We start from the raw sequence: 120,737 nt of genomic DNA on the forward strand, positions 1-120,737 counted from the left end.
CTGTGCAGCTAACGTTGGATCATTTGGTTGAATTGAGAGATAGAGCTATGTGTCATCAGCATAGCTATGGTAGAAGCCATGTGCCTATATGATGGGACCCAGTGATGTTGTGTATATGGAGAAGTGGAGGTGTCCAAGAACTGATCCCTGAGGAACCCCAGTGACCAGTTGATGTGCTTTAGATAAATCCCCTCCCCAAGAAACCCTGAAAGACCTACCAGTGATATATGATCCAAACCAGCTCAGTGATGCTCAGTGATGAGAGGACAGAAAGGAAGATCTGTTGACTGACAGTGTCAAAAGCAGCAGATGGATCCAGCAGAATAAGAACTGATGATTTAGAATCAGCTTTTGCAATCTGCAGGCCATGACTGACAGTAGGGGAGTCTCAGTTGAATGGCCACTCCTAAAACCTGACTGGTTAATGTCCAGTTTGTTGTTCTGTGAAAGAAACAATGATACCTGGTTAAAAACAACTCTTTCAAGGGTTTTCGCTATGAATTGAAGGAGAGAAACAGGTCTGTAGCTATCTGTAAGTGAAAGGTTTCAAATGACTGACTCAAATGATTTGAACAAAACACTGCAGTGTTGCTCTGAGAGGCACAAATGTAAGAACTATTTTCAGTAGCAAAACAGTAAAAAAAACACATGTCTAAAATGTACTCTCAATATTATGTACTCAATATGTATTCTCAATATGAAATTGTTTTTTTAAATGTATTATAAAATTAATATCACGTTTGCGATCATGCTCAAGCACTGATATTCAGGAAAAAGAGTACTCTTACTTATGTGATATTGCTTAACTATATCATATTGCATAAATCAGTGTTAATTTTGACAGCAAATTTTTGTTTTGTTTTAGTCAGTCTTTTGACTAAAATGCCATTTAGTTTTAGTCATATTTTAGTTATCTGAATTGTTTTCAGTTTTAGTCAACTAAATATCATAAGATTTTAGTCTACTAAATCTATAGTAAATTTAGTAGACTAAAATCTACTGCATTTACAGCGCATTTATTAAGCATTTCTTTAAAATTTCCAAACTCATTATATAGGTTTGATATTAGGTTTTATCATGATAGACACAGATTTAACTGTGGAGACACACAACATGCCTTTATGTTAAAATTAAATAAAACCACTTCTCATAAAGAACAAGAACATGGTCTTCGTTTTAATGAAATACCAATGATTATATAGGCTAATTATGCATTCTTTTTTTAGCAAATTGTTACCATATTCTTCATTCTTTCAGGCAGACATTTATTTCTATAAATACATTTAGATTAATCTTTAGTTCTACTAAACTTTTTCCATCAAGATCAGTGAGTGATTTTCAGTTTTTCTTTTGATGCTTGATTAACATCAATGACTTGGACAATAGCAACTAAATAAGGCTGTTGTCCCTTTAAAACCAAATGCACAGCTGCAATGGATGCAATGTACTGAAACAATTTCTCCCTACTGCTTACATTCACTAAGACATAATCAAATGTGTTTACGTGAACACTTGTAAATAAATGAAATAAATATTAAACAAAAATATACTAATTAAAAAGTAAGTAAACAATGTAACCAACAGGGAACTTAGTTTTCTGGGAATTTTGAGTGCATTGGGAATCATATTTTTCAAATAAAGCAACACTCATTTTACAAACAGCACACAGTGAATATGACATGAATATGACAGTGGGCAAATGCATAAAGCGCAGCATAATTTGAAATCACAAGTTTAAAGTTTTAAAGCATTCAATTCACACAGACCGACCGTCACAGAGAGCACACGGTCATGCTGGATACAAATGCACACTTCACAAGATCTCACAGATGTATTCGACTAAGTTTGCAAGATTTGTGAAAATAAATGGTTATTATATAAAATTATATAAATGCATTAATTAAATTGCACAAATTATATAAAAAATAATGTTTGCCTTTCTATTACTAATAATATATAAGCAACCGTTAAAATACTTTCTGTATACATTAATTCCTTTGTTTAACCATTCTATCAGATTTTTAAACAAACGTCTATCTGTATTAGACAGAACTGTTAATAACGACTGTAAACAAGAGGCAGAATTTGAGCATTGTGTGTTTACGCACTGCCGTTCTCAGTCAAAATAAAAGTATGGCACGTCATTAAAATAACTGTCTCACCTCAAACACATCGCCCAAGCATACAAACTTATCCGTGGATGCCGATATTTGAAAAGGCCAAATATTAGCCGATATATTGGCATTGGTGATATATCGGTCGACCACTGCTCACAACGTTGAACTACATGGCACAAGCTGATTGGTTCATGTTGCATACACAGCCAATGAGGTTACTGCTTTACATTTAAATGTCTGGTTAGCATTTACTAGAGCAGTTCGTAGTATTGTTTCAGAGTTCCTCTGAAACCCTCCACCTCCCCAGCTCCACCTTTACAGATCTATTCCACCAAGATCAAATCTATTACCATGCTAAAATCTTGTTAGGGTTGCCATGACACAAATTTATAGAATAATAGGTGAATTTTAACTGCACTCTTCTGTTTCATCACACAGTGAATGTTGTTGGATTATAATTTTTTTGTATATAGTATAAATAAACTGCATACTCATACATACTCTATATTGTCAGCTCGCACATCATTAAAACAGCAATTATGATATTATCATAGATAATACATATTAAACACAACCAAGCAGGATACTCTAGCAACCATAAAGCAATGCTCTGGCAAAAACAAAACAAAACAAGAACAATAAAAAAAAGTAGTTGGATAACCCAAGAGTGAATTTAATTTTACCCCTCTCCTTTTGTTTTCAGTAGACTATATTCATCAGGCTGAGTTTGGACATCCTCACGTCTAGACTACAAAATCTTAATGTAACATAATTCCCCATAATTCTTTGCAGTATAAACATGTGCTTCATTTAGTCGCCTATTGCAAAATATAGTAATTATATGATATAGTCATTATAAACTGGCCAATGTCATAGTTCGTGTCTGCATACTAGACTAAATTAGCATGTCTGTCTACCCCTGACTGCATCTCCACTTCTATCTTGACCATATTTTTATCTAGCACCTGCACAGTGTTTGCACTCTCTAAGTGTGTGTGTGTGTGTGTGTGTGTGTGTGTGTGTGTGCATGCTGGTATGGATGTATACGTTCATGCATTCGCCCACACGAGTGTGTTTCTGCCCTCACCACGTATCTGTTGTGTCTCCGGTCGACTGTGCAGGTGTCGAGGAGGCTTTTAATAATGCACAGTAAGCCTACTTTGAAGCCGGCTGCTCCTAGTGCACAATATTCCTCGGCTCCCTGTGGATCTCCCAGTCAGTTTCTCTGCCTGGGGCCATGTTGCCTCAGCCATCAGTTCTCCAGTCAATAGCTCTCCTGATGAAGCAATACTCAGACACCACAGGGTGTGAATTAAGGCGCATTCAGTGCACTTCATATTCGCTCAAATACCATAAAAACTCTGCACGGCCACAAGATCTGGTTTGTGAAATGTTTATTTGCAATAGATATGTAATAAACTGCTTTCATTCTAGTCACTAATCCACCCATGTGTTCTACCAACATAGGGGTGAAATTTAAAAATAAAACAAAGAAAACCCATTTTCAGTGATAAACAAAAGAGATTTATATGTGTTTGTTTATTTGTACATTTTTTCACCTTTGAATGTTCTTAAAAGCAAATGAGATTTGAGAGCTAAACAGAAGGGAGATGTTTTTAGGAAATTATGATTTACATTTTTGCCTTAATTGCACCAGTTTTGCTATTTGTTAAATATAAATATTAAAAAAAAAAAATCTTTTTTTGCAATTGAAATTTTTGTTTTAATTTTAATTTAAGGTTTAGAAAAAATATGTATTTTTTAATATACTGTAAGTGCAATATATAATGCAATAAGATATCTATACGCTGTTGCATATTCATTAAAAACCAAAACTATACAAAACAAACTGATGCAGAAATTCATCTCAGAATTTTACTAAAAAATTATTAGTAAAAGAAAAATACTGTTACAGAAAAACGTCAAGTAACTATGGAAGCCTTTCTGTCACATAATAAATTTTTTAAAATAATTGCAATTTCAATCTGCAATCTCACAATTCTGAATAATAAACTCAGAACTGCAAGAAAGTCATGATAACCTTTATTTTTTATTCTGTTATGGAAACTGGCTTCTATAAATAATAAAATGAATTATACGTGAACTTTTTTAAGTAGGCTAGAAAAACTGAAATTGTATTTTTTTTTGTAGTGTAGACAGAAAGCCAGAGCACGAAACTAATAATGTCTAAAAGTATTAACGCTAGATTAAGTCAATCACTGTTCCACAGTATCACTGCAGACTTTCTTAAGAATGCATTGTAAGCTTTGCCAAAGTCTGTATCCCCTGAAAGAGCATCTGGCTCGAGTTCTTGCAGTGTTTATTTTTTAATCTGCTCACGGTAACCTGAGATGCGACCCTCACTTTATCCTCCCCTGTACGGCAGACGCTGCTTCGTGGAAGTCAGACACTAACTAGCTGCCACATTCAAACAAAGCCTACTCACTTAAGCAAGCGGAGTCACACGGTGGGTGAGGAGTGGACAAAGCACATACAGGTATGAGTGTGTGTGTATGTGTGTGTGTGTGTGTGTGTGTATGTGTATGTGTGAGCACAAGGTCGTCTCAAGGACAGGCCAACAGTGTCATCTAGGCAAAAAAGCCCGTCTGCCACAACGTGATCCGCCTGCCAAACAAAACAAGTGGGGAAACACACAGACGGCCCGGTGATTCACACTCACAAACACCCACATATGACCACAACAGCGACAGACACAGACGCACACACCTTTTATTTTTCAGAAAACTAGCATAACATTTCAAGACCAAAAGTAATTTATAATAATACTCAGAAAAGGAGCAACGTCAGAGGGCCTTAAAGGGACGGTTCACTCAAATTCTATCATCATTTAGGGTTAAATTAAAACTATTAAAAATTGTTGTTGGTTATTGAAATAAAGCTGAAATCAAATAAAGTATAATATTAAATGGTAAAATTGAGTTAAAAGTTAAAAGTTTTAGTTTTACTAAAATGACGACAACTAAAAATACCTACAGCTTATAATTATTATAATTATACATAAAGCTAAATTAATTTATTATTATTTATCTGTATGGTTAAAATATTCTTTACTTGTTTTTTGTAAAGTATTTTTCGTAACATTCTTACATATTTTTAGTTAATTTTACTGACTGAAATTGTTCATCCATCTCACAATTTTGTTTTTTGTTTCTGCCACAGAATAAAAAAGGCAGTTATGAGTTTATGTCTCACAATTTTTTCTCAGAATGAAAAAATTACAATTACCTCAAACGAACAAGTTTACGCTGAAGTACTAAAATTATTGAAATTGCCTACAGCTGCTAATTATTATAATTATAAATAAGCCTAATTTAAAATAAAAGGAAAGTTCAATTTGTTTTAAAAAATTATAATTTATTTATATTTGGTGAAAATATTCTTAAAGTAAATATTTTTAGTTAATTTTACTGACTGAAATGGCATTATGAGAAAAAGTGCCAATTTAAACCAAATTCAAGCTTTTTATGTATAAATCTAGATATGTATCATCACTTAAAAATATATATTTGTGTGTGTGTGTGTGTGTGTGTGTGTCTGTGTGTGCTTTAGTTATTCATTATCTGTTTTAGTGTGTTTCCATACAAATCCAATTATAAAATAGCTATGTTTCGCATATGTTTCACTATGTTTTACATGTAATTAAAGTGAATTCAAGTTGATCAAATGTGTGCTATAACTTTAACTTAAAAGTGAAAAATGCTTATTATAAATTGGAAATAAGAAAAAGGTCTATCCAAAGCAGCGTTCTCCCCAGGGAGACTAAGGTATTATAGTTTTTATTCTCTTGCACAAAGCAGCAAACTTCAATTTGATTCAAGCTCAAAGTAGTACACAGCACTGAAATCCAATCTCTTTTGGTATGTCATTTACAACCAGTCCATATGAAGAAAGCTTTAGTTGGATACTTGGAACTAGGAAACTATATACCTGCACTAATCCCCACTAGTGTGGTGATCTGAGCCGCGTTTTGTGTGAGATTGCAGATTTAGGTTAGGAAAAGTTCAGCCTATATCGGTGTGTCGCATGATGCTTCCTGTGAGAACCTGTGGGAAGTAATGTAATCTCAGGTCTGTCTGTTACCTGAAGCCTGGAGGAGTCAGAGGCCTCATCTTTGTATGGGGCTCAATCTCTGCTCTTTGTAACACATGAGGACTTTATTCTTGCACCTATATAAGTTGCGTTTATTGTGCACCTGGTATACTGTACCAAACTAAAAATCTGAAAAAAGAACATTGATTTTGATTCCAGAGCGAAAGATTGATTATGTTTTAACCTATAGTATTTTTGTTGTACAAAGACAGAATTTAAAGAGACAGTGCACCTAAAAATGAAAACTGGTTTCATTGAAAAAATTATTTTAAAAAATTTAAATTAAAAAAACTGACTCACTCTCATTTCTTTCCAAACCCATTTGATTTTCTTGTTTCTGTTGAATTTGAAGAAACTTCGAGTGTCGTGTTTGCTTTTTTTCCATACAACTAAAGTAAATGGAGACTGGTGCTGTTGAGCTCCAAAACTGCACTCCATAAGAACACTTCTGTAAAAATTGTAGGCTATAATTTGAGATGTTTGAAAGTCTAAAAATCAATCTCAGCTTTCAAATCTCATTAAGGTTTTACTTTATCGTCCCCTTGGAACTATAAGCTTCTATCTGGATTCCGAGTAGTTTTGAGATATTGAGCTTTACAGTTTTAGCATTCCAGTCGACTGTGTAGATAGAACCTTTTTGTTTTTTTATATTAACATTAAAAAATCTATCACATAATGTAAATAAATTGCCACAGAATAAGAATATGTGATTAATACAATTTTGACAAAAATGTCAGATAGACCCTTATAATTCCAAGGGGACGATTGGTCAGATGTTTAGGTGTAATTGTTATTGCATGCTGGACCCGGTTTTGAGATCAAACTATCCATAATATTGCTTTCTCCAGTGAAAAAGTCATCCTATCTGAATCAGTTGAGAAATATGCACAGATCAAACAGCATTTACAACCGAAAACAGTCCAGAACAGTTATGTTGGTGGATTTTGAGAAGAGAGGACAACAGGGGATAAACTTTTTCACTAGAGGAAGTGTTATTATTGATTATGGATGCATATTTTGTCCAGAAATAATGGTTTATAGTAAAAACACCTTAATGATGGATTCGTTTCTTGCAAACACGCAGATGTTAATTAATGGACTGGAGTCGTCTGGATTACTTGTGGATTATTGTGATGTTTTTGTCAGCTGTTTGGACTTTCATTCTGATGGCACCCATTCACTACAGAGGAACCATTGGTGAACAAATGATGTAATGCTTTTTCCTTATTGTATAGCTTAAAAATTATTTTGCACTTTTATGCTACTTGAATTCTTTTTTGCTCTTTTGGAGCTCAACTACAGCTGCCAGGACAATCCGCTAAACATCTGCTTTTGTGTTTCACAGAAGAAAGCGAGTCATACAGGTTTAAAACAACATGAGGAGTCCTACAACTTAACAAATAACTTGTCTCTCTCTTGCTATTGAAGTTGTTTCTGAATTAATTCCCAGACGTCTTCCCTGAAATTACCCTATTTTTGTCACTTTTTTTAACAATATGTATTTATTCATGTGTCTTTTTCATTTTTACACTGCGTGTGTTAGTAGGTGATCTAATAATTCGTGTTTTAATTTCCCAGTGGTTCTTTTGGCTTGGGGCACAAGCAAAATGAGAGGCACTTGTGGTAAAGTGGGGCTCGAATTCTCCTGTGGATCCAGAAAACGGGTCTATTTGTGGACCTGTTTCTTTCTCAAACCGTCTGTCATTGCATCCATCATAACTTCTGCCTAGACGCTGTTCAGACATACACAAGAGGCATCTGAAGCGAAAAAATAGCGCAAAAAGTCACTCAAGTGTGTGCATGTTACAGTGATTTCATAAAACTATGGCAAGAACAACATGCTAAAACACAGATTTGAATAGAATAGAATACAATGAACAGAATAACACAATACATCATAGGATTTCAAACAGGTGCCTAAAGCCTTTTAGTACAGAAACAGGGTGGTTGCAGGAGCTTGCGGAGGAAAGAGGAGGGTGAAAGGGGGTTTTGGTGTACTCTGTGACCGCCTCCAGTGCTTCATGCCGGTCGGATGACTGAGCGCTGCTGACGCGATTGGTGCAGGAGGAGGACAGAGCAGATGCCATGTGAAAAAGAGAGTGGGAGGATAAGTACAAAGTGCACATGGCCAAGACGCCACAAGCACACGGGATCCTGAACGTAATGAGAAGCAATGATAAGAGAACCTCATCAACAAACACTGCGTTACTGGGGGACGGAGGGTGAGAGGAGGGGGGGTCAAGGTAACCATGCTGAGATTGAACACAGTTATTATTACAAGTCTCAACCCTTTACAGGATATTAATTTTCATTATTATATTTACTGAGTAAAATATTTTATTGCCCAATTTCATGATTGAAAAAGTTCATTTACTTGAAAAAACTAGTTTTCCAAACCTGTATGACTTAAAATAAGATGTTCTGAGAAAGTTTTTTTTATTTGTCCATACAAACAGTTTGGTTACCAGTATTCTTCAAAAAATATATATTTTTGTTTTCCGAAGAAGAAACAAAGTCATACGTTGGGAACAACATGGTAATGAGTAAATGATGACAGACTTTTAAATTTTTTTAGGGGTGTCCCCGACTAAGGATTTTCATAGTCGAATCTGAATTTTCGAAATCTTGCTGATATTCGACTGATAGTCGATAATCATGTTTTGATTAAAAGATAGTTAACACTAAACGTCTGCGAAACCCTAACAATTAAAAATTTTTACAATAGTGCTCTCATTATAAAGTTAGGCTATATGACAGTAGTTATTAATGTTCTGCATTTCTGTTTTGAGCTGCGTGCGCTGAAGATGACCAATAGAGTGAGAATTTGATAGCAAGATTTTAATCAATGGGATTAAACTCATAATTTAATGTAGAATATGCTTTGTTATTTAGACAACATAACATTAATATTAAGACTTATAGGCTCATAAGAGCCCGAATGCAAATGAACGTGCCTGCGGAGCTCTGAATGCAAACTCCTTTTGTGGACGCTTTCTTCATGAAACAATGTACAGAAACATGGCAGCTAAACTCTAAAAATTCACAGCGTTTTATTATAATGGTCTTCTCATTATAATGGTATGGGTGTGACAGTCCAGTCATAGTTATTAATATTCTTCATTGTAGTTTGACCTGCTCACGCTGTGCGCTGAAGAGGTAATAATTGTAGTACTACAATAAAGTGCTTGACTCAAAAGCAAATGCATCTTACAGTATATCAGGTAAATAATATATCTACGATATATATATAAACCGGCTGAACAGTTTTTGTTTTTTTTATTGTTCCCTACCTTTTCGAAAAAATCCAGTCTTTGCCTGTGTGAGTTTGAGTCTTGGTAAAGTTTTAAATCCCTGCCGCCAAGATGCTCCTCTGCTCCTCCTCTAGTTTTCTTTTTTCGTACGTTAAGTAATTTTTCTGTAAATACGTCGTTGTGGTCTACTGAGTAAAATACATTTTTGCATATTTTCATGAAGGAAAAGCAGTCAAAGCTTAGACCTTTACTTACTCATGACACTTCAGACCGGTATGACTGTATTCTATGCAAGACAAAGAAGATAACTTGATAAAATGTTGGTTGCTGGGGTCTGTTGTTTTGATTGGACCCTGCTGTTATTGCATGGACAAAAACAGTTTGTCAAAATAACTTATTTTGGAAGAAAGTCAGTCATACATGTTTGGAACAAAATGAAGGTGAGAACATGGGTGAACAATCCCTTTAAGAAGACTTACTGTAAAGGTCAGTTTCATGTCATTTTTTTCCTTAAAGAAACTATGGTTGCAAGTTCTATTGTTACCAACATAGTAAAACAAATGGAAATTTCCCCAAACCATAATTCCAGCAAACATTCATAAACCGCATCGCAAACTTGGGTGGTTGGAACTACAGCTCTCGACATATTAAGAAATATTATTTCTTATTAGCATGACATGAGGCATTGTGAAAACAATGTGTGTGTATTTATTTATTTATTTTGGTCAAACAGTTAAAGATAATAGGATCCAGTGCTTTGTTTTGGACCCCACTGAGTTAGTTAGAATATAGCCTATTCTTTTTTTATTAGCAGAGAATGTCGCATGGGATTGGAGCATGTCAACAATCTCTTAAGACTTGTGTAGTAATAAAAAAAGGTTTATTGTAATATTTTCATTTAAAAAGAAGACTAAAAATGAAATAAAATGTAACTTAAAATGCATGTTAATAACCTTATTGTGCACAATTCATTAGTACCTACTATTGCAAAATAAAAACAAACAAAACATCGTCATAAATCTTCATAATCTGTCATCAAAATCTAATGACTAGTTCTGCCTCTTAAATTACATTTGTTTGATCTCACCAACCCATTTACTCTAACCAAATGACTCACGATCCAATCAATCCTCAAGAGCTAAAATCAAGTGCCGCCCTACAGACACAATCGTCAGCCTATTCCAATGTAAAGCTGCTTCGTGCTGATGCGGTTTGCAGGGGTGGATTCTGCATCTGTCTCTGCTGCCTAAGGCTGAACATGATGGATGATTGTTTCTGTTAGTAGTGAGGGAGGAGAACTAGGAACCTGTATGTGACATACATTAGACTGGCTGATACTCAAGCAATGAGTCACTAAAACATTTAGCGCTGGTCTGGGTAATCTTGCGTCACTCTGTTCCCGTCAGCTCGTGGCTGACTGGAAAGGAAGTGGCCAAGCAAAGGAAGTGGGGCACCAGCTAAATCAATGTCATTTTAGAGAGGCCCACAAACTGAACTGGAATAAACCAGTAGAACCGTTCTGGTCCATTTAGTCAGTTGGCAAAACACCTTGATCTTTACATGTCCTTTATAGAAGTAACCTCAAAAACCTGCCACAGGTCAGAGTTCAACCCGGATCTTGTAACTCTCTCACACATCAGGGATCGTCACAAGTGTCGAAGGTCAGGTCAGGGAGACGCTAAAATAGATCTCGATTGGACATGCAAACTGTCAGGTTTAATGTTGCTTTAATGCTTACCAGTCTTTAATAGGAGCCTGATTGCTAACACCATTACAAATCCGACTGTCTACATAGGGAGCTCACTTATAAGGCTGCATCTCAGAACCAGAACTCAGAAGTCATTTTTAGGCAGCAAAACATGCCATGCAAATAGCACTATTGATAATGTACGTTACACACAGCAGACCTTACTAAGTTTCTACTATTACACTGTATGATTCTTAACACTAGAATATTTTGTCTCGATTTTCCCCCAGTTTACGGTCTGGAGAATTTAACAATAGTAGCCAAAAGTCAGAGCCAGTCTGCAGATTTGCTTGACAGGTTCATAGAAAATGTGTGTGTGATGCCAATTTTTTAAATTGTAAATGAATGGCCAAAGTGCATAAAATGTTTTCAGTTTGCAAAAGATGTCTTGTAAACACTCTCTTTCACTTTTTGTTCATCATGATAATCTAAAGACAACTTTTTATGAATTTCGAAGCCTAAATAGAATTGGTAGAAGTAATATAGCTAAAGGTAAGATTTAAATTAACTATACCAAGTTCGAATGACTTCTGATAACTCTTAAAAACATCAAAAAAGTTTTTCTTCAAACTTTGAGTCAGAATAGTATGCAAGTGTGAGATACTAAGTAACCCTACTAAGTAAGTAAGGGAACTAGTAAGTAAATGAGTTTACATGTTCAGTGTGATGACGTTCAACCCTTAAATGCATGGATGTTTCACCAATAATTACTACATATTGTTGAGCAGGAAAAATCTATTTACATTATTACATACTGTACCTCGGGTCACTAGCAACCTTATGCACCTTTTACAAAAAAATTTTTTCCACTTTTTACAAGTAAACAGATATATAACTTTGAATGACATGAATAACGTCCCGGTTCACTAAAGACCCAAGGTATGCTATGCATTTAAAGGTTAATGTCCATGACAACCTCTGTAGTCCAATTTAGACAAGTAAAAGCTTAAAAAAAGTCACTAGGGAGTATTAATTATGTATTTTATATGTAAGGTAAAAAATGAAAATATAATAAGCTTTTGTTTACATAAAAAATATTTCAGGCATTAAGTTGACTTCAGGTCAATGGAAACATAACTGCTAAGATGTAACTTGTTTCCAGGTTTGTCTATAACCTGTATATATATTTCATTATTATATATATATATATATTATTTATATATGTATATATATTTCATTATAAATCTAATACTATGAGCATGAAGAAGAGTATAACTACAATAATAACAACACAAATTAATGATATTGTTGGAAACATTTTCAGAAAAAAAAAACATTTTTCCAGCTGATGAACGATAAAAACATTGACAGCCAATCAGAGTCCACACAACTTCAACAGTAGTAATCAGCACACAAAAAAACTGTAGCACACTTATAATGAACAATGTTATTGTCTTCTGGTGTGGATGCTGATATAGTTTCACTATAGTTTCATATATAGTTAACCGTGCTGGTGTGTCTATGAGAGGCAGCTCACTTAGATCTGGCACAGAGTCAATGTTTCATTATTGATCATTTGAGCAAGGCATTTGACCCCAGGTTGATCTGGAGGAGCTGTCTGAGTTTTCTTTTAAATGTCCTTAATTATAAATTTCATGATAAAAAACATTTTTTTCTGTCAATTTTCCTTCTATTGTGATTAAACTATTGTGTATTCCGAGTATTATGGCACAGATGCTGTAGGTGAGTCATGATTCACAACTGCTTTCCTGTCACACAAGTGCTGCTTTCATGTTGTTTGAAGGCTGAATGGACGCATCATTAGTCTTGCATGTGGTAAGATTTGCAGGTCCTTGAGCTTTGACCTCCCATGAAATCCATGAACTACCATTTAAGGGAGCTTATAGTCAGCTTTCTCATCTTTATATATCAAATGCTTTTAGTAGTCTTTAGCTGCTTTTGTATGTTTTTGTATTTGGCAGAGTTAACAAACAGAAAAGCATGGTTACAATGCATGAAAAACACAGCAGTCAGATTGGTTGAAATTCTTTACTTCTTTGTTCTTTGTGTGAATGCACAGATCCTTTCACAAATAGCCTCCACACATTTCCTCTGGAAATGAGATACTCCTTATCGCCGTGTAATTAGCCATCCTCGCTTCCTGTGCTTTTTCACACGCTAATCTGTGCTTCTGCAATTAACAACAGTTTTAACGCTTAGAATTTTTATATTACATTAAACACCTTAAATATCCATGCAGTATGTATTGGTATAATTTATTTAGTTAAAATAGCATCTAAATAGTCATTTATATTTAAGTACAAAGTATAATATCACTTATTAGTATATTAAAAAAAAAACACTTATAATTTATTTATTTATTATTAAATTTGCATCTTAAATATCCAGGCAATTATGTATTTATAATTTATTTAGCTAAAATAGTATACAAATAAACATTTAAATGTAAGAATATTATAAAAATGTTAAATATTGTTGCATATTTGTATATTTAAAAAAATATTTTCAAATGTCTTACAATTAAAAAATATTTAATATATATATATATATATTTAAAAAATGTATTGCCAAGATACAAGTAACTCAGCTAATCCATAAAGTATGTGATTTTTGTTAAAATAGCCTTCAAATTGTGTTGTCTGCAAGCCCTAAATTTCCCCCTAAACAATTATAAATAAAATGGAAACAAATGAAAGCTTAAAGGCCCGTTCACATTATAACTATAAAGCTAACGATAAAGATATAGTTCTAAAAATCGTTCTCAATATTAAAGAATAGCGGAGTCCACACCACCACTATAACGATAAAGGCACAGAAAAACGATATCGTTGGAATCACTTTCAGAACAATTTTTTTTCTGATGAATGATAAAAACATTGCCAACCAATCAGAATCAATCCTGCTGTAATGAGCTCGATAATTTAAAGCAGCAGACGCGCGTCCACTTAGAATACACAGACGATATCGTTCGCTGGTGTGGACGCTAATATCGTTATCGTTATAGTTATCGTTCCTGGTGTGAATGGGCCTTAAGAATTAATGATATAAAAAATAACTATAAAATAAATAAATGTAATAACATATTATAAAATGATATGCATGTATATATTATTCATTTATTGGATTTTCTATACAATATTTAAACAAAATAGAAATTAAATAGCAAAATTAGTTACTTTTGATATAAATATTGTTTATATATATATATATATATATAGTCTGTTCTAAAATGCCACTGTCAATCAAACTCTCATGGGAGGGGCCTGTATGTGTGACGTCACAGGGACAGACATCTGAGATTGGCTTGATTTGAGTAAGGGGAAATTATTTAACGAGTTTTAAAAACAAAAAAGAATGTAGCATGACCCCTTTAAAATATGTGTCATTTTGGAGCCGATGTTTACAGAAAAAATGTTGTGTGCATTTGTTATCAGATGGATTGTATCACGCAGTTATACAGGTTAAAGTGGTGTACAATTACAGTTTAGCTTATGATGAAGTGTTAGCACATCTAGTGTAACAACAATCCCTCTAAACAATTGAATTTTCCAATGGTGTAATCCTGCGTCATGCAGGTTTTGTTTAGAACAGGAAAAATGGGCTTTGTCTACTCAAATTCCAGTAGGGTGTACTTAAAATTTGACCGCGTTCCCTGCTGAGAATGCAGCTTTTGGAGCAAATACACACACACACACACACACACACACACACACACACACACACACACACACACACACACACACACAGAGTCACAGAATGGTTCATTTGTATGTTATCTCTCCCAGACACTCACATGGAAACAGTACACACACTCAGGCGTTTATGCCTACACACACCCACGTACACATGCTTACACACACACACATGCACAAGCACATTTCTGGCACAGGCTCATTGACGTCAGAAACCCCATCCCCCATCACCTCCTCCAGTATTTACCATTCTTTACAAAGCAATGCTGGCTATTTGGGTCATCTGCAGTTTTAGCTGTTGATTTAAATCTAGGGACCCTGACCCAGCTGAACTGACCCCCACAATTAGGCTAAAAGAATCAGATTACAAAGTCAAAGTTCAGCCTCTCTCTCACAATGAATTTCTTACATTTCTTGAACTGAAGAGTGGAATTTCCACCGCACGTGATTTATGATTTCAGTTCAGCCCTTTGCCATCTCAAGATAACTGGCAGAGACATACAAAGTACTCAGCAGTTTGCATAAAGTAAATGTTTCGCCATAACTTATTTCAGTCATCAAAGTGGGCAAATAATCTCACGTTATTTGCTAACCTCATGTCTTTCCACACCCGTATGACTCTGCTTCTTGTGCAAGATTAAAACACTACAGCTTTAAGAACTGAAATCTTATCAGTACGCTTTGTAAATATTAATAATTGTATGAAAGTGCGTTTTCTCTTTTGAATAAAAATAAAAAGGTAAATTTAAGATATTGTTTAAAATAAGAAGTAAAGTCACAGTTGGGATATGACATAAAATGTCGCATTGTGAAATCTAAAGTTGCAATTATGAGATACAAAAACACATTTTAAGATAAAGGCTATGGTGGTAATTTACTAAAAACAAAGTCACAATAGTGAAATATAAAGTTGTAATTATCAGAAACATTGTTGCCATGAGACATAAAGACGCACTGTAAAATATGCAGATGCAATTTACGAGAAACACATTCGAAATTGTGAGATTTTAAGTCATGGTATGTTATTATAAAGCCACAACTAAAATTAAACGTTACCATTATGAGATATAAAGTCATTGTAAATTATATAGTCGCATTTTTACTAGAAACAAAGTCATTGCTACGAAACTTGAAGTTACATTGTGAGGTACAATGTCATAATTACGAGAAAACTGTTGATATAATGAGATGTAAAGGCATCTCAAAGAAATTAAGTCACAATTGCAAAATTGTAAGTCACTTTGCGAAATTTTAAACATTGTGAATTTTCTCAACAGTTGTGAGAAAAAAGTTACCATAATGAAATATAAAGACACAGAATGCTATAAAGTCACAATTCGAAAATTGTGAGTTATAAAGTCATAATTACATGAAAACTGAGTTGGGAATATAAAAATCGCAGTTAAAAAACATTGTTGTAACTAAGAAATATATATACATATTTAATATGAGATGAAAAGAATGATTCCTCATTATGTAAGAGTCTATTGTAGTTTTTTTTATTGTTTTTTTCACTTGAGGATTAAAACGATGCTTTAAAACTTTTACATTTCTGTGGTGCAATTAATTCAGCCCACCAAAGCTTTTACTTGGCTTGAATGTGTCTTTCTTGCTCTGAAGACAGATGCGTCCTAATCCCAAATGACTGATTCTCACATTCCCCTGGTGCAGCGCTTCTCCAAAATGAGACTTGACTAGGGCCAGACTGAACCACAGTCCATCAAAAACCAACCGGTCATCATCCTCCCCACACCAAACCTCAATAGGATATACAGACTCATGCACAACAAACTTACGCAGATCCTGAACTTTATAAAGATGGAAAACCAAAGCTTTGTTAACGGTTGAAGTCCTCTATGATTAACTGTGGGCTCAAACATTCCTGCTTGGTCTTTGGATGCCTAATTGGTAGCGTAAAACCACTTGCATGCAAGTTGAATGGGGAATGCTGACTTTAATGAAATGGTTAATGTAAGGAGGGCGCAGGGTGAGGATAAAATTAGGGAAGAAAAGAAAGGAGTTCATCCTCACCCTGGGCAGCAAGATCAGACCCTCGAAACAGCATCCCCTCCCCACTGACCTTCAGTTTCCTTTAATGCTCTGTCTGCAACTCCTGGGCCAGCTTGGCCTAGTTAGTTAGCGTTTTGGGAAGAGCTGGGCCAGTAATCTGAAAATGTACAAACAGGGTTCAAAATAAACAATCCAGCTGACAGAAAAATGTATTAGGAACTGCTTTACATCAGATTAGAAAGTTCAGACACACACAAATATTCTCATCTCAGGTTGGTAGAGCACATGTGGTATACATTAAGTGAACTAATTTCTTCCAAGCTGTACAAGTTAAACATTCCCTGGCTTCACTCATGCCTCTGTCGTAGTTGACACTAGAGTGCTGGTGCTAGCGTAGCGTGTGTGTGTTTATATCCATGTGTGCACAGATTTCAGTCAGAGGAAAGACAGAGAGAATAAGATAAGAAACACTGAGAGACAGCCAGGGTGAGAAGAGAGCAGAAGAGAGGAGGGATGACTGAGACGGGGACAACATGTCACGTGTATCTGGAGAAAGTGCATAGCCCCTCGCAGGGCCTTCCCTAGACACAGCAATGGCATGAGCGGAGACAGAACCTCTCAGACACGTCTGTCACGTCGCTCCGTCCGCGTGCGTTTCAGGCTCATGCTGCACTGACACCTCCCCCCCTGTCCCGCTTTGTCTCATTCAAATCACTTCCTGAAGCAAATCAGACTTTGTCTCAGAAGTCTCTCCTCAAATTATGCTCTTTTCCATAAAGTGAAAGTAAAAGTGGAGAGGGGATCCAAAAACCCCCATAAAAGTAGTTCGTATGACTTTTGTGCAAAGTTGTTAAGTTGTAATTCACTAATAAACACCTCCTCTGCTGTTACACGTTTGTACATATTCCAATACATAAAGGACAAAGTGTGTTGTGTGTGTGTGTGTGTGTGTATACATATATATATATATATATATATATTTTTTTTTTTTTACACATGCTAGCAAATGAGTACAGCCCAATGCATAGACTCCATTTGAGAGCGTGCACAAACACAGGGGCTTAACATATGCAAACTAGATCGTTTCATCCTTATCCTATGGAAGTTTATTTTATTATTTATAAAAATAAAAAAAAAAGGTAATTGTGACTTTTTATCTCCCAAATATCTGAATTACATGATGTAAATACGATGTTGAAAATGCACAGAATGTATAATTTTTTCTTAGAATAGCGAGAACAGCTGAAATTGTCTGATAAAAAGTCACCATTACATAAAAAGTATGAATTTATTTATTTATTTTGTGGAAGTAAAAAAACAGAACTGTAAGATTTAAACATAATTATGAGGAGAAAATTTCTGAATTGCGAGAAAAGTTGCAATCTTGCAATTCAGCCTCTCTTTTTTTATTTTTCTCAGAAGTTTATATCTCACAATTCTGGAAAAAAAGACAGAATAAAAAAAAAATGCCTGTGAGATGAATTGTGAGACACAGGAAATAAAAACGATTGTGCGATCAATTGTGAGACTCAGAAAAAAAAAACGATTGTGAGATCAATTGTGACACTCAGAATTCTGACTTGTTTTCTCAGAATTGCTAAAGCTTATAACTTGCACTTTTGACTTTTTATCTAAGAAATTGGAAAATGGTTGGAAATGTGTGATAAAAGACTTGCAATTGCTGAAAATGTTATGTTTTTGTAATTCAGAAAAAAAAAAACTGAATTACTATATAGATCTCAAAATTCTGGGGGAAAAAAGTCAGAATTGCAGGATGTAAACACAGAACTGTGAGAAAAATACAGAATTCTGAATTAATATCTTTCAGTTCCATCTTTTTCTCAGAATTATGAGAACAGTGGAATTGTGAAACCCACAATTGCAGACAAAAAAAAAAACTCTTTTTTCTGTATTGTGGGATGTAAATTTAGAATTTAGGAGAAAAGTCAGAATTGCCAGATGTAAACTCAGAATTGTGAGAAAATTATTTTTATTTTTATTTTATTTTCATTTCTAATTTACTCTCAGAATTGCAAGTTTATCTCTCACAATTCTGAGTTACAGTATATCTCTGTTTTTTTTTCTAAGAATTGTAAGAATGTTTGGAATTTTGAGATAAAAAATTTGCAATTGCAGAAAAAGGTGTTATTTTTTAATTACGAAAAAACAACAACAGAATTACGAGATGTAATCTCAGAATTCTAATGTAAAAAAAAAAAAGAGTCAGAATTCTGAATTTATATCTTGTAGTTCTGATATACGAATAACAATATGCTAAATTTAAATATGCTCATATTCACATCACATAAATGAGATTTTAATAATGTCACAACAAGGAACGAAACATCGGAGAAGCAGGAGACCTACATTTATAGCATAAGACTACATTTGCTGTCTACCAGAAATAAAAGAGATTAAGTATTTTCCTACAGGAAACTTCACAACTACGTCAATACAACTAGCTATTCATCAATGTGTAAAACAGGATCTGAAGATCTAAAGCAGTGTGCGTGAAGCATGGACAGCAAAGGTTGAGAAAGTCTTGACGGTTTTGTAAACAAAGCCGGTTCACATCCCTTCATGAAATGTGTTTTTTTCTTTTTTTCTTCGCTCGGCAGGACGTATGTTTGAAAGAAAGCTCCGGTTTGGTTTCTCCGCCACCAAGTCTCAAGGCTATCCCACAGAACCCAGGACTGGATCTGAGCCAGGCCTTTTTTTATGTTTGAAATTTGGGATGAAATCCAAACAAAAGAAATACAGCCCTTGTGTAGGCCTCCTAAAGTTATGCAAGTCTATGAGAGTAACAGCCCAATAATAATAATAAAAAAAAAATAGTAGAAACTTATGTAAAGCTCTCATTACTGTTGCTGTGCGCAGTGAAGGGGGGATGTGGAGCTCTTCAAATAGGGCTGAATGGCTGTGTGTCATTCCATAAAGGAGGGACATTTGTGTCCACAACTTTTAATGCAAGGCACTAAACATTAAAATAAGCAATGAAAAATTTGACCAGATCAAAATCACAATGTAATGAAGTAGCAATAGATCCTTTCTTCTGTATTATGCAGCACATCCAATGGATTGTAAGACTAAAATATATATATAAGAGAATATATATGAGAGAGTCTGTTATTTTACTGGAAGACTGAGATGAAGTTTTGCTTAAAAATGACATGGTCAGAAAATGTAAAAAAATAATTGCATTAATGAATATTTTAAAATAAGATAAAACAATATACCGTAATTTTCTATTAACGCCCACTTTAAATCTATTAAATATAAATGATTATAGAAACGACTTATTTAAAAGTAAATATATAGAAAATTTATTTAAATATTATTAGGATTTAATAAATATCTTAATAAATATTTAAATAATTGATTTAATAATTTATATTTTTTATAATATATAAGGGTTATTATAATTAACTACAACTAAAACAATAAAAATATTGTTAATGTGAATAAAATAAATGTTAACTGAATAAAATAAAATATGAATATATACATATTATATATTATTAGCTAGTTGTCAAGGCAATTCAATTTAGCTTAACTTGATATACAAAAATAATTAAAACTAAAACTGAAAAAAAGAATAAAATATGAAAATAGAAATATTAAAATAATAATAATTAAGATATCAAAAACTATTTTTACTAAAAGTTTATCTAAAACTAAGAATAGAAAATTTAAAATGAAAAAATAATTCAAAATATTAATAAAAGCTTTAAATGTAACTGATATATTCCTGTCCTTAAAATTAGAAATTTTCCCCATTATAATACATTTAATGAAGCTGATTAAAATAAACAGAAATAGTTTAAATAGAAAACCGTTAATTCTATTTATTTTAAAACGTCAATTGCTGACTCTTGAATGCTAGCAAGTTCTTCAAATGTTGAAATGTCCCGATATAAAAAATTACGTTTACATTTTTACAAAAATGAACTTTAAAAAAATGACACACTCTTCTCTGTTACCCGCAATGACCCTCTCCAGTTCAGACAGCATGGCACATTATGGCTGCAACCATATTTATTTTCCGAACATGCTATTTTACGAGCTGTATGGAAAGTTTTATAAAGTCTGCAGACTGCTCTCGCTCTGGCTCTCCTTCTCTCTGCCTGTGAACCCAAGTACACATCATGAGCATGAGCTCTTAATGTCTGCTCTGTGTCCTGCAGAGACTACTGAAGCTCAGGGTCCCACCTTATGCCAATCCACACGGGCACGTCTGCCTGCTGCTCGTGTCAGATAAACCCATGAGCCTTGGCTCTGATCTGAGTCGGGGAAGAACCAGTGCGATATGGTCTCTCTCTGTGTACTCCATCCCTGTCTGCTACTGACAGATCTGGTTTCATAAAGGCATTTATAAACAGGTCTGTGATGTTCAGATCAGATGACCTGCCTGAGAACAGAATAACTATGGGAACTGAGAAACACAGATGGACTCGAACTGACTCTTATATAATATAAAACGTTTTCCTTATGACTGGATGTTGTGTGAGAATATTGATATGGTAATGGCAGTCTGTGCTGATGGTGAAAATAATGAAATCATAATGGATATGTTTAGTATAACATACTAGCATACTACGTTTACAGCTGGGTTTTTTGCACACTGCATGAAATAATGTAACACAATAAAATATATGCTCAGCCACAGTATTTAACTTCTCTTTCTTAAAAATATTTTTTTACACAAATAAAATGAAAAATATTGAAATTAAATATTAAACTCGTAAAAATCTTCTTCTTATTCTGAGTTAAATAAATGTAAAAAAAAATAATCCCATGGTGAAAACAAACTCCCACAGACAAGACATTTTTATTTTTACACAAATAAAATAAAAAACAACTATGTATGCAAGTTAAATTAAATGATTAAATTACTGATTAAATTAATGAAAAAACTGAAAATAAATTAAATAAAATTTCCTTTTAATATTCTACTTTAACCTGTATGCCACTTTCTACTTGACACTGAATTGTCAGGAGAAATGATAATGTGAAAACGAGGTAGCAGTTAAATAGTATTAATACTCAGTAGTAGCTAGTATGCAGTGAAATAATATTCCATTTGAATGTTTGTTTCTTCATTCTTACATGGAACCAGGAGATATGCTGTTAATATGTGCTACAGTATATGCAGAAGACTGTATGTATGCTGGTGTCTAGCTCCTAACATCAGTCCATCAGAACTCTGACCGAGTCCTTTGGCCCAGGCCGGGGTCACTGTGACTGAATTACAGGGTGCAGAAGGATTGTGGGCGATCAGCTCGGTGCTGTGCACTGATAGCATTAAATCAGTCCTTCTGCGTGGCGACACACAGCGAAGCGCTCTGGCTCTCTTTCTCTCTGCCTGTAAAAACCCAGTTAGCATCGTGAGCATGTGCAGTCGAGCAGAAACACGTCTAATTGATCTGGGCCCATTTTACATGACTCTGCAGTTTTCACACAAGAGTTCACATCCTCACCACGGGACAAGCCCTGCCCTGCTCTGCCTTATAATTAACAGGGGATGACGCCTAAAACTAAAAACACAAATATCATGTGTGTGTGTGTATATATGTGTGTGAAGTGCAGTGCATCACCAGCAAAGTCACGATACGGTACATATCATGACACAGGACTGCACTGAATTTGACCTCAGAAGAGTTTAGTAAATCAGCTGTTTATGAAACACTTCATACTAGGGCCATTGTTAACTACTGGGAGAGCAGGCCTTTGACCTCTGCATTTTGAAGGGCCTCCATAACTGTACCACAGTACAATACAGGTAATGGCATATGTTTCATGTTTACATTGGGCTCTCCCACCAGGTACAGTATTCTGACTGTTTGCATCTTGTTTTTAAGCCCATAAATAATAATGGAGGCCCACTCGTTTTAATAAATTCATATTGTAATGTCTCCTACTCTTTCTAAAATATTATAATTATTCGTATTAATTCTTATTATTTTTTTATTATTGCTGGTGGGTTATCATTGCACAAATCAACACACTCTCTACGTTTAAAAAATTACAATTAAAAGATTTCTTCACTGTCTTCACTGTATCTCACACACACACACGTTTAGTCTCAAGATCACGCTGCGCACACACAGTGTTTTTAGTGCTGCCCCACAATTTTATCAATAAAATAGCTGAATCACTGAAGCTATCTTTCTCAACAATGAAACAATTAACATCATCATTTCTAAAGTAATTAAAGCAACAGCTTCACTATTTAATTTTTTTTTTTTATAAATGCTAAATAATACTAATATATATTTTATATATCATCTTATTAATACTTTTTAATTACATTTCCATAAACAAATCTTATTTAAATATTTTGTTCAGCTACTATATATATATATATATATATATATATATATATATATATATATATCCTGTTATTTATACTCTTTACTTAATTATTCATATATGCAAATGTTTTAGTCAGTAGAAATCAATAAAGCCATACAGAATGGGAAAAAAAAAATGTAATAGAAAATGACCCAGATAAAAGGAATTTAAGATTAATTCATCAATATCCAAATCAACAAAAATTTGACATTAATGGCAAATCTTGTAGTTTTTTGGATGCTAAAATATTGTTTAATTTCTAACCATAAATATGTCAACTATAAGTAAGCCATTTCTAGGCCGATTTCCTTAAAAAGCATAAACCCTATCAAAATACTGTCCAAAAATAAAACGTGCACATGCACAAGGACAGGTGTACAAACACAAGGGCAGAAGTTTGTCCTAACTGACAGCTCTGTGCAGGAATGACTTAATCTGTTTGGAAATGAACCCCGATAAGAGAGCATGCAGCCTGTGAATCATGTACAGCCATCTTTCTCCATGCGCAGTGCACAGACTCGACCAGAGCGCTTACATAATCCAGTTAAAATACACCCCCAGTCACATGTAGCATTCAGCCCTGTGGTGAGATATCCTACTGCCGCTAGGGCTGTGCTGGCAGCTGTTCAGACATTTACACACACACACACACACACACAAAGCCATTAAAGATTCAACTGTGATTCAGTGCCCTGCCTGCATGTGAACTGTCTGTGGAAAAATGAGCCAAGAGCTCTCCCTCCGAGCACATGTGACTGAGTGGAGTCTTCGCCGAGGAGCATTACGAGAAAACATGCACACACACACATTGCAAGAGGGAAAAAGAGGTACAAGATGAGCAGGACGTCCAGCCCTTTAAAGTCACAGTGCAGGCTTCCTGAAAGCGTGCAGGGTTTCACTTCTTGCTGAGCACATGCGACTCGTGCCCTCCAAAAGCAAGCGAATGCCACGGCCGTGTTTGTTTTTGAGGGCACTAATGGGCGGCGAGTGCGTCACACACAATTTCGACATAACTTCAACAGATCGGTGAAAGACAACCATGACTGATCTCTTTAAGGAGCTGAGTTGACGTGAAAAACCGCATAATGGCCTGGGTACATCTGGCCGGCGCTGTCTGAAAAGACCCAGTCTAGCCATCTGGTGCGGCACACAAACCCTCGCACAATATGAGCCTGATCACCAATTCAGCTGCATTATAGCACCTGGTCATTCTATGGTCAGATCTATTAATTATGCAAGCGTCTTTAATATTTAATTAAGGGGTATTTGGCCCTGTGTGTTCCAGCATCTGACAATGAATATACAAGCACATGGCTCAAAGGAGAAAGCTGTTCCTTTGTTTTTGAAATGATGGTGGTGAAAACTTTTTCTTTTTTGGCAATTTTATGGATGGCATTTTATGTATCTTATATGTCTTTTATGTCCCCGTAAAATCAAAATGGAAGTTTTGATTGGCTTTTAGTATGAATCTGTCGGTCTTAAAGGGTTAGTTCGCCCAAAAATGAAAATTATGTCATTAATAACTCACCCATATGCTGTTCCAAACATGTAAGACCTCCTTTTATCTTCTGAACACAGTTTAAGATATTTTAGATTCAGTCCGGGAGCTCTCAGTCCCTCCATTGAAGCTGTGTGTACGGTATACTGTCCATGTCCAGAAAGGTAAGAAAAACATTATCAAAGTAGTCCATGTGACATCAGAAAATGCATTTGAAGCATCGAAAATACATTTTGGTCCAAAAATAGCAAAAACGACGACTTTATTCAGCATTGTCTTCTCTTCCGTGTCTGTTGTGAGAGAGAGTTCAAATCAAAGCAGGATATCCGGTTCGCGAACGAATCATTCAGTTCACCAAATCGAACTGAATCGTTTTAAACGGTTCGCATCTCTAATACGCATTAATCCACAAAATACTTATGTTAACTTTTTTTTAAATGTGTCAGACTACCTCTGAGTTCAAACAAACCAATATCCCGGAGTAATGCTTGCACTCAAACAGTACACTGACTGAACGGCTGTGAAGATGAACACCGAGCCGAGCCAGATAACAAACAATAGACTGACTCGTTCACGAGTGAAGAACCGGTTGCATCGGTGTTCGGATCACCAGTAGTTCTTCCGGACAGTTCGATTCAATAAACCGGTTGAAGAAAACGGTTCACCGGTTCTTTTGAGCTCGACGTAATGGCGTCATTTGCGATGATTGCCCTTGATTCAAGCCTTAGGATTACCCGCGCTCATAACATTAGCACAGAATCAGTTCAGTTCAGACGCTCTGTGTGTCGGTCTGCTTCACGCTGAATCACAAATGCGTAGTATCATCAGCTCCTCGGTTCACGAATTGGACGCGTCTGACAGAAACGGTTCTTGACTCGAGAACGAGTCAATGTTTTGTTTGTTATCTGGCTCGGCTCGGTGTTCATCTTCTGTTCTCTCTTCACAGCAGTTCAGTCAGTGTACTGTTTGAGTGCATGCATTACTCCGGGATATTGGTTTGTTTGAACTCAGAGGGAGTGTCAGCAACATTAAAAAAGTTAACAGCTTAAGTCATTTGTGGATTAATGCGTATTAGAGATGCGAACCGTTTAAAACGATTCAGTTCGATTTGGTGAACTGAATGATTCGTTCGCGAACCGGATATCCAGCAGTTTTGATTTGAACTATCTCTCACACAGACATGGAAGAGAAGACAATGCTGAATAAAGTCATCGTTTTTGCTATTTTTGTACCAAAATGTATTTTCGATGCTTCAAAAAATTATAACGGACCCTCTGATGTCACATGGACTACTTTGATGATGTTTTTCTTACCTTTCTGGACACGGACAGTGTACCGTACACACAGCTTCAATGGAGGGACTGAGAGCTCTCGGACTAAATCTAAAATATCTTAAACTGTGTGCCGAAGATAAAAGGAGGTCTGGTTTGGAACAGCGTAAGGGTGAGTTATTAATGACATAATTTTCATTTTTGGGTGAACTAACCCTTTAAGGTTATCTGTAAGCTAGTGTGCTCCAAAACAATGACAAAATTCACATTTAGAAGATATAAGCATTCAAAACGTACAGTGTCTCACTTCCGCCAATATGGATCAATGATTTTGATGACATCACCCTGAACTTCAGCTTCTCATCCAATCAAATGCTCTTTAGAATCTGAAAGACGCAACCCCCTACACTATAAATAGATGCCAAAGCTGTGGCTGAAATCGGTCACTTGTTCACATAATTAGTATCTTCTCTATGGTGAACAGAGACGATTCAGACAGTGTAAAAATGCTTTCGATTGGGTCAAATGAAGTCTGGTCGCGTGAACCGCTGCAGTGCGTACAGTCTGCTGTGGACCAGATAAATGATAACATGGAGTGGATCATATGCACGAGTCAGGACTGCAGACCACTAAACATATCGGACACATTTGAATTCTACTAAAAATGTTGAAATCTACACAAATTCTAATGGCTATTTTAAAAAGGGGCATGATATGTCCCGCCTTGTTTTCCCGTTTTAGTTAAAGCTGCATCAACACATTACGCTGCGCTATGTATCAAGCCAATTCAGTAAACCTTTAAATATGTACAACTTTATTAGAGGCAAAACCAATACTATTTTATGTTTTGGCTAACTGGTGGCAAAGTCTTTTGAATCTTATTCGTACATTTATTTTTACTTTAAAAAAAATTTTTTTTATTAGGTTTAGAGGTGGACTTTCATGCTTAATGTTTCCTAAAAAAAAAAAAAATACTTTGGTATGAATAAAATGTATTGTATTTAATAGCATTTTGTGGTTGAAATGATGGTGGTGGAAACATTTTTAGAACAAATTGGATTTTTTTTTTTTTTCCTAAAGCTCATATGATCTTCTTATGTCACACTTACAAAGGTTTAGAGGTGGACCTTTATGCTTACTTTTTTACTAAAAATCATACACATTTGTCTGATAACATTTGTTGCATTTAATAGCACTTTGCGGTGGAAAATTCAATGGTGGAAACATTTTTATTATAAAAAGGCAGACTACTTTATTTTGCAAATGCTAATTTCATAGCTAACATTTTATGTACCTGAAATATAACCTTTATTAGAGAAAAAATAAACAGAAAGAAAAAATCATATGTTTAAGTATGAATCAATTTTTTTTATATATATATATATATATATATATATATATATATTTACGTTTTGTCATGAGATTGGGTTGTTAAAACTGTTTGTCATGTTGGAAATGACTCCAAAGTTGTAATTTGTAAAAACTACTTAATGTTGAAGTAATAAAAAAAAAACATGAAAATATATAAGATATATAAAAATATATAAGAAATATAAAGAAGGAGTGAAAGCAGAACATCTCAAAGCCTGTTATGTACAGCTGACTAAGTTACATAATCAATAAACACCGCACATGGATTTCCACCCCGAACAATGCCTCCGTCTGGAATAATCCTGTTAGATTTAGATTCGGCCCGTAGCTGACCACAAAACTCTGCTCATGAGTGTCATGTTCTCTTACCCTTCAACATGATTTCAGCGTCTCACACTATTTCTGTGAATGTGTGGGCTGAATGTGTTTTTTGATTGCTTGTAATGTTGGGCAGAGGTTGTATCCTCATCTGCCATCACTCACATTAACACACACACGCGAGCAGAGGTCTTGATCAGTGTGAAACACAAGAAACACAACACAGATATGGCCATTAAGGATGAGCCATCTGTGCTGGCCATACTCAAAGAGACACACTCCACACTCTGACAATTTTATTTAAATATAATTTTATCTGCTATAATGGCATGTTGTTGCATCAAATACACAACTGAAAACCAAACACATTCATAATAATTCAAATTAATGTGTGTTGCAAGAGTGCTATTTTCCAGCCTCTCTGTAGCAAATGAAGTGAGAGGTTACCAAATCAAGAACAAAATGTCCAATTCACCCCCCCCCCAATAAATAAATAAAATAATGTTTATTATATATTAAAGCAATCATGATTAATCACATCCAAAATAAAAGTTGTTATTTGCATAATATATTTTAGTGTACTGTGTATATTTATTATGTATATAGAAATACACACACATGCAGTATATATTTAGGAAATATTTACATTTATATATTTATATCCATGTAATTTATATTATATACAAATATATTTAATATATAAACATGCATGGGTGAGTTTATATTTACATAATAAATATACACAGTAAACACACATATAATATGTAAACAAAAACTTTTATTTTGGATGTGATTAATTAGTTTGACAGCACTTATATGTGTGTGTGTGTGTTTGTGTGTGTGTAAAATATTTAGTCTAATTATATAATATAATGTTGAGATATTTTCTCTTTTTCCATTGTCATCGCCGTCATCAACAATTTTTTTTTTAAATAATAAACAAAGTATTGTAAATAGTAGTTTGATTAAATTCTAAATAGTAGTATACATTTAGTGAATTATAAAGAATGATAAATTAAAGCCAGGGCAAAAACTTATACATTAATACATATGCAAATTCAACATAATTCATAATGTATTTATTTTGATTTACATAATATGCATATTACAGTAATGGAATTTTGGCGTGATGAAATTATGCAAATATTTTAGAATAGTTAAGCTTGAAATATAATTCATTAATTATTAATGTTTTTTTGTACCCACAAAGCCACTCTTTTCTCCAGAGAGAGGACAGCGATTCATTTCCAGCCACCTGTGGAGATGACATTCGGGGGTGGAGGCGATGTGGGAACCCAAGTGTTTTTCTCTCTTTTTTTTGTGAATGGGATACAGAAAGGCAATGAGAAATCCAGCATTCCCCCGCAACCCTCCATCCCAATGAATCATCAGTGTCCGTCAGACAGCGCTTCTAAATCACCAAGCCAATTTATACCTGTGACTCATCGCAGGCCTACCACAAGGACAAGGGGCTGGGCATTATTGCCTTGCATGAAAACGTGCAGCAGAGAGACCAGTGAAAACGTGCTAGAACACGCGCAAGTGTGCGAGGGACCTTGCAATCTCTGACTGTGAAAGCAGTCACTCTACTGTGATTCAAGGAGTGAAGAATGTAGCTACTGGTCACATCTGATGCTTGGGATGTGATCGGTATACAAAGGTGAAACAACCCTTTTCATAATTCACCAAACTTTTCATCATTCTTACTGTTAGACTGAATTTTCAGTATTAAAATCAAACCCAAAAAGTTAATAAAAATATTAAAATCAAAATTAATAATTAATATATTATAAACTATAAATAAAAAAATTATTTAAAGGCAACACAAACATATCTCATATATAGACTTTTAAAAGTTGCTTTGCGTTTTCACTCAGAAGTCTTCTTTATAAGCATACTGTCACAATATATCACAAGAAACTATTTCTTATTTCTTTATTTTAATTCTGAAGGCCTTTCATGTTCTTTCAAGTGTTGAGAATTTCACCCCAAAACACTTTTAATTGTAACTTTGCTGTAATATCTTAAATATGTAACTTCTTAAGTTGACTGTAGATCATCACTGTCTGTCATTAAATACCTTAAAGCAGTAATTATCTCGCACTTACGCTGTAATCTCATATGCACCACAAGTTTGTTTTCCACAGATTTTCTTGCTCTGCATATGTATTTTAATCAGATCATTTAGAAACTAGAACATGTCTTCGATAAATACTTCAGAGAAACATATATCATCGCTGATTACCTAACCGTGGAAGAGAAATAACTGAGAGAATGAATCAGCACTGAAGATTCCAGGTTTTCTTTTTTTAGACTTGTATTCCCACTAGTTGCAAGCTGAACTGCTGTGTCATTTGTTTAGCCTGCGATGATGGTTCAGCATAGGACTAAATGTTCTCATCATCTTGCACATTGTAAAGCAGCCAAGCGGAGCAGTCTGAGAAATCCCCTCTGTAAACAGCATCCAGTTGTTTGCTTGTCATTCTTTCATGTGAAGTTTTGCAAAGTGGTTTGGACACGTAAATGGGTAAAGAATGTGCAGATTTATCTGTGTTTAACTTCTGTACACAGATGTTAAAGTAACGTGCAACTACAACTGTTCCAATAACAGAAGACTTTATTGGCCAATAGGTACTGTGTGCAGGTTATCAGTTTTGTTGTATCCCGCCCACACGAGAGGGTCACAGCTGCTGTTTTTAGCAGCCTGTGTTTGAGGCACACCTTCTTTGCAAGCGAAAGAGATGATGGTGAGAAATAGTTATTATTCCCTCCACCCCAAACAGAAGCAACACAGCTGAGCCACACCCATGGCCTCACTTGCACCTCCCCCTCGCGATGACAGTAAGACATAAAACAAAAGTCATTGTCAGTGACATGTGTATAATAAACCCTATGAATGGCTATGAAGTCACACCAAGAGCAATAATAATAAAGATACTGATACCAAAGGACCATAATATTCTGTTTATTGTAACTGTGCACAGCAGTTTTGTCATCTGGCACTTTTTAACATTTATAAGTTGGAAAAAAATAAAATTCGGAAACTGACTTCACGTTAGGGTTCCTATCTGTCCTTATCGTTAGTTGTGGTGTGAACATAACTATTCTTATTAGAAAGATTATGTAAACTTTATAGCTGTTGTTATCAAATGGCCTGTGAATAATTTAAAGAACTATAACAATAATGACATTAGCGTCCACAACAATGGTTGGTAACTTTATAATAGCATGCACTGCAATAATGTCGTCTGTCACTTTGAATGGTCAAGCTCTTTAAAGTAGATTGGATTCTGATTGGCTGTCAGTGTTTTTAATCGCTCATCAGCTGGGAAAAAGTAGTTTCAAAAGTGATTTTGTTATAGTTGTGGTGTGATTGATGTTCCTATTATCATAGAATTAGAACGAGTGCTAAAACTGTATAGCTATTGCTATAGTTATCGCCCTTGGTGTGAATGGACCGATAATTATAACAAATAACTGGCACTTTGAATGTGCAAACTCTTTAAAAAATTAAGATAATTTCTGATTGGCTGCCAATGTTTTATTGTTCATCAACTGGGACAAAAAGTTTTTAAAGTACATTTACATTAGCATCATTTTAACTACATTACGTTAAGCGCCATTGTCTAGGAGTCAGCAGTTTAGCAACCTATGAAGCGCTAAACAAAGAATTCACTTTCAAACTAAGCAGGTTTCTGTCGGTCAGCAACACAAATTTGAGTAAGCCACTTGAACATGAGTGAAATGTTCTCCAGATCTCAGAAAATCCTGTTAAATAACTGAGTTTCATCTGCAAAACTTCACAGTGGTAAGTGTGACCAAACCTTAAGTTATCAGAATGATAACGTTCCTCTATGTTGTTATCATTGTGGACTGTTTTCATAGTATTAGAATGATTAATAAATCTTTATAGTTATAGCGGTCATTATCGTCCTTGATGTGAACAGACACAGCAAGACTTTACAAATTGGCCCAACATGCCATTACTGGCCACAAAAAGGTCAGTTTCAAGAGGATGGTCTGAATTTAAAACCAGACCGCTTTGTACCCAGTCGCTAATCTATTTGGGTGGCGTCTTTGGCTCAGTTCAAAACCCACAATGTTTTGTTAATGTTCTCCTGGTTGTAAAATACCGGCAGGAACAGAGAAGGGAGAGAGATGGAAGAAACATTCTCTTTCGTCAGCTATGATTTTCAATTGTTCAAAGCTGAAAGGAGAGACAGAAGATGGGTGGGTTTTTTTCTCACATGTGCTCACGTTTTCCGGGGAGGAGGACTATGACTCATTGGCTCCAGGCGTTGAATCTGTGTCTGGACTTCAACCAGAGTTCCCACCCCCCAGAGAGATGCAGCGATTGTGAGTCCTTATTTGCTCTTCACCTTCACAGCCACCAACTTGCTCACAACACCGAGGCATGAGCGTGAAAATACCAGTGGACGTAGACCACCTGGCATGTCATTCATGCTGTTTGAAAGAACCAAAGTGCGCTGGATAATGCGTGACGGAATATAGCCACTCAAGCTCACCTGCTGAGGGGCTTTTAGAGAAGGTGCAACATTCTAAACACAGCAAGTGAACTACTTTGGAATGTTTTTCTGTCCTGCCCCCCTCACCATGGAAACTCCACTGGCTGTGCAAAAACAGTGTGAGCGTAAAGGCATCACGTGTGCAACCCAACACGAAACAGAACACGGTGGCCTATCACGTTCAGTCTAATTCATTCATTCAACTTTGCTCACATACGACCAGCTGTGCACATTGCAATCTGTCAGGGGCAGGTAAGGATAAGCCCCACAACGGGACTCTGGGTAATACGGAAAGAGACAGTAGCAATGTGCACACTGAATTGCTCCTTAGACACATGTGTTGTTGGCTCGTGGTACATGCATAAGTTTCCACACTGGTCTGTTTACAGTTGCGAAACAATCAATAGACCTAAAAGTGGGCTAAAAGTCCTAAATGTCCGGTCCATAGGTCACAATCACAAAAACCTCAAAATCCAATAAATCAATATATTTCAAAGTCAAAATAAAGGCAGGGGCAGGTATATACATAAAATTTGTAAGAATTTTGGGATGAAGTTGCAACATAGTTGCCACAATGCAAAGAGAAAAAAATATAGGAAATAAAATAATAATAATATTTTATTACAAATTACTCTTCTGGGTTCTTTGCCGCCAGTTTTAGCGCAATTTTTAAACACCGATATTCTAAAAGATTTGTAAACAAAACACTAATGTACTTGAGACATGTAAATGTATAATAAAGTTATACTTTTCCAACGTACCTTGTGAGATCCTAACAGAAAGAGCACCAGCAGCATATCTGTTTTTGTGGTGACCCATTGGGCTAATATTATTTCTGTTGGTGTCTATTTGTAGACAGGTAAAAATAAGCCATCTAACCTGTATGGAACCTTTGAAAACATTGTTAAAGCAGTTATACCTGTAAAGTATATGACCTTTTACTTATTTTGGGGCGTGAGGGGTCCCCCTTGAATCAGGCGGGTCAGATCCTCCCAAACGCCTCTATTATTAACACCAGACTGCAGCTAATCAAACACCCTATATTTTCAAAGCGACCTAACACTAACGAAAAATAGGGAGGTTCATATATGGCGACATCCCATCCGATTTAATGAGGTAGTATATATATATATAAATAAAATAAAAAATAAGTTACTGAGAACACCACCACCAAAAAAAAAAAAAGCGCTCGGAGTTGACATTCTGTCCGCCTGTTGGAATGAAACCGATCCGCGTGTCCACGTGTTTTGTCAATTTACATATCATTTTAATATGTAAGCTCTTCTCCCCTATCAGCCGAGGCTTGCTTCCAACGCAAGCTCTATTTGTCAGATTCGGGTCTGAACGCACAAATCGGAAAGCTCGGCGTTCAAGCACCCGCCCTCTCAGACACGTTGCCTTGGGAGAAGTAACACGGGGCCACACAACTGCAGGTCTGCATCACTGAAACCACGTACACCTCTCTACAGAGCCTCGATCGGCGCTCCGCTTGTGTTTGGATATACTGCTGAAACAAAGGACAGTGCGACCATTCGTCCCATCCGGCTTGAGGTAGGATCCACGTTTTTAAATAGCAGCAATCGCTTCTGATTTTGTGTTTTTGTGGAGTAAAATGACATAGACAAAGGAAAACCACTGCGTTTATTTAAAGCTTATATTGAGATGTTGGAAGATGCCGATGCGTGAGGCATCCCTCTATTGTAAAACAGATTAAATAGTTTGATTGTAATCTAAATATCACTTTTAACACTCATTCGTGAATTTATAATGGTAATGTATCCTATATGACAGCACGATTTGGTTTATATTGTGTTTTTGTAAATTGTTTTATTTTGGATTTTTTCGTATACGTTTCATCAAGCGACTATCGTTTTAATATATACATTGTTATTTTATGTTTTAAAATGTAAAAAATGTGGTGGTCTTAACTGGGTAGGCTGTATTAAAGGTGTTAGTCATCACGAGGGCCCCACCCTCGGTTATCAGACAGGTACATACGGCTTTTGGTTTATTTCATAGCCGTTTTGATATTAATATACGTGGTGCCCACAGCAACCGATATTACTGGCAGGCGTACAAGAAACACGTCTCGGTTACACGACTTCCTACATTTGTAACTTAGTTGCGCTAAATTTGTGAAATAATAGTCACGTGCCCGCTTTGTCTACGTTTATACTGGTAGCTAAACGTAAACACGCGAGCTATCAATGATTTTCTTTGTTTTGTCAAATGACCGGTTAGCGCAAACTAATAAAGGGCCTTTTCATCCGCGTCCCCAGCTGTCGACAAAACTTGTAAAAGTATCCGATGTAGGCAGTTTTTCGATATGAAAGAGGAGTTTGTTCGCTTAACGCAGCGTTTTGTTTGATTAAACTTTTGGCGAAACTGGTGTTGACGGGATAAAGCTGGTCAGCAGTTACGTCCATTTGGAAAAGGCTGATCTTTGTGTCCGTTATAAAGCCAATTAGTCGCGTGCTTGAGGTAGAGCTATTACATAATGTGGCTTTATTGGCAGGACTGAACTCTGGCTCAGCAGTCCATTTGTTTGAAATGATACCGAGCAGCTGATGGACGGATTAAATGCTCAAGTGAAGTGAATGTGCTTAGACAATCTGAAAATCTTTTCACACCGTTGATGTATATAGTGTTACTCACAGTTTATTTAGTACATTGTACATTCAGATATCCACAGTATCTCTATTTAGGCTATGACAAAACCTCTTTTTGTGCTGTGTGCAGTGTCAGTGAAGGAACAGAAGAAGTTTTAAGTACATATACTGTATTATAAGTTGAGTTATGGTCATGCAAAACTTATATGTAGCATGCATTTAAATATGTTTTTGGAAAAACAATACCTTTGTAATAGCATAGTGAATGTTATACTGTAAAAGGTAAATATTGCTTTTTACTTGTTCAACGTAATATAATCAGGATTCAGTATTTGTATCAAATAAAGAACTTTTTTAGTATTTAAAAATAATAATTTAGAACATGAATCAGGTTTTAGGTCACCTGACAATACAGTGTGGTGGCTGTTTCCATTTTTTATTTTTCATTCAGTCATAAATGTGTAATTTTATGAACATGCATCATGTAAACGTCCTGTTGATTTATGAGAAGCCCCCCACCTCAAAATGATGAGTGGTCAGCACCCTTCGAGAAAGCACAAAGCATTTGCTTCTATACAACTTGTGCTTTTAGCAAAGATTAATAGCTTGCCTCATTAAACATTGTTGTAGACACTCCTTTTTATGTGTATTCCTCAATGCCTGTCTATTATGAATGACCCAGAACTGAAGGAATTGATAATACAAGCTGAAAACACATTACTGTAATGCTCAAGGCCGCAGATCTGGTCCCAGATGTGTGTTCCTGGACTATTTTCAAATCATCCTCTTTTAAAAGCAAGCCCACAAAATGTTAAAAATGTTACCCGTAACCAGCAAACATGCATTTAGGCACAAACTAGTAATGCATGAATCTTAGTCATATATTAATAAAAGGCCATAGAAGGAATGACGCTATTAAAACGGCTTATTTCTATGTCCTTTGTTCTGCGATAAATGGTGGTCACCATGGCTGCAGCGTTCAGGTCTCATTGAATAAACAAACAGGGCTTTGAATGTGTGTGTGTGTGTGTGTGTGTGTGTTTTTTGTTGTTGTTTTTTTCCACCTGCTTCATCATGGTCTTCTTGTTCTGTAAGGCTACATTCTCAAGTGTTTTTCAATTAAGTGCAATCAGAACAAACAAATGCATGTGGTGCACAGGAAACACATGTTCCAAACAGACAGCAGAACAAAATCTTATTTCAAACATATCAGTTTGAATAAATAAAGACAGTCTGTTGCAACCATATTATGCATGAACAAGGCCACTGCAAGACTTTGAATCTTGCAAATAGGTCTGAAAAAGACTGTTAAGTTCTTGCTTTTATATTAATGGCAAACGAACACCGTGAAAGACAGAACATTCTTTCTTCATTGGGCAACTTCACACCCGTTCATGTTGTATTGTGTGATGGTGTTTATTATTAACGATTATAAAAATTGGAGATTAAAGTATTCCCATTTTCCCTCACAGGTCAGTGATGGTCCGTGCTGGTTAGACCCTGCTTCTTAAGATGTCAGCTTCAGATTCGGACTATTCCATTGACTGGCTGGCCAGTGACGATGAGGACAACGATAGTGAGCTAGAACCAGATTGTACCAAAGCACAAGGAAAAACCACCTTGCCAAAATCCCCCTCCTCAGGGGTCATCCGAGGGAGCCAGGCTTGCCAGTCGCTCTCAAAAAGGAATGGAGATAAAGGGGAGGTAATGGACAAAGAGAACATGAGCTCTTGGGGAAGTTCTCCTTCCAGCTGCGATAGTTCCGACTACAGCGAAGACGGTGGCCATTGTCACCTGGGACAAGAGGCTCGGACCAATTATAGTCAGTTCCCTGAGAGCCCTGTAGGCAAAAAGAGGCAGGCGCTGAAGAGAACATGCAGCTCCTTGGTCCTGGAGCAAAGGGAGAGGCAGCTCACACCTGAACAAATGGAGAAAGACCGGCTGTTCGCTTGCAAGGTGAGACGTGCCACTTTTTGAATCGTTGACATGCCAGGGAAGGGACATGGCGTTCTTAAAGCAGCCTTATCTCCAACATGATCTATCTCCACTAGAGCAGAATAAATGTAAAAAAATACTTGAAGCAAACCACTTCCAGGAAGACCCCTCCTCTGTGCATTCTTCCTAGATGTGAACGAGTCACACGAGGCCACTGGACGAAGAAACTCGAATGTTTTCCTCTAGCATGTAGAATTACTCATTCCATTACATTTGCACAAATGTGTGAGAAAGTAGATGAGTCACTTTGTTTTGTACCACAGTGTCATTGTTCTTCTGGAAATAATGAGCCGCACAAGGGAATGTCCTAACCTGATGTTTTTTTGTTTTTTTTTATGGTAATTGACAAAGTGTACCATCAAGATCCTGAAATGAAAACTCTAAAAATGTTTGAGTGAATGTGAAATGTGAAAAGCTAAACAAGGAAATACTGAATGATGCTCTTTGTTTTGCAGTGCTTGGAGCTGCAGTGTTACATTCAACCCCTGTCCTCAATCCTTAATGGCCTCCGCTCAGGCAGATACAGAGAACGTGAGTAATCCTTTATGAATTTGTATTAGTCTTATGCATATCCAAAACCTTGCCTAGTTAGCCCAGTATACAAGGAGAACAGCCAAACTAGAGGCAGCAGGCCATGATACAAGAACTGTGTCATGAGATTTGGGACCGAGATATGTGGTATGAATATACATGAAATGAGGCTCTCATATCAACCACAGTAATTTCCTGGTGGCGCATGCTACCTCGCTTAGTCATAATAAAACGTGTATGGTTGAAAGTCGCATGCCTAAAGCAGTGCAAACCACATGCCTCCAAATACACAGGGACCTCGACTGAAATACCAAAGGCACTGTAGAGATAAGCTTTTTGGTTTGGATTGGCTGACTCCTTTGTTCCCCTGACTAGTGGGATAAAATATTCTAACATTTGACTCAGTACTTTATGTGGCTGTTGTAACGGTTAATAAAAAAATACTGTAAAATCTGCATTGTCACACTGTTTCCTAACCAGGTGACAAAGTGTGATTAAAAAGCTGTCCGTTTTTGTCCTAACTAGCCAGGTGAGAGTTTTGTACGTCATTTCATTTGCCATTTTGCACAGCATTATCACACTCCTCATGCATATTAAACATCAAACCTAGACGGGGGATACTAATTATAAAACTTAATTAAACATAGTTCAAAAACAGGTTCCCTCAAATGTAAAACCATGAAAGTAGTAGCTATCTAAAAAAAAACATGTTATTTCTGTTCTTTGTGTTAACATGTGCAAACAGAGAACCGCCCACGCAATATTCTGGTTGATTGACTGTTACATTGCACAGCGTTTTCACTTTCAGTGTGGATAGAAAAATAACTTGTTCCTGAAATCTCGATGCTGATAATGGCTGGTTGAAACACAAATTACTGTGAAACGGCAACAGATGGCATTAACAATATTAGGTACTTAAAAGTTATATTGGCTAGAACCCCACATGTGCTAAAAAAAAAGGTTGTGTACAAAGCAGAGCTCTTTATTGGGGCTTTGTCTGGGACTGCTGTCAATACAAGGGCTATGGACGACATCGTACTTCCTGGCCACAGAGACAGCAAGTCTGTCCTCCCACATGCTTCACAAGAACCCATCTGCCCTGCAGACATAGCATGGCCTGTCAGAGAAAATAAGCTGGCATTGCTTGTAAGAAGAATTTAAGCTCTATGTTCTTCTTTTCAGGCCTCAGCACTTTTCAAGAGAGCGTGGCCGTGGACCGCATCCAGAGGATAATGGGGGTCCTGCAGAATCCCTGCATGGGGTGAGTTTCCTGCTGTTTCTCTTCACCTCACTCACGGGCAGCTTGAGGGTGGGCTTTAGTCAGAACAGCACTCCATCACAGATCGATCGGATGGATGTTGTCCATTTACTTAATCTACTTCAATCCACTTTCACCTTCTTGTGAGGGAATCTTGTTTCAGTTCTTGGTGTTTACTCACATTAGTGGCAAGGTTGAATTCTCCCATAGCACTTGTGAATGACTTTTACGCCCTCGGGTCTGGCTCTGAGGCTATAAGGGAACGAGTCAAGGAAATGAGAAAACACATGGCCTCACAGCATGATGCAGCAAGGGGGGCTGCAGGGCCAGTGTGGACCTGCCACCACAAATTTAAAAGAGTCTCGACAAGAATAAAACTCAAACACAGGTCGTTAAAAATATCCCAGCTTCGTTGTGGGAGTAGCCTGTCATCCGATTGATTCGCCTTCCTCTGGCTAGACAGTGCAAAGACTATGATGTCATCTTTGGGAGGAGTCGGTGTTCTCTTGCATCAAATGACCTCATGATGGATCGGGCTGGGCTTAGGTGCGTCGTTTACTTTTCGTCTTAACTGCACCTGGCATGCAGCCCAGGTCTGCTCTCATTGTATTGTATTGTGCTACTTTACGAAGTCCAGTATTCACGTGTGAGTGCAGAGTCTAGAACATCTAGTCCGTTGGTGTACTTTGGGCCGCATCCAGCAGTGTTGCAACCTGTGCCGCATGAAAACATGCCTGGCAGAAAATACGCCTGAAACATGCCACTAAAAACATAGATGATGGGGTTTTGGGTGGGGTCTTAAATCAGGCCATCTGATCGAGGCGCTGAGCCAAGTAGACAAGAGCACCGAGTGGGGGCGTTGCTACCTCCCCACCACCTGACCCCATCATCATTACATTGTGCATTTGGCAAATCCCTCAACCCAAAGACACATCACAAGAGGGAATATAAAAGTAACTTTTATGACAGCAGCCATTTATATTTAAAATACAGAGAATGGGGCCATAGCAAATTCTTTCTTCATGTGACTTACACTAATCCCCACTAACCATCTGTCGGGGGCTGGTGTGAGTCAATGGGCACCATGTGCGTGCATCTGCATCACTGCTCCTTAGCGCAACTATTTCTTTTCCCCGTGATGTGCCCCGTGGCAGGCTTATGTCTATATTTAGAGGCAAGGGAAACGGTTGCTCTCCATGCCACGTGTGTGTACAAACATGTGAATCAACACCGGAGCTGTTCTCATTTTTAAAAACACATTTGTGTGTCGGCGTGAATGTGTATACTTGATGCTGCGTACTTGTGGTTAAGTTTTCTTTCAACTCGTCTGACACAAAACAAGGTGATACAGAACAGTAGACTTTCACTTTCAGTCTCGTCAAGTCTCTAAATAGTTTTTATAGTACATCGGTGGGTTACCAGACTTAAATACTGTTCTTCCTGTACCATGCAGAGAGAGGTATGTCAGCATCATCCTGAAAATGGAGGAAATGTTGAAGAACTGGTTCCCTCACATAAAACCTCAACGAAGCGACCAAGCCAACACTGGAGCGCTGATGGAGGAGACAACCCTGTCTAAGAAACCCAAGGTAAGTCACTTGAAGAGCTGTCACAAACATGTGTAAGTTAAGACGACTGATAGAAAAGGAGACTGAAATACCCATTATACTTTAATCACCTGGACCAGAGAGGAACAGGACAGACAAGAAGGGATTAAAATCTATTTTTATAGTTGGACAGGTATAAAATGCACATCTCATGTTCACTAAGAACAATGACAGAACAGAACAGGTAATTTTGGAAAGCTTTCACAGGACCGATAAAAATCATTCTTAGGCTGAGAACTTGTGACATGCATTCTAAATGTGATTTTTTTTTTTTTTAAGATTCTCTTTTAAACTTTCTTAAAATCATAGAAAACCGATTGCAAATATTTGCGTTGAAATCTTAAAAGTAATTCTCCCTCTTTCAATACTTTACAGGTGTCTCCAGCAACATCTCCCCTGCTCACCGGCTTTGCAAACCCTGCCACCACAAGTGCCCTTTCCATGGGTAACAAGGCAATGAGAGTCAGTGACCTCACTCCCCCAGGGCCCTACTCTGCAACCAACCTAAAATGGCTCCACACATCACCCATCTGCTCCCCTTCGGCCGAACAGGCTCAAGGGACAGTTCGGAACTTTCTAACATCCCACAGGGACAGGGAAGCAACACAGGACAACTCTGTGTCTTCCAGCACGGACCGTCTATGTGAGACAGAGTCTGCTCCCAGCCGACCACCTCCAGCCAAGATTAACGCGCCATGTCTTGAGAGACTTCTTAAATCCACAGAGAGTATCATCACCCACAAAGCTCCAGTGGGCTTGGGTGGCATGGCAGCTGGTGGATGGTCCTAGTCCTTTGAAAAGGTTCCGGGAGATCAGAGCATAGCTAGAGCGTGACTGCCCCCAGCTGGTCTGGAGTAACCAGACTCCACCGCAACCCCTGCCTCCATTCTAGCCTTGCGGAGAGGCACAGAACACAGCAGAGGGAGTTCAGCACAGCCCAGCAAAACAGTGACATGTTCAGTTTCAAACTGAAATGTGTCGGAGTGTGAACTTTGTGTGTGTCTGATGTGTATGTCTGCATCTTTTCCCTTACTGTTGGACTGCAGAATGAGTTGTAGCAGTGTGCGTGTGTGACTGCAGTGGGGGGGGGGGGGGGGTTAAGAAGGTTTTGTGATCTTGGCTCACCTTTGTCCTTTACCTTTTGAGATGGTTTCCTCTTGAAACAAATAGAGGAGAAATCTCCTGTGGTGGCAGCATCCGATGAGGCAGCATATTGGTATCTGTGAAAAAGCTTATCTCTAGACAAAACAAAGCAACCTTTTTTTTTCCAGCAAGGGAAGGGAAAAGAGGGAGGAATTTATTCTGGGAACACTTCAGATATTCCAGTGTGCTAGTGAAATCTATAGTAGATCTGGTTGAATGTGAATTTATTGGTTTAGTTTGCTCTTTGAATCCACTCTATAGAGTTGAGTTGATTTGATGTGACTGTTACTTCATAGGTTTAAGCTTCTAGATACGTTTTTTTTGGTACAACGGTTCTACCTCAATCTGACACCGCGTCTCCGGTTGTGTACGGACACAGTAAGTAAGTACACGCAAGTAGACTCAGAGTGAGGAAACTTCATAAAGCGCATCAATACAGTGGGCGAAACACGCCGAACTAACACGGGAGTCTCACTTCACAAAAAAAGCTCTGGAGGCTTGACTGGTGCCATTGTAAAGAATGTGAACTTCAAATTTTCGCTTTTTTTTTTTTTAAGCCTCCCAGTTCAAGGGCATAATAGTGCCTGTCAATTCGATGTCAAACTGTGCCTCTTCACTGGTTTTGAAGGGAGAGCGTGAACTATCCAGAATACCCGATGCCTCTGAAGGATGTACAAAAAGAAAATCAGGACCCTTCGAAACTCCTGCCATTCATTCTCTGCTATCAACAAGTAAATTATTTGAAACTCTTGCCAACTACTTCCTGTGGTCATGTGACACAATGACTTTTCAGTTTGCCACAGAGCTGGACAATACTTAAAGAGGGAAAAGGTATTAACTGTGTACATATTTAGAAAAGTTGTTAATTTACCCTTGCAAAGTGGCCTTTATAGTGTAATATTTTATACTTTCTGAAATAAATGTGGTTATATTTGTTTGCTGTATTCCATTTGTCTTGAAGAATTTTGTTTCAACTGATCACATACATAATAGTCGTATGTTAAAGCTGCAATATGGGATTTTTGTAATTGACCACAAGAGGGTGCATTTCCAACAATAACAAAGGCGAAGCTTGATGACGCTATGAAGCAGGTGGCGATGGGAGATGTCGTTTTATATGCGTTTTCCATAGCAATATATCTAAATTGGATAAACGAATCATGATCACGGATGAGGTAATTTATTCGTTTTTGTATTACCTGTATATCTGATCGTATTATTTTATGTAATACCCCTCTCTTCCGGGTCCTCTCTGACGCTCCTTGAACTCGCTCCGAGTGGGGCTCGAACCCGGGTCTTCGGCATGGGAGGCGGACGCACTAACAAGGAGTTGTGCAGTGTTACGTGTTTACGGTTAATGCCGTGTTGTTTAACGTGCTCAAACCAATCGTTCTAAAAGTAAATTTGAACGAACATTTGCAAGTAATGACTAAATATATTTTTAACAACACATATCCGATTGTATTTAATTGTACTGCCAAAATCTCGGTCACCACACGTGATAATCCTTACCTTAGTACAAAGAGCAATATAACTTTGTTTATAAGTGCTATTATTGAAACTGAAACAGTCTATTTGCCACGTTATGTTATTTTCTCACAGGTAACGTTATTGATAAAAAAAAAAATGCAACAGTGACAGAATGTACAGGCATGTGGTGTAATTCATATCTATTAAAATCATCTTTACTGTAACTACGTTACTTGTAAAATAACAAAATAAATAATTGATTTGCTTACCTGTCTATCAATACACTCGTGAGAGCAGAGTCTCCAAGATTTTCGCGCAGCTCTCGCCATCTCGTAAACGCCTGGCCGATATTTATCCTGGTTTTATTCTTCTGTTTGTCACACAGTCTGCGTGTATCCGAATATGGACGCTTACGTTTTACTGACACTTCAATACTCGCCAAAGAGTAATCGTGATCCATTACAACGACAACCAACCATACGCGCGGCTATAACATAACCACCACTTCCGCATTTGACCATGTGATATTCCGGTGTGGTGGAACATCACATGGTCTACACCGGAAACAAAGTATAGAGCGGACATTGCGTCACTGAGAGGCGACATTTCTTTTCCGGGACGGCCAGTTATTTAAAATCGGAATTTCTCAGAAATAAAAAATCTTTGGAGACTTTTGAGATATTCTAAGTACACAACTGGAGGAAATATATCACACTGTGCAAGTTATTTTCGGAAATTTTATTACAAAATTCCTCCATATTGGAGCTTTAAGGGTTTTTTAATTGGACCATGCTAATATCCGGACAGCAGGGTAGCTGAAATAAAGCAGAATGTAGAATATTTATAAAATATGTGTTTTTTTTTAGATCGATTAATGGATTCATATTTTATATATATTATATTCCGTAAATGCCATTAAAAAAAACTGAATGCTATGCAAGTCGACATTTCTCAAGGATTAATAATGTTACACCACATCTAATTTGGCAGCCCTTATGTGCATTGTTTTCAGTGTGACTTTGATTTTGCACCAGGAGACAGTTGATCACAGACCTTTTTGTTTGCTACACTCATTGACATTCGGATATGAAGATGTCTATTCAAATATCAAAGCCACCAAAGGCTTCAAATCACTCTAAAAACAACCCTCCCTAAAAAAAAGGCTAATCTATTAAACCTATCTGAAATATAGCTTTTACTGAAAAACTGAATCCATTATCTGTCAGACAATATTAATCCAAGACTGGTCTAGGGTGATTAACCACAGTTTCTGGGAAGGAGAAGGTTGAATGGGGAATGGAGAAATGCAGAATAAAACCCACATCCTCTGGAGAATAGAAAAGCAAATGTTTTTCTGGACAGCAAGTAATTCAGATGTCCTCCTTCTTGATCCCCTTTTTTCCATTTCCCTGCTGTGCAGAAAATCAAAGTCAGACACTTATACAATCAACCAGGCGCACTGAGCAATGGCACTCTCATTTCTCATTATAGGTACACTGGGAAGAGGGTTCATTTTGGTATTTCCAGTCCACTGAACATTTGTAAAGAGAAGTGCAAATGTTCTGTGAGCAGATTAACAAATTACACTTCTCTTTTACTAAGAAGACCGAGTGGAAGTTACCCAAATAGCAATGACCCTAACCATTTTGACTGCAAAGATGTGATTCATGTGCCAGGTCACATGATTTCACATATAATGTTTGAAGAAAAACAGTGCTACTAATACACAGGTAAGGTAGAGTCTTATTATCTGGTCTGCAACAGTTTATGAGGACGACAGAAACTGTCTTGGGGATACATCCGTACAACCACAAGAAGTCACTTCCTCTTGGCAAGAACTGTAACTGTGGGCTGCTTTGTCAGTGAATGCCAACTATTTTTGCCAACCTTGAGGCATTATTCTGATTACATACTATTACTTTGTACTATTTATTATTAACACTATTACTACTACTATTGCTTATTATAGAAAATATTCCCCTAAGTATTGGGACACCACTAACATGACGTCACACGTCATCATTTGTCGTCTAGCTCTTACAATACACACATATACTTGTGTGCATTAGAGGCTTTAATTATTGTTCTGTATTAATGAGCTGCTTACTGACACACACACATATCGGAAATTGCGCAGCTCACACATCCAGGAGAAAATAAACTTGTCAACGCTGGCCCACGACTTTTATTAAATACAGTTTAAATACTGAATCGCTACAATATATTTAACAGTGACGAGAGGATACAAACGCTGTTTTTAAGAAAACTCACTCTAAAAAGATAAACGCACAGACGCGAATACACGCAACTTCCATTTCTCTCTTCTCTCTCTCTCGATTTCTAATTATAAGGAGGATTAGACCCCATCAATGTCTACGGCAGTTATCGCCCTGATCAGACATATGCTGTGGCACTATCATGCAGTCTGTAATGATATGACGTTAGCAAATATTAGTGATTGTTTGCAAAACATTTCTTTGAGTAACATGACCATTAATATTAACTCACAATTGAATGTAACATAAAACAAATTATTACTTTTCGTTAGAATCTTTATTTATGCCAAAAAGCTTACATTTATGTGTCTTTTTGTTCGCTGTAGCAGCCATGATGCCGAGATATTTCATACCCCTTCGTTTGAGGTGTGGTCCCGAAAAATCTTCGTTTGAAGGGCTATCTGGCCCTTCCCCTTACACCTACCCCTGCAACCAAAAGAGAATCGAGACAGGGGAAGGGCTAAGGGGTAGAATTGGAATTGGGCCTTAATCTTTAGAAGATAAATGAATATGAGTATAGCAGTTACACCTAAATTTGTGTTTAAATATATTTTTATTTTTAGATTTATTACAAAATTGTAATGTTATGTGAGATTTACCAAAATAATTAATGGCTTACTAGGTATTTTTTAAGGGAGTAGCCAATTCTGAGTCACTATGTCCAAGTTAGAAAGAAAACAGATTTACCTTTGTTGTTTTTATAAATAAATGGAAAATCTAGTGTCTTCTGGTGTCTTCCATGGTTTTAAAATCGTTTCCCAGGCCTTTGCTGTATCAATGAAGGTACCTCAGTGTGAATGGGCATGACTCTTTTCAGAATAAATATTGGCTTGAAAGCTTGTGGGGTGATTTGTGCATGCTGAGTACGGAAAGACTATGTTCCATCAGGGTAAGATTAATTTCAAGGATTTTAACGAAACACTGAAATTAATTAAACTGGCATGCTTTCCCTGTTCTTGAGGATTTACCATTTGTACTCTGCCAATTTTGGTGTACTGGTATCAAATGCTAACTGACTAAGCTGAAGGTCTTGGCAATTAAAATGGATCAAAACTGTAAAAGGCCACTACTGTTTGACTGTTAGGCTCAGTGGTATCACACAGTGGTCACAAGATGTCGAGGCCAGATTAACAGTTGGAGGTGGGGAGGTCTGGTCCAGCCCAGATGGATTCAGTTTCTGTCATGTGAGGGATGTGGTCTCGTTCTCTTTTGCTATTTCCATACACATTTAGTCCAAACTAAGTAAAAAGTGGGAAGTTAATTTGAATAGGAGGAAGAACAACATACTAAAGTTCAGAGGTTTGCATAAACCAAGCATTGTAAGCCAAATGTTGAAGCCAGGCGAAAAGAAAAACACTCAATTCTGAAAGATGACAGAATTTTCAGGAGGACAGTCAGTTGGAAATGCTCATTTGACATTCACATCACCACAGGAACACCAATAAATTGGATGGAACTTCAGTAAAGGCCACTGCACCTCTGAAGTCCGAAATACAGATACTGTGAGATACACATTCTTTGACCAGCAGAGGAAACATAAAGCAAAACGACGCAAGTTCACTTTCGTCTTTAATGCCTTGTTTTTTGTCAAAAGTCTTAGAATAGATTCCCTCTGCTATTTAACAACAGTGCGGCTCATTGGCTTTGGCCAGTCATCCATTTAAGTTACTACAATTGCATTTAGATTTCAGCAGGGGAGACGGGAAAAGCTCTACTCATTCATAAGAATATGTAAAAGTCATCATTTACCATCAAGTTGGAGCCAAAAGTAACATTAAAATTGATACTCTGACTTCAGAAAGACCACAGGACCTAAAGTCAAGACTGTTGGGTTTTATTCCAAAGAAGGACAAGCCCAAAGCTCATATATCAATCCACATCAAAGAAAAATTATGAAAAAGAATCAGTATGATATACCATTTGTAAACTGTTCAAGATTTAATGCTATAGTGTTAAATGCCGTGGTAGATACATTTATGTTGGTATTAGTGGGCAGGACTGTGGAATTTTATTTTTTTTACATTGAATTTGCAGCAAAATTGCGATATATACCATTCTCATGGTATGAAATGAATCATACCATTGTGATGGATAGATTTCAGCCACTGTTAATGATTACTGACAGTATTAGTGACCCCGTAATTAACATTAATAATAATAATAATAAAAATAGCCAGTGAAACCATTTGTCCTTTCTGAACGTCAGCCATTCATTGTGCAATAACTCCTATTTGCTCTCATATCTGTAGGGCGAGAAGCATCATGCCCACGCACTCAGAAAATTGCTCATTAACTTGTTAAGTAATTCGACAGGTAATTCATCCCAACCAGAGAGATAATGATCTCATTTGTCACAGAGGGGCTCTAAATAACTGAACCATAAGAAACAAAAATAACCATCACCATTGTAAAGATCAAACCTTGCCATCAGAACATTATAACTGCTCCCTATTTCTTTTTATATTATTCTGCTACTGTTACCTGTACAGTAGTACCTGATGTTCTATTAAACTCTAAAAACATAATGCATGTGTTAATATGATGGGATATTTCATACTGATTTTTCACAGGTGTTTTACCTGTATTTGAAATAATGCGTTGCACTGTGTGGTGTTGTGTTGTATGGTTTAAAGGGGGGGTGAAATGCTATTTCATGCATACTGAGTTTTACACTGTTAAAGAGTTGGATTCCCATGCTAAACATGGACAAAGTTTCAAAAATTAAGTTGTACGTTTGAAGGAGTATTTCTGTTCCAAAAATACTCCTTCCAGTTTGTCACAAGTTTCGGAAAGTTTTTTTCGATTATGGCTCTGTGTGACGTTAGATGGAGCGGAATTTCCTTATATGGGTCTTAAGGGCACTTCTCCCGGAAGAGCGCGTGCTCCCGTATAGCAGAGCACTGAGAGGCTGACCACAGACAATCATTGATCAGAGCGAGAGCGTCGCGAAATGACACAAAAGGAGTTGTGCAAGTGTTTGTTCCCTGCATTTCTAAAATGCTTGTTTTACAAACAAAGCCCAGTTTGACGACGGATTTGCTTATCGTTTATTTCTTAAGGATGATGCAATCCCAACGAAAAAGGGTCACGATTGTGTGTTGGAACCACAGGCGGTGAGTAAAACTGCTTAAAATATCTCTGCCTCCTTGTTAGTGCGTCCGCCTCCCATCGGAGACCCGGGTTCGAGCCCCGCTCGGAGCGAGTCGTTGCTGCTGCTGCTCTCGTTCAGTTTCTCGTTCAGTTTCAGCCTTCACAGCTGTCACAGCTTCCAAACGCTCTCAACGCAAAAGCCTACTGGCGCTCGTGATTCTTTAGCTCCGCCCACACGTCACGCCTCCAGGCGCTCGTGTTTTTCCGGGGAAAATCGGTACAGACTATCTTTCTCTTATGAATATAATAAAACTAAATACTTTTTAGTTATGAAGGATGCAGTACTACTCTATAGGTACTCAAGATTAACAGGATATTGAGTGAAAACGAGCATTTCACCCCCCCCTTTAAGTAAATGTACATAAATGTAATAGAAAATTACCTTTAATGTTTTTCTACTTCAGTTTTTTTTTCTTACAGTGAAGTTTTGTTAAAGTACATACGTGTACAAAAGTACCTTAATAGCTTTTAAGTATAGTTTTTATTTTTTATCCAATTCTTTAATATAAACATTTAAACAACACAATTTTAATTGTTTAATTTTTTTATTATAATATACTTATTCATTTATGTAATGATGTTTACATTTTCTGAAAAAATGTGAGTCATGTTTGCTTCATAAATTCATATTTATGAGGCAAAGTAATAGTAATAAGCAAGACTAATAATATAGTTTTTTTTTCAATGTGGTATTTTAAATTATACTTTCTATAATTATGGGTTGTATAAATGTATTACATTAACTGACTAAATAACTATGGAAGTTGAGTTGATAATAATTACCGATAATGTTAGCTAATAAGTGTTAGTTGCATCTGTTTTCATCTGTAATTGCTCAAACCAACAATTAGCTCTGCCCCAAACTCACACTATAGGTTGCTGGGTTGGGATGGTTGGGATATCTAACCAATTGGAGCTATGCCACAGACTCAGAGTGTTAACATTTGGGGGAGAAATCAATCCCCTAATGCATATAAGAGATGTCTCTGTGTATTAAACTGGGATTCTATAAAATAGCAACCTTTTTAAAGATGGTTTTGAAGTCAGTTGTGATTTCAGTGTGTTTATAATGGGCTCTGATCCAAAGAGCAATCCATTGATGTGCAAAGAGAATGAAAATATTGGCACAAGAGTTCATCCACGAGACTTCAAAAGGGGTTATTTTCTCTTTGCAGAAAGGTTTTTCAAATGCAGCTTCATTGTAAATGGCTCAAATCCTCCTTTGAAAGTCTTTTGATAATAATGTATGACTTCACGTGATTCTTTTTTATTATATAAGATATGTATCTTTCCAATTAAATAGAGATTTTTTTAAGAGCTAAATATTTTTAATTATCTAGTCAAGATGCTTTTTATGCATGAGCTGAATGTGTTCAAAGTACTGAATGTCACCGGAGACCAATTAAAAGAGCACACAACCAACAACTCGTGCCCAATGATATCAGCACAGCCAATGTCAGTGGTCTCAGGTCTTCAGATGGAGCACAAAGACACAAAGTCTTCTCCCAAAGAAGCCTGAGTGAGGACAGTACTGGGTTGAGAAGGTTTACTCATAGTTGTTTATACCAATTTAGCTCCTCCTCCCTCATGGGAATATCCTGATTGGACTGAAGTTGTGTGTCTGAAAGTATGATGCTCTCAGGAAGAAAAACAAATGTGTGTATTCCTCCTATTATTTCCCAAAAGATCTGAATATCAAGGGGTTATCTATATTGTATTAGCTACAGCTATCACTGATAAACAAGGCACAAAAACATACATGTGGCATTAAATAATTATATTTTGTGGATTCACTGATACGACTGATTCTATTATGTTAAACCAAAGATTATATCAACTTTATGGCTGATAACAGATAAACAGCTGATACTAAAATTTTGCCTTTTTTTCTACATGCATTTAAAGGGTTAGTTCATCCAAAAACTACTCACCCTCATGTTGTTCCATACCCATAAGGCCTTCATTCATCTACAGAACACAAATTTAAATATTTTTTATGAAATTCAAGCTTTCTGACCTTGCATAGACACCAGCATAACTGACACATATTTTATTTTATTATTTTTCTTACCATTTTTAACTATTTTGACGATGTCCTTACCTTTCTGGGCCTTGAATATTTCAGTTGCATTGATGTCTATGCAGGGTCAGAAAGCTCTTGAATTTCATCAAATAAATAAATAAATATCTACATTTTTGTGTTCTGAAGATTAACTTACAGGTTTGGAATGACATGAGAGTGAGTAATTATTAATAACAGAATTTTCATTTCTAGGTGAACTAACCCTTTAATATAAAACAATAAAAACCTCAAATCAGTTGTTGTAGGTAAATGCAGGCATCCTGACTCTATAACATATAGTATTAAAAATGGGTAAGATTAAATTGAACAGATATTTAGCAAAAAATAACAAATAAAATGTTGGATTTACTTTGAAAATATATTACATTTTATTCAGTGTGTTATGTGCAGTTTCTCTAATGATTTTCTCTCTAAATTTGCTATTATATTTCACAAATAATTACAAAGAAACTGAAAGTAACACAAACAGAAAGATGAAAGAGTATTTTCTTGTAAAACATACTCTGGTAGTCTTGTCTTATTTACAACTTCAAAAAATCTTTTTACAGCGAACGAGAGCTCACTATTTGAAGCAAACATTGTCCGTTTTATCTTTCTAGGGCATGTTTAGTGTCTCCACCACTCCATCCTAAGATTCACAGTCATGTCTTTAACCCAGATAAAGCCAAAAGGCCTAATGGTCCCCCAGAGATCTAATGCCCTAGATATGCCTTTCACCCCATTTCTGCCAGAGCAAGAACCCTAAATCAATGCCATTGAGAAACCAATTAATCACTTTTCCAGCTGGGTCAATAATTTTAATCTAATACGATAAGGAAAAGGAAGACAGCAGTGTCCTGAGACTGATCTTCTGGAAAAGCATCCAGGGGTTGTTTATCAGTAAAGTAGACTATAGCTTGATGCTTCCTGGCCTAATTTATTTTATTTTTCAGCGAATCTAAATCCCTGTTTGAGCCAGTACAAGGCTAACAAAACTGATCATTTAGCCTACCAATACGTGACGCATTAACAGGTAGGGAACAGAGCAACCTGAGCGAACATGTCCATTAAGCATCTATTCTAAGAACAGGATCCACACACGAGTCCTGAATGAATAATGGAGAGGGCCCTCCAGGAACTCATCTCATTAATGCCATCATCTGACCAGAAACCAACCTAATGATCACAAACACTGAGCAAAAGGATGTCATGCATGATTAATGGCAAGCAGCTCTACGTCTTAATATATTTCGGTGGCATTCAATTGCCTACAAATTTCAATCCAACATGTTAAATGTAGATATCAAACTCTCTATTTCATATTTGATAGGAATAGCAGTTCAGTAGATGTTCAGCTACTAATTGGACCTAGAATAAAATATGGGCTGTTTTCAGAAATCTGTTTACTCTATAAAATATAGGCTATGGCATATTAAACAATACATGGCCTATTTGAATAAACTCACTAATCACAGACAAATATGAAATGGGATAATTTGTTTAGCATTTGTCGGAACTGGCTGTTCAGTACATCGGTGGGATTTCAATGCTATCCAAATGTAACATTTGCTTACTAGGATGCTGCCCACGTCCAGATGGTAAGATCTGGAAGAAGTGTTTCCCAGAGATCCTGTGTACATATGAGTGGCTCCCCATCTTTCGTTCTTATATAAACCCTCTGTTCCATTTTATTTTGTTGTTGCCTAGTTTGAAATGAACATTTGTGAAGCAACAGCTACTTGTAAGGCACTCTATGCATAATGTTAACTCATGGGTAATGAATTCCCTATCATACACTCTACATCCTTAAAATTGTCACCTTTCCATAAATACATCATAGAATAATCCAAATATTTAGTCTTTTCTGGGCTGAATACAAAGGTTCTGGGTAAGGAGAACGTGAGGCACCTGTGAAATCTCACACCTATGTTTGGGACTTTCAAATTCTTCACTTTAGCAAAATATAAACACACCACGGCTTTTTTGCTGTACATTTTTTAACCACTTGCCAATGTTAAATTACCTGAGTAGTAGTAGTGTTACACACGACGAGAATAAAAGCTGATCTGAAGTCGTCTCTCACAATGAATATCACCGTAGAAGCCCGCTAGTCTCGTGACCTGCCGAGATTCGCGCTTTTAACAATGGCGGGAAACCCCTCAGTGATTTAACCCTGCGTTTCCTGTTTTGGCCAACAGAGGGAGTGGTTTGTAATGGTTTCAGTGATAAGTTATTGAACAGAATGTTTTCTGGCACTGGGATTTTTCACCAAAATGGAAAATTATTTTCAAATCGAGGTAATATATCTTGCTTTGTGTCTTTACTAGAAGTTTTACAGCATGGATATTTTATTTATTTATAATTTGGTCAAAATTATGTCATACATTATCACTAAGTAGCCTACTTAGTCTACCGAATCTACAGATCATCACATTTTATAAGCTAGATATAAAATATATTATTACTTATTAATATAAATATGGTATATAGCTTACGAATTTTTTTTTTTTTTTTTTTTTTTTTTTGATAAAACAAGATTTTCTGTCTGACTCTGGGGTAAACCAAAAGGAACTGAAAATCAACTAACATTAACTATTAATTTATGCATTTATAGAAGATTGATATTATATTATATTATATACATTTGACACTATCTATCAGTGTTTAAATGAGAGGCCAAAACAAAAACACATTGGCCTATGCAATTACACTCAAACATTAACGAAAACATATAATGAATCAATTTTCACATAAATCAGTTTATTTTTGTCCTAGTAGTCAAGAGTCAGTGTAGGAAATATGGGAGTTACAATGTCTAACCACAAGGTGGCATTGTTTTTATAATTATCACACTTCTAGTCTGTGCTGATGTTTGGTTGTGATATGGAGAATAGAATAGAATAGAATAGAATAGAATAGAATAGAATAGAATAGAATAGATTAGAATAGCCTTTTATTGTACAGCTGTTCAATGAAATTTTATCGTGACTTACCTCATTTTATGAATCACTTTAGTGATAAGTGACGTTTAATGAGAGCTCATAAGCCATTTCATATTTGTATAATTATTTGTATGTGCCTAAGGCAATTTGACTTTTGTTTATCTATGTAGGCTAACATTTCACTTCACACGTTAGGTTAACGTAGCCTAATTTCATAGTCAGTTAGCAAGATTTAACTGTTTAAATGGAAATATAATTTATGTTTTTGAAACCCAAAGTCTCTTAGTAATTAGGTGTGTTTGATCTAGATATACAAGGTCACATGCAAATAAGTGGTGGAAATATGTACAAGTTCTTATGTAAACAATAACTCATAGTTTTAGGACTTTAGATTTGCTAGAGACAATACATTCTAGGCTAAGGCAAAAAAGATGGGCTATCATAGTTAATATTTTCAACGAAAGCAATGAAATCATGAGCCACCCAACTTAAGCGCAATATTTCAGTATTTCACAACTGCAATTAATCTTTTGTTTATAAGAAATAACAGATATCAGTTGCCAGATACTAGTTATCAGTATACTGATTCGAGGCCAGTTAATAGTTGTTTTAATGCTGCTATCATTGTTTAAAACAGCACACTGGAAACAGATCTAAGATAAGCTAGGGAGCTATCATCATAATTACTGTTTTCTTCCATAATTCAACAGAAACCTGATAAGCTGAAGGCCAAAAAGCAGCTCAACGTTTGTGGAAAAGTAACAAATTTCAGCAGTCGTTAGAAAGATGTATGTATGCGTATCAAGGGCGTTCTTAAATCTAACCTCAAGAATCATTGCTGAAATGTCTGAATGAAACAAAAAGAACTCAAAATGATACACTTACAGTGAAGAAAGGCTCCACCCTAAAGCTCTTATCATATAAATAAGACAGTAAATTCTTCAGGCAAGAACCCAATCAGTATATTAAATAAAACAAAAGACACCAACCCAATGTGAGTCATTATGGGTTTTAATGACATTATGACATTTACAGCTCCTGGAATCTCATTGAATAACATTTTGGCAGGGCATGATGGTACGTTACCAGGACAAATTGGATGGGATAATGAAGGATTACTGAAAAAGTAGGGCAGTGGTCTGAAAAGGAACAATATTGACACACTTGGCAAAATTCAGCTCATTATTAGGGAGTGAAATGAGCGAAAATCCATGGCAATATGTAACAAAATCATTTATCAAGAATAAAGGCAAGAATAAAGAAACACTTGTTCAGTTTCTACAGTAGCTACTGAGGAAGCTAAAAAAAAACCTGGTTCATTTCTTGTGTTGCAAGGTCTTAAAAATTACACTTTAAATATGAAATGTTTTAAAACTGCTAATTCTTTACAAAAAAATTATAATATTATTAATAAATTCTTTAGGTCTATGTATCGAACATTTAATATTTATGATATCATTATTATTATTATTATAGATAAGATTATTAATATATGAACTAACTATATATTGTACTATTATTAGCTAATAATTAATGGATTAAGGTATCAATGTAAGGATTATTCAAACTTTTATGATTTGATATTTTAGAGATTTTTATTCTTCTTATTATATGAAATTATGAATATAATAACTACATCTAGTCCGCACACATGAACTCAGTCAATACTCTTTTAAAAAGCATCCCAGGATGCACCTCATGAAGATTTAATGAAATTCTTATTAAATTACAATTTCCTGACCTTATTAGTGGATCATGAATAACCAAACAAGAACATCAATAAATATATTAATAATTTATTGCTTCTACTACTTGTACAAAAGGGGCATTTTTTATTCTTAGTAAGCTTTTTTCATTTCATATTAAGTGTGAACAACACAAGTACAGTGTCATATCAAAAGTAAAAAATCAATGGATATAAGGGATTTGTTTTTTTCTTGAGGCACATTTTCTGGTTCCTTTCCACTTCTGGTATAAATCTGGCAGATTTATACTGGTAAACAACACTGTTTTGTCCCTGAACACATGCAATCATGTGACTGGTGCACAGGGAGTGATGCAATTGTTAATTAAGATTCTATACACATGTATGTAATGTATAAATATGCACTGCAAAATGGTTTAAAATCGATTAAGGTTTAATACTTTATCAGAAAGAACATTATTTATTTTTTTCTAACATTGTTTTAATGAAATAAAATGAGAACTTTTGAGCCCTCTCATTTATAAGCCCACTGTACACAATACATCCTCGTCTGATGGTGAGGTATGTGAAACATACTAATAATCAGATTCAGGCTCAAGGCACTGTATTACAAACAATTCACACTGAAGCAACTGTGATTTCCTTTAAACTTTTGTCCAATAGCTGGCGCAGTCCTGAAACATCTGAAGTATCATAATGTCCTAATGATACAAAGTTTCATTTCACAATCCAAACGCACTGCCAACAGTTCCTGCTTGTCCTTTCCTGACCGAGTGTTGGAGTTTTCAATGCACCCAAAACACAATGATGTGGCATTATATCTGCCCTGATTTCAATAAACATACTTTTTGGAAAATGAATGGCATCTAATACACTATTAATATCTTAAGAGCTTTACAAGTCATTTTCAGGCTTGATAAATGACCTTATTTTAATACACTTAAACACAAATACACGGAGTATAACACTGGATTTCAAATCCAGCTCATTTCGCTTGCTTCGTCAAATGCAAATTTAAAAAGGTGCAGTCACATTGGTGGAATTTTTTACTTAAAAATCATCTCAAACCAAGCTGTTTTCATTCGAATACTGCAGTGAATTACATGACCAACTTGAACCCGATGCACGAAATATTTCAAACGTGCAAAAAAATTCCTGATCACAGTATCATAATTTTGCAAGTCCATTGTGGACTGTCAACTGTAGCGATATAAGCTCATAAGTAATTTTCAAACAAAGCAACTTCATTTGTGTGAGAAGCTTGAACCGGTTGTGATATCTGAAAAAAATCCTTTGCCAAACAACAGTAAATGTGACTGCACCAAAAATCTGCGCAATAAACATAAAATTAACAAATATCATACAGATTAATGAAGTTGGCTATATCACTCATGCACTTTTGAAAGGCAATAAAATGTGAAGAAATTTCAGTAAAGCAAAAAAAAACCCTGCTCCTGACGATTGATTGCTAAAGCAAAGTTTAGCTCCAATCCTAATCAAACACACCTGAAGCAACTAATTAAGGTCTTCAGGCTCAATTACACATCAAAGGCAGGTGTGTTTGATTAGGGTTGGAGTTAAACTTTGCAGGACAGTCGATTGCCAGGAGTAGGAATAAAGGAATGCAAATATGTTGTAAATTATATATTTACACCGCGAAGGCTCAAGGCAAAGTGGCGCAAAGACGTTAAACATACATATTTAAACATTATACAAGTAAACTTTACGTAATATATCCGGTAAACTCTTCCTTATCCCATTATGTACATGAATACATTTACACATGGCTTTAAATAACATGAACAAATGTATTCTTTCTATGTTTGCGCAATTCATTTTTACAGACATGCTGACGAATAATAATTGCATCTCTACGAAGACAAACAAGCCACATTCAGACCTCAACACGCTTGCTTAAAACAACTCAGCTTGTGCGTTTAGGAACGGCAAACACGCCGCTAGTTCACCTCAAAACCAGCATGCGGCTGGGATGTTTACATCGTGGACGTCGGACAAGCAGCAGGGAGTTTCAGGAAGTGCTACTTCTCTTCCTGGTCCGAGGTCTCCTCGGCATCCCCTCCTCCTCTTGATCGCTCTCACACTCTCTTTCGAACATGGCCACTGTTCGACCTACGTAGCCCATCTTGGGTTTGTCCTGTAAACGATATTGAGATGCATTCCTGAAATGGGATTCGACTGATATTCCGACATGCCAGAATCTTGGGTAAGACATCAGAAGCACTCTAATGGTTTAACTGGTCATATTATGTGACGATTTGTCGGGAGACTCCTGGATGTACTACAGCCAGACAGTCATCTTTTTTGGAAATGAGTAAAGGAGTATAACTGAGCAGGCAAAATGAAATACCTGTGTTTTAGTTGGACCTTTCTTCATCATGCGTGTCAAGTGGTTGCAGAGGGCCACGATTCTGAAAGAAAGCTATTGGAATGCAGGGAGAAGGGTTAATTTTGGAACTTTTAGACTAAACATTACAAAGGTTTAAAAGCCTGGGGTCAGTAAGATTTATACCACAAAAAAAAAAAAAAAATGCATTAAATGGAAAAGAAATGGACAGTGAGGACATTTACAATGTTACAAAAATGTTTATTTCAATTAAATGCAGTTCTTTGGTAATCAAAGAATCTGGAAAAATGTCATGGATTCTACAAAAATATCAAGAAGCACAACTGAAATTTCAGCATCAGTGAAATGAAACATCAGTGAAAAAATAAGTTTTTTTTGCAGCAAATCAGCATATTAGAATTATTTTTAAAGGATCATGTGACACTGAAGACTGGAGTTATGATGCTGAAATTTCAGCTGTGCATCAAATGAATAAATTAAATTTTTAAATATACTGAAATAAGAAATACTGTAGGTATTTTAAACGAATAATATTCCACAACGTTACTGCTTTTCACAGTATTTCTGATACAATAAATACAGTCTTGGTGAGCAAAAGAGTTATTTAAAAAAAATATATATAATAATAATTGCAGACCCTGAAGTGGTTTTGAATAACTTATAATGACCCTAAAATGCCACATTATTTCAACCTCATCATAGTAAGATGATGAGGTCATAGTAGTCACATGCATATGATTATAATTTTAACAAATACATATATTTTATAAAGAGTAAATTGTAGTAGCATCTCAGTTTCCATGTATCTTAGATTGTGTTCCGAATATGAAATTGTAATTGATTAATGACTAAATGTTTATTTTGGGATGGACTATCCCTTTAAGGTGGAAAAAAAATCCTCAAATAACATTTCGTTCAACCGTTAAATTCAAAATGTTTTAGGGCTAAGCACTACATGGCTAAATGGTTAAATGTCTAATAACAGCTGTAGCTAGAAAAGTCCTACCTGCCACCTCCTCCGAGCATATTGTCTCCTGAAGTTCTCAATGTTCACCACAGATTGCCGTCGCACCAGGGCTTGTCTGGGGTTTATGGGCTAAAGGAAAAACAGTTACAGTGTCAAAACCATTCAATACAAGTCTTTGGATTTCACCAGTTTATCAACTACCAGGTGAAAAATCTCAAGTCTGCACACCTTTCCTCAATAAACCACGTTTCGAGGTATCATATCTGTAGCACTCACACTGTTCACAATAGAGTCCTAGCCCTGAGTATGAACAATAATAAAAGTGATGCTGAAGTTCCAAGAAACACACACCCCTGAGGGGCTGAGTATCTCTTTCCATCCCACAATGCACCACAGCCAGCCGCAGGACTAATGATCAGTGTGAGGTATGTACTGTAATCATCATTCCAGTGCTTTATTGTATGAAAAGTATGGAAAGAAATAACATCACTGTTTACACCAAGCCGCATGCTGGCATGATGTGCTAAAGAAAATGTCCAAGTGCTGATGTTCACAAATCAATCCACATATAACAAATATGACTTTTTGATCGAAATTAAAGTAACACCAAATTTACATGTGCAAGAAAGAAAAGTTACATTAAAAGTGGCAATGAGCATGTAGTGCTTTAAATAGGTACATTCACAAAAAAATTAAAGGACATTTAAACTTCTTATAAGAAAGGAAAAGAAGGAAAGAAAGTTACAATTTATGGCCAAAATAATATTTATGGCATCTGTAAAAGAAAAACAACCCATGCATAAAGATGTAATGAAATCATAAAGGATGACATCATTTCAACTTCTCACTATAAATGTTCAAAGAAAGAATGGCTTGTAGATGTTTGGTCAGTATTTGACCAGAAATGAAATAAAACACTGACAAGAACAACCAAATTGATAAATATGGTGAATGCATGTGCATAACCTAATTATTTTAGTTTCAAGTATATACAAAACAATTTACAAATACAGCAAATTCAATTCCAAACACGTCTCAAAAGTGTCTCAAGTGAATGTTCTTTTCAGGTGATAATCTTAAAACAATCATTTAAAAGTCGGGATATAAATCTTATTAGCTTATTAATAAGGTAACAATGTTTGGGCAATTATTTGGACATGTTGCCTGCACATTCTTCTATTTCACCACCTAAAAAACAAATGCTGCTTTGTCGTAAATCACTCGTTTTTTTTTTTTTATATATTAAAAAAAAATTATATTCTCTTTCAACAAAAACTAAACTCTCAAAATATAAAAGTGCATTGATGAACTAAAAAAATTCTTAAAGTAGACCAGGCATGTCATCCACAGTTATAATAGTTGCCATAGGCAATTTTGTTAAAGATTTAATTTTGGCATTTGTTTTTGCCTTTATTGGGATAGGGACAGTATATGAGATAAAAAGCACAGTAGCAGGGGGAAAGGTCTGCAAGCCGGGACTCAAACTCAGGATGCCCGAAGAACAACAGTGTTATATGTTGGCGAGCTGTCCAGGAGGCTATGGGTGCCAAGGCCATAGACATTTTTTACCTTAACAGCCTAGCTTATGAATATTAATTAGGATTCAGTAAAGGTGTTTATAATTTAAAGGGAAAGTTCACCAAAAATGAAAATATTACTCTTGCCCAAAATGTTAAGGGACAAACTTAGATTTTTTTTTTTTTTTTTTCCTACAGGGGTTAACATTGCTACTCTATCAGATCACATCCTGCTTCTGCCATTGTATTACAACTGCAGTCTTATCTCCACTAGCTAGAAAGATATCTAGCTAGACTCTAGCTAGATGTCTGGCTGCACTTGAGGATGTAGATCGCCACCACAGTCTTTGCTCAGCAGCTCCTTCAGGGCCTCGTTCACCTCATTGTTCAGAGCTGAAATGGATCCGAACCCCTTGTTCCCAGCCTCTCCATTTAGTGAACCCATAACCTCCTGCAACCATCTGAGTTCAGCGTTCAGCTCCTGTCTGAGGGAGCCCAGGTGTGCTTCTCTAGTCAGGTAGCGACTGTCAATGCTGGCTAAGCTGGCGTCGGTTGTCCTCAAGTCCTCCTGGAGGCCTTTCCTCAACACCTCCGCTTTGCGAAACTTGTAGCGCACCTGCGAGAGCTCCTGCCGAATGCTTTCGCTTTCCTCTTTATACCAAGCTTCCTTCTCAGTGTAGATGGAGAGAAGAGCCTCGACATCATCCTGAAGGGATTCGCGATTCTGAGCCACTTTTTCGAGACCCATTTCCACCAACGAGATGTCCTCCAGAACGTTGGCGAAACGCTCAAAGTTGGCATAGGTGTTGTTGGGTGGCATGCTGGAGTGGGATTGAATGGTGTACTCTTTCAGGCGTTTGGTCTTCATCTGCTGCGATTCCACTTTTGTTTTCACCTCTACGGGGGCACTGTTGTCCTCTAGCTGTTCGTGGGTCTTCGCATAGAGAGATTAGGAGGAAGAACGAGTAAGAACTAGTACGCTTTTTCACCAGGATGACAAAGCACTCAACTCTTGCACAGGTAAGCAGCGGGTCCAGGCAGGAGGAGTTAATGCTGGTCTCGGGATGTTAGGATGAGGAGAACAGCATGGTACACACAGGATTCAGTCGTCGAACATGCGATTGCTTCCCTGATTTACATGCAAACATGCATCTAGTAGTTGGCCAACAAGGTAATACCAGGATTTGCTATTTGGATTTGTCAGTTCACCCAAGAATGATATGTATGGCATCATTTATTCACCCCTGTGTCATTTTTAGGAATTTTTAAGTCTTTTTGAGTATGTGTCAACTGTCTTTTTCCTATTAAATAAAAGTTAAAAGGGTCCAAGACAACATTGACCCCCACTGTATGGACAAAATTAAAACACTTCTTAAATATCTTCATCTGTGTTCCACCCCTGTTGAAAAAAATAGGGGTTTGAAGCATGGCAGCTGGCTTAAGCTTGTCCTTAGTTGGTCATGAGTTGGTTTAAGCTGGCCATGAGCTGGTTATAAGCTTGTTATGAGCTGGTTTCAGCTGGTCCTAAACTGGTCCTAAGCAACTAGCTCCTGCTCAGGACCAGCTGTAAAACAGCTTATAACCAGATATAACCACCTCAAACCAGCTTCCATGCTTTAAAACACACCTAACCAGCATATGCTGGTTTTATCAGCAGGGACACAAGAAATAAAAAAAGTTATACAAGTTTAAAACCCATGATGAGGGTGAGTAAATGACAACAATTTTTCACCTTTTGGATGAACTCTGCCTATAATTGTATATTTCATGTATAGTAGAGAGAGGCGTATGTGATATTACAGCTGCGATATGTGTCTTGATGAGTGTAAAACCCGAGGTCAGTCATTCTTTACAAACCAGCAGAGTAAAGGTCAACACTTGTGTTATGTTACAATGGCAATAAGAAGCATTCACTTCAAAAAAAGTCACATAAACATGTTTTCAGCTGTGCACATTTCCAACTTAATCCAAGTGGTTACCTTAATCCAGGGGTGGTTGAGTGCGTCTTGTATCTTAAGCCTCTTTCTGCAAAGAAAACCGACACAAAGCAAGGTAAATGCAAAATAACTTTAAACATAAAAAGACAAAGAAAATTGAGAGAAATGTAAGGTAGAGACTTCTTTTAGACATATACGTAGCAAGTCTACGCATGCCTTAATAAACACTTGATCTGTGAGACGTCATCGTAGAACATGACATATACAGAACTGGTCGGAGACATTATTTAACATATTAAACTGCATGCTCATACCTGCCCAATAGTGTATGCAATTAAAAAGGCCAGTGACAGAGTCCTGTTGTTTTGTGTATGTGTTCACAAGAAAACTACAACTGGAAATTGTTCTAATTCTTCACTGCTGTTTCTCGCGACTGAACCCAGGTTTGACCTCTCACCTCGTATCTTTCACCAGCAGCTGTCTGATGAAGCTTTTGGCCAGTTCACTAGTGCTGCCGAAGAACTCCTCATCAAATTCAAAGTTCACTGCTGAGATGTTTGCAAGAGTCTCCTGCTTGGAGTCGCCCAGGAACGGCGATGCCCCACTTAACCTGACACAGAAAGACAAATACTTCAACTATGTAGAAGCACATTGGAAATTCCTGTTCATTGATTCCTGAAACTGATCCGACAGTGGAATCCAAACACGTGCTCCCGTAGTTCATGTATCAGACAACTGTTAAGTTCCATAATTATGGTCATACTGGCAATGGGTGTAACAATATGGGTGCCGCTGTCTGACAGCCCAAGGCTCAATCTGTCACTTATTATTCATTATGGTTTATTGCTAAATTTATTTACCTTTACCTTTAAGGACTATTGCATCTGTAAACTATTCAATTAACTACTGCATTACAAGGCATTTTAAAATATTTTATGATTGGATATTTTTTATACTACTTTAATTAAATTTAGGTGATGTATATTCAAATGAACAAGTTAAGAGAGAAAATCAACTCAATTCTACAAAATTATTGTCAGATTTATTAATCTAAACAAAAACGCCCTACAAACTGAGAATATGCTGAGTATCCTGGGTGTGATAAGATTTTCCTCTCATTAATAAAAAATAATGCTACACCCTTTGTGGAAAAGAACATTATTAGGAATACTAAAAGAATCCTGAATATATTCACTTTGGCAATGGGTGTAGCATTATGGGTGTTATTGTGTCCCATTATAAGAACCTCTCATTCATTATTCACCAGTGTGCTTCATCAGAACATTTGTTCAGCATGTGACCTGTGTATGGAACTCAGCGGAATCTATCCATCATTCTGTGGAATGTCTATGAATGTCTGGATGTCCTGTCAAAGAAGAAGGCATCCACCTTCCTCCATTCACACTCACAGGATGTATGTGATGACTCCGATGCTCCTGGAGGAAACAGAGGGGCGGAAGAGAGCACATGGTTAAGTCATTGTCGAGTATTGACGCTTGCTACATGTAAAGTACAAAGCGTGATGAGCTTAAGAGTTCTCACCACATGTCCGCCTCTAATCCCAGCTGCTCATAGTTGACTATCTCTGGAGCTGAAAATAAACCAGGTTACAAGCATCAGCTACATTTCATTCAAAACAACCATGTGCGATGTCCAAAGATGGTAGAGATTTTCAGCATCTGACACTTACTTTGCATTTAACATCATGGACTGTCGAACTTACCAACAAATTCTGGAGTCCCAAATATGTTTTTGAACTCCACTCCGTCCTTGATCCTATGCGCCAAACCAAAGTCGATAAGTTTAATCCGCGGACGTTGGATATTGTTATCCAGCAGCATGATATTTTCAGGCTGAAAACCAAATAAATTTCACATTAAAACCCTGAGCAATTTACATTTCCATTGGCAATATGAGTGTCACTGTGTGACAGTATTGAACTGGCAATTAATTATTCACAATTCTTGTTTATTCCAATATCTGTTTAATGCTTGGTTAATCATTTCAAATGATTATGTGGAACTGTTAATTTCATATATATTTACTTGTTTATCAGATTCATATTTCCAATTATTTGCCTGATATTTAATTTAAAATGTAATGTAATTTAATTTTACCAATGAATGTTAGATATTTTTATAATTTGATATTGTTTGTTGTATATTATATATTTACATGGTCTATAGTTTAAAAAAAATCTAAATTCTACAATCAAGTGGAAAACACTTGACTAAATTAGGAGAAAAACTGAAATTGAAATATCTTTTGAGTTCACAAAACACATTATAGCCTTGCAGACCATTTTTGTATTGTGCATACAAGCTTTCTATTTTCAAGCCCATCGCAGCAAATGCTGCTTGTCATATGTGTGTCTGGCTAATCAACGTTGACCTCCACATCAGCAGTTTGAATGCTGATGAAGTGGCTGAAGGTTTCATGTAATTCTGAGGGACGTTGCGTGGGACTCAACACCTGTTATGTTCCCATATTAATGCCTCTACATACTCAAGAGGTGAAAAGAGGCATCCAGCTGACTTCAAGTGTGGAAGAGGAATGTTCCAGTAGGAATTGTGCCATGTCTAGGATGTACAAGTAAAGATTTACTTCCTAATCAATGTGAAAAGAGAGGCGAGAAAACTATATAGGCCTATGTTAGTGACCTATTTACTGGCTACTTCCTAAATCACTGAATTTAGCTGTTAGCTAAAATTACTTTTTATTAACAACTCTTTTGTAAGCATAGAATGACAAGTTTTGTTAAAATAACAGTTAGCATATGTTTTTAGCAAGAGAGTTATGCTACGCTAATATCCAGTTGCCTAATTAGCCACTGGCCACTTTCTAAAGCTTTGTTAGCTAAATTAGCTATTTTTAGGAATGATAATTCAAGTAAGCAAAATATAGTTATGAAAGTACCCTGATAGCACACGTACTTCACAGGGATGTCAATTTGACGTCTGCATTTACTTCTGCTAAAAATATTTTAAGTGTAATACATTTCAGATATCAGACAGAGATGTGTTTAATATTTTCATGATTTAGAAATGTATGTAAAACTGGCATCTTAAAGACGTCTGTCAGATGTTTGTACTCAGCAGATGCTTTCCAGATCAAGCAATCTTTAACAGACATCTTGCAGATGTACTGCTATCTGGGTAATAACATTGAGTGAGCCTATTCACAGATGAAGATGAATATTCAGTAAGATAAACGCATTCATTTGAATGAACAGCTGTTTTTGTTTACATAGCAGTTAGCATGTAAATGCAGTGGTGCCGAACATTCGTATTTGTGTAAAAAGGCCTTCATGCTAAGCAAATATGCAGTGATATACTTCAATTAAGTCACTGTTATGTCCTGACTAATACACTACAAATTATTTCAGCATAGTACGTTTTGTTTACATAGCAGTTAGCATGTGCTAACTAGAGCAAGAGAAGTTGTTAGCTGAAGTACTATCTTTTTAGTGTCTCTGGCTGTCGTTGTAGAGCTCATGCGTGTGCTGGCGACTATGGAGACGCAGCCCTTATAAAAACAGGATGGAGATTATGGCAGAGAACAGCGTGGGTGACATGTCTCATCATGTGCCGCTGATAGCCTTGTGTTAGAGTGTCTGGACCCGGGCCAGCCGGGACGAAAAACATGGAGCTGGGGTGCAAACACACGTACGATCTCAGCCCATGATGGGACGGTGTTCAGCACGGTGATTAGTTAGAGCTGTCATTAGGAGAGGAAGCTGTTTATGAGCTGAAAAGAGTGAAAGGAAGGAATTTCCAGACGGTTGACAGAAACAGGGTCATGTATGCATTCCCAAGAACCAGTACAATGGCAGGTCTTAGAAAAGTGAATAGCTATTTTGTCATGCAAAGTTTCAGGTGTTGCCACGCAACAGACCCGATTGTTCTTCAGAAAAGGCCAATTCACCTCTGCTCGAGGAAGAGCTAAACTGTTGCCATGGCGACTATTATAGCTGTTTCTCGCCTCCACAACCAAGCCATTTATAGGAAGCCATACGACCGACTCCGGATCACTTAGACAGGCGTGGACAAAACTTGTTTTGTACCTTCAGGTCAAAATGTGCAATTTTCTTGGAGTGCAGATACTGAACTCCGCTGAGGATCTGTTTGATGAATTCTGTGGCTTCCTCTTCACTCAGCGACTCCTTCTGAGCCAGGAAGTCGAAGAGCTCGCCTCCTGAAACACTGAAAAATGACATTTCCATTGGTTAGAAGTGGTTTACCTGTCTAATATGCAAACCAAAAGACATATTCAAAGATGCAGACATGCAGTAAATTTAAGAAGCTGACTTTTTAATTTGCTGTGTCGGACTCGGATGATATAATAAAGCATTACATTTCTTAAAAAAAAATAGTTGATAAATAAACAAATACTTATCTAATTAATATTTATCGAATTAACATTTACTTACTCATTTATCTGATTAATATTAATTTAGCTGCTTCATATTGATTTATTTTTCCCGGTGACATTTTCACTATATATATATATATATATATATATATATATATATATATATATAATTGGATACTGTATTGTATTAAATTATGTATTTTCCTAATAAAGATAAGTAAAAAAATTCAAAGCATAAAAAATAGCTTAAAATATGTTTTGTTTGAAAAACATTTATTTACATATTTATCAGTGTATGTATATAAAATGCACTTAATTCATATTTATTTTTGTAAATACTTATTGACTTTTTATTTATGTCATTATTATTTTATCCATCCATTCACCCATCCATCGCTGTGGCTTCTTTTTTTCAATAATTGGATATCATATTGTATATTGTAATTTAATTATGTATGTGATGTATATAAAAAAAGAAAAGAGAGAGAGAGAGAAAGAGTGTATCCATTGCACCCAGTTTATCTCACACATACAGAGATGTTCATCTCAATAAAATGAGGCTAGTAAACTTCCTCTGTGACATTTAACCACAGCAGCTCTTAAATTGGCTTAGTACAGCTCTTTTTTATCATTAACATCAAACCACTTTATCAGAGCCCTGCAGAAATCTCTTTCCCGTACGCTCACAGACATTACAGCACAATAACAGATCAACAACAAGCTGAACAAGTACACTATGTATCCGTTTTGAAGCCTGAGTATTTGATCCAGAAAGATCACTCAAAATGCAGAGCAGCTGACAGTCACAGACAGTCCATTCAGTCACAGTTCTGACCGGATTCAGGCCACAGTTAGCTCTTAATGAGCTTCTACGCTCCCATGCACACATTACAGTCATGGTGAACCTGATCCGGGCCTCCCAGCAACTCTAGAGAGCTGACATTTACTACAGGTTCCCCTACACATTCAGAGAATGACAAACACACAGGCCGTGGAGGTTTCAACTGCTCCCATTACACAGAGTAATATTAGGGAGACATGAGTAATATTAGCCATACAAGTATGGAAATCCAGTATGCCATCTTTGGCATAATGTTTAATGTGCAATGATTTGGGACACACCAATCCTGATGCCACATGCTATTTAGGATGGAGACTATGTGAACTGGGATGCATACTGCACCGCAGCCATTTCTTTTGTCCTCTAATAAACCTGATCCAGCGAATCCGATGTTTGTTATGTTTAATGGTAGCTGAAACAGCTGTTATAGTTCAGGACTAGATGGTAAGGCTTCTTACGAGTAAGTCTTAAGAGACTGAGGGAGAGAACTACTGGTTCAAAGAGCAGTGAGTAAGAGCTGTTGGACGAGGGCGGCAGGCATTAGTCAACTAAAGAGCAGTCATTTGAGGACGCGCACTTGAAATAAAGCAGTAGCTCGCTTTGATTTGTATGTACAACCTAGTTTGTTATAGTTTTAATGGATTTCCTATCACATTTCTGAAAACGGCCTTCAAGTTCAGCTAATATTTTGATGGATTTTTCATTCACTGTACATTAAGAAATATTAGAGAAACTGGAGAGGCTTTTCTAGTTCTAAGGGTCAGAGATATATGGAAGCTTGTTTCAGCCACTGAATAAAAAATTAATAGGTAATTGCAACTTTTTATCTCCAAATTCTGACTTTTTACTCACAATTGCAAATTGATATCTCACACTTCTGACTTTTTTCTTGCAATTACAAGTTATGAATCCAGAATTGTTAGATATAAACTAACAGTTGAAAGAAAATGGCAAAATTGTGAGCAAATTTTTTTTTTTTTTTTAATTAGACCATATAACTCACAATTATACAGGATATAAACTTGCAACTGCGAGAAAAAAAAGTCAGGATTGCGAGACATAAACTCACAAATGTAAGTAAAATAAAATCCAGAAATGCAATTCTGACTTTATTTCTGAGAATTGCGAGTTTATATCCTGCAATTATGGCTTTTTAACTCGCAATTTATATCACCATTTTGGCATTATGACTGACAATTTTATACCTCGCAACTTTGAGTAAAAATAGTCACAATTCTGAGTTTATATATTTTCTTTGTATCTAAATATATTTCTCAGAATTGCGAGAAAAAAGTCAGAATTACGAGACAAACACACAAATGCAAGAAAAAAATTCTGAATTGCAACTGAGCGTTCGCAAGGAGCTTGATTGACAGACGATCTGACCAATCAGAACGCGTATATGATGTGCCGGCACTGTTATCCACCATATTACCCGACAGCTATGGCAGGTCTTCATAGAAATTCATGTTAAAACAGGTGAAAAAAGATCGACTTGAATCTTTTTCAATATAACTAAATGTAAAAATGTGCAGAGGTTTAATCTGTGCTGTTGTTGGCTGCCCAAATAATGGCAATAAGCTAAGAAATTCCTTTAAAGTACTTGTTTTGGAAAACCTGTCATGTCCGGTGCTGTATGTATGGCTTGCAGCTTAAAATAGTTAAGTTAAAATAGTGAGTGTTAAATTATATATATATATTTTTACATTAAGCCTTGAATTTGGCTTAGGAAGCAGATGAAAAGGTTCAGGATATGGCCCCTATAGAGTGAGGACAGCTGTGTGAGTGGGTAATTGTAGCTCTCACAAACTGTGTGGGAGGACGTGTTCTCACTCACAGCTCCAGGATGAGCACCATGTCAGTGCGGTTCTCGTAAACGTCATGCAACGTGATGATGTTGGGATGCTGGAGCTCCTGTAGGATGTCCACCTCTCTCTCGATCTCCTCTCGCCGAACGCCTCTCCGGCTCGCGCGACTCTGCCGCTTCTTTATGAACTTTGCAGCATATTCCACACCCGTACTCTTCTCTTTACAGCGCTTCACGATAGCAAACTGTCCACTGAGTAAAAGAGAGACAGACACAACAATACATTCAGTTCTTCTGTCTAACAAGCCAGATGATGAAGGATCTGAGTAATCACATTTAATATTAATCGCAGCAGAAAAATAGACATTTTATCTGTCAGTTTTTTAGGGTTAAATTATTCCAGGGGATTAAAGCATTTTCTAGTTTCAACAAATTTGGTTAAGAAAATAATCGACTTCACAAGAATAAAACATTCAAACCATAGACCATAGCAAAAAATTTTTCAGTAGAAGCCAGTGGTTCCTTTTTCCCCTTGAACTCATTAAGATCTTTAAATGTGATGTAAATGCATGAATTGTGAAGGAAGGTAGTGCCTCAACATCACTATGACTGGCTGATATATGAATGAATAAGTGAAAAGATAGTGACTTTTAAATGGATCAAACCGGTGCAAATTTCTCTCTCTCTCTCTCTCTCTCTCTCTCTCTCTCTCTCTCTCTCTCTCTCTCTCTCTCTATATATATATATATATATATATATATATTTATATATATTTCCATTTGAAAATTTCAATAGCAAAACTTGCCACTGATTCAAAATGACTACAATAAATATTAAAAATGTTTAAAAATGCATATATCTGATTTTGATGTGACTTGTTTTTTTTTTTATAAATAGCATGTTGATATAAAAATACAAAAAAATTCTAATACTGGTTTATTGTTAATAGTCCCAAAAATTATTAAAATGCAAGGTTTTAAGCTTCAATAAATGGATCAAAAGTAACAGTGAGTAAAGGTATGAATTCAACAATATATATATATATATATATATATATATATATATATATATATAGGCAACAAAACAAATAATTAAAGTAACAAAGTAAAAAGTAACGAAAAAGCATTTATTCATTTGTAGATTTTATTTATACATTTTTATTTTATAAATGATGGTACTTGAAGCAATTAGTGCATTAATACTAATATTAATATGTATCTATAATATATATATATTTATATATATATATATATATATATACACACACACATACACAATTAAACATTATATATTGTTGATTTATTGGTAATAGTCTCAAGACAAGGTTAAAAAGCTGTTTTATATGCATTATATGTTTTATATGCCTTTTAAAAAGCAAACCCAGAGAGTGCGCTTCTTCAGCAAACAAGTTGACCAGATGCCACTGAGACATAGTTTCTTTAAAAGCATTAGATGCTTAATTTCCTTAAAATGTAAACAGAAATGCTTAAAATTCTTCAGCACCAACCGGCAGTAACATTAGAAACGAGAAAATACTTAAATGGAGCCAAATCGTGTCAGTCTAAGTATGTCTCTATACGCTCTGTTTAGCTCTATAAGCTGCATCGTGTGCAACATGAATCACCACATGTTGCAGTTTAATTACAGACACTCTATTTATCAAGGGTACATGCAACTAACATCACAAGTACATTAATATATGAACGCCCACATTCACATATCAATGCATATTCAGTATTTAGTAACTTGGCATAGCTTTGCTTTTAGCCTGCGAAACCCATTGGGTTTGCGCTGTTGAACTGAACAATCAATTATGTGTTGGATCTTTACTTCTGAAATATGTCTACAAGGATGGTTTGTACTCGAGCTCCCTATAGAATCTGGGTTTCTTGCATAGCGAGAGCCTGAGAGGAAATCCTGCCGCAGGGAAGCGCGCGCCAACTGGGGTCACAGTGTGGGAGGAAAACGCTCTCAGAGAGAGGAGAGAGACAGAGAAGAGGAATGCCACCCACCCACCGCTTCTGTGTCAAAGACGCTTTTGCTTCCTCGCACAAGCTTTGAACATTTCAAACAATATCTCTCGACACAAGCTGCTCATGTTATTTGTTGGTTTGTGTAGACAGTGGGTAGAAAGGATACATTAAAGTAGGGATGCACAGATACTGATGCATGTTTAAGAGGTTTTAAAGGGGGTCATACAAAAGGAAAAACCTAATTGCTAAAAATAAAAAGTGTTCATTTGATCAAGTACTGTAGATGTATTCCAACCAATCACAGATAATCTATCCTTTATTCATTCTATAAATAAATCGCCATGATCTTGGATTAGCAACCATATTATCATTTAGTACAATGACAGACTTGTTAACATGCATTTTCAGTGAACTAAAACTTTAAAAGCTAAATCAAACTGCTGCTAAAACAATATAATATGTCATTTTAAAACCTCTGAAAGCCAAAGCGCAGGCACTACCATTCAAAAGATTGAGAATATCCTCATCAAGGCTGCATTTATTGATCAAAAACACAATACAAAACCAGAATATTGTGAAATATTATTACATTAACTGTTTTCTATTTTAATATATTTCATACATGCATTTTATGCCTGTGATGCAAAGCTGAATTTTCAGTATCATTACCCCTGTCTTTAGTGTCACATGATCCTTAATAAATCATTTTAATATGCTGATTTGATTATTATCCATATAAAAAAATAAAAATGTAAACAGTAATAATTTTTTTTATTTTTTTTATTTTCTTTTTTGATAAATAGAAGGTTTAAAAGAAGTGTATTTGAAATCTAAATCTTTTTAACCTCTTAATATTATAAACGTCTTCACTGACATTTTTGGTTAATTTAATGCAATTAAATTGCAAATAATTGTGATACCCCCTCACAATTCTGTGTACAGTATTCAATGTAATACATTCTTGGTGGAAATAAGCTCACATTGAATGACTAGGTATTCATTTATTATAAAAAATAAAATAAAAATAGTGACCACACACTTCCCTGTAGTATTATATAATGGTCCTCTCATTATTCAGCAACTTGGTCAATCACAACAAAGATCATGTACATATAGAAACAAAATCTTAAAAGTACAGCAACAAAAACAACATTTACTTCTAAATATAACAAAGGGTTTGTCAGTGCATTTTAAGTTGAAACTCCTTTATTTGTCTTAATACAGAAATGCATTCCCGATGCACATAGATAGGCAGCACATGAAGTCAACAGATTTAGGAAGTGTCTCTGAGTCACGACAATATCCGACTATGAGTCTAACAAGACCACAGATCTAGACGGACTGCATGTAATCTGACTAAGCGACCTGCTCTTGACATCATGCCTCACTCACGTCTGCGGATGTGCATTTGGCCCGGCTCATTATCAGCTGTGACCAGAAAAAAACAGTCCTCTATAAACTCCTCTAGTGCTGTACCGTCACAGATGAGTGGGGGGAGAAAAATGAGGGATGATGCCTTCACTGTGAAATGCACGGGATGTTTAGCAAGGTTTCTAAACATTGTAAGAATATCTTCTAGCAGACCAGAGTAGACTTCGGAAATGGATGACTGTGCTTTAGTCTTATGTCACTTATTAAATGTTATGTTAAACATTTCATGTGTTCCTGTTCCCCTTTCTTTGATCTCACATCTGAAGTATATAAAAATATGACGAGTTCTGTTCTGTTTGTCGCCTGCTGTTCTTGTTCATGCATCGAGTTCTGAATGCACTGTGAAAATAGGCTGTGTGGATTATGCACAGCGAGCAGATGATTAGACCATGATTGCAGCCAGTTTTTTCCCTGTGTTTCACATGAAGCCCCACTGAGAGCTGTGTATGTGTCTGTGCCACCCTTTCCTCTTCTAGCCGCTAGTGTTTTTTTTTTTTGTGATGATGTGCAGTGCTACAGAGCAATAAATGAAAAGAAATATATATGTATGTATTTATTCTGTTGTTTATTATATACCATAAATTATATTATATTGATTAGGGCCATCAAATCTATTAATCACATCCAAAATATTGTTATTGTGTGAATTGTTTATTTTTATATGTATATATAAATACACACACATACATATTTAAGATATATTTACATTAATATTTATATTATACATAAATATAAATATATATAAATAAATCCAAGAAATATATATACTATGGCACATATAAGCACATTTCCCTATAATTCTCATTATCATAATGCAACAAAATTTTATTTAAAAAATGTTTTCCTTCTTTTTCCACAAACTTGATTGTACTTTTTTTTTATTTCAGAAGACACACGGCCTCGAGGCCAGGGGCAGTTTGCCTGACATTTCTGTTTGTTTTATTGCAAAAACACAGACATAATAAAGACAGAGAGTTGTGAAGAAACACTGATTTAAAAAACAACAACTTTTATTTCACTCCAGAGAACATTTTTCTCACTGTGTCTAATGTGGTTTTCTGTTCACATAATGCAATAAAATCAAGAGAAGAATTGCATTACAGTTCAGTGCCTTTGGCAAGTACAACTGAAAATGTTTGATTGCTAAATCAGTAGGGACTATTGGCCGCATCGATAACTATGTTTGTTTTAAAACCCATAACCCACAGAGATACGAGGACGCCAAACACTGCTAGGTCACCGCCTGGAAAAAAGGGTCAGGTTGTCCACCGAGAGCTCAGAGGGGCCTACATAATGAAAGGTTTTCCCCCATACACATACACACAGTGCAAAGGCACGGTAAACCAAAACAGAACTGGACTGGAATGTGTAGCCGGAGGGACGGCCCGGTCTCTTCCAGATCCACAGGAGAACACAAGCCTAGACCACAACAACTCAGCTTCTCAAGTTTTCTTTTCACTTATCACATTAGTGGCATATTTCACCTCCACAGGTCACAATAATGTTATTTTAATTCACAACACATGACGGTGCAGGCAACATGTGTGTGAAGCAAATCATATACTTAGCAATTTACTCAAAGCATATGATTTTCTATTTTCTATCTTTTCTATTAATATCTATTGTGATTAATTATTATTGTACATCTTGACATGAGCTGTAATGTTCCAAATTTGTTTGCTTGGACATACACAGTTTACTTAAATTACATGGATATTCAGAATAAGGTTTACACCTCAAAAAATCTGATCAAACCAGAAATATTCCAGCTGTTTTATGCAGCTTTTCAAGAGATTATAAAAAAACAATTAAATCTGGTTGTTGCAAACTGATCTTACATTCAAATGCCTTCAAGAAGGTTTGTTTTAAAGCTGTATTATATGCTTTGTCAGAGGTGTGATTTACAGACAATCTGAGGGAGGACAGAGGCAGCCCATTGCAGGCGTGCCACTAGTCTCTGTTCTAAGCCCGCTTGTGTTTCTGACGGCTGGAGGTCTCAGTGGATTTCCACTCCCAACAGCTGCTGGTTATTAGCCGGAGGGCCTTACTGGCCGTGCGCTTGACTAAACGGCGCCAGTCCAATATTCAAATGCAGGTCCAGAGGGGATATTATGACACTGAGTTTCATTGTGTCCATATGTGCATATATGAAAAAGCATGTCCTTTGGCCTGACAACAGGATGGAACAGATGTTAATGCATTCTTTATCTGGGCTAGGTCTCATTTTAATAGCGAGTTTAAAACAACAGAGTGTGTGTTTTTATTTCCATCGCAATGGAACATATGCATATTTCATTGACCAATCAGTTTTCAGGACCGGAAGTTTCCATTTTGTGTAAAAACAATAAAACATTGCATTATGGATGTCATTACTGTGAAATCCTGCCAGTGAGTTCCTCTCAAACTGAACACACACTGTCATTCCTCCCACTCAATCTATTATAACAGCTTTTCAACTCCTTCAATTCACAGCTGCCGAATACTTGCTTTTCAGCACTTTGGACAGATGATTTTTTGTGAATAAAACATTAACAGAAGCTTCATTAAAGCATCTTGTTTGGACAGTATTGGGCAAAACAGCAGTGGGGGAAAGAATGCGAGGAATGTGCGTCGATGTTTTGTAAGTTCACCATCCCTCCAACTCGTTTGCTAAAAATAACTTTTTGTTTATTAATATAAATTTGTTGACATGTACAAAGAATTGCTATTATTGCACTGTGAGAATAAGCGGAGGGTGAACCAACTCCAGGGTAAGGCAAAAATTTGCCTAATGTCAGTGTAATCCTATTAACACGCACATCATAACCCAGTCTTTAGGCAAGCATTTACAGTAGGCCTACCCACTGAATAAAAATAAAACAAGGAAATTGTGACTTTCTATCTCACAGTTTTTACTCTATCGCACAATTTATACTTTATGTCCAATTACTTTTTTTACATAAATACCAGATATGGGTGTCATATGTCTCAAAATAGTTTTAATATGAATAAATTTGTTTATAACGTGATAATAATCTAATAAAAACATTGTTTTTATTTAACAAGTTCCAAATTACAATGCTTTCATTTCCACAGTTATTCAAACAACGCAAGCAAAGAACATTTACATTATCAAAGAACATGACCAGTCTACCGTGAGTTTAAGCAAGCACAAAAACTCCCGTTATAATCAATGAAGCTGCCTAAAATATAAAGTTAATATCTTAGTTATATCGTATGTACATTTCCACTTTGTTGTGTACGATGAGAGAATTTGCGAGAGCGTAAAATTCAGTCAGCCTTTGTGCATTGAACACAACTCGGTGTTGCAGAATCAGCTATGACTCATCTGAACTCCTCTGAATGGTCATTGCATTTATAAGCTCAACAGAATCACTTGTGATTGGATATAATGTGCAACAATGTAAAAACGCACAATTTGATGCATCATTAGCAGATAAATTTAATGCCGCAATTGACACTCCTTAAATTCTAGACCCTTGGCTAGGGGAATGCTAAGCCTTGCCCAGCCTTACACACGCTCTGCCTATGACTGTGAGGACTACAACAGGATGCTTAAAATAGCTAACTTTACCCAGATACCCCTGGATCAGCTCATTGTGGGGATCAATAGCACCTGTTGTTGACTTCAGCAGACAGACACTTACATATCTGGCCTTGAGCTTTGAAAGAAATGGATTCTTGAAAATATTAAATCAGAACGTTTTAATGGGAATGGACTAGTAGAAAATATTTAATGCAAATAAAAACATTAGTTCATTAAACACAGGCAAGACCAGTTTCTGCAAACATTATTTATACATTTGAACATTGCAACAGTTTAGATACTGATGGATCATGTGACATTAAAGACTGGTGTGAGGATATTCATAATTCAGTTTGCATCACAGGAATAAATTACATTTGAGAATATATTAACATAGAAATGGTTATTTTAAATTGTAATAAATATTTCACAATATTCCTGTTTTTACTGAAATTTTTAACCAAATAAATTGAGCCTTGTTGAGCATTTCTAACACCTTTTGAACAGTAGTGTATACATAATACAATTAAATTATAGTAAATGAGTTAAAACACAAACTTATAATAAAAAATTAATAAAATAATAATAATAAAAAAACCTTATTTTAGTCAAAATTCACAAACAACACATGCCACTTCTGCCAAATATTGGACAGTTAATTGGCAGGTGATGCATTTGCATAGGTTATAATGTCTAAAGGTCATATGTATCATTAAAATAATCATAAAGCATTTTTTTTGCCACTCAAAAAAGTAAAAAAAGTTTCCAATCTTTCATCAAGTCTCAGTATGACATATTGAATGCATTGTACTTTTGTCCTTTACAGCCTTTTTTTCCTGCTCACTTTAAATTATATATGACGTCCACTCTGACTAAAGTCCACCGGCAGCTGTCTCTTCTTACATGATTTGCTGAAATATGAGTCAAAAATGTCTTGACTAGTGTGTTATCAAATGTGCGGGCTGATTACTTATAGTATTAGTCATCGTTGTGTTCACTTTATGACTCATAAAGTTACTTTCACTCTGACATGGCAGAAAAGTTTGCAATGATTCTCCATTATTATTCTAATCAAATTATTGGGGGCCTGGAACAACAGATTTCATTGACATTATGTGTCCTCATGGTTGTCCCCATGACGACAGCCCTGTATATAGAGTATATGATGACTCACAGATAAGCAAACAGCCAATAAAGATACAGACCAGAAACATATGGCGAGCTGTTAAAAAAAAAAAAAAAAACACAACAAACCTCTTAAAAACCAACAGCTGTGCGTAGTCTGTTGCTATGGGGATGATTTGCACAATCTCTTAAAAAAAATGCACATGCAGTACATATATTTATAAAATAGCATCTCTCACATTGCATCAAGACTGAGTCCTGTCAAAACATACACAAACACATCAACGCTAAAAAATGCACTAATTCTCTCATCTTCTGTGGCTTTCATCACTTCCTCCTATTGCTTAACCTCAAGTGAAGGGGAAGATGGCATAAGTTGCTTTTTTTCTCTTAAAAAAGCTGAACTGAAAGTTTTTAAATGCTGATTATGAAGGGCTATCCGGCATCATCTGTCTGAGCCACACACATGTCAGATCTATAAAAGCGTAATGTTTTAGCCAAATATATTTGCTCATGGAAGAGACAGATTTGCCAAAGCCCGCTGACTCAAAAGCACAGCTGAGCAATGTAACAGGGTCACTATATATAATGTGTTACATAAGAGCTCTGTCTTACCTGTCAACTAACACACTAACTGGAACTGGTATCTGTGACATATCTGTACAATATATACTGACTGGATCTTACAGACCTTTAGACGCCATACTTAATCTGATGTGCAGGACAGATGTACAATCGGATCAATGTGACTTATTCACAAAATACAAAAAAAAATAAAATAATAATAATAAATAAAAAAAAATTATAATAATGATAATTACAAAAAAGATGGCAAATAACACATTAATATAAACATGGAAATTTGAAGTACAAAGACTGAAACATGTTTGTTTTATTTGCAGCTGTCAAAAAAAAAGGAAGTCACATGTTGAAACATGTCCTGTTTCTCGTGCACGGAAAACCTCACAGCAGTGAAAAAAAATAAAAAAAATCAGTCAATTAAATGTTTTACTCTAATTCATTACATTTAATTCTATTCATTTTATTTAATTCAACATAAAATGTATTACACGTTTAGGAAACAATGGGCTAACATAAACTATGGAACATAAAAGGAGATAATTTGAGAAACATCTCCTTTTCTCCTTTTTTCTGTTCATGCAGTGGATGTCATTGGTAACCAAAACAGCTTTGTTAAAAAAAAAGAAACTAAAACTGCCAGCAGGTGGCTTTAAGTGTCTTTATGAGTCATTTATTAATTTATTCATTCAATTCGGTCAAATGGCTGATTCATTCAGGAATTAAGTAAATGGCTCAGTTGATCATTGATTCACTCGATTCGTTAAAAACGTGGATTCGTTCACAAACTAAACACCGCTTTGTTACTCGAAGACGCACAACAATTCTCCTGTGTGTTTACAGGCAATATTTTTGTTGACAAAATCAAAAACAGACAATATTGTGTTTAAAATATAACACAATATCAACTGCAATATCTACTGAATTGTTGTATAAAATAATCACATTCGGGACAAACAGCACTTTTGTGATTGCTCTCGCTGCTAGTGTGATATTGAATATCATGTGATATAAATATGACACAAACTGGGCATTTTTTTTTGCCCAAATATCTTGAATTTTTGTGCATAACTGCATTTATGGAGTTGTTGCACTGCATAATATTGAAGTCCCTTCATATACTCTTTGATAATATTTGTCAACAGTCAACAGTTAATTGTGTTATTTTTCATAACTAATTAAGTTAATGTGTTAAAATAACAGCCCTAGTTTTTAGCCCTACTAAACACTGCAGGGGTTTGTACTATTTTTTTTGAAGTTATGGGTGGTTGCACAACTATGGCCTAAAATACATGATATAGCAATAGCAATGATGCTATAATTGAAAACTGAGAACTGGTTCTGATTCAGAACTACCAAACATACAAAAACCAAATACAGAGTTCTGGCATGAAACTCTAGATGGAGCAGTCCGATAGGTCTAACTCAGTCTGAACTATAACATCATTATCACATGGCACAGCTAATTGGTTCAGCCTGTAACGGTAGCCAATGAGCTCACTGCTCAACATTCAGATATATGATTAGTGCTTGCTGTAGCAGTTTGCAGCCTGCTTCAGAAACACTCCACCTTCCCCAGCTCCACCTGTATAGATCTGCTATGAGGTGATTCATGTATGCTATAGGGAGTTATTTCATGTATGTTATATTTGCAGCAGCAGTATTTCTTACATGCTCACAGCAGCATGTTGTGGATGTATTGGCAGTAGCAGGTCCCACAGCAGCAGCAGAAGCATAGCAGATGTATTCCGCCAACACCAAACACATCAACATTGTCATGTACATTACCATGCTAATCCCTCCAAGAGTTGTCATGACAGAACTCATTTTAATTTTAATAACATTTTGTTCCATTAGCCGTTGTCAAACATCCGCATTTACTCGCCAGTTTGGACGAAAATTCATTTCAAAATGAATTTTGAAATAAAATGTCTAAAATAAGAATCATTTTCAATTGTATTCTTTTGAATTATTTTAAATAATTGAAAATAAATAAATACATAAAGCACTCAAGGCTGGTCATATTTTGAATATATTCTCAATACATGTTTTATGTATAAAATGGTTTATAATGTCAACTATCAAAAGCATGTAAACATTATTTTTGAAAGTTGTCAATTAAACAAAGATTATTGGAGCATACTACAGTACAAGTACAAGAACATACTATTTCAGTTTTTATTCTATATTAGATATTCTATAATACTCTTGCCATTTCTTTGTGCTTATCTTTGTAATTATTTGTGACATTTACTGAATAAAAATGATTTCCAAGCCATCTTTACAAAAATTTTGGATTTACATCAACATATCTTCCTGTAACAAACATGTACAATAACTTTGACAAATATAGCCAACTTGTACACTGTCATCAGTCCATTATAGAGATTCCAATCATCTCTGAATAAAGCTCCTGTCACCAACAAGCCCCCACCTCCAGGGAACAAAGTGGTTGCATAAAAGGGTCTCATTTGTCCCACACTGTCAACCTTTGAAGCAGGTGATTCATGCCGTGGTGTGACAGCCAGTCCCCAAATCTCCCACACGGAACATGAACGCTGGTGGGAGTTTTTGAGTGTGAACAATTCTTTGCGTTTAAGTGTCTTCATCTTTCCTTCATTCTCTCTCTCTCTCTCTCTTGTTGTCCTTTTCTGATAGATACGTTTGCAGCTGCTAATGTGTTACAGATCATCACACACAGCTCTGTGAAACCACATATGAGCTATTTCCTCTTTCACACGCAAGATACGTGTCAATGTGCGTGAGCATTTCCACCTCAAACGCATCTATTACTCCATGACATGTCTGTGGAGACGTAGCCATCGTTTGGAAAAAAGAAAACCAAAACGTTATCAAAAGAACATTAACTTCTAGGCTTATTGAGTTTGCGGAGGACAGGATTGCTTTTAACACACAAAGCTAAGCTAACAACCTTTAGCTTTTGTACTTTGTGCTCTGGCAGTGTCAGCAAAATGAGGTTTATTGTACTGTATGTTCTCTGTAGTAACAGTTACTATTGGCTCATATCTGCATACCAAGTATGTTAAACCTAACAATAAATCTGTGCTCTAAACCCGAGTGAGCTTTTAATGATGTCTACTGCATACACAGGCAACTGCCTTCCAAGACAGCATGCTCAGAACCACAAACAAGGCATCAACTCAAGACACAAAAAAAGCTATACACAGAAGCTTAGCATGTTGCTAAGCTAACAACACTATACTCAAAAAATATCTAAAATAAATATTGGGGGGGGGGAAACAAGGCAGCCAAAAATATTTAAAACAAAAACACACTTTTAAAAAAACCCAATGAAATATACATATATTATCGATACGTTTCCTACTTTCTCCACCATTTTGGATTCAGTCTAACTTTAATATTGCCAAAATGGGGTATGATGAGATGGCCTGTTGTCAAGTTTCACATTTTGATTGTTAAAATTGTCTTGTTTCGCCTATTTTATCAATCAAAATTTGTAATTCGACAGACTTACACTGAAGCAGGAAACCAAGCAATTTCTGGAGACAAGAACCTGACAGAGAATTAGTGATTGGACCTTTTGACTTAAAGGGATAGTTCACCCAAAAATGGAAATTACCCCATAATTTACTCACCCTCAAGCCATCCTAGTTGTATACAACTTTCTTCTTTCAGATGAATACAGTTGGAGCTATGTTAAAAAATGTCCCGGCTCTTCCAAGCTTTGATGTTTTGAAGCATGGCAGCTGGTTTGAGCTGGTTATAAGCTGGTTATGAAATGGTCCTCAGCAAGAGCTACTGTTGTTCCTTAGGAACAGCACATGACCAGCTTAAACTAGCTAAAACCATGCTTCAAAACATGCCAAACTGGCATATGCTGTTTTTTTTCCAATAGGGAAGGCATTTATTAACCCCCCATAGCTGTGTGGAGCACGTGATGGATATGATGGATAGATGCACTTTTTTTGAATTCAAAAACTCAAAACCCATTCACTGCCATAATAAAGCTTGGAAGAGCCAGAACATTTTTATTATAACTCGGATTGTATTGATCTGAAATATTAAAAGTCATTTTAAGCACCTAAGATGACTTAAGGGGAAATTTTTTTTTTAATTTGGGGTATCCCTTTAAGTCCTGTTTACAAAGGACAATAAATAAAATGATAACTATATATAGTCTATGAGACGTCCACACCACATCATTGAAATCACTTACAGAACGCTTTTTTTTGTTGAACATTTTACCCAGTATTTGTGCTATTTAGGATTATTACAGTACTGTATTGTTAGCTTAGCAACATGCTAACTTCAAACTCGGTTTAGAAAGTGTTGAGTTCTTCCGAAAATGTGGCTTTAAATTCTAGTTTGAACAAACAAAGCTGGTCCTTTATTAATATAAAGTAACTGAACGTACAGCGGTGCTATCAGTCCTGTCCTCACAGTCCTGCAAGGGAGGTCAGGTCTCTCATCTAATCCAGGGTGTGTCATAGAAACTGTGCCTTTGAGTGGGACACAAAGCCATCCAGGCAGATGGCCGATTCTGTTACATATTGCAAACAATAACCAACATCTGTCTTTCCGCCGTAGCCAATAGTACCTCAATTAGGAGGTGTCCATGACAAAAAGCAACAACTTGTCCTAATTACAGGATGACGTTTTTCCAAGCTTCCCTGAAAACAGTTTTATGGCCTTTCTTGTACATATTCAAGTTTTTATATGACAGATAAACGCCAAAGGGTGACTTTCACCTGCAACCTATAACAAGGGGAGAGACATGGCATTAACCTGGGTGTAAGACTACACCTTTCCTGAATGTTCACACAGTTTAGCACTTCCTGTCTGGATGGATTTGCAACTTCCTTCTGCTGAAATGGTAGAATTGCTGTTATTATAATAGTTTTTTGTGCATTAGTAAGTGTTAGGCTTGTGGCAGCTTTAAAGAGGAGTGTGCTTTGTCAGAGAGAACAACATATGACTCAAGAATGAGAACCGGAGCCAAGGGAAAAGAGGGTGGGGGGTCCTCACATTTTTGTTCAGTGTACTCCAGATCCTTCCAATATTTCACAACTAATAAGTCCTTTTTAAGATTATTGGAACAATATGATATGTTCAAGCGATTGAAAAATTCCCTGTTTTGCTTGTCCACAAAATAAAAGCAGATCTGGTGTTCAAAACCCTCGATAGGTTTTTTTCAGCGATGCCTTAGAAGAACCATCTTTGGTTCCTCATACAACCTTTCAGTGAACGGTTCCTAAAACGACCACTTTTTTAGTGATAAGAACATTTAAAAAATCTAAAAAAAAATGTTAAAGGTTCTTCATGGAACCAGATGCTAATTTAAAACCTTATTTTTAGGAGTGTATGAACAAAAACTCTATAAACATTCTTCAAAATATCGTATTTTATGTTCTGCGGGAGAATTTGAAACAACATGAATTTTCATTACAGGTTGAATTTTCCTTACTAACTGTTTTGATATAAAACCTTGCATGCATTTTGTTATTATCCAATGACATGAAAAATCTTAAAAGCTTGTCAGCTGTCAGGTAAAACATTTTTGTTTCCAAACATAAATACCCTCTGGGGATGGTCCATATAACTTACCGGACAGTCAACAACCCACAAAAGCTGGAAGCAATAACAAAACCTCCTCATGCAACCCATCATATCACTCACCTTCCAAGTTCTTCACCAATATCATAGAAATCCTCCACTTTTTGTTGATTGAACACAGCCATTCCTAATGTCCCCATTGATGATGATTGTGTCTCGGTAAACAGGAGACAGTGGGTCAACTCTGTCTTACGGTGTCCCTTGAGGAACACGCAGGCTTAGGGAAGTTCTGCAGCTCTGAAAGTCACAGGCACTCACATAAGCACTTGTTTCAGCATGCTGCACTACATTCCTTCACTTCCAAGAAGGTGTAAGAGCATGCAACTCATCTTTCTCACTTGGACATATTGTATAAGACAATGTGAGAATATCACAATATATACAGTTTTGCTTACTGGTGATGTAAGGTATGAAGGCACCAGACTAAAAGAGTCTTATTAGGGATAAAACGGATGTATCAAGTCATTAAAAGAGGTCAAATGACTTTCTATATAGGAGAAAATAAGGGTTCAACGTCATGAGAATTATCCGGTGAAATTGAGACTGCTGTTTCATCATATAGGATACTGATTTACGGTTTCATTGTCATATAAGTAAGGAATGTAAACTATATTGATAATATCATGATGAACATGTATCTTACAGGTGAAAGAAAACACACTATCGTCTACTGTAGTTTGTTGTATTCTATAACTAAGCGCAACATAATAATCATGAGAAACATTCACACCATAACATCTCTTCCTATGTCTTTGATCACAAGTTTAACAAGACACAATGAACTACTAGAAGTAGTAGCTTTGGCGCTTTCAATGAATGAGAAAATGTGGGTTGTCTTACCTTTTATTTTAAGAAATAACACTTATTTTACGGTATTCCGCTGATATTTGTAGCATACTGGCGGGTTAGAGCGCGTCTCTCGCGCAAGTCGCGCTGTTGAACTGAGACTGAAGGAGCGCACGCGCTTAAGTTGTCAATCGCGCGCCACCTGTTGAGCGCAGCGGTGATGTCAGATTGGCGATTCTTTCCAGTGAATCAGTAGAACCGGTTTAAACACACCGGTGTAAACAAGTCATTTATGAAATAGCCATAGTTTTCAAATTAAAGTCTAATTATATTAGAATTAAAGAAGTAGGGCAATTCATTTTTTTATCTAATGAACATTTTTGTCTGACTAAAAACGTATCTCGGCATGTTTAACAATTGGACAGACAGATAAATAACAAAATAACTAAACAAACTAACTCTACTGTATTGTAAACTTACAGACTACTGACTTTCGGAGAACGGACTTTCTATTGAATGGAGAACCAAGTGAACTGAGATATTTTGAGAACCAAGAGTTTGACTGGTGCGGTAAAAAAAAAAAAAGTTATTATAATTGCGGAAATGTTACAAATAATATGTACTGTAAATAGGGATTTGAGACAAAATATTCAAACTGTTCCAAATACCGAAATGAGAAAAAAAATCGGTCTTTCTTTCATATTTTTGAACACATTAATCATGTCCGATTCGCGAATGAGTCGTTTATGCGATTCGGTTCCTTTACAGTGATTCGGTCAAACCCGGTTATCACCTTTGGATCAGATCTGAACTCGCCGTGAATGTTGGGATCTGGGATATAAATGAAAAAAAAATATTATTAACGCTATTATTTACTCTCTGATGCATGTGTTTGATCCGTCACGTTTGCAGTATTATCTCCATCTGCTGGACATGGTAAGCAACAACAGAGGTTGCATCTGTCGACAAATATATGGGCATTGCATTTATTTATTTTTATGCGAAAATTGCATACAGCCTGTGTATTAACAGTATATTTAAGATCCTGTATGAGTTACTATTTTAATATTTTATAACCATTACAAAAACCGGAAGGATTTAAGATATGGTTACCCCGCTCTATTGTTGTGCTCAAGCAGTTATTTCCTGTAGAAAAGATGTAGAAAGACCTTTGCAGCTGTTGTACTGTTTATGAAGGCAGCTACTGAGATAATTAAAAACTACACAAACAAAATGAAAACAGTTTTATGCAATATAAATTTATTGGATGATCATGCATAAGTAAAAAAACTATAATAATAATTCAGAATCGGAGGATTATGATGTCACAGGACAAGTTTCAGAAACATTACCAAGAAAATCCGTAATTTTTTTATACACACAAAGGCCTGTGCAACGCATTGCGTCGAGCAACAGCATCAAAGATGGTTTGAAATCATAGCTTACTCACTGAAGACATAAGGAAACTGCTATAGCTCATATAACATACTTGACGGCTAAATAACAAGGCAAATATGAAATATTATCAATACAACTAATTTCCCAACAACTCTGAGACTTTGATTTGTAAAAACAGAATAGACTATGCAAACATGGGCTTAGTTTGACTTAAAATAACAAAGAATAACACACAGCTATTATAAGTGAATTGTGGGTGACAAAATCTACATGCAAAAACATGGCTGTTATGAGAGACCGGCTCCCACGATAAAACCAAAGACCATCAGACACTTTTACATTCATCACATCCTGAGCAGACAGGAAGTACTGGTAGTTAGATCGAACACATATTTGCATTTTTCCACTCCACTGACTGGATGGTGAATTTAGTCAAACTGAGTCAAATGTACCGAATGTTTAGAAAGAGGGCAGGCCTCGTAAACTTGAATTTGATTTACATCAAATTAACACTCAATATAATACAAGTACTGATATGATTATCACAAGTAAATGAAGTTTAATAAGTGCGGCTGGAAGAAAAAGTGGTGGTGTCCAGGATTGTACATCCTAACATGTCCTGCATAATAATGTAGAAGAATTTTGACACTTCAACACCAATCATTACTACTTAAATGCAGTGTACCTAACTTATTTTAATACTGATTTTGGTCAATGTACAAATGGATGAAATACTGGACAAGACAATGAAAAAAAAAAAGACGAAGAAATACTCTTCTTTGGTCTCTCCGAGTCACAGTTTGTTGAATGAAATACACTGGAAAAAAATAAGAAAAAAGAATAAGGCACAATGTGATTGGCTAATCAGCTTTTCAGGTCTGGTCCTTTATTGGTTTTGGTTCAGCTGTCCTCCTCGTCGTCACTGATGAGTGTTCGGCCGTCCAGGCTGTTGTCTCTCTCCCGCAGGAAGGTCTGACGGATGGCTTCCAGCTCGGTGAGCTCCAGACGGACCTTCTCCAGGTGGAACGTGCGGCGGTTCTGGATCTGCCTCAGTGGGAATGGGTTCATGTCCACAAAGGCCATGCTCATCAACTTCCTATCAATAAATAGAATAGGACGATATTTGGCTGAGATACAACTTTTATAAAATCTATAATCTGAGCGTGCAAAAAAAATCTAAAGATTGAGAAAACTGCATTTAAAATGGTCTAAATGAAGTTCTTAGCATGCATATTACTAATCAAAAATTATGTTTTAATATATTTACAGTAAGAAATGTACAAAATATCTTCATGGAACATGATCTTATCATAATATCCTAATGATTTTTGGCATAAAAGAAAAATTTATCATTTTGACCCATACAATGAATTGTTGGCTATTGCTACAAATATAGCCCAGCGACTTATGATTGACTCCAGGCTAAAATATAAAACATAAGGTAATAAATGAATTAAAGATATAACAAATAATAGACAATGTTCATGCAAAAAGTTAGTTGACATGAAACAAATTGCTGTTCTATTTCTAAAGAGTCAAACAGCACAATAAAAAAAGTACAATATATTATAAACAATAACTTAAAATGAAAGGTTTCACAAATATTTCAAAGCATTTTTAATGGGAAAAATACATCATATATAATAAAAATAATACAATTAATAATAAAACATTTTTATTACACACATTTAATAATTATAATAGAAAAAATAATTTAATAATAATAATAATGTTTTATTTATTATTTATGATAGATAGATAGATAGATAGATAGATAGAATTCCTGCAAACATGCATAGATAATTATAATATAATATAAAAAAATAGATCTGTGTACTTCATTATTATTATTATTAATAATAAATCAGCAGACATATATAAAGTTGTTTTCCCAACGCTGATGAATCAATAATAATAATAATAATAATAAAATATTATTTGTGTATTTATTATTGTTAATAATAACAAGTCCCCCCCAAAAATAAAATAAACATAGCCACTATAAATGATACAGTATAATAAGTGAAATAAACCAAAATACTAATTTGAAAAAGTCTTTAGAAGTATGTCTCATGATCATTTATTGCTATCCCTTACACCAGAAGCACAAACCTTGCATCCAAGATTGTTCGTGTGAAATACCGAAGGTACTTGAAAATGGTCATGGGATCCTGGAGCTTTAGAAATTCCTCTTCTTTGTATTTGAAGAGTGCAAGAGCAAATCTGAAAATGATCTAAAAAGAGACATCAAAACGTATCAGCACACATGGAGCCCTGCCACCCTGAAACAACCAGACAAATGTGACTTATAAGAAAGCAGACTCAGAGTATTAAGGTTATTATTATCTAAGAGTCCGAGGATGTGTCAGTAATCTCATGTCATCTTTATTGTGGTTATATAAACCTATTACAAAAATGAATAACTCCCAGGCTTCAAGGGAAACGTGTGCAGTCAGTGCACAGCTGTTTGATCTAGAAGTTCAGTAGTATTCTGTGGTGAAGGTCCATGTCTACATAACTCTCCATACCTTGGGTCCCTCATAGAGAAAAGCGTCCCAGATCTTGAAGAGGATGTCACTGACCACACTGTCCACAAACACAACCAGGAACCAGTTGAATGTGATGAGAGAGGTGTCCACCTTATAATGCTCAAAATGTGCATGAAGCCTGGGTAACTTCTCGCACATCAGGTCCTTCAACACACGCTGATCTACCTACATCAGAAACAATTAATTCAGTCACCATTAGAAGGTCTGGCAAAATCGAACTTTGCAGTCACGTCAGCAATGAAAAGCCTTAACAATAATGTGTTAAGTGTCAATAATGTGGTTTCAACTGAAAAGCACTTTGCTAGCTACTCTGCATACGAACATGCGGTTAGTAACTAACGTAAAACATGACAGTTTTCACGTTGCATAAGGCCAAACTGTACTAAAGTTTGCTCAACAAGCATGTGCATGTCTTGTCAATGGAAAGGAGCCTGAAAACTCAAAGTCATTGTGACAGATGACAGAATTGAAAAGACGTGCTGTTAGCCTGCAGCTAGTGAGTCATATCCAGCAAACAAAGACAATGTCAAAGTCGTTGGGAATTTATCGTGACTGTGAAAGAGAGAACAATCTTGAAACAGTACCTGCGAGCCTAGCAGTGTTTTAGTGTAATAGTCACGTGGCATAAAAACCTCCACAATAGCCACCAGACACCAGAAAGCGTCTTCTTGGTCCAAATACAGGAGAGCAATAGCTGCCAGCCTGAAACAATCAGAAATCTCTTTCAGATTTTAAGATGTTGATGTCACTTTAAGCCGGGCATACACTGTGCGATTTCTGTGCGATTTCGGCAAGGTACCAACTCACACTGTACGAGTAAATATCATGTGGTGTAAAGCCAAAGCTCACCATTTCTATGCGCTCACTGTACGATCCGATCGTCGAGCTGCGATTTGACTAGTCACTCTATACGTGAGGAATCAACATGTTGGATCCCTCAGAACCCGGATATTTGTGGCTGTTTCAGAATAAACATGCTCTCCCGGGATAAACAATAGAGGGGTAAACACACTGCTTTGATAGGGCAATTCGGTGTGCTGAAACGTAAAAAAAATAAAAAATAAAAACGCGTAGGCGTATCTGGATGCGCAGTTGGCTCGGAAGATGTGGGCAATATGGTTTATCCATTTTGCAACGCGAACTTGAGGTAAGCAGGCCTTTTCTTCCCGCTTTTATTTTTATTTTTCTTTGCCATAACTCCACAAGCTTTCCTTCCATCACTTCAGTCCACACTACACGCCATGTCACCATGCGCAGTAAGAGAAACGCGGAAAATTGGTTCATATAATGTGATACCTCACGAGAGGCGACCAAAAATTCTGACATGTCAGAAATCCATCTGACCAACCGATTGCCGGTCGGGAGAGGTTAATCTCCTCTCGTTTCCCCTTGTACACTGCACGAATAGTGCACGACAAACGACGCACGAAAATGCTGAAAATCGGCCCGACCCAAAAAAGAGTCGCACGAGTCAGAATTCGGCTCAAAATCGGATGAAAATCGCAGTGTATGCCCGCCCTTAGACAAGTGGTCCAAACTCAATTCCTGGAGGGCCACAGCTCTGCAGAGTTTAGCTCCAATCAGCTTCCACTCACACCTGCTTGGAAGTTTCTAGAAATCTGGATCAGGTGTGTTTGATTAGGGCTGGAGCAAAACAGGAATTGAGTCTGAGACCGCTGCTTTAGACATTAAGAATGAACTTAAGAGCTGATGGAATCGCTTGGATCTGTTACCTGTTGAGGCCTTGGCAGTAGCCGATATCTGGATTCCTCCAGGAGAAAGCCAGCAGCACGTTCCTGAGTTTCTGGATGCCATCCGAGTCAGGAGAAGCATAGTGCTTGTTATTAGGAAGCGTCCGGAGAAGATCCAGCTCTATCTGCTTACAGGCTGGGTTTGGTTTTTCATTCACCGTGGACAGAAGGTTCTGGTAATAGTCTTTTGATACATCATCACGCATCTTCTTCACATGGAAGTTAACGCACCAGTTCCACACCTTGGAACGATGGTTATGGGGAACTCCACCTCGCATCAGTGCCTTAAGCTCTGGAGATCGAACCATCTCTCGGTTCATGGTGATGGCCAGGTAGTTGTCCCACTTTACTCTAACTGAGGTCTCCTGGTCTGTCAGGGAAAGGGACTTCAGGTCTAGCGCTCTCTTTTTTGCTTCGAGTTTTTCCTCGTCATCCTCTTCCTCTGGGACAGTTTTGAAACCATAAACATCATACTCACTAAATGAGAAAGAAAACAGTGTCACGGGTTATAAGGTTTACAAGCAATTTGTTTAACAAAAGAGCCAACAATCTTCAAAGTAACAAAGCCAAATTTCATAGTAATAAGCAATTAGTTGGCATAACTGAAACCAATCGTGGCATGCAGATGGATCAAGAAGAGCATGACATGTTCTGTGGAACCAGGAAAACATCCTGTTCCTTTAGTCAAGAAGCATTTGAAGAACACTAACAAGACCAAACATGCTTGAAAGATGGTGACCGAGCAAGTTGTATGGTTTGATTTTGTAACAGAATGTTTGAAGTAGCCATATTCTAGAATGCTGTATAATTTTTACCAACAAATACCTACACTTGAAATGTTAGACAAAGTTTCTTGTACCAACGATCAGAATTTTCCTTTTGCATGACCATGTCTACCATCTCCCAGGCTCTTCCAATTAAACCTGAATTATTTGCTTCTGTACCTTTAAGACTGCAATATGCAAATTACTTCTGTTATGACCAATTGCATTTTGCACGATTAACAATTCCGGAATACTGAAAACATGTTGACATCTTAAAGGGATACTCCACCCCAAAATGAAAATTTTGTCATTAATCACTTACCCCCATGTTGTTCCAAACCTGTAAAAGCTTAGTTCGTCTTCGGAACACAATTTAAGATTATTTGGATGAAAATTGAAGGCTTGTGACTGTCCCATTAACGACTTTATTCAACAATTCGTCTCCTCTACATCACTGTAGTGCCATTTTGGAGAATATCCACTGAACACAAAGCAGCTTATACCCTTCTGTGTCATCCGCGCTGCATGGATGCACTATTTTAATTTAAATCAAAGTGTAAATGCACGTAGAAAACATATCCTTATGTCGCGGCTGACACAGAAGAGCATACACTGCTTGCGTACAGCCCATAATTTCCAAAATGGTGCTGCGGGAATGCGGAGACATACAGAGGAGACGAACTGTTGAATAAAGGTATGTTTGTTTTCTTTGAATACAAAAAGTGTTCTCGATGCTTCATAACGCTTCAGTTGAACAACTGATGAGGGATGGACCATACCTGACAGCATTGGGTTTGAGGACAGGGTGTTCCTGTTGGTCTGCACTCTCCACCTGTAGTGCATCTTCTAGTAAGCGGGTGATGACCTCTCCGCTATGGGTCTGCTCTGAAGAGGAGCAAACGGGAGACTTCACTTCCTGTAGTAGAACCAGGTACTTACTCTCCACCTGACACAACTTGGCCTCCAAACTGGTGCACTGCAGAATACACAAAGGAACAAACAAAAAAGATTCTTCAGCAATCAAAAACATGCAGAGGCCACCTTGCAAAGGTTGGAATGGTAGGGAAAAGGAAATGCTAACATGGCACATAAAGAATCTGCAAAAACATCCAGGGTGGTTTGCATGCAGAGAGCAGCTAAAGTCACAGACCTTTGCCTCAAGTGCTTTCTCTCTGGATTCAGCATTTCTTCTTAAGACAGTCAACTCCAGAATCTCTTTGTTTAAGAAGTTATTTTGGGATTTGTAGCCCTGAAGGCTGTCCTGGAAAAGCGTTAAAAACACAAAAAAGTATTTGTGAGAAACCAAAAATCAATTTAAAAAACAGTATCTGAGAATTTAAATGGTCTTGTGATAAAAGACTCAAGACTTGACTTGGCCTCAACATCCAGGTCTTCTAACATGCCTTAGTTTTGCATGCAACTCTTGTCTATGTCAGATATATTTCACCCTACTGATTTACAATCTCACAAAAATATCATTTGTGATATGCATATACATATATATTTATATACATATTTAGATATAAACTATATTGCCAAAAGTATTGGGACGCCCCCCTCTAATGAACAGGTTTGACTTCCATGAGTACAAATCTTAATGTTTAAGCATATGTGACCATGGAGCACAAAACAAGTCATAAGTAGCACGGGTGTGTTTGTAGCAATAGTCAACAACACATTGTATGCTTCAAAATTACAGATTTTTCTTTTATGTCAAAAATCATAAGGATATTAAGTAAATATCATGTTCCATGAAGATCTTTTGTAAATTTCCTACCATAAATATATCACAAATTAGTTTTTTATTAGTAATATTTATTGCTAAGGTCATCAGTTGAAGAACTTTTATCAATAAATAACTTATCGATACATTTCTCAACATTTAGATTTTTTGCACCCTCAGATTCCCGATTTTCAAATAGTTGTCTCTCAGCCAAATATTGTCCAACCCTAACAAACCAGACATCAGTGGAAATGATGGACCCTTTTCTATTCTAACATGAAAATGCCTCTGTGTGTAAGGCAAGGTTAAAAAATGAACGAATGATTCAGTCAGTGTGGAAGAAACTTGACTGGTCTATAGAAAGCCAAGTCCTCATCCCGGCTGAACACCTCTGGTGTGACTTTAAATGCAGACCTTGAGCCAAAAACTTATCACCAATGACTTGTTCACATGGGTACATTCATTTTAGACACTTCCAAATCTGTTGAAACTGAGGTGGAGATATAATTTTTAAATACACTAATTATGTTTCCTTCTTTGTTGCCACAGTTTTGGAATGGATTTTTTCCGTTCTAACGAAGTGGGTGTTCCAATACTTTTGTCCATATAGTGTATGTAAAAGTAATAAGTGTCTGGTAATGAGATTTTGGCACAAGGTCTGCATTTAAAGACACACCAGAGGTGTTCAGATGGGATTAGGACTTGGCTTTCTACAGACCAGTCAAATTTCCACACTGACTGAATCATTAATTTCTTTTTGAACCTTGCCTTATATACAGAGGCATTGTTATGTCAGAATAATAAAGGGTCCTGTCCAAACTGCTGCTATAAAATAAGAAGCAAAGCGTTCCCTAGAATATCCCTGTATGCTTAAAAATTAAGATTTGTATTCATGGAAATTATTTTAGTCAAACCTGTTCATTAGAAGGGGGTGTCCGAATACTTTTGGCAATATGGTGTATATACAGTATTAGAATGTTCTTGCGCTACCTTCAGGACGTTCAAGTCTTGTTGTTCCCTAGTTGCACTTGGTGAGTTGCATTCAGCCGGCTGGGTTCCTTCATTACCACTCTGCTGGGAAAGTTTCATGATGACTTCGTCCTTGGCCTGAATGGTCTCCATGAGCATGCCTAGCTGTTCATTTATCTCCCCAATTTTGATCTTCAAACTCTTCAACTCCTGTTGAAGACTCTCCTTCACCAATGCTAGCTTCTCCATGTGACCACAAAGGTCTTTGATCTGGCTGTCCCGCTCTGCCAGGGCTCTGTCCATCTCATTCGCAGCTTGGTTATGACTGTGAGGCCCCATATTCCCAGGAGACACTGTGGAATGCCAATCGCATTGGGAGCTACGAAGTGTTTGTTGGAGAAGACGAACCAACTCCTGGTAAAAGAGAATACTGTGTGAAGCTCAAGCCTCTGAGATAGTTCAGCAGATTCATTCATTCACTCTGATTAACTACTCAAAAACACCAGCTGATAAACCAAAATGGGGATCCTAAATCCTGAGGTCAAAGTTCGCACTGGTAGCCAACTCTGGTCCTGGAGGGTCACTGTTCTGCATAGTTTAGCTCCAACCCTAATCAAATACGCCTGCCTGTAGCTTTCTAGTGATCTTGAAGACATTAAATAGCTTATTCAGGTGTGTTTGATTAGGGTTGGAGCTAAACTCTGCAGGACAGTGGACCTCCAGGACCAAGGTTGCCCAGCCCTGCTATAGAGGTCAGCTCCAGCCCTAATCGAACACACTTGAATCAACTAATCAATGTGTTCTGAATTACTTAACATGCAGGGGTGTTGGAGAAGAACTGGAACTAAATGTAACAGAAACGTCTCTTTACATATGATCGACTAAATTACTAATTTTATATTAATTTTGCTTGGCACATTAAATATCAAGAGAACTCAGAACACTTGCTTTGGTAGCACTCTCAAAGGGATCCTCCACCCCAAAAGATAAAAGCTTGTTCGTCTTTGGAACACGATATAAGATATTTTGTATGAAAACTGGGAGGCTTGTGAGTTTGTAAATAGCACTATCAAGGCCCAGAAAAGTATAAAAGACATTGTCAAAATAGTCCATCTGCCTTCAGTGGTTCAACCGTAATGTTACGAAGCAATGAGAATACCTTTTGTAAGCAAAGAAAACAAAAACAACGACTTTATTTAACAATTTGTCTCCTCCGCATCACCATAGCACCATTTTGTAAAGTAGTATCCACTGAACACAAACTGCGTATGCTTTATGTTGATACATTTTCTACGTTTATTTATGCTTTAATTTGAACGAAAACAGCGTATCTGTGTGGTGCGGCTGTATCAGAACAACATACACAGTTTGTGTTCAGTGGATACTCTCCACAATGGCGCTACGGTGAAGCGGAGGAGACTAATTGTTGAATAAAGTCGTTATTTTTATTTGCGTACAAAAAGTATTCTCATCGCTTCATAAAATTCTGATTGAACCACTGATGGCAGATGGACTATTTTGAGAATGTCTTTCATCCTTTTCTGGACCTTAAAGTGTAACTTATTTGGCCGTCAATGGGACAGTCACAAGCCTCCCAGTTTTCATCCAAAATATTTTAAACTGTCTTCTGAATATGAATAAAGCTTTTACAGTTTTGGAACGACAAGTGATTACACATTTTCATTTTGGGTTGGAGTAACCCTTTAACTGGGGTCAAAATAAGTACGGGGCTTGCCTGGGATGAAGTAATTTGTGTTAAATTCTGACTCTAGAATAGTTTGGTTTGGTATTAGGTACACTGTTTCCCAAATCAGATAAGAGAGAGAGAAAGGTTTTGATAAAAGCTATCAAATTACATTTATCTGGTGAATTATTACCAAACTGATACAACAAAAAAGAAACCTGGAAAATCAAATAAAGTTAACCATTAATCTGTGAAAACATTCAATTGACCAGTTTCAAAAGTCTGCACATGATGCAACCCGAACTATGACAAGGAACTGAAATTCAGGTTCAAAGAAAGACCCATTTCTCAGTTTGTCTTTGGATCACATTTTAGTTTTGATTTTGAAAGATACTTTTCTCACGAAGATTTTTTTTAAAGTTGTAAAATGTAATTTTTACCACGTTTTTTATCATGTTTGAATAAAATGCAACAGTACTTTCGGTCATTAAGTCAAAATCACACCTAATTAAGTGAGTAACTGAACAATTATTTTGGGACTATTCAAATCATAAACCAAACATGTTAATAAAATATTATCATTAAGAATAAACCCAGTATTGTTTATAAGTTATACAGAATCATTATCTCGAGTTGCTAGTATGTTAAAAGCACAGCCAGGGGCCAAAAGGGAACTTTAAAGGTAAAAGCACAATAACAGTACCCATTTCGTGGTTCTCAAGGCCCTTGCTTAAGATGTGCTGACTACTTTCAGAAAAGTAAACAGACATATACGGCTGATGTAAGAAAAGGCTTACTGCATCAAAACTTGAAGGTAGATATCAGAAAAGTCTTTGAATTATAAATGTAGAGGATGAGCAGAATAAACAGACACTGTGTAAACATTCACTTGCACATGGGAAATCCCCATGTATGAGTATGACAAGGAATAAGGAACTATTAGCAAACCATCCTATAAAAAATAAAAAAATGTCAGCATGGTACAACATGGGGAAAAAATGTAACTCGAAATAAAATAGCTTACACATGTTTACCGGCTGCCATCCCAGAAGCAAATACTGTACTTACGGAACATGTCGAGAATTAGGATGGGATTGCAAATTAACATTTTATACTAACACAAGCTTGCATTTTGCACCATAAAAATAATATACAGTTTATGACCTTAGTGCATTAAACTTAAGAGTGTCTTGGTTAAAAAAAAACTGGTCCCTACTAGGGGTGGACGATATGACCAAAATCTTATATCTCAAAATGAGTACTTTTATTTCATGGTAACCATACATATTACAATATAGTTATATTTGCTTTAAATAAGGTCTTTATGATATCCAAATTTTGATAGTATAGACATTTCATAATTCTTGTCACCAGTGTCAATATCACCCACACACACTATGGCAGTGTATTGGCAAGAATCTGGCGATACGATACGTATCACGATACAGTGGTTGTGATACGATATGTTGCGATACATTGCGATACTCTCAGCAAGGTGAAATATTGGGATATATCTTATTTTAGGAATAGGATATATTTATGGGAAAGCTGTCATTAAGAACACAATTCAATTTAAGTTTATTTGTATAGTGCTTAATACAAATAAAGCTTCAGGTGCGACGCGCTGCAACCCTACCGCCCCCTTGACCCGCCCCGCGCGAACCCCTCTTCACATGGGACGAAAAGCCCAAATGACGGCACACTTCAGCTTTGTACACCAAACATGGACAATTCTTTCATCCTCCATTACTAGCAGCGAATAGTGATATTAATGTTAACATTAGTGGCGTGCCACTAGCAGTTGGGATGTAAACTCAAAACGAAACAACTGCCATGAATCTATTATATTTTAATTTTTTTATATCGATATTCCATTTTTGAGAATCGATACAGTATCGCCAAACAAAATACTGTGATGCGATAGGTGTATCGATATTTTCTTTCAACCCTAACACACACACAAAAATAATACTAGCCTAAATTTAAAACAAAAACTAAACTCAAGCTCACTGAGGATAAGTAAACAGTCAGCGATTAAAAATAAAAATAAAAAAGTATTGCAGGCAAAGGAACAAAAAACTAAAACATAATTGACAGAGCAACTGTCACTTAAAGCGCTGCCTGGATTCAATCTACTGTTACACATGTATTTTACACGTATAAAGCTGTTTGCTTTCATTTAAGACCTAAATTCAACCCTCTACATTGCGAGTAAATCACCCGCATGCGACTAAATCTTCACTCTGGCGACTAAATGATGTCTAATAATAGCCAATGGCTAATAAATTCTCAGATTTTACTCACCAGCGTTTGAGCTTTAGGCTAAGTATAAGTTTAACACAGATATATTTTCATTCGTCGAACACTCTTTAACTGAGCTCTTCAGAGTTTCACTCTCTGTCAAGCGATCTGTGATATTTTTCAGTTAATCTCAATGGATGCGCAGCACACCTGTGTTTGTGTATTTGGCTTACCTTAAACTCTAGTGTTAAGGCGCACGACTCGCATCGCATTCTCTCACATGCGTGAAGTGGGTGGATCTAATGCGTAAACAGCAATCTCAGTGGCTGGTGCTCACTTATTATCATCCCTGTTTTGATTTCAGCAAATCAGTTCCCGCGAATGGACACAACCTGATTAATATTCATAAATGTTCTTATTAGTGGAATACAGATTATTATTAATATTATCAGTATTATTGTTCGGAGTTTTTTTTTTTTTTTTTTTTTTTTTACAGGAACACTGAATGACAAACAAAGCACCAGTCCTAAATTCAGTTAAAATGTCAATGCATTCATACATGGTTACCAAGTTAATTATAATTACTAAAGTTCTATCATTAAATAGTACTTGATTATCCAGATATCATATTATAATGCTTGACTGACTGATGTTAAGAGTGTTTCAGGTATATATATCAGTCTGGCAAGTAAACTAAAACATTGACTAGCCAATGGCTAGGTGCCCATAGAGGGTTGTGAATTGTTGTGTTTATGAGGATAATTGCAGCGCTCCGAAAATGAATTGCGAAATTATTTATTTTTTGCTACTGATTACGTTTCTATGGTTAAAATCACTTGTTTTTAAACCGCATACCTACAAATGCATGCAAACAACATTTTCATGACCACGTAGCACAGCAATATCACGTGAGAATGTGACCTTGATAGAGATGATAGTCCAAAATCTAGATCGTGTTTACCGGTATATTCCCCACCCCTAGTCCCTACCTGATTTACAGGTGTCGTACCTTCTGACCGACGAGCTCTTCTCTGAGCTGGTTCTCTTGCTCCTGAAGGCGGTTGATCTCCTCCTGCTGGCTCTGAATGCGGAGCTGCAGTTCGGATGTCTTGGTCCCATTACATTCAACCGGCGAGCTCTCTGCACTGCGGCTGGGTTTCCCAGAGCCCATGTGAAAGGGCCGTTTCATTCTCGAGGTGTTGCGGAAGTCAAACGTGAACGCTGAGCCAATGGAGTCTATGGGAAGTGACAAGACAGACACAGTTTCAGAGGCCTTCAGTTTAACTGAATCATTTGTGTGTCATTAAAATGTCTGAACGATCATCTTACATCGTTGAAGGTGAGATGGGCTTTCCCGGCGTTGGCTGTCAGGTGTAGTTTTGTGCTCTAGTGTGTCTTTGGTTGGAGGATCCACCATCTCCCAGTCCTCACTGCTGGCTGTGTAAAACACACTGCGCCTGTTTTCTCCTCCTCGGCTGGCCCGCAGGTGAGACATGCTATTTCTGATAGAGAATCAAGGAAATGTTATCATGAAATATAGGTACAGAGAAGCAAAATGTATTTCATGTAATGTGTAACACTATACCACAGTATACTGCCAAAGACTGAACTTGCTACTGCTGATGTCAAATAATGGCAAGAGATTACTCAAAACCTGGAAATGTTAAAGAATTTCCACTCAAACATGTAATATGGCACACGTCTTTGTTACATTTGTCTTGCTGTCAGCATGTTCTGCGAATACTGTTTTTAACTTCTCTCACATGACATTTATAAGTCTTCTTTTATTTGTACTAAGGGTCAAAGTATTCGATTGCCAGCCTCCGAAAAGCTAACATGGAGCTGCTGTAGAATTTCCAGCTATTCTAGTTTTTGTTTATCTTTGCTGAAATCCAGATTCAGACCTCTGGCCGACTTCAGCATTACGTCATCCAAACAGATGCGTCCAAAGTCTTTCGGAAAGTTTGCAAAAGAGTTCACACATTCCATTTATAATTAGACCTGCATAAATAAAGAATATTTAAAGTGACAAATTCTTCCGACTCTCAACCACAATACTCAAAAATACTTAAATATACTTAAACCTTGATGCCAATAGCTGTCCATCCTAGTGTGAGTTTCCTAACCTCCTACCTGATCTCCGAGCCCCAGTGTCGGAGGGAGTTGAGAGCTGCGTTGGGTGGTGCCACAGGGTTACGCAACGACTGGAGCCTGACCAGCCCATCACTCTCCATATCCACAGCAAAGTCACTCCGAACACTTTCCATGCTCTCGTTGGGCTTCTCACAGAGCATTGCTTCTAAAACATCACAGTCACAGTTTGAGTTATCAGTTTTCAATTGCATTTCTCAACAGTCACAGTAAACCTGCACTAAAGAGAAATAAGTCATTTCATCCTGCAAAAGGCCTTTTGTATCCCTCATTAACATATGTTCAAATAATGACTTTATTCATAAATAGCCGACAATTCAGCAATGTTTCCTGATGGGGTTTTCCAACTAACAGTAGTAACCGTTTGTTGTATGAATAAAAACTGATTAAAAGAAATGTAAAATTATGATTTATGCATAGATTAAGAAATTATTTAAATAGAAATGAAAGGTGTTTCCCCAAATTATGCAACCCTGTTACAATTAAATATCCCTTATTATTAATTTACTTATACTGTGAACTGTACAAAGACAAATGTCTTCTCTTTTTTTTTATATAAAGTTATTCAACAGTTTTTGTATTTTTGTCCATAGAGGATGATCTTAAATGATCAACCCTGTTACTGTGATATTGTACAGTAAATAATTAATCATAGTAAAGCAGATATTTATAGAATCATCAGTAGGGCCCTATGATTTCCGCTATGCATCTTTTTTTTTAAAGGAATAATCACACAATATTTCTTCCATGTTTTATTTTTAATAGTAAATCCCCTTTGTTTACCAAAAAATAAAGTTTGTTTAATTAAAAGAAAAATTTAATGAATGTTTTATGTCTTCATTTGATAACCAGAAAATTTTAAATGCACAACAGAATTTCTGAGGGGAAAAAAAACATTTCATAAGGCTATTTTAAGAATCAATTAAGTTGTTTTTATGCATTTAAATAATTAGACATGCTAAAACACAGAATTAGGTAACAATAAAACATATGGTGAGGAAAAAATAAAACATTTCATAGGGCCCTAAACGTGTAATATTTGAATGTTTGTTAAACTTTTAATTGTTGTATGTGTATAAATGTTATGATTTTAATCAATTAAACATGCTTTTTGATAAATACAATTAAATTTAACCATTAAAAAGTAGTTGAGAAAAATTAAAAGAAAAAAAATGGAATCCAGAAAAATTAAAACGGAAAAAAACAAATTTTGAAAAAAAAAAAAAAAAGAATTTCATAAGGCCCTACATCAGCAACAAACTCGATTTCTAAAAAGCACCTCGCAGTTCTATGCACAAGGTTAATAATGTCTAAATAAACTCTGAAATTGTCAAACCTGTTAGTTAACTTGCAGCATATGCTGACAGTTCTAAACAAACATGTCGGTGGGCTTTCACCTAGAAGCAGCGTTGCTATGGATTATGGACAGAAGTCATGTTTTAAAGTTAAAACATATGATACACTTTTTCATGACAAACATGCAGCATTTCACTTCACTAGATGTTAACTGATGGCCTGGAGTGGTGTGGATTATTGTGATGTTTGTATCAGCTGTTTAGACTCTCATTATTACGGCACCTATTCACTGCAGAGGATCCATTGGTGAGCAAGTTATGTAACGTTACATTACTCCAAATCTGTTCTGATGAAGAAACAAACTCATCTACATCTTTGATGGCCTTTGGCTAATTTCTCAGCAATTTTGATTTCTAATTTAACCATTTCGATTAAAACGCCACACTACATTAGTCTGTTTATATGCTGAGCTATAATCTTCATATAATGAAAACACAGTATCTTGGAAGAAACAAATACATAAATTACTCTCCGACTCTGGTGCAATAAAAATGATACCGACTCAAAACCAGGGATGTAACGATTAACCACGAGCCGGTTGAAAATCTATTTAAATATGTAATGATTCAAATCGGTTGAGATGCTAAACAAATCTTGATTCAATTAGGGGTAAGAGTTTATATGAATGTACCGTTGTAAAAAAAAAAAACGTACCGTCTTTAAAAAAGTTAAGATGGTATTCTTTCTTTTCATCTTGCCTCTGTATAATGCATATTTAAATTAATTGCAGCACTACTTTGTTTACAGCAGAAACCATGGAAACGCTTTAAGCGCCACCTGCTGACAGAGAGTGAATCTGCATCTCGTTCAGCTCATCTGCGGTTTCTTGTTTCAATAGATTATTTTTTTGTTTATAGTTTCACAAAACTGAAGTCAAACCATTCAGTTTTTGCTTCAAATTTCGAAATTATAAAATCTAATTTAGATTAAAAACTGCTCATGTTTTCATATATTTTGTTTGTATGAAGAGATTCATTTTATTTGCGTTACTAACTAAAAATTCTATTTAGTTTTGTTATTTACATTCACATTATATTAAAATGTTGTACTCAGCAGATGCTTTTATCGAAAGCGACATACAAATGATGACAATAGAAGCAATCAAAATTAACAAAAGAGCAATAATATGCAAGTGCTATATTTCAATTTCACAAAGAAACGTGCAGCATTTTGTCCAAGAAGTAATAAAAGGATACATTTAATTTATAAAAATGTTTTTGTAAAAAAATAAAAATAAATCGTGAATCGAATCGTGGATTAAGTGAATCTTTATATCCCTACTCATATCTATATTTTAAATATAGTTGTACTATCATTAAATAAGACAAACATTAATGCGATACCAAGAAAGCTTACTATAATTTAGCTATCCTTTACTATTGTTCTCATTACAACGGTCAGTAACAACGATGTTAATTAATTTAATCAAATGACTAATGCACAGAGATTCATCACAGGTGCATTTGTTTTCTGTTCATTAAAAATGACTTGTGACATAAGTGACAGTAATAAGGAAGAAGCACACTGGCTTATTGTTTTGGTTCTGCCTTTTTGACTTCTAAAATAATACTAAATGCTACAGCTATTCTCATACAGCAGAAACCACAAAACTGTCTGGGGTTTTTTGTGGTCAGGTTCAGAGGACCTCATTAAAAGGAAACAGAAATCAAGAAAAAAAAACTTGTGCATACATGTGTATGCAAAACTAATATTCATGCAATTTGAGCAAGACTAAAAAATCTTTTTACATTTAGCAGAAACAACTGAAAATTGTATACTACCAGTTCACGGATAAAAAATAACCTTTTATTACTCACACGCTTTCTAAAAAGCTGGAGACTAAACAAAACAACTTCACAAGACCTGAGGAATCATGCACAGTTATGATCTTCGACTCACCTCACATGACAAGCAGCAACAAACTATAATACGACAACATCAAAAAAATCCACATGAATAGAATCTATGGCCAACAGCTGATTTTTATCATTCTTTATTTCAGTGCATTGTGTGTTCGTCACGGTCTGCTTACTTCTCCATATATCTCACCTGCATCTCTGGCCACCAGGCCCGTATGTGGATAACACGGGGTGGGGGAGCACCAGCTGTCTCTGTGGCCAGACATGTTGCAGAACTCCCAGCGTTTCTGCTGTAACTGCTGCAGCCAGTAATGCATCACCTGCCTGTTGGGCGCCTGCACGCAGAAAAGGGAAAGAAAAGTAGTGTGAAACCAAGGTTCTATTTTTGCTCTGTTACTTTGTGTTCTAACAGTCGTCTAGGGAGGAACAGGGTCAGGTGTGAATGTGACTGGCCCCTTTGAGAATCATAATGCTGGTTTCATTCTCAGTTCCAGTTCACAGTTCGGTGATGAAGCTGCTCTTTAACTGTGACCAACAAAATACATTTAAAAACAGAAAAAAACTTTTAACACTAAATAGTCAATGACTGTATCCACAAAGAAAAACAGAAGGTTTTGGAAACATACTCTTTGTATTCATATTTCTTTGAAAATCTTTACGTGTAATGCACCTTTAAATATCATCAAGTGAAAACTACTAACAATTATTTTCCTTTACATACTACCAGTAAAATCTACTGCTTACAAATATTATGAATTATTAATTCATAAACACCACTATATTTGGGGGAACATTATATTTTACATCAAATGGATGTTATTAATAAATACTTATTTATAAACATTTTATTTACAATCATTAATAATTATTTTATTTATTATATTTATATTTGTATATGTATATATTAATTCATATTTCATAAAAAAATGCAACTTCAAATGTTGAATACTCTGTGTGTGTGTGTGTGTGCGTGTAATATATATATATATATATATATATATATATATATATATATATATATATATATATATATATATATATATATATATATATATATGCTGTCAAACGATCATTCGCAATTAATCACATACAAAATAAAAGTTTTTGTTTACATGATAAATGTGTGTACATTGTATATTTATTATGTATGTATAAATATACACACATACAGAATACAGTACATTTTAAAATAAATACATGTATATATTTATTTACATATAATTTATATTATATATAAATGTATTTAATATGTAAACATACATTTTTTTTCTGAAATATATGCATGCATGTGTGTGTATTTATATATAAATAATAAATATACACAGTACAGACACATATTTTATGTACAAAACACTTTTATTTTGGATATGATTAATCATTTGATATTATATATGAATATAGATATTCAATAGATATATAGATAGACTGATTAATTCTATTGGTATAATCTATATTATATAATTTTATGATTTTTTATTTATTTATTGGTTGATTGCATTTTAGTTGCACCACATGATTTTGATTTGGTTGAAAGACATTTTAAATATTAGGCACTGAGCAGTAAAGCAGTCATGTTCAATCTTTTTTATGAAATAATTTCCTTTAATTCGTTTTTTTCTCCTTCATTATGACATCAGGACAGCTGTGTTTGTATTACCCTGACATTTTCGACTTTATGTTCCTGGAAAAATATTAAAAATCAATTTTACTTCAGAGGATAAAAACCTGCTAGTATGTACATTCATTTGTTTTTTACATGCATTTTTAATAAAGTTTTGAACAAGTTAATAAACTTAACAACAGACTACTGAAACCCATAATGCATTTAGTCAAGGGGTAAACATGGCTCATCTTCAGTCAGTACAGGCTTGCTGGCACTGACGATCTGTTGGAAGACATTCCCTTCAATCTAGATCCTGATCACAAATAGCTACACCACATCGTCATGAGGGCCCGAAATTACATGCAGTGTGAAATACATTTTCTAGAAAAGCTGAGAAAGCGACATCCTGTTAAATTACTAAACAGATTCAGATCTGATGAAACCGCTTTCTGTGTCCAGCAAGAAGACCAAACTAGTGCAGAGCTTGCACGATTACAAGAGCAATCTTGTGTTATAGTGCTACATTCTCCAGTCATGAGGCGAGATGTTTAGAGCATTGATGAGTCCAGTATGTTATATTGTATCCTGACAACAGAGTCACTGTGCTTTGTGTAAAGAAACATTCCCATCTCAGTACATGTGTCCTTAAATAAATAATAAATATCTGTTATCCACAATGTCATATTATCATTTTAAGGGCTACACTTTACATATTCATATACAATTTACTTTAATAAAAATACTAATATTTAGTACAATATTTATAATTTATAATCTTTAAAATAATAACCCTGATAATAGAAAAACTGAGTGAAATTATCTTAAAATGGAAACTACGCTTTTTGACAGGATGGTCTGTAACCACTCGTTGCATGTAATAAAGTCAGTTCACAATATTACAATGCACCAAGATAATCATTTTTCAATATGAAGCTAATAAATTCAGTGCAGTTAATCTTTCTATGGAAAACGGTTTCATGCAATTGGTTTTTATTAGCACAGGCAGATGTATAATATCAACATACCTTCAGCAGAAACTCCTTCCCCTCGGTGTGGATCTCGAAGAGCCCCTCTTCCACCTCCACATCATAGTTGAAACAAGCGTCCGCTATTTCAATGTGTCCCAGTGGAAGGGCGTCTTGAGGAGTCTTAAAATAATACAAGTAACATTTTCTGGGGTCGTACACAAACCAGCGCGTTTTGAAGCCTCTCAGGGGCCCTTTCCCTGTCAGTTTGTTCAGGTAGCCGCACAATTTGACGCTCTGCTCCTTCGTGGCCTCGCAGTCGGACACATCGAGAGACCTGGCCGCCTGGATCCGGGAAATCCTGCTGGAGTTGGCAGCACTGTCATCCTCCCCGTGCATCTTTCTCTGGACTTTCTTCTCCTCTGTCAGCGGACACAAACTTTCCATCCGCGTGACGTGACGTCACGTGACTTCTATTCCAGTTCGGCTGCCTGCCGCGGAGGATGACGGGACATGTGGTCTTACTGGAGCTAGTGTACTCAAAATACGGTTAAATATGTGATATTCGCTCGAGATACGGACAAAAATGAATTTACATTTTAGCTTTTGGTTCTAAGCTGAAAAATATAATTACAATTATATAGTAGCCTATAGAACAATGCATAACAAAATGATAACAATGATAACAATAATGACAATAATAATAATTATAATAAAAAATATAACCTGTACAAATAATATAATATAATAACATATAATATAATTAATATAATAACATAATTTAATATAATAACATATAATATAATATAATTTAATAACATATAATATAACAGAAAATGGATGGATGCATTAATATGCAGGCTTGTGTTCTGTCACACAAGGCTTTAACCTTTTGAGAATTAGGCTACTACCTAATATTATTAGGTAGCACTTATCATTATTTATTTAAAGCACAGTACATATAGGCCTATAATTATTTACCATATTTGAGCATTATATAATATCCTCTCTGGCTTTATATATATATATATATATTTGGATTTAGCATTCAAGTTTCAGAGCTATTACTGCTAAATATAATCAGATACATATCACATTAACATTTATTTAACATATTTGGGCATTGTTTTACTTTTAACATACTCTATGGGGGTAAACTAAACTAAAATAACAGGGGGAAAGTATAATAATACATATTATTAGTAGTAGTAGTATTAGTATTAGTTTTATTATATTGAACTACTGTGGAATCACAAACTACTTGGGCATTCTCGCATGTTTTGCTGTTGTCTCTCCAGGTGGCGGCGCAAAAGAGTCGTGTATGTGTCCTTAATTCAGCCTTAGTGATTCTGGTTGTGTTTGCCTCTTTACCTGATATGGTTGTTTTACATATTATGATTATATTGAGATATGGATGTTTAATGTTCCTAAGCCTTTCATCTGCGTAACATTTATAAAACAAGTAGCCTAATTGGTGCAATTACAGACACGTCAAAAGGACCTGATTCCAGTTAAAGCTGACTTTGGGAGATTCCTACATCATTCAATAAGCATAGCCCTAAATTGATCCAATCCAGAGGATGACTTAGATGCCAATGTGAAGATAGGACTGTAAGATTCAGCTCACGTGACTGAAACCAGTTAATGGTTTTGAGCACTGAGAGAGAGTGTGACATACAGTAGTTACTTACACAGCCTCGTGTGTGATGTTCAGCTTCACACTTCGCCAGAGCGATGATGAAACATTACACTGTGTGTTTACTCGGTTGTCATGGCTGCGGCTTACAGTTCGTCAGAGATGAAAAAGCGCGGGAACACTCTGGTTTCCTGCACCACAAGCCGCTCTTTCCTCAAGGTGACATCTGTCACTACTGACGCAGGTCAAGGTACAAACTGGTTTATTCGTCGTCGGAAAAACGGTAATAGAAACCCATATTAAATTGGGCAACAATTTAAACATTGTTTATTTGGCATAAACAGTCAGTTCACCGTATAAAGTCCCGTTCACACCAAGAACGATAACAATAACTATCACAACAACGCACGATCACTCACTAATTACCTTTAAAGTCCGTAGATTGTGATTGGCTGTTGTTTTTATCGTTATTTAGTTTGAAAATAAATAAATTAATAAGCAAGTAATGCATAATAGGCTAGATAACAAAATGTGACCATGGAACACAAAACCAGTCATAATGGTCGATTTCTTTTAAAATGAAGATGTATATACATCGTCTGAAAGTTGAATAAATAAGCTTTGCATTGATGTATGGTTTGTTATGATAGGAATCTGAGGGTGCAAAACAAATATATTGAGAAAATTGCATTTAAAGTTTTCCAAATAAAGTTCTTAGCAATGCATATTACTAATAAAAAATAAAGTTTTGATATATTGGAAAATATTTTTTACCCTAATGATTTTTGCTGTAAAATAAAAATATATTTTTTGACCCATACAATGTATTGTTGGCTATTGCTAAATATACCTGTGCTACTTATGACTGTTATTGTGCTCCAGGGTCACAAATATTAGAATACAACTTAGCATATTGTATTTATTTATTTACTTGTTGTTGTTAAAAGGTGTAATTTAAATGCTAATGCAGATTATTTTTAGCTTGTCTTTGCTTTAATTCTTGTGGCGGCTGTCTTAACAGATTCAGATCTTTAAAGCTATAGCACACAAATCTGCAGCAGACAGACGTAAACCGTCACTCTGACATTCTCCGCTGTAAACAGACGACTGTCTGACCTTTCTCAAATGTCATCTGTCTCATTTGAATTCCTCCACAGTGTCTCAGAGATAAGTGCGAGTTTCCTTTTCCCCCCTGTCTCAACTTCTGGCCTCTATCTGCTAAGGTTCAAGTGGGTCATACAACAACAAGTGTGCCATTCGTGTCGCTCAGAAGGCATGCGTGACTTATACTTCAAAAATACATTTTTTTCTCGGTTGTGAGGACAATTTACACTCAGAAAATGTGTAAAACACTAGTGAATTTGACAAATACTTAACAGAGAAATAGCAAGCAACATGCCATTTTTAAAAAGATAAAACTGAAATGTTATTTTCTTGTAAAAAGTACTCCAAATCATCTTTGTTTCACATGCAACGTTGACATTTTTGAAAAGTGCATGTCAGCACAATCAAATTATAAGCAAGCATCTTGTCTTTACTTATTTGATTATCAAAATCAATTCAACATGTCAAATCCTCAAGGACAAGGCAAATCCTGATCTTAAATTTGATTATTATTATTATTTTATTGTTATGGAAGGTTTCAATTTCAAATAAATGCTGTTACTTTTTACTTTCTATTCATCAGAGAATTCTTTAAATGAATAAGATAATAATAAATATTTACTGAGCATCAAATCAGTATATTGGACTGATTTCTGAAGGGTCGAGTGACACTGAAGACTGGAGTAATGATGCTGAAAATTCAGCCTTGCTTCACTGGAATAAATTACATTTTCAAATATATGCAAATAGAGCACATGCTATTTAGAATTGTAATAATTTTTCACATATTACTGGTTTTACTGTATTTCTTTTATGAAATGGTAACCCTAAGAGACTTCTTTTTAAAAATATTACCAACCCCAAACCTTTAAAAACGGAAGTGTATCAGCATCAGTCTTTTTTTATAAACCATCGACTGCATTATTAATCTAAAGTTCAAAGCCGCGATGATTCACTAAACTGATTCGGCTGATGTCAGATTATACCGAATATGTAGAAATGATTTTGTCTCAGTCAACAGAAAAAAAGCAACAGGGCTTATTAGTCAGAAGAACAAGTCCATGTTTTCAGCATTACAGGAAGTTAGGAAGAATGTAGGTGTCTACCGTCACACAGTCTCGAAGATGAAAACGAAAGGCCTTTTTCTCTGTGCCTCATGGAAGAAAGAACATTGGGCTTGAAATGATTCGAGGAGTAAATGACCGAATTTTCATTTTTGGGTGAACTATCCTACACCAAACATGCTGTAAGTGATTCACGGAAAATGAGCACAGTCCCTAAACTATGACAGACAGCTGATATACAGTAGAGCACAGTGATCCCATCCGCTCCAGAGACACTGGAGGGGAGGTCCACATGTTATTACTGAGGAGGCTGCTGTCCCACGGGTGAGGGGTGGGGAGAACAGACCAGAAACCACAGCGCTACAGTACACACACTTTAACCCTGATGACTCAGTTATTGATCCTGTAACGTGTAACGTGATGGCACTGGTGACACTGATTTCCACCAGACAGACTGATTTTAGCACTTTCAGCCAGAAATGGTGCATAATCTTGTTTGATCTGCTGATAATTAAACCACACAAAAATGTATAAAACAAGTAGATAAAATATAGATAAATAAGTAAAATTATATATATATATATATATATATATATATATTTAGAAATTGTATTGTATTATAAATAATTACATTATATACATGTATTTATATCTATTTAAAATGTATAATATAATATTTTATATTATTAATTTTGTAAATTTTAAATGTGGCTTTAATTTCCAGATTTATGTTTTTTTTTTTTTGTATTTGTGTTTTATGTAATAACTAATAAAACTCTTTAATAATTCATATAATGTATATTATATTACTTTTGTGAATTTTGTTTGTCAAGCATGTGATATATTTAAAGTAAAGAATAATATATATATATATATATATATATATATATATATATATATATATATATATATATATAGTATATTGAAATGTATTTATATTATATTATTTAGCAAATTTTAAATGTGGCTTAATTTTCTGAATTTCTCTATATTCTTTATAAATATTTATTTTATAGATAACATATATTAAAGTATTGTAATAACTAATAAATAATTCAGAAATATTTACATATTGTATATTATATGCATTTTCAAGCATTGTGTAAAATAAAACTTTTATCCAAATTTATTAATATATTTTTTAATATATTAAATACAAACATACTTAAAACCTTTCCTATTGTGAAATGATTTTCATGAAAATACATTTTTAAATGCCACGTTTTTAACACTTTGTATGTAATGTAATGACATTCAGACATTAAGCATGGCTCAAGTGTATGGAAATATATTCATGGCCACTTTATTATATATTTTTTTTAATAATTTGCCACTATGCAGCTTTTTGAAGTTATGACTTCCTGCAAGTACATAACCCACCATACAAACAGAAAGTGTGTGTGTGTGTGTGCGCGCAACGAGACCACATTTCTTTCCTCTGTGTGTTCCATTTCTGTTCAGGAAACTGTAAGCTGTGATCTGAGAGAATGTTTGTGTTTTTTTCCTCCCTCCCTCACGCAGTCATTCATACGTGAGCTGAGTGTCTTACTCTCTCTATAACACTGTTTTTCCGAACCCTGCGTGGAACAATGTGTGAAGTATAACAGTCAACACACCTTCAGAACGTCCTCCTGCTCTTCAGAACTACTGTATATCAGACGCGTGAGAGGCTGAGGACCGTTTTAATCTTCAGCAACATGACACTCAAATCACACTGCTCACATCAGCGCACACCAACAGGTACGTTTGGCTTTCACTGCTGCAGATTGGAAGATGGTTTGAAGGATTATTTAATCTCCATTTTTAATGACTTATTTAGGGATGATACTACATGTAATATTTGTTCAACTTTTGCTTGTGAATATAGCAATAAATTGTGTGGTAGTGTGAAATTAAAGATACATTCCACTTAACTTTATGGTTTCAATTTAATTTAATTTGTAAGTGAATGAATAATTAATATAACGTTATGTACAGACAAATTTATTTCTTAATTCAATTCAAGCATTAATAAAGATAGAAAAAAAGAAAATACACATAACTTAAGGGTTTTAATTTCATTTAAAAATAAATTAAAAGTCACTAAACATCTTAAAAAAGTCATATAACTTTAAGTACAGACAAATGTATTGCTTAATTCAATTCAAGCATTAATAAAGATAATAAAAATCCACATAACTTAAGGGTTTAATTTAATTTAATTCGTTAATTTAACTGAATGAATGAATGAATTTAAAGGCACTAAAAATGACTTAAAATGCCCTATAGACATATTGATTTAATAAACAAAAATACATAACATAATGAAAAAAAAAACATAATAATTTCCCACATATCTAAGTACATTAAGAATTTATAGTTTGTACACAACATTTTTTTTATTTGTACATTTAATTTTTATTTGAATATTTATTTTATATATTTCAATGTAATAATTTAAAAAGAAAAAAAAACCCGCTAAATGATTAATAAAAAAACAATATCTCAGTCATTCAATCAATGAAAAGCAAACGTAAAAAGAATTTAATTTATACTGTTAACAAAAAACTTTACATCTTCCACAGAAAATAAATTGGTTATAACTAACTTACTAACTAAATTAATAAATATTCCTGCTGTTATTCCCTGATATACAAAACATTTTCCATTAATTTTGAATTCTGAATTAATTAAAAAAATGAAGTGAACTGACGTTTTAAATTTTGTCCATTTTTTAGGATCTCTATGGAGCAGCGGACACTGCAAAAGACAGCACAGCTCTAAATCACAGCAGCACAACTACCTCACAAGAACACATCCCATGGAGCAGAGGAGGCCCAAACCTCACAGGTTCCACTCCTGCCTGATGTTTCGCTTAAAGGTACGAGCAATTCAGACACTTAAATGTAAAGAGACTTCTACTGGATGTACAGTATGAAGTCATTTACACACACTATTTCTATACAGATTTAATTTAACCTTCCAAGATGATGTAAAGTGAGTCAGTGAGCAATGGCTCTGTTATAACAGCTGCGGACGTTTTATGACGTCGCTGGGAAAATAGACAAATGAGGACCTGCAGTGTCAAAGCTGGTGGAGTTGTCTCATCTGTCTTTCTGTATTGACACAGGAGCGTGTGAGGATGGAGCACAGCCAGCCCGAAAGAGACGTCCAGGAGAGCACTGAGAGCAGACTGAGGGAGCTGGCCCTCAAATGGTTTACAGAGACCCAGGCGCCTCTGATTCTCCACAACGGCAACTTCCCAGAATGGTTCCAAGGATTTATCAGCAGAAAGTAAGAAGCGTTTCGGAGAAAATCCCCTTTTAGAACAGGCCAAAGATTTTTTTTTTTATTGATACTATCTGTTACGATAGTAATCTATTGCTGTCTCCTCAGAGAAAAACTCTTGTTATGGGGTTATTCGAATCTAAGGACTCTTAAAAACAATTGTTAGTTATTGGCAACTTGAAATGTCGGTGGAACCTAGAGAGAGGTTCTATAGATGTTCTTCACATGGTTCTTTTTACTGAAAAGTTCTGTTTTGTGAAAAGCCCCTTTCGGAAGCTTTATTTTTAAGAGTGAATCACAAGTTTCGAAAGCATTATGTTTGTACTTGTCGATTTTTTGTAATCTTGTTATGTAAGCAATATTCAATGTTTCATTATTCCGTGTGGTTTTGTGTTTCACAGGGATGCAGAGGAGCATCTGAGAGACAAGGAACTGGGATGTTTCCTCATTCGGCTCAGTGATAAAGCCACTGGATACATTCTGTCATACAAGTAAGTGTGTCTTCACACTTAGAAACAAAATAGGGGCTATAAAGGGCATTGGTAATTTGCTGGTGTACCTTTTAGCATTGTTTCTTTATTTCTCACAAATGACCCAGATATTGAGCCAGACTGTATTTTTGAAACCATTTTAACAGTCGAAATCTTTGTTTTTTCAGAGGTCGTGATCGATGTCGGCACTTTGTCATCAATCAGAGTAAAGACGGGCGTTTTATTGTGACGGGCGACACAGAGATGCATGATACTCTCACCAGCCTCATCGAATATTACAAGACCAGACCCATTGAACCGTTTGGAGAATATCTGACACTCTCCTGTTTTGAGGTGAATTTATAATAATACATGTTTTAATCAAATATAATATTATTATGCTATGCACTACCATTAAAAAAAGAAATGAATAATTTTATTCTGCAAGGATGCATTATTGATCAAAAGTGACAGTAAAGGCATTTTTGTTTTTTTGTACATTTAATGTTACAAAATAAAAGAAGCTGTTCTTTTGAACTTTCTACTCATCAATAAATCTTGAAAAATATATCACAGTTCCCACAAAATAAGCAGCCACTGTTTTAAACATTGACATGAATATTAAATGTTTCTTGATAATCAAATCAGCATGTTAGAATGATTTCTGAAGGATCATGTGGCACTGAAGACTGGAGTAATGATGCTGAAAATTACAAAAATATACAATCAAATGGAAAACAGTTACTTTAAATGATAAGAATTGTGTCACAATATTTATGTTTTTATTATATTTTTGTTAAAATAAATAAAATGTCTTTGCATATCTGATCTTGAATCTGTTGTGTTGCAGTCATCCATAAGTGAGCTCTATGATGTGATTCATATTGACCTGAGGGAGAAGCCAGTATTAAGGGTTAAAGCTGCGAAGGATATTTGGGACGATCACGAGACACTGCAACCCCCTGCCCTGCCGCCCAAAGGACTCAGAAACACACCCGTATGTCACATTTGCCATTCAATTTCAATTCATTTAGCAATAATTGTCTTTTGTAATTCATTATTTTATTAAATATTAGTTAGTTGTACCAATTAATTTATTATTTAAGTATATTTATTCATTTATTTGATTGAATGTATCTATTTTGATTAATTTGAATAACTTTCGCGTCTGAAAGGGAACGCCTACAAATACATATTCAATAAGGTCAGGTGCAAAAATAACTGTCCACGCCTTTTCAGCGTTAATTCGTCACTGTGCGTCTTTAGTAAAACCTGACAGTTCTATTTTAATGCAAGAAGACGGTTTGCACTGACGCAAGCTGTTAGTAAAGCTGGCCTTATGAATTTAAATATCTGACCATGGCCTCACATCTGCATATTTATGATTCCTTCTCACAGGCAGTGCCGCCAGTGCCAAGAAAAGGCCCTCCTCTGAAAGCCGCCTCTATAAAAGCAAAGCACAGCCCAGAAAATGTGCTGTACACAACGATAGACCTGCAGAAGCCCAGAGGAAGAACCAGAACGCCCACACACGGCAAAGACATTTCACTTACAGCTTTCCGAGGGGAACCCAGAGCCCCGAGGCGACAGAAAATTCCTGCCGCAAACCAAGGAACCATTTACTCTGAGCTCTTAGTGCCGAACTGCAGAAGCCAATCCCTGCCCTTCCTGGAAGACGACAGTGAAGAAGTACACTTTAATAGAAGAAGCCAACCGCAAATGTCTTCCCACATGCAGAGAGAACAACTCAGCAATCCCGGTTTGGAAATACTGTGCAATTCATCGGTTTATCAGTTAGCCGGAACACAAGGCAACCAAAACACAAGATCGTCAAAGGTCAACGTACAGGAAAGCGACGTTATATATGCCAAGGTGCCTCTTGAACACTTTCAAAATCACTTCCTGGCTGACGACATGTATGAGCAGATTCCTGATTCACGGCCTGCAGCGCGAGCAGAGGAGACCTCGCACACTAATACTTACGAAACGTTAACAGACTTAAAATCCAAGCAGATTTTATCTGCCCGCCCCCTTAAGGTGAGTGTTGCTGTGATCTATGGAAAAGGCCTGAATTTCAAAACGCTTAATGGAACGTAATATTTAATATTAGGAAACTGAGATGATTATGACAGGTTACATCATGATAACTCTAATAACGTTCCTGTTGTTTCTTGTAGACTGAGAAATGGAAATGGCTCACCCCCGAATACTGGAAAAAATAACCTGTTCAGACGAACATCACATCACTGACGTGAATCATAACATTACACTAATGAAGAACAAACATGTACTTCTGTCCACTGAAGCTACTTCTGATCAATGAATACTAGAATAGTGCAGCTTTACTTTTCACTGGATTTTTGTCTGTCTATTTGTGAAATACTTCTATGTGTTACAAAGAATATTTATTAACTTAATAAAAATATATATTGCGTCCTGATGTCAAAAACAAGCTATTGGAAATTTTCTTTTAAGAAAAGGAATTTCATGTATATGATGTGTAATAAAATAATGATATTGTGCATAGTCAGCCTGTGCCACTTTTACGATTTTTTGAGGATTTGCAAACAATTCTTGTTTCATCTCTACTTTATTGACGATGAATTATTAATGCACGGAGTGGGAATGAAGCTGTTAAACTTAACAGTCTTCAGAATGACCGAACCTGCCAGTACCAGAGACCATCTGGGGAGGTGCACATCTGTCTTTTCAGATTCACTACAACTTTTGGATCCATTAAAACAAATGATGTCACTGTGTCCTGCTTTTATGGTCTTTCACTAAATATTAATAATATCAAACTACAGATTTCCAGTAAAAACACTTCAAACATGTAAATAAATTCTGTTTATAACAGAATTCAACATTAAAATCAAACAAACTGAAAACATAACTATATGTACTTTATTTAATATATATATATATATATATATATATATATATATATATATATATATATATATATATATATATATATATATATATATATGACTTTAACTAATTATGATTCTTGTGTAGGCTAAATAGCTACCCCTTCAGCTAACAACCTGAAAATTAACCATGGTTTTATTATTGTAAAAGTGTATTAACCATGTTTTTTTGTTTTGGTATACATATATCAATTTGTCTACAAATACCATGGTTAAACTATGGTTAGCAAAACCAGAGTTAATTTGTGGTTACCAACTGTAGTATTGTTGTTTTTTCAATTTGTAGTAAAACCATGAATACTTTTACAGCAGATAACTACATCTCTGTGACAAATATGACACAAATATAATGTGACAGACAGAGATATTATCTGTAATGGTATCTATTTATTCATTAATGGTGCTTCCCTTACTAAATCTAACCATGGATTTACTATAAACATAATTAATATAGTTAAAGCATGGTAACTACAAATTAACCATGATTTTGCTACATTAACAATAGTTTAACCACGTGGTCACACAAATGGTAATCAGTCCACAAAAATCATGGTTACTACACTTTCATTTTAATAAAACTATGGCTCATTTTCGTAAGGGTTGCTAAGCTATTAGCAAAGCTATGCTAAGCTATTAGCAACCAGCAAATACTCATGACATGTGTGAGTCACATTATCTGTAAAAAGCTTTAGCTTTCTGTTTATTCATTACTTGGTAAGTTATTTGCTAAGACCAGAGCTACCATCTTAAACTATTTTCAGACTCAAATGAGCTGGCCAAGAAAACACTGCTAGCTATTGTACATCAAATCCTGTAGAAAAATAAGATTAGACAAAAGAAAACAATAATGACTGGTCAATTAAGGACAAACTACATCTGGCTCAGAAAATAATGTACTTAAAAAAAGCAAAACAGTGTATAGTATATATGGATAACTATATGGATTTAAATTATAGGACTGTCAATCATAGTACTCAGTCACAACTACAGATTAATTATTGTTTCCTAGAAACTTTCTGACTGAGGTGATATCCTCGCATTTGATTTATGTCTGGAGGAAATTTATAGCGGCCTGTCTGACTCCTTGGAGAAGCAAGAATGTGATTTGCACGCTTAGGCACAAACTCGAGGGACCAAATGGTGTCGGACAAGATCTTCATGTAAAAGTGGACAATAAAGCTGCCTGCAGTGACTGATCTGGTTTTTGTGGGCAGCAGAAATCGTAAATAAGAGAGTCATCACACAGACAGCAGAACTTCAAGCAGAGAGATGGTCTACAAATTTGTCCTACTCTGTACGATACATCATACACTGTTGTGTATGACAAATGGCATACTAGCAGAGCTAATGTGGATAAGCTAACCAGTTAAACATTGCAGCCAAATGTGCATACTTCCCTATACTATATAGCAGATGAAAAGCAGTGTGTGAAAGATTAGTTTGTCTGAATTTAGTATTCATAAAACAGTTGCTGTAAAGTACCCAAATAATCTACAGTAATTTCACTGAGGTTATGAAATTCACATCCAATGGACACTTATATCCGCATCCAATATCCCATGAGAGGAGTTCTGAATGTACCTACGAACTTCACTCATACTACACACCATCATACTATAAAGAACAGCTGTGAATTTTGTTCCTCATCAAACGTGGTAGTACTGTACACAGTATGTGATTTCGGAGTCGGACACAGCTCTTACTCACAACCTTAATGCAATTCTATTCTGATCTATTAACATAAACCTTGACACTGGTAGCTCTTATGATAATAAAGTCAAAACAAATGTACTATGTCCCAAATACATTCACATTAATATTATATAGACATAATTTTTTTTTTACGTTTTGCAAAGTTCATTGCAAAGTGCTTTGTGTAGAGCTATTAACGGGGAAATTTCTGCTGCTACAAATGCACCTCCTGCTGGCAGGGAATGAATTTGCATGTTTAATACGCCTATCTGATTTACACAGCAAACATATTTTGCTTGTTATCAGAAATAATCTACTCTAGAGGGACTGTTGTTATTGATTCTTTGCAAAAGTCTACCGGGAGTTACATTTGGGCCACAAAATGTATATTGTTGCCAATTTAACCATCTGTAGTGCAGTATTTAAAGGGATAGTTCACCTTCAGTTGCTGGTCCACATTGACAAACACTATGCAAATGAATGGGGACCAACTGAGAGTGAACTATCCCTTTAAACGAACAGCCATTTGTAGTTGTGTCTGAAAACAGAAGACATTATCAAGTATTCTCATTCAATCCCACAATGCATGACAATAACAACCAATTTAGACTCAGTAGCTAGAGAATACCCATAATGCACCATTAAGGTTGTGCTGAATGAATGCACATTTTGTCAGTAGATGGCATCCATACAATCAGACAGATGTATAGTAAAGGCCTGTTCAAATTAAAATGATAACTATAAAGATAACAATAACCAATGAACGCCAATGTTCTGTTTCATTTCATTATTCATTTTAAATGCCACTTTAAATGCTGGAGCTTTTTAAAGTCAGGCGGATTCTGATTGGCTAATGGTGTTTTTATCATCAGTTGGAAAAAAGTGATTACAATGATGTTGTTCTTCTGTCTTTAACATTTAAAACTGAATCTTTATTGTTATATCCTTGGTGTAAATGGGCCTTGAGTTCCTTTTTAGTAGATTATCAATTGTTAAATTACGGTTTCTACAAGAAAATTTTCGAATTTGCGCACTCATTTTTGTTTCCTTTATGGGAATAGTTAATGAGAGGACGATTTCGGATAAACCATTTATCTAGAATCACACGCTACTATGATAAATCAAGTTTGGCTACAGTGCCAAAATAGACATTTTGAATGCTAAAGCTAATGGTAAAACTCCAAAATTGGATGTAAAAGCGTTGTGTAAAACCTAGGATGATGTATATGCAGACTCAAACAAACGTATTGTGTTTCCTTGTTTGTTGTTATTGATCAGGAGATTAGTGTACCGCGTTTGCCTGACAAAAAAGCCATTACTTGAACACATCCAGTAATACTGATATATAACCTGCCTTTGTTATCGAACTGGCTCCTGAAAAGCACCAAAATGGATTGTTTTGAAACTCTTGGGATGTCATATTGGCAAACATCACTGGGCTAATAAGATTAGAGGGCAGCCAAGGCCAGCACAGCGAGTGTGTGCGCGAACTGCTGCGCATGTGTAAGTCACAGACATCCCATTTTATGCCCTGCACCCAGAAGAATCAATGCTCTAATGCCTACATTACTGTCAGCAGCCTGAGTGGCTGTATCAGACTGGAACAGAAGCACATCTAAATCAGCAGATGCTCAGGGTGAGAGGCGTAATTAACGGAGGCGCATCATCAGCACTTACATCTCATTGGAGTTTTTAATACAGTCCTCATAAAGGGAGTTGGAGGTAACGGGATGAGGAATTAACTGCATATTAGCGCAGGCGGCGTTATCCCTAATGACTGCACGCGGCCGTAATATCGCCAAAAATGGTCCCTCACCATTTCATCCAGGCATAACCTTGTTTTATGTCTGAGAAGCATTTTCATGGCTTACGTAAGACCTGTTAATGGGATCTTTTGACCATTAACAACGGTCTAAATGCATTTGTATTTATTCTAAAGTCAATTTTAGTTGTTTTTTGGTATGTGTATGTCAAAATACTTGTCTAATGATGAAAACAAAAAACAAAAAAACAAACAAAAACAAAACAAAGACAGGAGAACATGTCAAAGATGACATGTCAAGGAAGACAAATTAGAAATTGAGATAAAAGTTCCATGATGACGAAGTCAAAATTATGAGTCATAATTAGTTCCATTCATAATTATGAGATAAAATCATTAACAACAAAGTTTAAATTATGAGATAAATTGTGACCTAGGTCAGCAACATTTATTACATAAGATAAAGGGCCAAATTTATTAAATAGTGCAACATAGTGCAAGAACGCAATTCCAAAACAGCGCTGATGGGCATGGAAATGTCTGCCTCCTCCTAGCAACAAATGCAGCCATTGTGAGCCACAAAATAGTTTAAGAGATGCTTTTTGGGGGTGTTAATGGAAAAAATTCTAGCAATTTAACAAACTAAAATGTTAGTAAATCAAATGGCGTGATCAAATTTAATACTCTCCTCCCATAAATTTGCATCTGAAAGGGAAACGCTTATAAAAGCATATTCAATATGGTCTTCAGTAAATCCTGAAAGTACTATTTTAACATCTAACGATGGTTTGAGCTGTCGCTGTTAGCAAATCTGGCTGAAAAAGAAGTCGAAATTATGACAAAAAATAAAAATAACAATTATGAGATAACACATTTTTACAGACCAATTTTAATCTCAATTTTAATCAATGTCATAATTTGGATTTACCAAAATATGTTTGATTCGCAAAAATTGAACTACCATACAAACTTTTATTGTACAAACATAGTAGATATCAACTATGTCTATTGACTTGCAGTGGAACTCTGACCTAGCAACCAGCCAAAGCATCCTAGCAATGCAATAGTAAACTCCCAGACTATCATTACAACGAACTAGCAATCCCCTGGCAACCCAATATGAAAATAGTAAAGCATTATAAAATTAGAGAGTCAGCGTATGACTGGACATTATGCATTGTAAGACATTACGAGATCAGCAGGATCACATACTCTCCCTGTCGCCCCCCCCAAAAATGAAGCACAACATATAAATTTACATCTTAAACAACATTTCCTTGAAAGACAATCTACAGCATTTGAAACAATGTTGGACTCTGTTAAAAGGACAGAAGTGTCTGAGCCAGTAAATCATCAGCTGAACTAAAATGGCCAAGGACAGCTTCGTGCATCTGTGCTCAAAGTGCTCGGTGTATAATCATACGAGTGCTGAGGCAGCATTGCTCCTAGCGATCTCATTCAGCTTAAAAACTCATTAAAGTGGAATATGACAGGATAGGCTGAAGGATCATTGTTGGCCCAACTTATTGTTAAGTCTGGTTGGTTCTTAGCTGCATGGGGCATTGTACTAGAACCATGACTGGGGTAACAAAAATCACAAATCCACCTAAAATTATATTCAAATATGCAACACTGAACAGTTCAAATATTAGGGATAGGCTGGTAACTAGAATACTCCACCATCATGATCAAGTCAAAAACGCGCTTAAGATGGACTGTCCTGGTAATAAGTCCAGTGCTGGTCTATTGGGATATATAATGTGTTGTCCCAAGTTGTTCCAAACATTTTTTATTCATGCGAAATCCTTCTACTGTGTCAATATTTGACTTTTTTAAAACTATTTTAACAATGTCTTTACTTTCTGGGCCTTGAACATGTCAGTTGCTTTGCTGTCTATACAGAGTTAGAAAGCTCTCGGATTTGATCAAAAAAATAAGATGAATGAAATATCTTAATGGGTTTGGAACGACATGAGGGAAATTAACGACAGGATTTTCACTATTGACA

General features: G+C 36.0%; 4 protein-coding genes and 1 long non-coding RNA gene across 7 annotated transcripts; 2 read left to right on the top strand and 3 right to left on the bottom strand.

Moving 5' to 3' along the window:
• Positions 1-251: 251 nt before the first annotated feature.
• Positions 252-33,567, bottom strand: LOC128014235 (uncharacterized). Its single transcript, XR_008183503.1, has 3 exons — positions 32,985-33,567; positions 16,959-17,045; positions 252-441 (listed from the first exon to the last, which is right to left on the bottom strand). It is a non-coding gene; the product is annotated as an uncharacterized LOC128014235 (long non-coding RNA).
• A 39-nt stretch (positions 33,568-33,606) lies between these two features.
• On the top strand, positions 33,607-42,310 carry LOC128014234 (uncharacterized). The gene is made up of 6 exons (XM_052597634.1): positions 33,607-33,774; positions 36,305-36,788; positions 37,283-37,358; positions 38,541-38,619; positions 40,070-40,205; positions 40,599-42,310. The coding sequence occupies exons 2-6, from the start codon at positions 36,345-36,347 to the stop codon at positions 41,010-41,012; spliced, it is 1,149 nt and encodes a 382-aa protein (XP_052453594.1). The 5' UTR covers positions 33,607-33,774; positions 36,305-36,344; the 3' UTR covers positions 41,013-42,310.
• Positions 42,311-54,259: 11,949 nt separating this feature from the next.
• Positions 54,260-84,008, bottom strand: dapk2b (death-associated protein kinase 2b). Of its 3 annotated transcripts, XR_008183498.1 has the most exons (13): positions 83,846-84,007; positions 83,069-83,242; positions 68,807-69,028; positions 65,821-65,959; positions 63,481-63,610; positions 63,300-63,348; positions 63,167-63,193; positions 62,215-62,367; positions 61,800-61,845; positions 58,343-58,432; positions 57,340-57,411; positions 55,847-57,126; positions 54,260-55,797 (listed from the first exon to the last, which is right to left on the bottom strand). XR_008183498.1 is itself a non-coding variant. In XM_052597554.1 (12 exons), the coding sequence occupies exons 2-12, from the start codon at positions 83,143-83,145 to the stop codon at positions 57,001-57,003; spliced, it is 1,131 nt and encodes a 376-aa protein (XP_052453514.1). In that variant the 5' UTR covers positions 83,146-83,242; positions 83,846-84,007; the 3' UTR covers positions 54,260-57,000. The 3 variants fall into 3 exon arrangements, 2 of the variants coding, with proteins under 2 accessions (XP_052453514.1, XP_052453513.1); XM_052597554.1 differs by having other exon boundaries at positions 54,260-57,126; XM_052597553.1 differs by lacking the exons at positions 54,260-55,797; positions 55,847-57,126; positions 57,340-57,411; positions 58,343-58,432 and adding an exon at positions 58,744-60,754 and having other exon boundaries at positions 83,846-84,008.
• Positions 84,009-85,029: 1,021 nt separating this feature from the next.
• On the bottom strand, positions 85,030-105,275 carry tbc1d2b (TBC1 domain family, member 2B). Its single transcript, XM_052597500.1, has 13 exons — positions 104,865-105,275; positions 102,427-102,571; positions 99,004-99,169; positions 98,200-98,372; positions 97,880-98,106; positions 92,967-93,359; positions 91,404-91,514; positions 91,033-91,229; positions 89,472-89,966; positions 88,323-88,440; positions 87,718-87,903; positions 87,302-87,423; positions 85,030-86,285 (listed from the first exon to the last, which is right to left on the bottom strand). Exons 1-13 carry the CDS (start codon positions 105,249-105,251, stop codon positions 86,090-86,092), a joined length of 2,916 nt encoding a protein of 971 aa, XP_052453460.1. The 5' UTR covers positions 105,252-105,275; the 3' UTR covers positions 85,030-86,089.
• Positions 105,276-110,102: 4,827 nt separating this feature from the next.
• Positions 110,103-114,871, top strand: LOC128013935 (uncharacterized). Its single transcript, XM_052597131.1, has 8 exons — positions 110,103-110,348; positions 111,326-111,468; positions 111,718-111,881; positions 112,277-112,366; positions 112,534-112,699; positions 113,196-113,342; positions 113,744-114,382; positions 114,523-114,871. The coding sequence occupies exons 1-8, from the start codon at positions 110,306-110,308 to the stop codon at positions 114,565-114,567; spliced, it is 1,437 nt and encodes a 478-aa protein (XP_052453091.1). The 5' UTR covers positions 110,103-110,305; the 3' UTR covers positions 114,568-114,871.
• Positions 114,872-120,737: the final 5,866 nt, after the last annotated feature.

This window comes from Carassius gibelio, chromosome B25 (assembly GCF_023724105.1).
Source record: "Carassius gibelio isolate Cgi1373 ecotype wild population from Czech Republic chromosome B25, carGib1.2-hapl.c, whole genome shotgun sequence".
In the NCBI taxonomy this organism is placed as follows: domain Eukaryota; kingdom Metazoa; phylum Chordata; class Actinopteri; order Cypriniformes; family Cyprinidae; genus Carassius; species Carassius gibelio.

Bases quoted from the DNA above. Each gene is read 5' to 3' on its own strand.
- LOC128014234 (XM_052597634.1), top strand. From the start codon at position 36,345: ATGTCAGCTTCAGATTCGGACTATTCCATTGACTGGCTGGCCAGTGAC. The intron at 37,359-38,540 runs GTGAGTAATCCT...TCTTCTTTTCAG, and splicing joins CTCAGGCAGATACAGAGAAC to GCCTCAGCACTTTTCAAGAG. The intron at 40,206-40,598 runs GTAAGTCACTTG...AATACTTTACAG, and splicing joins CCCTGTCTAAGAAACCCAAG to GTGTCTCCAGCAACATCTCC.
- dapk2b (XM_052597553.1), bottom strand. From the start codon at position 83,145: ATGGGGACATTAGGAATGGCTGTGTTCAATCAACAAAAAGTGGAGGAT. The intron at 61,846-62,214 runs GTGAGAGGTCAA...TTTTCTTTGCAG, and splicing joins CTGCTGGTGAAAGATACGAG to AAAGAGGCTTAAGATACAAG. The intron at 60,755-61,799 runs GTAACCACTTGG...CTCTATGCGAAG, and splicing joins TCAACCACCCCTGGATTAAG to ACCCACGAACAGCTAGAGGA.
- tbc1d2b (XM_052597500.1), bottom strand. From the start codon at position 105,251: ATGGAAAGTTTGTGTCCGCTGACAGAGGAGAAGAAAGTCCAGAGAAAG. The intron at 91,230-91,403 runs GTCTGTGACTTT...TGTATTCTGCAG, and splicing joins AGAAAGCACTTGAGGCAAAG to TGCACCAGTTTGGAGGCCAA. The intron at 87,424-87,717 runs GTATGGAGAGTT...GTCTCTTTTTAG, and splicing joins TTCTCTATGAGGGACCCAAG to ATCATTTTCAGATTTGCTCT.
- LOC128013935 (XM_052597131.1), top strand. From the start codon at position 110,306: ATGACACTCAAATCACACTGCTCACATCAGCGCACACCAACAG. The intron at 110,349-111,325 runs GTACGTTTGGCT...TCCATTTTTTAG, and splicing joins ACATCAGCGCACACCAACAG to GATCTCTATGGAGCAGCGGA. The intron at 111,469-111,717 runs GTACGAGCAATT...GTATTGACACAG, and splicing joins GCCTGATGTTTCGCTTAAAG to GAGCGTGTGAGGATGGAGCA.